Below are 107,280 nucleotides of genomic sequence, written 5' to 3'. Positions count from 1 at the left end.
TTAAAGGGACATCGCAAATATATATTGACGCCAATATTGACGCCAATATTCGTGACTTTTACCCCAAGTTGCAAATATTGACGCCAATATTGACGCCAATATTCACGACTTGGCCCAAAGTCGCAAATATTGATGCCAATATTGACGCCAATATTCACGACATGGGCCCTATGTCGCAAATATTGGCGTGAATATTGGCGTCAATATTTGCGACTTTGGGCCAAGTCGTGAATATTGGCGTCAATATTGGCCTCAATATTTGCAACTTGGGTTAAAAGTCGCAAATATTGGCGTCAATATTGGCGTCAATATATATTTGCGATGTCCCTTTAAAGCCACCATATAAATGTTATTAAGAAAGGAAAAAAAGGGGGAAAATCAGACTTGTTGTTAATTTTTTATTAATTTTTATTTTTGGCAAACTACCATGGTAATTTTTAAAATGTCATAACAAAATATTTAGAATAAACTGAAGACAACTGCTGACTATAGAAGTTAGGCCGTGTCCGAAACGACGACTTCGGCTAGCTACGTCTAGATCAGCGCGTCTACCAGTGTTGAAGTCTCACAGAACACTTGCGTCACTGCATATGTTTCTTAATGTGGCTTCACCGGTAAACCATACATGTACATTCTCGTTTGCCTCAAGGAATCAAAAACAGGAAAAACAAATGGGAACCAGTTCAAGTCATCGAAGATCGGTGTGTGGTGTCAATATTTCAATGTCCGTCAAGTTTTAATATTTTGTTTGCATACTTCTAATAAACAAATGAAGGTCATTAGGGCAGCTGCATCAGTTGATATAATGGCATCATTATTTTTTCCCAATTCAAAGAAAAAGCCATAACATTGAAAACGGGAGTGGAGGATACATGGTCGCATGTTGTCGTACAGTATTTGTGCGCGCATCTAGCTAGACTTGATTCAAGTCTTAGATCGCAGTTATTCTTCCGCATCTCCGCCACAAAAAACGCCCCACATTAATTAGCTATCACGCGCAATCTAGGCTTAATGACAAAGGTTGATCACAAGAGGGCGCTGTTTTTAGCGGCTTTCAGGGTGACTAAAAAGCCACGATCAATGACTTGGAACCAAGTCTAGCATCTAGCAAGTCGACCGATATTACAGGGCCTGCTGATACAGGGCCCGACACTCAACAGTTTCTAAGCCACGCCCACAATTTTGCATTTATTTCAACGTTGGCTCGATCAACCATGGAGATAATATGGCTGAACTTAACCATGGAGGTAACTGAACGTAGGCCTACGGAAGCATGAGGTATTGACCTCTTGAAGACACTGGACACTATTGGTAAATAGTCAAAGACCAGTCTTCTCACTTGCTGTATCTCAACATGCATACAAAAATTAGAGCTCAATCGGTCATCGAAGTTGCGAGATAATATAAATATAAGAAAAACACCATTGTCGCACAAGTATTATTGTTATTATTATTATTATTTATTCAGCCATTTCAACAATACATGAAAATACAAAAATACTTCCATTATATCCATACGACATACGACACCATAGTTGAGTGAGGAACCAAATGCGCACGCGCAACTCACAGACGCCAGGGCCCAATTTCATAGAGCTGCTAAGCACACAAATTTGCCTTGATAAAAAGAGGATCACCAACTAAATTTCCATGTGATTTTCAGGGTAGGCAAACAATAGCTGAATACCAGTAACAAGCAATTTGAAACAAATGGAACTTTCGTTTGCATAGATTCATAATTAGGCCCTAAATTCATAATTTGGCTGCATTGGGCCTGCCAGACCCCCCCCCCCTCCCTCCCCTGGGTTAAAGATCGGAGGAACATTAATTGTCTGCTGCATATAGGCCCGCCAGACCCCCGCCCCCCGCCCCCCGAACGCAGTCCAACCATGTAGCTGTTGTTTCGAACAATACCGATATTAGTGTTTTCTCACTCGTCTCATCTCTGGGTCGAGAGGAGCGCAGGACTGCTCGCCTCCATACACTTACTACAAATTTATACATCAGAATAACCGATGTTGCGCTGTGTAAGGGTTGCACTCAACTATTGCTCCTGCTTATCTGTCAAATTGACTAGTTTGCCTTCTTCCAGCCTCACCTTACTTTTTGGTTCATGAGACTTTGTTTGTAGTCCAGATCAAGCTAGACTAATCTTCAAGCAGTTGACCTGTCATTTTTCCATGCTACGTCTATGGAAAGTTCTACTGCTCCATTACATACAAGCCATACGCCTGCTGCCATCTTAGCTGCATCTCTCCACACACACGGACTGATCTTTTGTGATTGTGTAACCAGATCAATGAACTCAATAGGAAGAGGAGTTATACCCTATTCATCATGCCGACTTGACTGATCTTTGTGAATGACAGGGAGTTTTCTCTCTCTACACATGGAGTCGTACATGAGAGTTATACCCTATTCATCATGCCAACTTGACTGATCTTTGTGAATGACAGTGAGTTTTCTCTCTCTACACATGGAGTCCTACATTGTTCCATATGTACTCTATGTCCTGCTGGTCAGTTTAGCGGCAATGGGCTCAAATGAAAATGATGTGCATCATTTTCTTTATTCAATCAGAAGTATTGGTACTACGCTCGGAAAAGGGAGACTTGAACTCAGCACTTATCTCACACTGAAAGCCTGTGGCATATCTAGAGTCCGACCAACACGACGAGGCCACAGATCCTTTTGTAAACGGCAACACCCCCATTCCAGTGGTTGCCATCGCTCGAGCTGATGATGACTTTAAGAACATCCCACGATGTCTACCTACACTCACTAAAATCAGACTTCAATATTCATGTAGACGACCCAACAAATTCAGCAGATGCAAGAACATTCCTTGATCTTCTTGATTCAGCCGGGCTGAAGCAGTTGGTTCAAGAACCAACCCACTCGCGAGGCCACACTCTTGATCTTCTTATCGTCAGAGACAATGAAGAGAAGGTCAAGAATATTGCACTTCTTGCATCTGCACCATCGGATCATGCAGCAATCACATTTACAGCTACACTTGCTAGACCACAATCCGGTAAGAAAACCATAGTTACACGTAACCTACGTGACGTTGACTACACATCTTTCAGGGAAAGTATTGAAGCAATCTTTAAAGGGGCTTCAAACCTAGATGAAATGGACGTCAATGCAAAAGTGGACCTTTACAATGTCACCCTCTCTTCCACTCTTGATGGGTATGCCCCTGCTCGTGAGAAGGAGATACAATTACGACCACATCCATGCACCATGGTATAATAACGCTCTGAGGTCATCCAAGCAGAAGGTCCGTCGGTCAGAAAGAAAGTGGAGAAAGTCTAATCCTAGTTCTACTGTAGCTAAACTAGAAATGCATGAAGCAGTGACTGAGTACAATTGTCTAGAGATCTAAGTGCAGTTACCATCGGAAACTAATACAGACTTCAGGCAACAAAGGACTATATCAAATCGTGAACAAGCTTACAGTTGAAAGGCCTGTTCAGAGTCTACCCTCTCATACTTCAAAATCTAAGCTCTCGCAGGATTTCTTAAAGTTCTTTGACGACAAGATATCTAATCTTCGGACACCACTTGAGAACTTGCCACTACCCACCTTCGCTATTACCAACATACCAGCGACCAATGTGATGCAGAGCTTCCAACCTGTCCGCGAAGATGACATCCTAAAGCTTGTCAAATCAACGGAGATCAAGTCGTGTACTTAAGATCCTATTCCTGCCCCGGTGTTCAGGGAATGCTTACCTGTGCTTCTCCCTGCCATAACAGATATCATTAACCAGTCTCTACGTACAGGAGTTTTCCCCGCATCATTCAAGTCTGCTTTGGTCGTCCCGACTCTCAAGAAGCCCAACCTTGACCCTGACTGTCTATCACATTACCGCCTAATCTCCAACCTTCCCTTCGCCAGTAAGGTGTTGGAGCGTGTTGTGTGCCGACAACTTCTGAATCATCTTCATGTAAACTCTCTTTTGGCATCAAGACAATCTGCTTACAGGCCATCATACGGTGTAGAGACAGCATTGACGAGGGTCCAGAATGACCTGCTCCAATCGCTTGACGATGGAAATGAGGAAATCCTTGTTCTCTTGGACCTGAGTTCTGCTTTCGACACCTTGGACCACGGAATGCTTCTCCACAGACTGAAAGTAACCTTCGGTGTCTCGGGTATTCCAGCCGACTGGTTTACATCCTATCTCCATGACAGGGAACAACGTGTTATTGTGCATGGTGTTATGTCTGAAGCTATCCCTATTCGCTGGGGAGTTCCACAGGGATCCGTTATTGGTCCGCTCCTATTCATATGTTATACTACCCCTCTCCAAGAAATAATTGAAAGCCATGGAGTTTCTTGCATGATGTATGCGGATGACCTACAACTCTATGTGTCAGTAAAGCAAGGAGAGCAACACCTAGCCATATCAACACTAGAGGCTTGTCTGCGTGATGTACGGTATTGGATGAAGACAAATCAGCTCGTCTTGAACGACAATAAGACGGAAATTCTCCATGTTACTTCACAGAAGAAGAGATCTCAAGAATTACCTCCTGTACACATTGGTGAGACCCGGGTCTCATGTAGTGGTGCAGTGAGGGATCTTGGGGTGACACTAGACAGCCATCTATCTCTACGCCAGCTTCTGAACATAGTATGTCGCAAAGCCTCGTTCGCACTTTATAGAATCGGCAAAGTGCGCCATCTTCTCGATAAGCAACTACAGAGATTCTGGTCCACTCATTTGTAAGCTCCCTTCTGGATAACTGCAACTCTCTCTTGTTTGACATTCCCCAAAAAGACATAGCTAAACTTCAACGTATCCAGAATTCCGCTGCCCGTCTGGTTTCACGTTCTACTAAGCGCAAACACATCACTCCGGTTCTGAAAGAATTACACTGGCTTCCCATCTCTTTTAGAATTCAATACAAGCTCCTCATCACTACTTTCAAAGCAATCCATGGATTATGCCCCAGCTACCTGTCTGACCTCATCATCCCTTATGTACCAGCCCGTCCACTCCGCTCATCATCACAACATCTTCTCACCATACCACCTGTTCGAACTAAATCCTTAGGTTCAAGGACTTTCTCTAGTGCCGCCCCCAACTTTGGAACTCTCTTCCCGGCTACATCCGCTCTCCACAGAGCATGGAACAATTCAAAACTCTGCTCAAATCCCATTTGTTTTCTATTGCCTTCTGTTCAGTTTAATCCTTTCGTTTGCATTTTGTTAGCGTATTTTTTGTTATTGGTTGCTTTATTGTTTTGCCTTTTGTTTTTTGTTAAGCGCATTGGTATTTCTTTCAGTTATGAAATGCGCTATATAAGAATTAGCTATTATTATTATTATTATTATCATAGAGCTGCAATTCTGACCATCTTATCGAAACCCAAACAAAAAAATGACTGTCCACGTGGGCGTCAATCAGGGGGAGGGGGGCAGGGGGACATGCCCCCACCTTTTGGAGGGTGGGGGACACAGTATCAAATGCCCCCCCCCCCACCTTTTTGACCACCTTTATCATGAAGCCCAAGTTTTGCACTGTGTAAGACGAAACCCTGGGTCCCTAAAAATGGGCATTAATCCTGTGGGCAAAGGATGACACAATGTCCCCCCCCTCAGAATTGGCCCTAGATTGCACCACAGAGCATCTAAAATGCAAAATTTTCCCGGGCCCTTAATCGGGCCCGCACCCCGAGCCGTAAAGGCTTCTCACACGCATGCTCCATCGTTGACAGATTTGCACCTCCCCCTTGAAAGAGTGGAAGGGACGTGTACCCCACCCACCCCACCCCATTTTCGAAGGTGGGGGAACACAGTATCAAATGTTCCCCGTGTCGTTTGACCACCTTATCATGAAAATCGTGTTTTGCACTGTGGAACATTACTGTGGAGCACTGGAACACAATATTCACACAGCTCATTGTTCTGTTTCGTTGCCATTTGGCCGCTAAATGGCCTAGATTGTACCACAGAGAATCTAAAAATACAAAATTTTCCCGGGCCCTTGAGCAGGCCCGGACCCATGCCGTAAAGGTTTCACACTCACGTGCTCACTCTTTGACAGTATTTCCCCCTAAAACTTGGTTCATAGATCCGCACTCGAAGATGCTGTCAACCCAAAAGGTTCTACTGCTGCTCACATTTTACAGATGTTCTGTTCCGTTCTGTATGCCTCTTATTGGCCTAAGAGTGCACCACAGAGCATCTAGAATGCAAAATTTTTCCGGGCCCTTAAGCGGGCCCGGACACATGCCGGAAAGGTTTCGCACTCGTTAGCTCACTCTTCGACAGATTTTCCCCCTAAAACTTAGTTCATGTCAACCCTTTTCTATTACTGCTCACATTTTACAGATGTTCTGTTCCATTCTGACAGGTTTGCCCCATAAAACTTGCGTCAAGAATATGCATTAAAATTCCAACATCTGAGAGGGGGGGGAACATCACCCCTCAGATTCACCAGATTGCACCAGAGAGCATCTACGGGCTAACAAAATTCCCGGGGCCCTAAAGCGGACCCCGGACCCCACGCCATTATGTTATGTCCCCTAACTTTCAAGACGGATTGACGCCCCTGACTGTCCAGAACTCGTTCAACCATTCCATGGTTCGGCGCAAACAATGATTGCTAACAACACCCGTTCCGACCAAAAACTAGCAGAATGAACCTGCTCTTAGCTGCTGTAAGAGAAGCTCCCTCATAGTATAGCATGGTTTGACCTAGACAAAATTGCAACAGAAGTGATTTGTTTTGCGAGTGTCTCCTGAAACATATCAAACGAAGTAGAAAAAGGTAAGCAGGGGAAATATAGTTACATAATTTGCATAAATTAAAAATTACCTAGACGCAAAGGAAAATATCAAGGGTTAGAAAATGTGGGAAATAAAGTAATTAAATAGTGAATGAGGCGCAAGGGACTGGAATAGTATACACATAATGAATGTTTATGAGTGCAATGGTGCGAATATGTTCATGAGTTGAAAGATGGTATACACATAATGAATGTTTATGAGTGCAATGGTGCGAATATGTTCATGAGTTGAAAGATGGAATGTTCAATTCAACGAGGCGGAGCCGAGTTGAATGGAACATTCCAGCTTTCAACGAATGAACATATTCGCACCATTGCACGAATGAAAAACATTCATTATTTGTTTTATATAACATCCAAGTAGAACTTTGTCATTTTGATTGAAAGATACAACTTTCAAAACAAACAATTTCAACTGTACAAGCCGAATGCTAGTAATTTTACTATGCCTTCTTGCAGTAACACCTGCTGCGTTACCAAAGACACGCGCACGCAGTGATGTTTTTACTCAGCTTTTTCGTTCCATCCGAAAAGTACCATTGCACGCTGGCAGCGTGCCAGCGTGCAATGGTACTTTTCGGATGGAACGAAAAAGCACGGTGAGTGACTCAGCGTGCAATGGTACTTTTATTTGCTATCATGTGACGGACAATCCTCCAATCAAAAGGCAAGGATCTGCTTGGGTGTTATATAAAATGTTCTATTCAACGAGGCGGAGCCGAGTTGAATGGAACATTCCAGCTTTCAACGAATGAACATATTCGCACCATTGCACGAATGAAAAACATTCATTATTTGTTTTATATAACATCCAAGTAGAACTTTGTCATTTTGATTGAAAGAAACAACTTTCAAAACAAACAATTTCAACTGTAGAAGCCGAATGCTAGTAATTTTACTATGCCTTCTTGCAGTAACACCTGCTGCGTTACCAAAGACACGCGCACACAGTGATGTTTTTACTCAGCTTTTTCGTTCCATCCGAAAAGTACCATTGCACGCTGGCAGCGTGCCAGCGTGCAATGGTACTTTTCGGATGGAACGAAAAAGCACGGCGAGTGACTCAGCGTGCAATGGTACTTTTATTTGCTATCACGTGACAGACAATCCTCCAATCAAATGGCAAGGATCTGCTTGGGTGTTATATAAAGTACAATGTACAGTTTGGCGCCCCCTACTGTCCGTCTATATTGCATGAGTTTGTGCACGCCTCACGCCAAAGATCGTATCGTCGTATAGACCATTCTTTTGCAACGTCACAGCCCGAGTTTTTGCCAACCCAGATTGGAAAACTATGGAAAGCCGTAAGTGCAAATTAAGAAAAGATCGCTATTTTTTGTAACAATGTAACCAAATTTGTTGATTTTGTTAAAAACAAAACAAATAATTCTGAGAGGCAATTTATTTAATTGAAAATTTGCAGAAAATGCTGAATTTGGTTAAAACATCTGTTTTTAAGATTTAGTGTTTTACTAACATTCGGCCGACCATGCCAACCAAGGCGGTTTGTTTATCAACAAAAGAAAGGTCTATACCTGCTGCGTACTAATTGAATTCTGTGGCATAGACCTTATTGCAGATAGCGACTTTGAACAACTGCGCATGTGCGCGCAAAGGACTGTGGGAAAAATTTGGCACCTCGCTCAAAAAAGTAAACAACGTTCAACGTTCGTACACGATCGATCGGTTTGCAAAATGGATGTGGCAGGAGTGAACGAGAAAGAGCTGATTGATAGAATAAATAGTTCTGGCATAGACGAACTAAGGTAATTTTTAGCTAAAGTGAATGTGCCAAGACACAGTAGTTAAAGACAAACTCCAAAGGCGACATTTTTTCGCGATAAAATTACTGTTTTTAGGTTTGCCCGTCTACGTCTGTAGGGCGTCGGAAGACTGACATTGACAAGGTCAATGGCGAAAAGTTGCAACACGGATCAGTGACCCTCCCGCAACCATCAGTCACCCTCGAAGGATCGGAAATAACAACCAAAACTTCCCACCAGTGACTCCGATTTGTGCTGACAAATACTTCGACAAAAGCATGGACGACCTCCATGACAAAAGTAAGACATTTTGTTCTGTTACAAAACAGAGAAACATTGCCAAGGTCATGATGATCGAGGACTGTCATGACTGTTTTACAAAAAATAAAAACATTTCTTATTCCTGGTCTAGATAGAGTCCAGATATAGCTCTGTGGATAAAGCCCATCAATGGTTACATTGTCTTGATTCGATTGTATCTGTAATTGTATGCCACTAATCAGCAATGACGTGGACGTAAATAGAATAGCTTGGTAGTTGTACATTTTTAAAACTTCATGTGGCAGATGATACTTTTTCCTTATTTCTCACACCATCAACTTTTTAGGTCTACCACTGATATGGTTCAAAATTAAAGTGACCAAAAGTGACTAAGTAATTGTGGTTTGTACTTATATTTATTAATATAAATCTATTTCTACCTCCATGGTTATACCGTAGATCATGACATGACAAGTACGACAAGGTTCTGGTGTAGGTCCTAGCATACTTCTACTAGTTTCTAGAACTTAGAAGTAGTACTAGCATAAACATTTTTTATTCAAGGGTTCAGTTTATACAAGTTTGATGTACACGTATTGTACGAACATGATTCTGTGCATAATATAATTTCATACTTTGTGCTTTGTTTTGTGCATGTATTACAAAAATTATACTTTTAGTACACTGTACCATAAAGCATCAAGTTGTAAGCTTTATTGTTAGACCCTACTGGTACTGTAATAATGGTATGTTTGTTATGTCTATAATTTTATCATATGATATGAGACTATGAGTTTTTGTAGGTTTGTAATTTGAAAAGCAAGGACTAGGTCACACGAGCGAAACCCTTCTTAAGGTAGGAATTTGAAAAAAGAATATAACTTCTTTTAAATTTTTGTTTTCAAATAAGTTTGATTTATTCAATAAAAAAAATAGATTCTGCATTGGGCATACTAAAAAAATAAATCCTTTTGGTTTTACTTGGAAATTGTCACCATTTAACTTTATTATTTTGGGGGCAATTATCCCAATTAATACATTTTTGGTTATGATAGACTAATAAAAAGCCATATTGAGAAGACTATTTATACAGTAACTCGCTTTTATATTCTTTATAAATAATCTATATTTGTTCATCTGTTAAACCTGATTCTAAACTTATATACTGATAGGTCTCATTTTGTAGTTTAAGTGGGTGAAAAGTCATTTCAAACCTTGCCATCAAAGAAGAAGTATTGTGAGCACTTAAATGTGATTCTCTGCAAACTCTGCATCTTCAAAATTTGGATTTAAATTAACAAGTAAGTAGACTGGCACTGTGGTCAGGTGGTTCAGGGCCCACTAATAATGGGTCCAGTACTGCCAGAGGCAATTTGTTATGTATTAAGCTGTCTCATGACTTAACAAAGCCATTATTAAAACAATTGATATTTATTAAGCTGCAGCCACCTTTGGCAAACACATCATGCATGTCAGAGTCCTTGTTCACAAAAAGACTCTAGAAGAGGGGTCAGACTATCTGCTACACCCACAGGTTGGAATGGAATCTAAAGATGACTGTGCCATGATAAAACTGCAGCTATGTATAAAACCTATGACAAACTCTAGTTTGTGAATGCTACATCATGCATGTTGTGAATTTAACTCCTGGGGTTGGTGTGAAAACAATTGTTCACAATCTAACCAGCATCTGTAATTATTTGACCCATTTTATGGTGAGAGTTTAAAGGTTTCATTGATAACTGTGGGTACACATAATTTAACTCTTGCTGAAAATAAATCCAAACCTGTCACACTTTTTGTTCCATATATTTGTTTACAAACAATTTTTTATTTACAATTTCCATCCTTTAATTTTTTTTCTTCAAATATTTAAATTGGTAATATTAACTTTATAACACACTTGGTATTTTCATGGCCCCTTAAAAACACTTACATTGCAGTTTACTTTACTCAATTATTATCTACCCTTGTTTGCCTCAGGTATTGTTCATGTTGACTGTACTGAGGCGGTTAACTACAACCCTCTAGATCTTTGCAATTGCAACCCTTGGTATTATTTAAATCTTTGCATTATGAAGTATTATTGTATGATTTAAGTAACCAGAATAAATGAAGCTTTAAACTCTTCAAGACAGTGGAAATGGACGTTTGGACAGTGTTATTGTTTGTATTGTATTGTATTATTCTACTTTCTCTGAGAATTGTAGCCTACAACCGCAGGACGCCACGCACAGGCATATTAAGAAGCACTTGCGATACCTTTAGGTGTTTTCAAAGCCCAACAGCCGACAACGCTTGCGTCACAGTTCACTCTGCAATTAACATTTATCTTTTCATCGCCAATTTACGTGTCATCAGTCAAAAATGGCCTCAAGAGCATGAAGACACACATACACACACACAGCCTTTAGTCAATTCAGAAGATGGTCAATGAGCTCTCCTGCAGCAAAAGAAGTAGGATGTGGTTGGTCGAGTCCACAAAACAACAGTACAGATCACATCTTTGGAGTGAACACAGAACTGGGAGAATAACTGCTTCCAATATGAGTGCTGTCACGAAGCATGTTGATGCACAAGTAATTATCTGAAAGATAAAGCAGACAAAACTAAGGGAATAAATGAGTGGTTACAAGTTCTTAAAAAGGCGTTTAAAACAGGCAGGGTCGTGGTCGTTCAGCCCTTGTTCCTCTTTTACCTATCTTACTTGATGACCTGACATGTGTTGCATTTTAATGACTGAGACAATTTTCGGATGCACTGTGTGGTGTGTGCGTAGTTAGTCTTGGTGCAAGACGTTTCTTGTTTTGCTTTCATACCCAGCCAGCCAACTCACAAACATCGCCCGTATCGGTGAAACATCTAGCACCAAGACCAGCACATATTATGCATAAACATATCCGAAAACAACCGGTTATAAACAGCTCCAGCTGGTCTTTATCACTCGTTAACTTTAAACACCCTGACCCCACGTGAAGCGCTTTCCACCACAACAGGAATGCAGATAGCGAAACTGATTGAGGCATTTATGAATGATCATTTGCCTTGTAAATCATAACCAAACACTCTGCCCTGAAAGTCAGTCATGACTAATATGACTATGAGCTAATTAATGAGCAGTATCATTATCAGAAAATTGATATTATATTCTGAATATAATATCAATATCTGTTATCTCTAAAAAATGTTGAGGAATATATAATTGAATAGGCCTATGTTTCTTTTTTAGTTTCTACCACCAATCACACATAAATCTAGCCTATACAATACTCAAATTGTAGCCTACAGCTTGTTGGGTTTGACATGCTTGATGATTTAATCATGACCCGGTCATTATTAAATCATCAACAAGCTTTATTGATATTTTATTAAACTATTTTGTGTTCATTCAAAGTCAAAAGAACATGCATGGACCTACCTACGTATGTACGTACATGTTCACTCCCTCGTTCTTCCGTTGAGTCGCAAAGCACACACACTGGTCCGATGGCATTATTGTCGTAGTTTTTTATATTAATAATACACATCTGACATGGCTAAATAAAGCATGGAGGTACACCCATTCGTGGGTGAAACTGTCTTCCGCCACAGAAGCATGACCGTCCACCACAAACAATGTCAATGTTTACAAACAAACTTTGTAGAACACGTTACGTGACGACCGTATATAACTGGAGGTGCAAAATATTTCCCACAATCCTTTGCGGGACGTCGGATTTTTGCTATCTGCAATAAGGTCTATGCTCAGCAGTGTGTGTGTGACGACGGTGGGTACGGTGTGACTCTTCATACTGACGACACTCAGTCGAGACGTACACAAAATCAACAACAAACTCTAGTATACTTTTCTGAAGTGTATGTTTGAGAATTGTCACTAGAAAACATCGAGGAAGATGGGTCTTTGCAATATTTCTGCTAGGGTCTTAATGATAGCTCTGTCTCTCCTTTTCTGGGTAAGTATGTATCCTGGTGTCATGTGTTTTCAGTAGGATAACACAGGAAAATTGTTCACAATCAAAAACTAATATTTTTTTTCGAATCATCTATCCAATTTTTTAACAATAACACTTTCACTTCATGGTGTGTTGAAATTTTTAAAGTTTTGGTTTTACGTTGCGAGAGACAGTCCGCCATTAACAGTGCTTATGCATGCACGACATTGGAGCAACGTCATATGTTTTCACACCTTTCATTGGTTGGTACTTTATTGAATATTCAGAAGCTAGTATGGCGTGCAAAATAAATCCAAAATATTATTCAATTAGTTCTTAACAAATTTAATAACATTTTTGTCCTAAGGCATTATGGCTACTATAATTAGAATCCAGAGATATCATAACTTAAAGGCATGAAAGTAAAACACCCCACACCCCCCCCCCCTTGATGCACTCACACTTCATAACAATCCGTTTTCCCCCATTTCAGACCAGTAATGTTTGGTTTCAGGAGATAAGAAACCAATCTATGATATTTTCTCTTTAATGTAGACTTAATATTTATTACGCTTATCGGAATTCAAAACAGTTATGCAGTAAATAAAAAAAAAATATTGTTGTCATTTTCACTTAAAATATTTTAATATTTTCCCCACATTTGCACACCATAGAATCCCAAATAGTAACCACCTCACGTTATCCATCTAGTGACTAAAGCAGAATGATACTCAATCTAGCAGATAGTAATTTTGTTTTGAACTTTCGAGGTTGGATGATGTTTCTTTGACTCATTTGAATTTTGGCATAATAATGCACTAGTGATTTGTACCGAAAATCAATCATTTTATAAATGTTTGAGCATAACCAACGACAGGAAACTTTATTCTCAGCATGATTAAGCCTGATGAAAATACAGACCGTGAGTAAACTGCATAGCTTCTGTCACCGGTGCAGCTTGCACAATTTCGCGGTAACCGGGAACCGAAAACATATGAGGGTCGATAACGAATGACGCTACGATAAGTTGTGATTGAACATGTTGAAATACATGTACCGGTACATTTTTAGGGAGGTCGACGGAAAGGCCTCAATCGTGATTTGTATCTGTTTGTTCACGAAAAGTGCTTGTGAAAACTCACCAAAAATACATCATTTAAGTGCGAATTTTGATGGTTAGCTGAAGACATTTCCTTTCACAATTCAGCAGTTTTTTTCTCGATTGATTGGAATTTTAAATGAAAAACACTGAGTTGAAAATAAGAAAATTAGGTCGCGGGAAAACTCAGTCGATTTTGTGTCGAAAATGTTTTTTTAAAGTGAGCCCTCTTGTGGCCTCGATAGCCTAAGGTCACGTGGGATATGTTGATATTGTGTAGAGGAAGGTCTTAGGAATAAGCCTATTCGCTATTGCAGCTGCGCATGTTCGTTACTGCTGACAACGCAATTTGTTTATCTCCCGTGACCTTTTGACAATAAACCCGGGATAAACAAATTGCGTTGTCAGCAGTAACGGACATGCGCAGCTGCAATAGCGAATAGGCCTATTGATAGGTACCAAATTTGATAGAGTTTGATTGATATTTTATACTGTTTTGATATCGTTCATTTTATTTTGTTACCAAAAGTTGAGGTTTTACACATAAATTTACATAAAAAATCCTCAATTTCTCAAAAATGGAAACTACAACACCTATACACAACTCACATTTTCTGAAATTATACCTTCGTGATCATGTGCATATCTTTGTTTATTTGCTAGGTAGCTGCTCATAGCTGCGCATTTAAGATTTAGAGGAGGGGGTCCTTTTTTTTGCAGCCATACGTGGGACATTTGTTTGACAATTTACATGATTTTGTAAATAGTCTGACAGACAAATACAAAGTACAAAAATACATTAAAATATAATATCTCCGCAACCTTTAAAGATAAATGATTGATTTTACTACCATTAGATTACATTTGAGATAAGCTTTTCACTGGTACCAAATTTGTTTGTTTTTTCGTAAAAATATTGGAAAACCCGTCGACCTCCCTAAATACATCCTGGCGTCATATTGGCTGAGTTCGGGCGGTGTGTTCTTGGCCAGAATGGGCTGTTCTCCACGCCCGAACGATAAGAACATGACCCGAGAATGATTCACTCGGAACAAGATCACACACCACCTTTCATCTGGGGTTTCGAGAACAACACTTTACAAAATGGCAGCACAACATCAAGAGAATAAGTAAATTAGATGCAAAATTACTCTCAAATAGATTGAATATTAATAAGTTGAAAGTTAATAGTCATCCCAAAGAAAATAATGAAAGTGTAGTCTCTTTTCTACTGTCGGGTTTCCAACTGTTAAAAACATCCTAATTAACTGACGAACAACGTTGTCACATGACCAGTAGGCTACTGAACCTCTTTTCGTGGCGCTTTTATCACATCGTCGTTTGAGGGGATGAAACAAGAACAGCGATCCGTTTTGTTCTCGAACACACCGCCCGAACTCGGCCAAGGTTTATCGCGATTCAGAAACGCAATGCATTGTGGGAAGGAATATGGGGCGGTTTCTATGCAGTTTCTACGACTCGTGTCGCAACGCCTATACCTTTGTGTGGGTTCAACAGCGCCCTCTCTTGATATTTTGCTATTCGCGATAAACCTTATGGCTGGGTTTGTTTGTTTGAATTTTTATGCCCCGCCGGCGAAGCCAGCCGAAGGGGCATAGTGTTTTTTGGGGGTTAATTTCGCGTGTTAAATAAAAAATATTAAGGCTTTACGAGAAACAAAAATACATGCGTCTGAACATTACAGATGTGTTTTTTCAAAATAAGTCACTCATGGTGTAGGCCTACCTAACTTTCCAGCATTTTTTAAACGCATCAAACAGCAACCAACTGTTGCTAATAACTTTATTTGTTCCATTTAACCCTGTTCCATTGTTGGTACAGTACATATCATCCCCACACACACTGCAGAACGTATCACGCAGAAATTGCAACATTTTCCACAATGATGCTATTTGTAAACTATGTGACACTTATCTTAGAACAAATTGTTCACAAGAAGAAAGTGAATACATTACTGATTCTTTTCATATAGGGCCGAAGTTTTGCCAGTTAAACCTTTAAAAAAGTACATGAAATTACCGTTTAAGAATAGTATGTTTTCAGAGTTACGAACTTTGTGAAACATCAACGGCTGTTTTGGAGCAGTAAACGGACATTCCATTGGTCAAGGTTCTGAGCAGTTCAAAACATAAAACAGTTTGTTCAGGACTCATATGACATGTACATTTGCCAAATCTGTTTTGTACTTGTAAGCAACCGGCTGTCGCCGGGTTTTGGTAACAAAAGAGCCCTCATGTGCGGCTGAATCGGGTACATTTTTTGGAATTTTTCCTAATACAAAATAACCAATTTGGACGTACAAACCCTCAAATTAACAAGGCAACTGTTTTCTAAAAGTGAAAAAAAGTGAAAGGATGTAGGAGTAGTTAATTAAGAACAATAAAATTACTGTTTCTATTTAGTTTGTATAGGGTTCCAGAGATATTATAAAATATAAAATTGGATGTTCTCAGAGATATGGTAACATATAAAATTGGATGTTCTATCAGGGAACTTCACGCTAGGCGGATGTTGACCAGAAAATTTTCTATGACAATTAATTGATATGAGAATAAACTAAAAATTAATTAGGTCGACGCTACTTTCCAAAAGCGGTGGTAAAAACAGTAGATTGGGTATCTGTTGCACAGCATGTTCCGAAAACTCGCTTTATTTGGTGCTCCGACAACTTTGTATGCATCGTTGGACGTACGCTCAATAAATCACGATGAATGGGGCCTAAGATTCTAAAATTGTTTAAACGTTATTGGAAACAACATTCAACATATTATAGCAACCAATCATTAAATGTATTTATTTTCAGTAGAAATTGACTTTGTTGTTAAAGTGTTCCGAGCCGTCCATACCAACTGGCACGTTTTTTTAATTATCTGTTTACCAGAACTTCTTCCTTTTCAGTCAGATAACTCTGCCGGCTATTAATTAATTGCTGTGATTATGAGTTTGTTTTAAAAGAGGGTACTACTTTCATTCAAGCCTTTTCAGTCAGATAACTCTGCCGGCTATTAATTAGTTGCTGTGATTATGAGTTTGTTTTAAAAGAGGGTACTACTTTCATTCAAGCCTTTTTAGTCGGATATCTCCTCTGCTATTAGCAACAGAGATTATTTTGGAGGGGGAGACCATGCAGAGACTCTTGCGAGCCTTTAATCAAGTTAATCCGCAGCTGTCAGTGACTATGGATTTGTTAAGGAGGGAACCAAATACCACTGCTGATTCCAAATTCATTGTGTTATATTGTCTGATTGGATCTTTTTGACAAAGACTTGACTAATATGTATTTGAATTACCCAATGTGCTCAACACAATCAAACAAGTGTGTCATTATAGCAGTGTCTGTGCTATATTTTTAGTCAACTAAGTAGTTACCCTTACAGTCGTAGCATCTTAGCGGGGAAATACTCAGTGCAGTGAATACAATGCCCCTTATTTTTGACCGCGCGGGGGCGCTATAAATAGTATTTTAATCACTTCCGGGGGTACACGCGATTCGCCCTGCACAAATTAATAGGCGTTCTGTCACTTTTGTTGCGCCGTAGTTTCAATTTGCTTTAGAGGTGGATTATAACGGCTCCTTTTAAAGTCTTATTGTCTGTGATGGATTAGATGTCTGTGGTTATAATGTGTTCCAATCTTTAAAAACTGTTTTGCGTATGAATGAATATACCCCCGGAAGTGATTGAGAGCGCCCTCACGCGGTCAAAAATATGGCCCATTAATACAATGACAAAAGCAAAGAGGCAAAAAATAATGCACATTTTATATGGATAATGCGTAGGCCCGCTCGATCAACACTAAAATATCACGTAAAACCCTACATATCATGCCAAGTACCATCATTGCCAAGTATACCCTTCCCAAATATTAATGCTCAATTCCAGAAACAAACACTAATTCCTTTAGTTGGAGAACGCAAGAGAGAAGGTGAGAAGGGGAGGCGACGTTTCACAACTATGTTGTGCACGCTCAACAATTTATCAAAAGACAATAAATGACAATATTCAATACCGATTATAAATACAATTTCTAAGCCAATGCTACAAAAAGATTATTATCTGTAAGAATACCTCCCTTACCCCACATTACCTTTCACAACATTGTATAATACTAGAATCCTCCTCATCTAGCTAGTAAATATTAAGCTTGTTATGGCTAAAACAAAAGAAACGTTGTTCGAGCGATATCTCAAGAAGGACTTGGCGTATTAACTCCAAACTTTGTTTGTGGATTGGTCATGGGATCCCCCAGAAGCGTATTGTTTTTGGACCCCCTCAGATAAATATTAAGCTCGTTATATGGCTAAAACAAAAGAAATGTTGTCCGAGTGATATCTCAAGAAGGACTTGGGGTATCAACTCCAAACTTGGTTTGTGGATTAGTCATGGGATCCCCTAGACGCGTATTGTTTTTGGATCCCCTCAGATAAATATTAAGCTATTAGTTATGGCTAAAACAAAAGAAACGTTGTCTGAGTGATCTCACTAAGGAATTGGCGTATTAACTCCAAACTTGGTTTGTGAATTGTTCATGGGATCCCCTAGACGCCTATTGTTTTTGGACCCCCTCAGATAAATATTAAGCTCGTTATATGGCTAAAACAAAAGAAATGTTGTCCGAGTGATATCTCAAGAAGGACTTAGCGTATCAACTCCAAACTTGGTTTGTGGATTAGTCATGGGATCCCCTAGACGCCTATTGTTTTTGGACTCCCTCAGATAAATATTAAGCTTGTTATGGGCAATTCCACCAAAAAGTGTCCTCGGCCAAAAAAATTGAAGTCAAATTTGTAGAACTAAATTTAAACTAGCAAGAAAGAGTGATACCTAGTGATTTCAAATCTATGTTTGTTCCATTTTTTTCCTTGGTTTTCCATGTTTTTCATCGTTTTTAAAAAAGTTTTTTTGTGCCAAGTTCATGATTTTTGGGAAATGTTTAAACACAATTGTCTATTATGCCCTCCTGGTTACATTTGAGTTGATATTTTAATTATTCTTAGCTTAAAACATACATTGTATAACTGGGGGTAAGTATTCACAATTTTATAGAAACTTCATTGTAAATTTATTCACAGGGTGCTGCCACTCGTTTTAATTAGCCCTTAATTACCAATTATGAAATGTAATGTCCATGACATTGCATGGTGTTTAGTTTTATATTCTAAAGCCAGTAAGAGCTATTTTCATGAGACTTCATATGCAAAGCTAGTTTTTAGGGGCTAATCCTATAATGCAAGAAAATTAATAAAAAATTAATTTCAATTGTGCTAACGAGCGTCATGGACATTACATTTAGCGTCATGGACATTACATGTCACCTGACACTTACCTTTTCGAAGGTAAATGCAACAATTTATCAATTGGACCTATTGTAGGTAAACCTAGACTAGTCAAAGAGAACATTTGTCATAGACCTCATCAGAAATTTGTTTCAAGCTCATGTTTAGCAGCGCGTTTAGTGGCATCATCGTGCACAGATTCTACAAACTGACAGCCCAAATCCGAGATTTTCAGGTGAGTTTTCTCATGGAACTGTTCTTTCCTAAAAACATTCAAGTGACATTGTACATACTGAAATATATGTGAACTGTTGGTGAGACATGTTTAAATGAATGTAGGACATTATAAACACACTTTATCATCAAAGAAGACTTCTCAAGGCCTAGGCGTAATGTAAATTTGTACACATCTACGGATAGCTTGGATACAAAGACGCCATACATAAAGTAATATTTTATTTTTACATAATTTCAGAATGGCTGAATTTTAATAAAATATAATATGTTACTGAAAATATTCAGCGGCTCAAGGGCTAAAAAATACTTTAAAAATAGTGAAATTGGCTCAAAAATAATGTTTTGCCAAATTAATCAAATTTTTTACTGTGGTTAAATAGTGTTTGTTTTGGTTTTGCACCTGTTTGAAGTTTGCTATGGTAACAACACAATGGTGGAATTTTTTTTTTATGATATTCAACATTTTAGGAAACTTACTTTTCCGATGTACGCCCGACACCAAAATAGTGAATATTTCAATCTCCCTATTTCAACCGTGGGCAGAAAATTTTCAAATTTACACTACAAAGCACAATTGATGCACTCTATCTAAACATGGTATTATTTCTTTAAAAAAATCTTCTTAATCGTACAAAATCCTGGTGTCGGACGTGCATTTTGTTGTTACGTCTGACACCAGTACGTCCGACACCTCCAAAATAATTATGTGAAAGCCTTTTTGAATGCCTTTAAAATATCATACAAAGCTATAAATTGGTACCTAGGGTAACTCTCACCCAAATCACTCAAATCTTGCCTCAAAACAAGTGTATTTCATTCCCCTTTTTTTCTACTGGCTGCTAAAAACACAATAATTTTAATCCGCAGAAAATTTTAATTTCCATTTCCAAAACCCACTGGGTACTTATAATTAATATAAAAAAAGCTTGGTTTTTGCAGTATATTTGTTAAACTCAGGTACATGTGGTTACCCCCAAGCAAGGATAGAGCTCTTATTCATTTAGTAAACTGTTGACAATGCTCTAAAGTTGGTTCTTGAAATTCAAATTTAAAAACCAAATGTCTTATGGTAAAGTGTAATGACAGAGGTCTGATGACTCCATAAATAAGAAAACATTGCATTAAAGTTCAAACACATCACAGAGTTTGAACTACAAATATTGGTTTTCATAAAAAGGCGCTTCTCTGAGTACGCCCGACACCATGGTGTTTTGGGCGAATGGCGTCTATATCCAAAGACATGGATGAATAATTTTTTGATAAAATAACTTTAGTGACTGCCTTATACCTCTATCCAGAATAAAAATTCCTTTTATTTATACCACTGTAATAATACACTTTGTTAAAGTGTCCGAAATGTACGTCCGACCCCGTGGAACTGCCCCAAAACAATAACTCAAAAAGGACTTGGTGTAGCAACTCCTATATCAGCGGGGCATTTGTGTTGTCAACACACCATTCTTGTTTGTTGTATCAAGGGAATTCGGCAAACTTCCACAACAAAGGGATTGGCAACAGCCAGTTTCCTCGAATACCACTATTGGTTTAACGTCTGATGATGATTATGAATTACACCGTGATTTAGTAATTACATTACATACGTACACAACTACAACAAAAATGATGTAGTAGTGTAGATGACTATATGTATTATTATTATATCAGGCTTCCAGAGGCAAAAATATATCAGGGCGATTCCATGGTCAGTGTTATTACACTTTTCTGTGTCATTTCTTGATCTTGGTGCTTGTAGTTCTATGTGAGATATTATTTCCACCAAGTTTATAGACTGATTTGTTGACACCCAAGGCTTTGAATTGATGATAATAGAAATGTTGTGGGCTTTGTACTCTGGATGTTATAGCTTTGTAAAAAGCGGTTAGTCGCATTACACACTTAAGCCAAGCCCATTGAGTTCTTGTTTGGCAATATTGGGTTCTTTCCTTATCAACTAATAAAATAAATTAATTTCACTTGTGTTTACTAAAATAATAACACCTTTTCTCTTAAAAATCATAGAAAGGAGGCTGAAATGTGTATTTTTAGAGAAGCAAATTTACATTTTTCAGAAATATTATTATTTCCCATTTTATTGTCGAGTTGTGCATTCAACATAAACTTGCTATGACAATATTGCACTCGTCTTCGACTCGTGCAATATTGTCATAGCTCGTGCAATATATTCTTGTATCCCCCTCAAAGCCATCCAATATTATATAATTATACTAAAAAGTCATTGTGAAATCAGCAGCTAGAGCTGGCTGGGGGATTCGAACCCACAACCTTATTGTGATTGCAAGTCTTGCAGTCTAACTCTTAAGGCATAACAACAACAACAAAATTGATCGTCCGGATTTTTCAAAAGAGAGGAGGATGAGGGCCTTATTATTTATTATTTACTATTTTTTTTCAAGATGGCCCATAAGTATTTCAAATCAAACAGGCCACCAATTCTTCAGTTTGAATCAACTGCAAACTTATTTTATACCTATTAGTATTAGTTGCATGCTGAGGACCTGTGATAACATTAACACTAACAGGGTCGGATAACACTAAAAAAAATTTGCTGGTAGGCATTCACTAATATTGTTGTATGAAATGGACGGTTACAAGTGTTTGAGAGCATCACGTTAAATTCGTGAAAAGCTCCCCTTTTTTTATATACAAAAATCATTTCATTTTCAATTAAAATATTTTATTTTTCCCCCATATTGGCACATACATAGAATCCAAAATACTGTAGCAAACAAATTTTGTGATCTGTCTAGTGATTAAAGGAGAATGAAATGAAACTCAATCTGATAATTTTGTTTTGAACTTTCGAGGTTGGATGTTGTTTCTTTGACTCATTTGATTGTTGACATAACAATGCACTAGTGATTTATAAAAAAAATTCATCATTTTAGAAATGTTTTCAAGCATAACGTACGACAAGAAACTTTATTCTCAGCTTGATTAAGCGTGCCGAAATACAGACTGTGAATGTCTTGCTGTAAATGGGAATCAAAGTTGGGGTTCGAAAACATATGAGGGCCAATAACGTGACCCTACGATATCTATAGGCTATATAGTATGTAGCCCCATAAATTGGTCCAGTCCACGGTCAAAGTTGATTGGAGGGAGTGACGGTAGAACGGCTCCATAGTAGTTTGGAGTCAGATTGGACCGATTTATGGGGCTAGAAATGTCTACTCCGCTGCGGTTCGTTCTGTTATCGTCTCTGAAGAGGATAGCGGAATGAATAGTCTAGGGAGGAGTAAGAAATATCCTGCCCAGCGAGGTTAGACTGGTCTAGTTTAGCCCCATCAATCGTGTCAACTGAGGGAGTCCAGTACATTGGCACTATTGATGATGGGGCTAACCTAGTTGAGCTGTTTTAAAGGGACACACCGGCCGAATTGGGCTATTTGGGCTACAAAATAGACTAAGAAATGAATTCAACGGTCTTCCAGGAATGAAGAAGAACAGTCCCTAATAAAAATCATCAAATTTTGCCATTTTTGAGCAGTTTAAAACAAAAACGAAGGTCGCGTGATTGTTAACCAAAAAGTGGTACAAACAGTCACGTGACCTTCCGGGCTAGTTAGGTGTTCGTGCATGTCAGCACGAACACCTATTGTTTTTGTTCCGTTTTTTTTTCTTCTCCATCTTCTTCTTCTTCACCGTCAACTCTTCTCTACAGCATAACTCAAGATTCAAGCCAAACTGAACCTTGAAACTCATCAGACAATTGAACCTCAATACGAAGACGGCACAGTTTTCATTACGTCATGATGACGTCATTAGGTGTCAAATTACAAGGTTTTTAAAGTTGAAAAGGGACCATTTTCGTTTTGCTGTATCTCAACGAATATGAAAGCTATGATGTTCAAAGTTTTCGCATCTGATAGACCAAGACTGGGGCAACATTTGAAAAGTTAACGCCAAAAACGTACGACCTTAGCATCCGGGTCGTTACCCTGGGTCGAAGTTCACCTTCGGGTTTTTTTCGTAAAAAAACAACTTTCGAGCTTTTCTACGGAATAACTCAAGATTGAGATTGAATGGAATGTTGAAACTCAACAGATAGTTGAACCTCAGTATCAAGACAACACATACTTAATTACGTCATTCTGACGTCATAGGGAATTGAATTACGTTAGATCAAAGTTTAATATTTGTTTAATAACTCAAAAACTATGATTCGGATTTTGACAATCTACACATCATCGGATAGATCATTAAAAGTTGGACAAATGCTTCACAGAACACGTAAAATATTTTTAATACTTCTAGTGCAAAACGAAAGTTGAAAATTTCATAAAATCTTATCGTATTCATGTTTTTAAAACTACTGATCATTTCAGAGGGACGTCAAAGCACCTGTTGACCCACGCGTTTACCCCATTTTGATCAACAACGCACGCTATGTACGCTATGCAGTGCAAGTGCCGAGTTTTTTGGGGGAATTCCCAAAAGTGCTCTCTTTAGTCCAGCGAAAGAGGGCGCTGTAACGTTTTTAGTAACATCGAGCGCTGAGTGAATCGCGGTGAATCGCAATAGTTGAGTAATAATGAACAACGTCTCGCACCAAAACTACAAGTAGGAATACATTTGCATTGATGTTATAAGATACATTATACACCTTCAGATAGTCCATCACATAATTATAAAATGTTTACAAGTCATACATCAGCTGAAAGGTTTTAATGAACTAGTCAGGATCTACACAAATGAAATCAGTTTAAACTTGGCTTCTTGTTCAAACCAGAGGTTGAAAATAATTGGTCAAAGAAAAATAATTTCACAACCACACATTTGATTTTTTATATATTTATACGTCATTGGGTAGGTATGTAACAACTTAAGAAACGATACACAACATTGACTATTAAACCTTGACCTCCAGTTAAACAGGAAGATGCAGTTAATTATTTGAAAAAATATTACTCCAGAACCAGAAATTAGTTGTTTATTATCTGAACGTCGTCAGATAAGGCTTTGAAAAACATTACTAACGCTATAATTTGTGACCTGAAAAAATTGTCTTCCGGCTAAAACCGAATGTTTAAATTTTATATTTGAAAAAAATCATAACATCTGAACCATACATTGGATTTTTTCAATCTATGCATCATCTGAAAGGTGTTAATAGACTATCACGTGCTATACAATATGCGACCCTGTTTGACCTTGACTTCCAGTTAAAGTTGAAAATTGATATATAATGTTTGAAAAATAAAAAAATCCTAAACCACATGATTTGATTTTTATCATCTATACGTCAAAAGAAAGAACTCAAAAGACATCACCAACGCTACCAAGTGTGACCTCATTTGACAGTACCTTCCACTTCAAAACGGAAGTTGAAACTTTATATTTGAAAAAATCATAACTTCTAAACCAAATATTGGATTTTTACAACCCATCCATCATTTAAAAGGTCTTAATAAACTTATCACGCGCTACATAAAAAGTAACCCCTATTTGACCTTTTATCCGATGCAAACCGGAAGTTGGTGTTTAATTTGTAAAAAAATCATAACTCCTTAACCAGTCATTGGATTGAGGAGGTAAAATGTTGTCACCAATTCATTCACTCACTCACCACGAACACCTTGTTTTTGTAGTAAACAAAAACTGTACATGTACCTCTAGTTTTACTTCCAGCCGTCTAAAAGTAACTTACCAAACCAATTTAAAATATTTTTTTTTTACAAAATTATTAATGAGTAATCGACGAAAAAGATCATGTAGGCTATTCAAATTATCGCTACAAAATGTAAATAATGGTGAAAAATCTAACGTAAGATTCGCATTCAAAGAGTCTGTGTAACGGAAGCTTGTTATATGGCCCCACGGCGTGGAGCAATTGGAACATAAGCCTCGGGGCATATCACGTACCGCACATGCCATGTCTCGTGGGGGGCTTAAGGTGTAATCCCGGGCGCTATGAACTCCCAGCTCGCGGGTCTCGCCGTGAGCTTGGGAGGGGTTGGAAGCCAGACATCAGAGTACATGTTTGCTATTGTGGGTTTGTCAGTCGGTACAGTTCGTGTCGAATCCGTTATTTCTTACGATCGCAACGTTCCAATATTATGCTCTGTTTTGTTTCATGGCTCCAAATTTCTTTTTGTATACACGGTTTTCAGGTAACAATAAAAAAAAAGACTGATGATGTCAAAACGTAGGAATACCGCATTTTTTTATATTGACAGTGTTATTGTTTGAGTAGCTTAAAAAATGTTTTATGAAGAAGAAAAAAAGGATTACAAAAAACGTAGCCCCCGATCAAAAAAAGAACAGGTGCATAATAATTTTGTATAAAAGGTTGAAGAAAAAAAATGATTAAAAAAAATTCCCTCAAAGCATAATTTTGTCAAAAAATATTTTTTCAATTCTGTGAATGAAGTGTTATTTTTGAGATTGTTGAGGTATTATTTGGTTACGTTCCAAGCTACGCAGCTACTCAGCTACGCTTACGTTCCTTCAAGTTACGCTATAATATCAAAAGGTACGTTTTCAAGTCCGAGTCAAGCTACGCTTACGTTCCATATGCAGCTACGTTTACGTTCCAAGATATCCAGCTACGCTTACCTTCCAAAATATGACGTTCCAAGCTACGTTTACATTCCAAGTTTTGCTTACATTCCTTCTCAAGTTACGCTATAAAGGTAAATCGCAACTATTGTAGACTATACTCAAACATTTATAAAATGATGAGTTTTTGGAATAGATCACTCAAAAAAGTGTTTAAAAAAAAAGGTATACATTAGAAAAATGTATCCCAAATGTTTTTTTTAATAAGTTTACAAAAATCTGCCACTAAGCATCGGTGGACCAAGGTCGTAGCTTTTTAATTTTTACCAAATTAATCCTCGGCTGTTCCGCATGAGTGAGCACTATTTAATTACTTTTGTCAGATTTTAATTGGCTTGCGCACAAAAGTGAAGGGGTTTTAACAGAATCAAACACCGTAGTATGGAAGATGGGGTATGTGCTTTGCTGCTCACAAATGTTCAATGATGTGACATGACAGAATGTCAAGCTTTGGTAAGAACATGATAGATATCTCTGTACATATGACATTTCAACATTTAATGCACTGAACTGAGTACAACATGGTTCGTTCACAGTACAAACCACACCAGAGATTCTTTTTGGTATCAGAGTACCATCGTACTAACAGTGCCTCTGCACAGCTTTAAAGGTTCCACAGAGTACCAACGTACTAACAGTGCCTCTGCACAGCTTTAAGGATTCCACAGAGTACCATTGTACTAACAGTGCCTCTGCACAGCTTCAAGGGTTCCACAGAGTACCATCGTACTAACAGTGCCTCTGCACAGCTTTAAGGGTTCCACAGAGTACCAACGAACTAACAGTGCCTCTGCACAGCTTCAAGGGTTCCACAGAGTACCATCGTACTAACAGTGCCTCTGCACAGCTTTAAGGGTTCCACAGAGTACCATCGTACTAACAGTGCCTCTGCACAGCTTTAAGGGTTCCACAGAGTACCATCGTACTAACAGTGCCTCTGCACAGCTTTAAGGGTTCCACAGAGTACCATCGTACTAACAGTGCCTCTGCACAGCTTTAAGGGTTCCACAGAGTACCATCGTACTAACAGTGCCTCTGCACAGCTTTAAGGGTTCCACAGAGTGCCATCGTACTAACAGTGCCTCTGCACAGCTTCAAGGGTTCCACAGAGTACCATCGTACTAACAGTGCCTCTGCACAGCTTTAAGGGTTCCACAGAGTACCATCGTACTAACAGTGCCTCTGCACAGCTTTAAGGGTTCCACAGAGTACCATCGTACTAACAGTGCCTCTGCACAGCTTCAAGGGTTCCACAGAGTACCATCGTACTAACAGTGCCTCTGCACAGCTTTAAGGGTTCCACAGAGTACCAACGTACTAACAGTGCCTCTGCACAGCTTCAAGGGTTCCACAGAGTACCATCGTACTAACAGTGCCTCTGCACAGCTTTAAGGGTTCCACAGAGTACCATCGTACTAACAGTGCCTCTGCACAGCTTCAAGGGTTCCACAGAGTACCATCGTACTAACAGTGCCTCTGCACAGCTTTAAGGATTCCACAGAGTACCATCGTACTAACAGTGCCTCTGCACAGCTTCAAGGGTTCCACAGAGTACCATAGTACTAACAGTGCCTCTGCACAGCTTTAAGGGTTCCACAGAGTACCATCGTACTAACAGTGCCTCTGCACAGCTTTAAGGGTTCCACAGAGTACCATCGTACTAACAGTGCCTCTGCACAGCTTCAAGGGTTCCACAGAGTACCATCGTACTAACAGTGCCTCTGCACAGCTTTAAGGGTTCCACAGAGTACCATAGTACTAACAGTGCCTCTGCACAGCTTTAAGGGTTCCGCCAAGAGTACCCAAACATTTGCTGCCCAACAAGAGCAACCGTTCACAAAAAATTTTTAGGAAGTACTAGTGAATACCAGGGTACTGCTACAAGTCGGAATGTGAACAAGGAACGATCTGGCCGACCCAGAACTGGTTGATCTGCTGCAAACACCAAATGTTGCATTCCTCATGATGATTTCCATTTGGCACTTGGTAGACCCATGGAGGACTAGGGGTTCGTCCAATTTCCTAGCAAATTTGTGAGCAACAAAGCAAAAACCTCACCTTACATACGTACAGTGTTTGATTCTGTTAAAACCCCTTCGCTTTTGTGCGCAAGCCAATTAAAATCTGACAAAAGTAATTAACTAGTGTTAACTCATGCAGAACAGCTGATGATTGATTTGGTAAAAATTAAAAAGCTAGGACCTTGGTCCTCCGATACTTAGTGCCAGATTTTTGTAAACTTATAAAAAATCCATTTGGGATACATTTTTCTAAATGTATACTTTTTTTTGAAACACCCTGTAGTGTATTTATACCAACAATCAAATGGGATTACGATAAATTGTGAAGATTTTTGAAAATTTTAAACACCCTTAGAAATGGATAACAATAGCTAAATCGCACACAGAAAACAGTTTTACTGTAAGGAGGAAAACAATAACATAACCGTTGCAAAGTGTTCATTGTGTATTACATTAGTTGATTTATTCCTTGTTTTGTTTCTGTTTTAGGCTCTTGCAGCAGGATGTGTGTTCATAGCAATCGAATTGATCCGCTTCATTGGTCCTTTGACTGGTTCTGTTGTGGACAAGTTTGTGTTGTTGGTCCCAGCAGGCATCATGGTTGTCTTGACAATCCTTCTTTTTGTTATTGGAATGACAGGGCTGTGTGGAGCATTTCAAGAAAGCAAATGTCTTCATGGAATGGTAGGTTGTTTCTCAGAAGTTACTACTACATCTGCATTACATACAGTATTAGGAAAGTAAAAATTATGCACATTATCTGACATGTAGTGCAAATAGTGTGCAGATCAATTTACTTGCTCAGTAAGTAACACATGTTTTTTCATGCAATTTCTGTCGACCCTTAAAGGCAGTGGACACTGTTGGTAATTACTCTAAATAATTATCAGCATAAAACCACACTTGGTAACGAGTTATGGGGAGAAAGTTGATAGTATAAAACATTGTGAGAAACGGCTCCCTCTGAAGTGACGTAGTTTCTGAGAAAGAAGCAATTTTCCACGAATTTGATTTTGAGACCTCAAGTTTAGAATTTGATGTCTTGAAATCAAGCATCTGAAAGCACACAACTTCGTGTGACAAGGGTGTTTTGTTCTTTCATAGTTATCTCGCAACTCCGACGACTAATCAAGCTCAAATTTTCACAGGTTTGTTATTTTATGCATATGTTGAGATACACTAGGTGAGAAGACTGGTCTTTGACAATTACCAATAGTGTCCGTTGTCTTTAAGTCAAACTTTCACGGTTTCTGTCTTTGTTCATAATGTGTTCTAACAAGACTTATGAAGCTCTAGTATGCAAATATGAATCATTAAATTCAATCAGGTCAAATGATAATTGAATTTTGTTGGAAAAGTGCTTTTGTACTTTTCCTCAAACCAGCTGTGATGCACAGCCAATGTGGAGGAATTGGCACAGCAGGCTGTGATAGAGGAGAGTGCGAATAGCAGGTGGTCTTTGCCAAGTAGGTTGCAAAAGGCAAAAGAGGTATAGTGGATGAAGGGTGTGCCTGGGCACAAAGAGTCACGGTAGTGGACTGGAAAGGTCAGAAATGCAGTTTATGAGAAGAGGCGCTGATTTAATAATATGGAAGTCATCAGACAAGAAGATGCATACGTTAGCGTACCACCAGGCAAAGCGGATATCAAGGAGACAGGTGTGGATGGCACAAGATGTCAAGTGAAGGGAATTTGCAGAAGGGATCTTCTTTATTATGGACCATTTGTATATGAAATTCGGACTAAGAGGCAGGCCTACCTTGCAAGATATCATACACAATTTTGACGGCCCATGCCTTTCAAATAAATAAAAGTAGAAGATTTTGAGTCCCTAACAGTAGAATTTTTGACAGACCTCAACAACCTCTTAGCAGGGGTTTCCCTTAACTTCACCCGTCGGGCGAGTCAACCAAAATTCTCGATCGCCTGCAGGTTAGTGAAATCGCCTGCAGGTCTAGTGAAATTACATAAGTGTATTCAGGTCTGCAGTTTAATGGTACATACATTTAATACCGTGTCATTTACTTTTACTTAACTGTATAGCTTAAATTAATTAGTTTTGATTTTTCTTTTTAGTTCTGCACTCTGTTGGTACTCATCATTGGCATTGAGATTGCTGGAGTGGTATGTGGCATCATCTACAAGGACGAGGTAAATAAAGAGACCTGTATACCTGCATGAGATTAAGGTTGTTGCATGGGTGAAGGAAGAGAAGGAGTTCGAATGGCCCACCAGGGTATTCACGAACCCTTGTGTATACATGCTTTGATCACTTGTCTCTTGCCGTGCTACTATCACACAGCGAGAAACGAGCTCTAAAATATTACACTGGAGTTAGGCCTACTAAATTCAAGCACACCAACAGCTATAAATATACATGAGCAGTAGCTGTGTTTAGGGTGTTTACGTGCGCAATTTTTTCCATGTAATTCTACAAGATGAGCTGAATCTTTTGAAGGCTTGAACGTTGTAATCAGAATTTTCTGTGGCAAGAAAAGGGGATATTTGTCTCTATTAATGAAGGAAATATTATGAGAAATATGGGTTTATATTTGTGTGATTTTAGGGGCTTTCACCGATCTTTCCCGAAAGCTCAATTAGGGGATTGTGTGAGATGTCCGTTTGTACATTCAGTTTGGTGGAGCGATGTGGAGCATTGTGATTATAAGGCAATTTAAAATTTATATTTTGTCAGAAATGCTTCAAACAAACAAATAAATAAAAGATAACAAGTCTGTCTGTCCAACCAGTAAACCGGAGCAAATATTTCATTGAATATAGCAACACCCATGTGTGGGACAGTAGTCGTTTGATCAAAACCATACAGATAGTATCTTCATACTTAAAATATAGTCAGCGCTGTTTCATAACTTAATTTGCCCCACATTCCTGCAGCATTTTCTGTCACCTTAATGTTGTAGTTACCCTTAAATGTTAATGAAATGAAATATTTGTACTCTTGAAAGCCCCCCCCCCCCTAGCACCGTATGCATCACCCCAATTTAGCAAAATTACTTTCAAAATTTATTCGTTTGCGCTTAATCGTAATGTTTCTTTTCTATTGTAAGGTTAAATATTGACGAAGGAAATATTATGTGGGGTGTCGTGGCCGAGTGGATTAGAGCACCGAACTCACGCTCTGATGCTTCTGTTCAGCAGAGTGTGGGTTCGAATCCAGTTCGTGACACTTGTGTCCCTGAGCAAGACACTTAACTATAATTGCTTCTCTCCATCCCCAGGGGTAAATGGGTACCTGTGAGGGCAGAGATGGTTCTTGTGATTGGTTTAGCCATGTAGCGCATATAATTGTCGCACAGGCTGTATACTCCCCAGGGAGCTGAGATGATTTAAGGAATGATTTAAGGCCCAGTGACCAGGGGTAATAATGTCGGAAGCGCTTTGAGACACCCCGTGAAGAAGCGCTATATAAAAAACCTGTGTATTATTAGGTGTTCGTGCTGATGCACGAACACCTATTGTTATTGCTTTGTTTTTTTTTCTTCTCCATCTTCCTTCTTCTTCACCGTCAACTCTTATCTACAGCATAACTCAAGATTCAAGCCAAACTGAACCTTGAAACTCACCAGACAATTGAACCTCAATACGAAGACGGCACAGTTTTCATTACGTCATGATGACGTCATTAGGTGTCAAATTACAGGGTTTTTAAAGTTGAAAAGGGACCATTTTCGTTTTGCTGTATCTCAACGAATATGAAAGCTAGGATGTTCAAAGTTTTCGCATCTGATAAACCAAGACTGGGGCAACATTTAAAAAGTTAATGCCAAAATCGTACGACCTTAGCATCCGGGTCGTTACCCTGGGTCGAAGTTCACCTTCGGGTTTTTTTCGTCAAAAAAACAACTTTCGAGCTTTTCTACGGAATAACTCAAGATTGAGATTGAATGGAATGTTGAAACTCAACAGATAGTTGAACCTCAGTATCAAGACACCACATACTTAATTACGTCATTATGACGTCATCGGGAATTGAATTACGTTAGATCAAAGTTTAATATTTGTAAAAATCATAACTCAAAAACTATGATTCGGATTTTGACAATCTACACATCATCGGATAGATCATTAAAAGTTGGACAAATGCTTCACAGAACACGTAAAATATTTTTAATACTTCTAGTGCAAAACAAAATTTGAAAATTTCATAAAATCTTATCGTATTCATGTTTTTAAAACTACTGATCATTTCAACGTAATTTTTGTTTCAGATTGTAAAACAGCAATCCCGCTCAATCTTTTGCACAGAAATAACAACATTTGGACCTTTACATCAGTCGAAAAGGGACGTCAAAGCACCTGTTGACCCCATTTTGATCAACAACGCACGCTATGTACGCTATGCAGTGCAAGCACGGGAATTCCCAAAAGTGCTCTCTTTAGTCCAGCGAAAGAGGGCGCTGTAACGTTTTTAGTAACATCGAGCGCTGAGTGAATCGCGGTGAATCGCAATAGTTGAGTAATAATGAACAACGTCTCGCACCAAAACTACAAGTAGGAATACATATGCATTGATGTTATGAGATACATTATACACCTTCAGATAGTCCATCACATAATTATAAAATGTTTACAAGTCATACATCAGCTGAAAGGTTTTAATGAACTAGTCAGGATCTACACAAATGAAATCAGTTTAAACTTGGCTTCTTGTTCAAACCAGAGGTTGAAAATAATTGGTCAAAGAAAAATAATTTCACAACCACACATCTGATTTTTTATATATTTATACGTCATTGGGTAGGTATGTAACAACTTAAGAAACGATACACAACATTGACTATTAAACCTTGACCTCCAGTTAAACAGGAGATGCAGTTAATTATTTGAAAAAATATTACCCCAGAACCAGAAATTAGTTGTTTATTATCTGAACGTCGTCAGATAAGGCTTTGAAAAACATTACTAACGCTATAATTTGTGACCTGACAAAATTGTCTTCCGGTTCAAACCGGATGTTTAATATTTGAAAAAAATCATAACATCTGAACCATACATTGGATTTTTTCAATCTATGCATCATCTGAAAGGTCTTAATAGACTTATCACGTGCTATACAATATGCGACCCTGTTTGACCTTGACTTCCAGTTAAAGTTGGAAACTGATATATAATGTTTGAAAAATAAAAAAATCCTGAACCACATGATTTGATTTTTATCATCTATACGTCAAAAGAAAGAACTCAAAAGACATCACCAACGCTACCAAGTGTGACCTCATTTGACAGTACCTTCCGGTTCAAAACGGAAGTTGAAACTTTATATTTGAAAAAATCATAATTTCTAAACCAAATATTGGATTTTTACAACCCATCCATCATTTAAAAGGTCTTAATAAACTTATCACGCGCTACATAAAAAGTAACCCCTATTTGACCTTTTATCCGATGCAAACCGGAAGTTGGTGTTTAATTTGTAAACAAATCATAACTCCTTAACCAGTCATTGGATTGATGAGGTAAATGTTGTCACCAATTCATTCACTCACTCACCACGAACACCTTGTTTTTGTAGTAAACAAAAACTGTACATGTACCTCTAGTTATTATTATTATTATTATTATTACCATAAACCTGTATGCATAAATAGCCCTGACAGTTTCTCTATTTCTATTGGTTGAGAGGACATTACTTTGGGGTGTTTAAACGGATAATATAACCACAGCCAGAAGTGTTTAACATGGGCGTGACACGCGAGCTTGCACCTGTGCTTAAAAGCATTCCTATTGGTCGAGAGCAACGACTGGAACACCTGTGCCACATCACATGATACGCGCAACGCGCATGCCAAGTTTTTACCGGAGGACCTTACCATTTCATAGCTGGAGGGGTGTTTTGTTGAAAGAAATCATTGAACAATTACAATTTTTGCATTTTGTTTAACTTTTGGACCAAAAAGTTTTGATTTTTGTTTACTGAAAAGGTATATGAATGGGAATAAAAATGTGCTTGGCCGGTATTAAACACTCTGTTTAAAACTGGTTGCAGTCTGGATGCTGATAATTACCCTCGCCTCCGGCTCGGGTAATTATCGCATCCAGACTGCAACCCGTACTAAACAGAGTGTTTAAAACCATCCAAAAACATAGTAATTCCCCTATTGCCACAAACACATTATGCTCACATTACAATGAGACAACATACAGTGTCACTGGATGAAATAGCACCATAACCAATCTCACCTCTTCTTCTGCTGCATCAACATCTGCAGATATGGTGGAACATGGCTTGTCATTACTCTTTGTTGCCTCACGTTTCTTCTTAAGAAAGAAGTCAAATTTTGTCTGTTTTCTTGGCGTAGCCATTTTGTCTGGTATGAAGTAGGGGCTGACTTTATCATGTACACACCCGCATTGTCTTTCTTTCAAGCTGGGTATGGTTTGTTATGTTCATGTAATACAAAACAAAAAGAGGCGTAAGTGTGCGCTGCGGAAACCGCAAATTCCAAAAGCACCAGGCAATGTCTGACATACAGCGTGTTAGCTAGCAAGCCGTGCAGGCCGTGTTAGCACGGCCAGTTGGGCTGAAATCACGGACATAATTTTGATGCACGGCTTGGTTGAAGCCGTGCTGTCTAATAATTTCAGTGAAAATTACTGAACTTTATTATCATTGTTTGTGTTGGAAAGTTTAAAAACAGCAGTGAGTAAAATTAAATTTGGTTTTACCATTTTTCCTTCTTCTTTTTGAATTGAATCAAACTTTCAACGACGCAACCATAAAAACAAATCACTCGAAGTTGTCGCGACCACACAAAACACAATGCACAAACCACACATTACACAACGCACGTGCAATACACATCGCATGAGCAAGACTTTGTTTTAATGGTCAGTCATCGTCATTGACCGTCATCAGCAGGCACCATGAACTCCATGCACGCGTGGTATGATAGCGGCGAATTCACACGCGTTTTCGTTCAGATTATTTTAGGTACCAATCTCATCTCCACGATCCCATAAACCATCGCGCTCTGGATTTTTTCTACTATGACGTCAGTATCGGCAACTGAGTGACACGCGGTGCAGTGCAATGCACCTTATACCGCATACATTCTGCAGTTGCTTTGTAGATTGGTTCCGCAGTTCCACATGACAATGTTTTTACCTGCTAGAAATTCAAGGGCACGTCGTACGTCGTAGAGTTTGTTTGAAACATCAAAACTATTTTGGATTTCATTGTTTGCATCTCTTGGGTGTTAAAAAAAAAATACAGTTGTCAAAACGATGGTTTTTTCCGCTCGAATGTTTGAGCCTCTATTCTCTGTATTAAAACAGCATAGCTAAGCAACAATAGTTGTGACGATCGTCGTTCGTACCATCTGCATAGGTTCAACAACTGGTTCATGATATTTCTCAAGTTGGTTTTGCTGTTTTCTCCTCACTAAAACCTCCCCAAATTTATTTTTCAATGCACGCACGTTTAATTGCCCAATGGAATTACTTACTGCCACTGTCTTTTGTAACTGATTGTTAATTACCATGATCAGTCAGATAAAATTAAGCAAACAATTATGATACATGTAAATCACTTTTGGCATTTTGATTGGTTGCAAATACTTGTGTGAATCATTATTTTACATTAATTAATCTGTTTGTTTAAAATAAATACAAAAACAAGACAAAAATTGATAGAAAATTAACATTGGTAAATGATAACTCTTAATTTCTTCAATAAAGAATATTTAAAAATCACCGCTTCATTTTTTTGTTTAAAAGAAAATATGTATAAAGAGTATCACATACCCCAAAAATATTTTGTGGACAGCAAACTTGTACTGCAATATTTCAGACTAAATAGGTCCAAGCTCTATAGTACAAGTAACTGCTCTGAAATGGCCTTAGAATGCACCAGAAAACATTGTATAGAGTTTAATATTGTGAATTTGTTTTAAGTTCAAATACAAACCTTGTCAAACCATGGAGGTAGAAATACCTCCATGGTCAAACTGGCATGTGACTATAAAGTGACACAAAAACGAAGGATTGACTTGTTGTAAATTGAACTGTGCAAGTCTTTATTGAAAAACACAAATCAAGTTGACTTGGTTGTAACCTGTTTGAAATGATTCATGTGTTATTTTTTGTTTGTGTCTTCTTTGTTACAATGTTAGATCATTATTGCAAACAAGGGGCAAAAATAGTGGACGTCTTTCATCTTTACAATCTGTGTTTTAAAGCCTCTCATTTTCAAGTGAAAACTAAAAATTGAATCAAAATAGTTTACTTGTACCAGAGAAATAGGTACCAGAAATGCATCAGAAACCACCAGAGAGCACCTACAGTATGAAGCCAGAGCTTCCAGGGCCCTTACCCCGGCGAGACAGACTTCGCGCTGCGCGCTCATGTTGTGTGCTAAGTACACAATGTTTCAATTTTTTTGTAGTGATTTTAGGTTGCACTCCCACTTTTTCAGTTTGCACTCCCACTTTCCAAATTCCTGGCTAAGACACAGTGACATAGTAGACCAGCCAAACTTTAAAAAGTGCTCTAGAAAAAAAAAACACGGCATAGTTTGGTAATGGCTGGCATCCATGCTAGATGCATGGTTCATGGGCTAGAGAAGACGATTAGGTTGGATGCCCAGCTTGATTTTGAATTTTAAGGTCATTTTGGGGTCAAAAGGTCAAAAAAGGTCAAAAATCAATATTTTCAAAATTTGTGTCAAATTTAATCACATTCGATAGATCTATCCATAATATGTATTTTTAACTTTATGTTGATACTACAAACCTATGTAATTAACGTCTAAACGTCTAAACCAGTGGTATCTCTCTAACAATATCAGAGTCTGTGTCATCTTCTTCACCAAGGTTGGGTTTAGTCGGAACACATCAAATCTTACTGTTTGTTACGAAAGCTTGTAAACATCATCAACATCTCTGTCTTCTTGAGGAGTTTCATATCTGCCAGATGAACACATCCCTAATGATCAAAGTTACTGTGGTCATACATGTACATGTAGATGATTGGGACGGCAGCATTGCGGAAAAAGCTCCCAGATTGGTGATCAAGTATCTGTCTTTCCGAGTATTGTGGATCTCAATCTCCACCATCTCAATGTAATGAGACCACTGTTGGGAGTTTGGATTTCTAGAGTGCTTGTTGAATTTGTTTCTGAGCTCATGACCATTTTCACTCCTTAGAAAATCTGACAGCTGGCCTACTGTGCTTTTGAGAATTCTGCTGTGTGATTGCCGCCCCTCTAATTGAACTGCTTAACCACACTTTGGGCAAGGTTATCAACTTCCACATATTCTTGTTTAAACAATTTTAACCAACCAAGATTCAAGCACTGACCGTTTATGTGCCACAGAGCCTCGCAGGAAGTAGGCTTTGCCTTGAAGCATGGGCTCAGTCATAAATTATTGGCTTCATTAACACCTGCCTCTGTCAACAATCCTTCAGAAAGTTGAAGCAGACGTAGTCCTCCCTTGAAAATTTTTTAAATCTCAAACTTTGGACTTGCCCGTTAAAGTTCATTTCTTCCTCATGTGTATAGTGGTCGGGCAACTGTGGTGGTGGTATGTTTCTGACCTGTGTTATGTCCACAAACTGATTGATCAAAGTGATGAGAGTGTCATTGCGGTCTGCTAGTGCCTGAAGAGTTGTGAGCATTCTTTCATCAAAGAAACTTGGCATAAAAGTATGTCAGGCTGTATTGGTTTTGGTGTGCCTGGTTATATGTAGCTCTGGAGTTAGCTTTGAATAATGGCACTCCAGATAAGAAAGTATACAATGTATCACTGCACAATACCCCATATACCCCCATCGTAGCTACAATACAATGTATAGGCCTAACTAGGATAAAAAAATCATTTTACTGCAAAAAAGAATGTTCAACTTTGTTAATTCACTAATAAAAGTTGAGTACATGTATTTAACTGCGTACATGTACTTGGGAAGATTGGGAGCAAAAATAACTTTGATATCAGACATGCAGTTTTTGAGCACGTCAAACTATACAACTACTATATCAAACTAATTGCATGAATCAGCATACGCATTTCTTGTTTCAATTTACCAATGCGGAAGGTGTAATATGATTTTTTTTAAAACTAAAAACTGCCTTGGTATAGGCAGTTTTTTAATAACTGTTATTATGCAGTGCTGGGATCTATAGGGTGTGCAAACAAACATTTGGTATGCTCAGGATATGCACTTTAGGAGAAAATCGCACCTTTAGATTTAATTTTCCTACAAATTTGTTTACAAAACAAAATATTAACTCTTAATTTCACAGACTTGGAATGTCATTATGATGATAAAAATACGTTTTATGGATAGATCTGCCGACTGGGGTAAAATTTGGGGAAAAAATAAAAATGTTATGAGGGGCCGTTTATGACTAAATGAGCCAAACCATATATAAAAGAGCAAAACCATATATAAAGGAGCAAAACCATATATATAGGAGCAAAACCATATATATGAAAGCAAAACCATATGTATAAGAGCAAAACCACATATATAAGAGCAAAACCATATATATAAGAGCAAAACCATAGGAGCAAAACCATATATATAGGAGCAAACCCATATATATAAGAGCAAACGCATATATATATAAGAGCAAACAATTTATATAAAAGACCACCGAAAATATATATAAAGATCAACGTCAAATATGTAATAGATGCAAAAATAAATATAAAGGATCGAAAACTCAAATATAAAAGACAAACACAAATATATTTAACAGCGCCCTCTATATTGGACGTAGTTTCATATATATAAGACATGTGCACCCATATATATATAAGACATAAAAGTCTCATACAAAGGACGTCAACAGCCGTCAAAGGTTAAAATCGGGAACGAAAATCACCGAGCCGTAAATTCAGCCTTGGTCTGGCACTTGGTAGCGCACGTTTCGCTGGGAAAGGGAGAGAGTGACCGACACGTCGCGACGGCGTGACTTTAGTTGTAATTAACTTGTTTAATGTAATTGAATGAGATTTTTGATTTATTTTGCACGGCATACTAGCTTCTGAATATTCAATAAAATACCTGTTGATCCTGGCCCTTACATTATATAGGGTTGTTTTGTAATTTCGTGCCCTCACTGTTTTTCTTGCTTTGTAACTTTTGTATCGTAGGAGGTCCTGTTTTCAAGGTGTCCCTAAAATCGTGGCAAATTTTTTCCTCTCTGTGCGCGATGTAAACAGTCCCTAGATAAAAAAAATGTGGTTTTATTTGCCAAGCAAAGAGTCTCCTCTCCCTTGACCAAAACTTAGAAACATGTAAGGCTCCACTGGTTATTTGCCTTTGTAAATGCAAAAAGTTTGGTATTTTAGGCATTTCTACAAGGTACAAAAATATGTCATAATGTTGAGGCCAAATAAAAATATTTGCCCACCCAAAAAGTATTTAATCAAACACTATTTCAATTTACAATTCATGATGATCAAATCATGTGACTGAATATTTTGCTGTGCATTCTGAAGAAAAAAAAAATACAGAGGCTTAAAGAAGCCATGTGCCTTATATCATTTTCTAATATTTTTGGAGATTTTTATTTTTTAACCCTCATATCAATATTATTATTAATATTAAAATTTAAACATCAGCTTGTTGATTCAATTATCACTGTTTATTTATACGCTTTATCATAACAAAATTTTAAAAAGGGAAAAAAAACTAAATAAAAATCAGATTTGAAAGCCAATGATTATTCACATTTTTTATTAAATTTGTTATTTTTGTTATTTTTTGCAAATTACCATGGTAATTTTTTTATTTCATTAAAAATATTTTGAATAAAACGAAGACAACTGCTGGCTATAGAGTCATACACAGAGTCTCAAAGGACACTTGTAATCACTTCCGTTTTTTCCTTCCATGTATGGGTTCACCGGGAAACCATACTTTCTTGTTTGCCGTGAAAACAGGAAAAACTCAAAACAAATGGGGCCAGTTGAAGTCATCGAAGATCGGTGTGTAGTGTAACATTTCAATGTCCATCAAGTTTTAATATAATGTTTGCATACCGATCAGATCGGATCGGCAGCCCATTTCCAGCTAGCCCGAGTGCTAGCGTCGGTCAGTCACGCCGTCACGACGCATCGGTCACTCTCTCCCTTTCCCAGCGAAACGCGCAATGATTACCAAGTGCAAGACCAAGGGTGAATTTCATTACAGCTCGATGATTTTCGTTCCCGATTTTAACCTTTGACGGCTGTCGACGTCCTTTGTATGAGACTTTTATGTCTTATATATGGGTGCACATGTCTACGTCCAATATAGAGGGCGCTGTTAAATATATTTGTGTTTGTCTTTTATACTTGAGGTTTTGGTCCTTTATATATATTTTCGGTGGTCTTTTATATATTTTTTTTGATCATGATATATTTATCTTTGCTCTTAAATATATTGGTTTGCTCTTATATACATGGTTTTGCTCCTATATATATGGTTTTTCTCCTATATATGGTTTTGCTCTTATATTTATATGGGTTTGCTCTCATATACATGGTTTTGCTCCTATATATATATGGTTTTGCTCCTATTATATATGGTTTTGCTCCTATATATATGGGTTTGCTCCTATATATATGGTTTTGCTACTATATTTATGGGTTTGCTCTTATATATATGGTTTTACTCTTATAATGAATAGGGTAGATGGCCTTAGCTTTCGATCCAATCCGGACCTTCTTCAGAGGCATAAAACAAGTACAAACAAATACATATCCATTTATAGAAAAAGAGAGGGGGAAAGGGATTAAGGAAAGGATCCAGAAAGAAGCGGGAAAATAACAGCCAATCAAAGTTCCTATTTCAGAAACAATATTGGTGGCTATGAACCAACAGGAGTGGAGTGGCGAGGACAAAGGATGTTTAGAATGAAAGGAAGGGTTACTGGACCATAAAAGTGGTAAAAGTATTGTTCGACAACAATGCAGGGAGACATGAAAGGGTAGGATTAGAGAGCAAGTTGCATCATGATGCAACTAACAATGGTCAATTAATAAGAATAGCAAGATCAAAGGTATGATGATTTTTAAAAATAGGTATGAGGGACCTGTGGAAAAAGGGGGGGGGGGGTTACTTACATCAGATAGTTACAGTGATGAATTTATAAAAACAACTTTAAACTAGGTTAATTTATACTTTATGTACAGAATATATACAACATATAAGTTCTTAGGCAGAAGTGAAGTGGAGGGTAATGAGAAGTTATTTATCACCAGTGTTTATGTTAAGTCCAAAGGGTTTGACTGTCTTGAGTTGGTGAATCCAGTGTGATTCTCTATTCTTGCGGTGTGTGTCATCACCATTGCAAGCTTCAATCACCAGAAGTTCAACATCAATGACACTATGATTGGGGCTGTTGAAGTGGATAGAGACTGGGTACGGTTTCTTAGTCTTTATGGAAGAGACATGATTCGCAAAGCGAAGACTAAGTTTGGTCTTAGTCTCTCCCACATATTGTAGCCCACATCTCTTACATGATATGACATAGACTACATTAGACGTGCTACATTCAGAGTCGGTCTTGATGTTGTATGAAGAGCCAGTGGTATGACTCTTCACCTTAAGTGAGGGCTTAATGTGCAGACACGTTTTGCATTTGGAACGGGTACATTTGTGACAGCCCAGTATATCTGTCGGGGGTTGTGTTTGGACTGTACCTGGGGGAAGTTTGGCCCTGACTAGTATGTCACCAAGGTTCTTAGGGCGGCGGAATGCAACCATGGGAACCTCAGTGATTGCTGAGTGTAACCTGCTGGAGGAGTGAAGTATAGGCATGTTATTATTGAGAATTGAGGGAAGTTTGGGTAGTTTGGGGTGGAAAGTGGTGACCAAAGCAACTCTATTGGTAGGAGCTTTTTTAGCTCCCGTGTTAGTCAACAGAGTATGACGAGGTACGTTGAGAGCCCTGTTGATAGCAAGTTGGACCCTACGTTCGCTGTGTCCCCTAGATACAAGGTGTTTCCTTAGCTCTGATGAGCGCCTCTTGTACAGGGTATCTGTGGAACAGATACGCCTGATACGTAAGGCCTGACTGTAAGCAATTGCCTTCTTACAGTGACTAGGGTGACAGCTATTGGAGAGAAGGTACTGGTGGGTGTCGGTGGGTTTACTGTAAACATCTGTGACAAGGCCATTAGGAGACTTGGTTATTGTCACATCTAGAAAGTTCACACTGGTGAGAGATTGTTCGGTAGTGAACTTTATGGTGGGGTGAAATGAGTTGATATGGTCAATAAACTCATCCAAGCTGTCTTGGTCACCACACCAGATGGAGAAAATATCATCAATAAATCTCCACCAAACTAGTGGTCGGTTGGGGGCGGAGGACAGGAGTCTGTCCTCCAACTGAGACATGAATAGGTTAGCATATGAGGGTGCCATTTTGGTACCCATGGCAGTACCCTGTACCTGTAGAAAATGCCTGTCAGAAAATGTGAAATTATTCTTCATTAGAATGTGGCTCATGAGTTCCTTAATTTGACTCTCTGAGGGGCGGGACTGATTACTAGCATTGAGGGCAGAGACACATGCACTCATGCCTTCATGATGGGGTATGTTAGTATACAGTGATGAAACATCAAAAGTAACCAAAATAGCAGAGTCAGGTATTTGGTGCTTGACCTCATCTAGTTTGTGGAGAAAGTCTTTGGTATCCTTGATGAAGGAAGGAATACGGCAGACTAAGGGTTTGAGGAAGCTATCGACAAACTCAGAAATGCGCTCTGTGGGGCTACCATTCCCAGATACAATAGGTCTCCCCGGGTTATTGGGCTTGTGTATCTTAGGTAGAAGGTAGAACCTTGCTGTACGGGGGTCATGTGGGAGGAGATAGTTAAATGTATCTTTCTCAATATCATTGGCATTATAAATCTTAACCAGGGTGTCGCTGATATCTTGGGAGAAAGATTCAGTGGGATCAGAAGCACATTCAATGTAATGATCAGTGTTACTGAGCTGTCTAAGGCCCTCAGCAATGTAGTCATGTGTGTTCATGACTACAACTGCGGACCCCTTGTCAGCCCGTTTAATCACTATGTCTGGTGATTGGCGGAGTTGTGTAAGGGCGTGACGCTCAACTTGGGGGAGGTTGTTGGGAGTAGGGGTACTGGGGGCCTTAAGAACCTCGGAGTTAACCGAATTGATGTATGTCTCTAGAGACACATCTCGGTTCTTAGGAGGTACCCAAGTACTCTTTTCCCTGAAGCGGTTGCGGGGAATAGGTTGGGTCTCCACAGATGACTCGTCATCCATGGAGGGCTCTACATGAAAGTATTCACGTAGGCGTAACCTACGATTGAATTGGGCCATGTCCTGTTGGAAAAGAAGTTGGTTAGGCTCTCTGGGTGTGGGGCAAAACTTAAGACCCCTTGAGAGGAGTTTAACCTGTGGGTCAGTAAGGACCATGTCAGACAGGTTAACTACAGTATTGGTCTCTGGCAACCTAACAGTAGGAGGAGCAATGGTGGCTCTCTTACTGTGGAAACGTCTATGGGTGTGTTTCTTATGGTTAGCCAGGACATTCATACGTTTCTTGTTCTGTTTGTCCATTAGGGTGGACCTTAAGTGTTTGACGTTACATAGTATGGTATCTTGTAACTGTTCAAACTCTTCAATAGAGCATGACTCCTGGAGTTGAGACTCAGTGTTTGTTATCTCAAGTAACTGATTATCAATGAATTGTTGGCATTGATTTTCCAGCAACTTGATCAAACGGAAAGACGTATTAGTGAGTGTCTTGTTCCATTTCTTCAAAAAGGATGGGTCAAGGTCCCCAAAGGAAGGGGTACACTTGATCTGTAGGCCTTTGGGAATGATACGGGACAAACGATAAAAACGGTAGTTATCAAGATGTGACATCTAACGGGTGTTTTTCTCCTTAAGCTTACGAAGCTTGCGGAAAATGCACTTGGTGTCGGGAGCAAGTGCCATAATAGATGGGGGAATACAGTCAAGGGGAAATATCTTAAATCATTCCTGTGGAGAGAACGGGTTATAAATCCTGTACAAAATTGATTATTAATTAACAGACGTGAAAGATAAAAGTAAAATAAACCTGCGAATAAATGGGGTTAACAAGACCCTGTAAAAGAACGGGTTAAACCTGCAAAAAATAAATTATGTACAAACCTGAAAAGAAAAAAATGGGTTAACACAAACTTGTTGAAAAATCAAAGTAAGTACAAAATCTGAAAAGGAAAAGTTATGTACAAACCTGAAAGGGAAAACGTTAATATAAACTTGTGGAAAAAATAACGGTTTTACTCTTATATATATGGTTTTGCTCCTATATATATGGTTTTGCTCCTATATATGGTTTTGCTCTTATATATATGGTTTTGCTCTTATATATATGGGTTTGCTCATTTAGTCATAAACGGCCCCTCATACAATGTACACTTTTCAAGATTGTGTTTGTGTACAAGGTCAAAGTTATTCCGTTAATTACATACGTTTGTCATATCAACATTAACTTAAAAATACATTTTATGGATAGATCTATCACTTGGAGTCAAATTTTGTGAAAATTTCAAAAATGCAAAATTGTTGCCTTATTTGAAAATGAGTCGTTAAGACCCCACATGAAGGTGGTATTTGAATTTTTTTTTTTCTCAAAAACTGCCTGGGTATATTTGCCTTTCAAAAAAAGTTGTTTGAAACCAACATATGCACCACTGAGGATGGGGAGTGCAAAAACAATTGGTGTACTCAAAATGTACCCTCTAAGTTAATTACACTTTTACACTTCGTTTTGCTACATTTGTGTACAAGGTCAAAGTTTATACGTTAATTACATAGGTTTGTAGTATCAACATAAAGTTAAAAATACATTTTATGGATAGATCTATCAAATGAGATTAAAGTTGACACAAATTTTGAAAATATTGATTTTTGACCTTTTTTGACCTTTTGACCCCAAAATGACCTTAAAATTCAAAATCAAGCTGGGTATCCACCCTAATCGTCTTCCCGAGCCCATGATCCATACATCTAGCCATTAACAAACTATGCCGTCCAAAGTGTAATTTCACACTTTGGCTGGCCTACTAATAACATTTAAATAATACGTGTAGTCTACCCGTCTAGGCCAATACTGTAATAATTGTATGTGACAAGACCGTGCAAATCTATTCATTTTAATTTCTAACTCAGTAATTTCCAGCATGTATTTTTAGCTGTTCCGACCTACCGTCGGAACACGTATTGTTTTTGTCAAGATTTTTATTAGCTGTTCCGACCTACCGTCGGAACAGGTATTGTTTTCGTCGAGATTTTTTAAACGTTTTAGAAACGTTTTTTTTGTGTTTCTCCCTAAACGCCATAGGTTTAACGCACGTTATTTTGTGGCGACGTAATCTTAGAATCGGTAGAAATGACAGACTTGAGTTCTTTGTTAAATCGAAGCTTAGTACGTAACTTAGTTTTTCTACGTACGTTTTTTAATCTCTTAATCAATTAGCTGAGTTATTAATGATATGAACATTTAATTAGGCAATATTGTTAACAGCATATCTCCCAAAATAAACGTCTGATTTTTCATTTTTTTTTTTCATATTTTGATTCTCTTGGTATTGAAGATGTGCAAAATGAAGTAATTTTTTGTGTCACATTATCTTGAAATTATTATGCAAGGAATAAAATCACAGCCTCTGTGTTGATGATCCGATGGGGCCACGGTTAAACGCGGGTGCTATTACCCAAGTGATCAGAGTTCGTATCCTCCGGGAATCTCGACGAAATCAACATAATAACGCATACATTTTACATTTTTTTTACAATAAGATATATGTACCTACATTAAAACAATCGGTACAACATGCTCTTATTTTTTCAAATTTTTGGCTCATTAGAAGCTTCTTTCCTGGAAAATAAAACGATCCTGATTTTGTACTCGCGCAGCACGCACTATGGAGGAAGTTCTACGGTTCTACGTACATGTACATAATATATGGTTCTTCGATGTATTACGCAGGGTACCGGTCAACTCGGTCCCAAGCCAACTTGGTCCCAGTCAACTCGGTCCCAAGTCATCTCGGTCCCAAGTCAACTCGGTCCCAAGTCAACTCGGTCCCAAGACAACTCGGTCCCAAGACAGGGAAGCTTGCACGGGCGGGAGGGAGGGCGGGGAGGGACCGCAACCCAAGTTATAATTGAACAATATTATATTTGTTATTTATTTTCGACCAAACACTATTTTCCTTATTAGTTTTCGTTTTTTAGCTAGTAGATTTTGGTTTTTATTTAATTTTTAAATGTAAGTTACTTGAAAAGAAATCAAAGAGGATTCAATTGTTAATGTGTGTCAATTAATGAATTGTTAAGAGCCATACAGACTGGTTGAAAGCAAAGAGACATTTTGAAGATTTATTGGCCAACACAATCGGTAATTTTCAAAAGTGAATGTTGAATATAGAAACAAATGGGTCGCTATTGAAGGCATCGAATATTATACCCCGAACATTGGTTGCACACTTATCCCATTTTATGTACAAAGTCAAAGGACAGTAGTTTTTTTTTCCAATTCAATTATTTCCCGTCAACCATACGGACCGAGTTGACTTGGGACCGAGTTGACTTGGGACCGAGTTGACTCATAAGCAACGTACGAGGTAGAAACATGGAGCAACCTCCTTTTCGCTAAAACAGTTCATGAACTTGGTTCAAAAATTACTGTGATGAACATTTTATGAACTGTTGATAAATAATCATGGACTGATCATGAAGTTCATAAAAGTCCACCAAATGTTCATTAATTGAATGATGAACCCTTCATGAACTTGGTTCATGAACTGCTCTGATGAACATTTTATGAACTGTTGATGAATGTTCATGAACTGATCATGAACGTTCTTGAAAGTTCATAAAGTCATGAACTTCATTTCGCCTGGGAATCATGCTTCGAAGCCTGCGCAGATATTTCACTTTCAGCGCTTGCACAGGAAGCTGAGAATGGTGATTGTATGCACAGAGTTGGTTGAAAGCATCAAGCTGGGCCATGTTCTAAAGTGGGTTTATAGACGGTGTGACCTTTGACATTAAAAGAACCAAAGAGCCTGGACACCTACAGGCACGATTTGTACACACCTCAATGGAAAAAAACATAAAATCTTATATATGGAGATTGCACTGTCTAATTTTTTTCAACTTTTGATATGATGAAAGGTGGCACATCTCAAAACTTGTCCAGCTTTTACTTTCACAACTATTGGTTTTAAGTGGAAATTATGACACAAAATGGCTAGTTGGCAAATTGTGCCATGATTGCGCAATCACGGCTTTGTGAAAACTGCCTTGAAATTAGCCTTGTCCAAGGCCGGCTCTTTACGCAAGCACCGGCCCGCTCTGACTTCACGAAATGCATAGATACTACCACACGGCACATATCAGTACATGATTCCGCGGGGTCGAAGCACGGCTTTCGATGTATCAACGAGTTTACTCCACGAGGTTACATTGTTTTGTAACCTCGTTGATACCTCGAAAAGCCATGCTTCGACCCCGCGGTATATCAAGTACTGTTGTGTGCCGTGTGGTATAGTTTAATTAGCAAACCTAGTTAACACCATATCTCAAAAATACACCGCCGATCCTGAAACTTTTTTCAGCTATACACTAGTCTGGTCCTGCTAAGGTGATTTCCGGCATACAATTTCGGACGACGTCACCATGACATCATGTATTGCATGTTTTGTGTCTGTGCACAAACACAATGGCTCTTCAAATGTCAACATTAAAATGGTCAAAAACACAATAACTTCAAAATAATTTATCTGTTCGTTTCCTGAATTTGATATTCTGTGTTTAAAAATACATTGATCCTAATAACATAATATGTTTCAGTCCATTTAAAGATATCATGATAGGTCTATGATTAACGAATAAATTAAAATCTTGGCGTAATGGGTACAACGTAGTACTTCTGGATGTAGTCACTATACTTGATGCAGTCGCTTTCATGACATTGTTTCACCTTTTCTATAGTTCTGGCAACACAGTGAGGACTCTTGGGTTGAGGACTTATTTGTGGGGAGTCTACGACGCTGTATTGAAGTTGGCATCTTTTTTATTTATTTTCTAACCGCGTTCAGGACCTATTACTCTGTACACACTCCATTGGATTTGTACACAACCAATAGGCCTACGGTTCCTACGTACGTTTAGGGATTTCGTTAAAACGAACGTACGTTCTAATAGGGTTTTTGAAAAGGCACTGGATTGGGATAAGTTACATACCATCGTGTACCTTATGAAATTTATTAGTATGAAAAACACAATTTTGATACTGTGACGTCATCACGTGTCAATTTATGGTAATTAGAAGCTTTAATGATTTTTTTTTTGCAGCACTATTTCTTAGGCATGACAGATTTGTCTTGGGTAATCGTGACCCCGACAACCGGAAGTGGGACCATATCTCAAGAGTTACACAACCGATTTAAACAATTTCTTCAGTTAGAGACTCCTTAGGCATAACAATTTTTGGGGAAAAAACCGTGACCCAATTTTGACCTCTACTTCCGGGTCAACCGGAAGTGAGACCATATCTCAAGAACTACACAACAGATTTTCATGTTTTTTCAGTTATAGACTCCTTGGGCATTTAAGATTAGTTTGAAACAACTTTGACCCCATGATGACCTTTACTACCGGGTCAACCGGAAGTGGGACCATATCTCAAAAAGTACACAGCCAATGTTGAAACTTCAGTTAAAGACTCTTAGGCAATAAATATTAACTTTGGAAAATTGTGACCCCATGTTGACCTCTACTTCTTGGTCAACCGGAAGTGGGACTATATATCAAGACCTATAACAACCGATTGTTTTAACTTTTTCAGTTATAGACTCCTTGGCATTGCAGATTAGTCTTTGGTAGCTGTGGGCCCATTTTGACCTTTACTTGCCGGTCAACTGAGAAGTGTGACCTAATATCAAGAGCTACACAACTTTTTTGAAACCTTTTTTCAGTTATAGATTCCTTGGGCAATGAAGCACATAATCCAAGCAAAACATCACGGAACAGCTTCGTGTTTGTTCACAAACACTTAATGTCTAGTCTTCTTCTTGTTTTCCTTTGCATTGCTTTTTTTTGGGGGGGGTGGGGCTAAAGCACCCCTAGCCCCCCTTCCCCAATTTTACGTGCCCTGGGCCTACGTCTAGATACAACAAAAACATTTGGACACTGAACGCCTCATTTATAAATAATGCAAATTACCCTCGTTTCGATCTACTTGGTTTTTTTAGCAGCAAATCCAAAATCGTGTAAAGACTTGCCCCAGTCCTTTTCCAGTCAGGCTCTAAAGCAGTTCATGTAGCGCCCTCTACTAGTGACTAATACAAAAACAGGGTCTCCAATCAAGACTACACAACCACTACACTGCATGCACATAGTCTATCATGACTTAAATAAATATTACTGGTTTGTTACAGGTGAAAACGGATCTGGAAGACAAGTTGAAAACTGCAATCAATGACTATGATGCTAATGCGTCCATAGCTAAAGCTGTAGATACTTTACAACAAACGGTAAGCATATGATTCCAGTACAGAGCCACCATGTACCACTTTTAAACAATAAATGTAGCTTAAACACTTCCACGAGAGTAAATCATACAATATTATGTAAATGTTATAATTACAGGTGCCAGAATATGTTTATGATGCTGTTACATGTTATATTAGTTAATGGTTTACTTCACTCAACTTAGGGAAGCCATCAAAAATAAATTAAGCGGCGTCCTGCATCCCTGTCAAAATACTGTCTTTCATTCCCGTTTTATTCCCCAATGATCATTATTGTTATTATTCATTCATTATTGTTTACAAAAATTAAGTCTCCTGACGATGACTAGAGCAAGCTAGTCGAAGCGTTGAGACCAATTCAGAACTGACTCCGCGGCAGTACAGTTAATTACGATCCTATAAGCTAAAGTAGTAGTCCAGTCTATTTTCTATATCATCCGCCCTGGTAATAGTTAAAAAGCAGGACAGTTCTTTTCAGAACTGAGAAGTCTCCCGAACCTCCGATTATCTGCTCCGCAGCAGTAGAATAAAGCAAGACAGTTCCCTAAGAACAACTCTACCTGGTAAGTAGATACACACATGGTGTTACCGCAAACCAAATATACATAAACTAAAAACATTATGCAAAAATACAATTCAAATACTAAGGAAAAGGTTAACTACCCTAGGGTGCAGCTTTGTAGGTGTGTGTGCTTCTATTTACATGTGCATCTGTGAAACCTTTACTTGGTTCCTGTTTCTCCTGACGGGGTGCATTCTCTGTCGTGGGCTCAAAAATTGGAGTTTGGTCTCCTTCTGCCTTTGACCACCTTTCCACCTCTAATTATAAGGCTCTCTTCTCCCATAGAATGCCTGGTTCTTTCTTAGCTCCTCTCACAGCTTCCTGTTCACATCTCTTTCTTTTGGTGTCAGGTCTGGAGTGATGCATATTCTTCCAAACATCTCATGCCCCTTAAGCTGCTTCGCTTTTGTTAGTGTATTCTGTTTTTCTGATGTACTGTCTATAGTTACTCTCAAAAGACTTGGTTTACTTGACTCGGCGTCTTTTCGGCCTAATCTCACCGGTTGATCTACTTGCACGTTTTTTTCAACCTGTAGGTAGTTAAGTACTTCTCTTACCTCATGGATGTCATGCATTTTCTTGTCTTCAACATTTTCACTCTCTGCTTCTGCGATGTTGTGAAAAATAAGATTGAACTCATCTCCTCTTTTTCCCTCCTCTCATCCATGTAATTACCAACTTTTTCTTCGATAACAATGTCTAAGTTTTCCTCCTTCTTGGCTAGTATTTCTATCATTTTCAGCATGGTTTCAGAAACTTTATCTAGTTTGCGAGTCACCTCCGCGAGTTTGTTGTCGTAGGCTTGGTTTGTTCTTTCTATCCCATCTGGTTTTGTACCTTGTCCCTGTAGCATCTTTGCAACTTCTCCAGTACACATGTTACAAAACCACATTAGGTTCTGACCTGCTTTCTCAAGTACTTTGTATTCTTGGTTGCTTATATTTAGCACATGCCTGATGTATCCATTTCAACATGCCTGATGTATCCATTTTCTGACAACTTATTGCCCTGTCACAGTCAGATTCTTCTTTAGAACACACCATGCATTCAGTGGTTTGTGCACTGGATGCACCTTTAAATGTTGCGCCTGCCGCAGTGTTGTTTACAGCTGTGAGCTGGACGCCGCCATCTTTGGATTTTCCGCAAGTCACATGAAAATTTGTTACACTGTCATTTTCAGATACAGACTTCTGTCTAGTAGTTCTCTTCAAAATGAATGATAGGTATGGGGTCAAATACAAGCAATGCCTTAATTACTCCCAACAAACTGTAGTAGTTTCTTTTCTTTCAGCAATTTTCAACCAGCAAAAACGGCAGCTCAGAAAAACACCACCACCATCTTGAACAGCGCCCTCTTCCCAATAATGATAACAGGCTTCAGGCCGATCGGACTTCAGAAAGACTAAAACTACCAAAGCTAGGCAAACAAATCTGGCCAAATTTGCAGCGCGTTTCAGCTTGCTGACTAATGTCAACAGAGAAGATGTGACAGAACCTTATGCTGATGGAGATGACGTTTACTCATGTAGTCTGCAGTCAACTGCTTAGAGGCAACCCTCTTGAGCAACATGGACAGGAATGACAGGTTGCTGATGGGACAGTAATTCTTGTCTCCGATACCTCCCCTCCCAAAACACACGCACAGTAAAGGATCTGGTAAAAAGAAGGGCTTTTTCATGTGTACATATTGGATGTGCAGTACTAGGAGGGGTGCTTTGCTTTGGTTTAGTTGAGTTGCCTGTGCTTGCGCATTGTAAATATGTTTGTAGGATGTCCCCTGAGGTGAGTATTTTCTTATATTTTCTCATGCATCACAATATAACATAACAAAGATGACGGTGTGCCTAGTCTCCACCTCTGGAGTTATGCGGCCCCTTGGCTTTCAGTTTCATCAAAGATAGGGAGTCATGACGGGTGTCGCAGAGTGGACCCTTGCGCCACTCTACTTTGAATAATATCAGACATTAAACCTAGACAAAGAATAGAACACAGTGACACCAGATTAGAAAAAATAACTACAAAAAGAAACTACAATTTACCAGTTTACAAAGTACCCAACAAATAATTTTGCCTAAACAATCTCAGTTTTGCACCTTTACAATTCTCTACAGCTTTGAGCAACCCATACATGAGTAGTTTTTTTACCATAAGTTTAAATCCCGACTTAAACATAATGAAATTTTCCTGAAAATAAATAAATGGCTAAAAGGCGACATAGACTTGTGTTTTATGGCTACTGTTCTTGATCACAAGCTCAGTTTTGCCAAAGTTTCTGATCAGATCCAACCAGAATAGAATTCTCTGGTTGATCCTAAACCTGTTGCTTTAGGAAGCTTCACGCAGTTGGTATGGTCACTTGCTCACACTCTAGCTCACAAACTCATAGCTTTTAGATTACCGATCAAAATCATTCTGATCAAGCTAACACTCAATTTCACTTGCAAACTCACTCCTTTACTTTCATGAGATTCAGCAAACGCAAAAAATCAACAAAAGAAACAAACCAACAAAACAAACGACTAAACAACATTAATACCAGAACTTCATTGGATCAAGAACAACAGCAGTAATTTTTAAGTAGTTAACTGTGACAACAGAAGTGCGTCCCACATTTGTATATTACAAACAAACAAAAATGGAAAAATTCTAGAGGGTGCGATTGTCAAGCAGGGCCCAAAAAAATAAACGTGTGCGATTGGATTATAGCGATCTATTTTTAGGGATGCTTAAAGCTCAAGGAAGAACATTAATAAAAATAAACACAGCACGATTCTGACATTTGGCCTTAAAACGATTTTCACCTCATTCTTTGCTTGCTTAAGCTTACTTGCTTAAGTCGAGTGATGTCCTAGAATCACGATGGTTCCCCATTGCTGACTTGAAATCTGCTGATTCAAGTCCTGTGTCGATTTTGACAATGTCAGTGTAAGTTAGTGCTGGTCTACCAGGTTTCCTCCTCCCATCTTACATACGTCCTTCTTCATTTCATAACCGGCACTCACTTTCCTCAGAGTCATTGGCAGGGATATCAGCGCAAGAACAAACAGCAGCAGAGACAGAGAATCACCTTGGAAAATACATCTTCTTATACACACCTTGTCCAGACTATCATTGTTGGCAATAAGATTGGTTCGCCATGTCTTCATGCTCGCCAAACGGGAGGCATTGGACTTTTTACTGCATCAGCCACTACAACCATATCCAGGCATTCCATTATCCATGTGTGCGATACCATGTCATGTAGTCTATCCACGCCATTGTCAAATTAGTCTTTCTGCTCGTGCATTGCTTCAGTATCACCTCATCGATGATGATATGATTCTTTGTACCTCTTGACCGCTTCTTACAACCTTCCTGCCCCTCTGGAATCAACTGCTGATCATCCATATGAAGATACAGGTCCTCCGCTAACATACTGTTTAAGAGTTTATACATAACAGGTTTAAGCACATATTATTGGTCTATTTTCTGGCAATGTTGCAGTTCTTGACATCCTTCATAATCAGAACCGTTCTTGCCTCAGTCATCCAGCATAGGACCTTACCCTTTACTATGCAAACCTGCCGTTGTAGGGCCATACGCTCATGCAAACTACGGAAGTTTTTTAACCATGTGTATGGACACATGGTTCGGACCCGGGGCTTTCCAATGTGGCACTTTCTGTACCTGTCTCTTTACCTTATCCACATCAATCTGGAAGGTTTTGCCTTGTCAGCCTTTCCGTTTATTTCATCAAACTATTGATGCTAATTGGTGTTAGGTAACCTGTTTGTATGAAAATGCCTAGAACCCTGTGTCATCATACACGTACCTCTTCACTTTTGCAGCCTTAGCCTTAAGCCAAGTTGCTTTATCTCAATGAGCTACATGTAACTTTTGTTGCAAAACAAACAGCAGGAAACAATATTTAATCTTCTATAGAATTGAGAGCCAATCTAATGCAGTGTTCCTTGTCTTGTCCCCATGCTATGTTTAATATTATTATTAATATTGTTTGTTCCTGTTTTTAGGTTGAATGTTGTGGTGTGAAGAGTTACAAAGACTGGCTGACTACTACATGGGGGAAATCCCATCCCTTACAAGTACCTATGAGTTGTTGTAAGAAGACTGATGGGCCTGGAGAATGTACTGGCTTTATAATCCACACAGAAAACATCTACATTGAGGTAAGAATTAGACATAATGAAATATCCAGTGTATTTCTTGTCCTACTTGGTTTCATAGATAGTCAAAGCTGCCAACCTTAAATTGAGAAAATCAGTATTCTGAAGCCTAAAAATCAGTATTCTGCCAATGAAATAAGTATTTTTCTGCGCGACACCATTTGACTACCCTTTGGTACTTTAGCTACCTTTACGCATGCTATTCTTATCGTATAATCACAGCTAATGGCCTCACAATTCAAACCTACAAGATTTACTGCCTGTTGTAGACTGCAGCTGCCTTTTTGCAGTTTTGAAGGAGATTGTCAGGGAACTGCATCTGGTGGCACAATATCTTTTTGGACTGACTTTGTATTTTTTGCGTAAGGAAGTCTGAGAGTGTCTGAGTACTGAGGCTTGGACGAAATTCGGTGGCATTTTTTCTCACCAGACTGAAAATCCTCTCATCATCTGCATTGCTGTGGGGCAATGAGAGTATTGCCAGCATGACCTTTGGGAGATGGACATACTTGAGCTGGCCAGTTGACTTGTCTCTTATACCAGCGATATCCACCCATGCTTCATCTGATCTTTTATCTAGAGACACATTTTCAAGTTTATCAATCTGAAACTGTGCAAACTCCACTTCAAGTTCATCCAGTGCTTCTTCCATGAACTTGAATCTCTTAACAAAAAAGGAGAGTGATGAATATGTAACTTCCATTCTGTTATTTGGATTAGCAACTCTTGCATGCAGAAGCACTTCATCATCCAGGGGAAACTTACTGATTACATAGTTACAGACAGCAACATAATACTCTCTCACAGATGTGTGGAATTCATCCCTTTCCTTGGATGAGAACTGTGCTGCTGCAAGAAAGTCTCTTACATTCTTCCCAACAATGATATCTTCATCTGCTTTTTGATTGCATCTCTCCTTGTAGTCACATAACTTGAGTGATAAAGTACTAACAATCACTGCTGGTTTGACAAAGCGAAGCAAGATGTCACGTAGGAAGTCTTGCAACTTCTCATGAAGGAGGTGTACTTTAGGTGCGTCTTCTTGAAGCTCCAAGTTCAGTTTGTTGAACAGAGGAATTGTTTGCAGGAGAAAGATACAGTACAGCTTATTGTAATCGTTATTGAGTTTGGCATGAATTCCAGCAGCTTTACTCAAAGATGCACTTGCTGAACTATCTGCTGTACCACTGTTTCTCTGCACTGACTTGGAAGTACTAACATTTTTAGCTTCTGATGATTTGTGTGACTTCTTTGAAGTGGTGCCTTCTGTCATAGAGAGTGAAGTGACCGTCTTTCTACTGAGCAGACCTGGTGTAGTCTTCTTAACAGCCAATGTTCCTCCAGAGCTCTTTGATGATCCTGTAGATGCAGCAGTTTTCACAGCCTTGTGTGCCACTTGACCTCTAACACTTGTCTTTGAACTTGCAATTAACAGTCTTGGTGCAGCACTAGCTGTGCTACAGGTCTGTGAATGTGAAGAGTTTTTTTTTTTTTTGCCCTGTCCACTGTCAGCAGAGGGTGGAATGGTCTTTGTAGAAGATATGTGAGCAGTGACTGCTGGGCCTTGGTGTGTTGCAGTGCTACTAGAAACCTTCTGTCTCTTTGGCAATTTGGCACTCTCTTCCATCCTTCGTTTTCCTCCGACAGACTGAGCTTCTTGCTGAAAATATTTTTCCAGTGGTACCCACGGTTCAATCAATCTGTCCAGAGCTCTCTCTAGCGACAACCAACGAGTACACAAATGTTTCAGGATTGCATGATTCTCCACATTACAAATGGTTTGAACTTCCTTAAACGCTTTGTGCCGCTTGCTGGACTTCTCCAAGTAATAGAAGATTGGTATCAAAAGATCCACAGGCTTGAATGGCAATTGGCTAGCTCCTTTCTCTGCAGCGAGATGGAGGAGGTGACAAGGACATCCAAGAATAAAGGCACTTGGGTTTTCTTTTTTCACAAAGGAAGACACCCCACTAACTGCTCCTATCATCACTGCTGCATTGTCTGCTGAAAAGGAAATGACATTCTGCCATGGGATATTGTTCTCCTTCAAAACACTGTCTAACAGTAGGAAGATGTTCTTCCCAGTTGACCTTTCCTTTGTTGTAGCTATTTCGAGAAGGCAACTCACAACTCTGTATACATCAGAATCATAGTAACGCACAACGATGGGATATAGCTGATTGTCTGCACCTCGATCAGAACTGCCATCTGTTGACATGGAGAATGGCCCTTGGCGTATTTTCCTCAGGATGTCTGCTGTTGACAGAATGATAAAACATAATAAAGCAGTGCTTAAATGTATGTTGCACCATGGAGGCAGCATAGAATATCCCTAGACCCCCCCAAAATAAAGAAAAACAAATCTATAAAATAAATAAATAAATTCCCAAATAAAATGTCGGGGGGGGGGGGGGGGTTATACCATGTATACTTTGGTTTCGAGAAAAAAAATGACATGGGTCATATACCCGACATGCCACCTACGTTGACAATTTAAAAAAATAGGCCCTATAAAAAAAAACTATAAAAAAAGAAATGTAAAAAAAAAACCACAAAAAACCAGCAAATATGCGTAAAGGTCAACACTAAGTTAGAAAGATTCATACTCTCAATAATATTTTGATATTAAACTCACCTTTAGCTTCTTGGCCCAAAGTTCTAGCAATGGCGGTTGTCTTAGTCCGACGTGAAGCAAACTTTGATGCTATAGAACTGTCTGGAAACATCACTTTCACAAGGTCAGTCAAGTGATCAGCAGCAGCAAAAGGCAGATTATGCTCTATTAAAAATTGTGTCATTAGAGTCTCTGCTCTGATGACTGAAAAGTCTTTCGGCTGCAAGAACTCGGCGATGTTACCAGTACTTTTTGACGATCTAACGGCAGACTGGTGTTTCTTCGATTTCACGTGGATTTGAATGTCATTCGCACCTCCGTGGCTAATGGAAAAGTCAGATGAACAAAGTGTACACCTCGCGCTGTACTCGTCCCGTCTGGAGGATGAAATGCATGACCACTTCTTAGAATATTCCTTTTTGAACATTTGCTTCCTGGCACTCTTCGACGTTGATGATAATGAAGCCATTTTAGTGCTCAATCAATCGTGGTATTTTCGTATGTACTAACTTGTCCTACAGAAACCGCTAGTGTGCATGTGGTCGACGTGCACAGAGCATGTAGCATGATACTAGTCTAGTTCCCAGACCCGAAAATCTCCGACTAGACTATCGAAGATTCGTCAGTATAATGGGGATCAATGATCTGTTGTCAGAGAACCAGACTAGGCATGCTACCAGCTGGCGTGGTGCAGTTCGAAACGGCGACTTCGGCTACAGCTACGGCTAGATCGCGCGCGCCTGCCTATTCTTCAACACTGGTAGACGCGCTGATCTAGGCGTAGCTGTAGCCGAAGTCGTCGTTTCGGACACGGCCTTTCTCGGCTCCATCTCTGTTGCACAGATTGTAAAGTGAGAAATGCCACATGTGCGTCGCTGGTTCCCTGCATGTTGATCGGATTCCGTACAATAAAAATCTGGATCCAGGGAAAAAATGGAATCACGCACATGGGAACTCGGAGAAGGCGGGAAATAATATTGTTGGCAGGCTGTCGTTTTTTAGGTGGTTACGTGATGTTGCTTTTATTTGGTGGGTGTGTTTTTTCTTCCAAAATTGGGGATTTTGTAATTTCAAAGTGTGCATTCAATGTTATAATTTTCTTTGACTTTTTCAATACGTCCTTAGAATTAATTATTTATTTATTTATTTATATTTGGGAAACAGTATTGTATTAATTCCGGAGTTCTTGTAATTGTTTCGGCCTTTAAAAAAATTATATCTGGGTAAGCTGTTGAAATACAACAATAAATGTAATGCCCTTCTTGGCGATAATTCTCCGAGGTCTCATTTTAACGAAAGTGTCATCGAATAAAATTTGCAACAAATGCCCGTGAGAAAAACACAATATCTGTGCGTAAATATTAATTTTATGATTTAAATTATTGTAGCCGTAATCGATTTAAAGCTCGCAATACATAAGTAAACGAGTGTCGATTGTAACCCCCGTATCCAATTGCATGTGCACGCACCGCACGTCATACGGTCAAAGCATGGCCAGCGTGTAGCGCCCGGTTTTTACGGGGGACCATTAGCGCGCGTCGTGCAAAGTAATTCAGGGTTTACACTCAGCGCGCGCAGCATTAAAATTTATGGAGGGCATCTGAAAAAAATGCACAGCATAGCAGGCCAGTGTATAGGTTCTCCGTAAATTTTAAAGAAAACAAAGTATGATCGGATTTCCCCAAAAACGTATTTTGAAACGCATATTCGTACATCCGTATTCCTGTTTGATTTCCGTATGAAATACGGAAAATCCGTACTAGTTGGCAGCTCTGGATAGTGATATTGTTGTACAGAAAGTATTTTAACTCCGGCAACCTACAAATGCTTTTCTTTTGTGCATGCCTACACGTTCACTGAACAAAAACAAAGCTGTTTAATGGAACAGTACACAATGCTCACTCACATGAGTCCTGGGGTTGATTTCACAAAGAGTTAGGACTTAGGAACAATTTCCCGTCTTGCTTAAGACGGTTTTGTGAAGTTGATCCTAGGATCAGTCTTACAAAGGAATGGTCTTAAAGCTGGGACTCGTCTTAAGTCCTTGGATCAATCCTAAGTTAGGAAGAGTTTTTTTTAATTTACCCCAGGACTTCCTGTTGTATTTAAAGTTGTGTATGCCGTCTTTCATGTTCTCCTGGCAGCTTCCATGCTCGCTCATGCTGTCTAGCTGGTTTGCCGCCTAGATGTCATTACTGATGGTAGACTGCTTACTCCAACGTCAATTAAGTAATTTTTTTCATATCCTAATAAATTGATGTGGTGCTTCCTGATAAACACATTCTTAAAAGTATACCCACCAAGTAACCATGGACGATATCAACAAATTTTTACTGGCTATAAATCGTCGGGTAAATATCGCCGATATGACGATATATCGTGAAGATTTTTGAAAAATGAAAGTACCCTTCAGAAGGGGACAACAATGGCTCTCAATCGCACGCTAAAAACAGTTTTACCGCAAGGACGAAGACAACAACACATGACTGTTAAATGTTAAATAAATTTTTTGTAAAAAGTAATAAAAATTTACTGCGTAAATTTAAATAAATTGATACAAACCGCCGATATGAAAAACACTGAATTATTATCCATATTCCATGAAACAAAAAACGCTACATTTGTGTGTTTTACATCACTGGCTCTGAAGCAATTAAATCATATTTGTACATCAATCAATTGGAGTGTTGCGATCTCTGAAGTCTGGTGCTGCTATTTTTATTCCAATGCATTCACAATCATCTCTATACACGTGCAACATGCTCGTCAACTCGCCGTCAACACGACCAATGCAGAGTCTTGACCACGCCGTCAACGATCAATTTACAGAAAGTTTCTCTCCTCCTACCAGAAGCCTGTCAATTGCATGTTTACTGACCATCATTCAACTTGTTTATTCATATCAGTACCTCATTCATCGTTTAGAAGGGACCTGTTAGGTTACAGGAGATAATGACGCATGAAAGATCTCACCATACAGTTGCGTGTCATGGCTGAGCGGTTAAGAGCACCGGATTCAAGCTGTGGTGTTTGATCAGCAGAGAGTGGGTTCAAAGCCCAGTCATGACACTTGCTACGTAAAATTCGGGAGGTAGTGCTTTCTGCTCTACCGGACAGGCTTCGGATTGATGATACCCAAGCCTACATCCATATGGACTGTAAAAGGGATAACCCTGTTTCAGCCCTAGGAGTAGGTGGCAACGGCCTCTGGAAAAAATAATTGTAGCCCCACACCTTGAAGTGGCCTTCAGGCCTTGTGTGTCTGGCGACTTGCATAAAAAAAAGTACACACGTCAACATGCCTGGCCAACAGAATGCATCTCGTCAGCTAGACAGAGTAGATTAAATGCTCAAAACAATGGAGTCACTTAGTTCCTTTTCAACAAGATTCCTGGCTCTACAATGGGGAGGGACCCCACAGAGCTGTTCAATCCTCTGATAATTTTCTAAACTTTAAGATAGTATTTTTGCAATAATTGTTTGTATCAAGTAAAGCCTAGGATGAAACTTTGAAACTAGGATTCTGCTAACTGGTCTGTTGTTTTTTAATTTGATTTATTTTGCAGGGCTGCCATGTTAAGCTCTATGAAGACATACATCAATATCTGATTCTGATTATTGTTGCGGCCTTGGTGTTAGCCCTTTTGCAGGTAGGTTGATAAAAGTGTCTTTAAAAATGAGTTTTTTATAAAACAAGATTTTGTACAGTTTGATTTTGAAATATTTTAAACCTCATATTTAAATTAGTCCAAAGGCTTAATAATTAAAGTAAATTTATTTTATAATGTCTAAGTGTGCTATCATGAGCTTCATGTGAGTTAAAAATAAAACATTGGCTTGGCTTTTTAAATGTATGTAATTATGGAGTTATATATAACAACTAGAGGGCTGTCATTAGGTGTTCGGGCTGTTGCATTCTTAGTTATTCTTTTATTTTATTTTTGTTTAGTTTTTAGATGTTTGGGCAATAGCCCAAACAACTCTTTGTTATTGTTAATTTTTTAAGTTTTTATTTAGGTGTTCGGCTAACAGCCGAACAACTATTGTTATTGTTATTATTTTTATTTATTTAGATGTTCGGCTAACAGCCGAACAACTATTGTTACTGTTATGTTTTTTTGTTTAGGTGTTCGGCTAACAGCCGAACAACTATTGTTATTGTTATGTTTTTGGGGGTTTTTTTTTTCCCTCGTCGTCTTCTTTCTCTCCGAACCTTCTCCAGCAATTTTAAACAAAAGTAAAGCATGTACAAACTTAAAACTTACTATGTACATAGGCACTAGTGAGTAGATGAAACCGCCACTTTTTGGGAATGATGACGTCATTGATGACGTCATGACAGGGTTTTTAAAGTTGAAAAACGACTTTTGCTTTTCGCTGTATCTCAACAAATATGAAAGCTATGATGTTCAAACCCGGGCATCGGATAGATAAAGACTTGAGCAACATTTGGAAAGTTTACCCCCAAATCGTACAACCTTAACTTCCGGGTCGTTACCCTGTCAAAGTTCATCTTCATATTTTTTCATAAAAACCAACTTTGGAGCTTATCTACGGCATAACTCAAGATTGAGATTGATTTGAACCTTGAAACTCAACAGATAGTTGAACCTTAGTATCAAGACATCACAGGCCTAATTACATCATAATGATGTCATCAGGTATTAAATAACAATAAAACAACACTTAAAATTTGTAAAAATCATATGGCGCGAAATGTTTTTGGGGGAATTCCCAACAGCGCTCCCTTTTGTCATACAAAAGAAGGCTCTGTTGATTTTCAAATCTGTGTACAGCATCCCGTGCAGAGTGAGAATTTTTTTTAAAGGGCTTCCATAAGTTGCAAAATAAAACCTGATGCCAATCTCACACAAACATATTGCATTTGTGAAGAAACAAGGAGTTGTTAAAAAGTGTGATACAAGTTAACTATAAAATAACAACACATTGTATAAAAAGTCATCTTTATGGTTCAATGTTTTTGAACTACGTCATCAGGTAACGTTCAACCGAACACCGTGTTTTTGTAATAAACAAAAATTCTATGTCCAGTTCTTTGTGTTTCTTTTGTACAGGTCTTTGTACTTGGTTGCGCATGTCATCTGCTTTGTAAAAAGAAGAGAGAGGTACCGTACCAAACACTCAACAGTGATGACACTGGCTACAGAGCATAATCACCTAGACCTTGATCACATAATATTGCTGGAAAAGGAGGATACTCATGTGTTTGGTGTGCCTACTTTCAAATGAATATACATACCAAGTAATGAACAACATTGTATGGATAATGCAGTAACACAATACACATACATAGAATGTTTTCATCTTAAAGGGTTGCACACTTTGCAGCACACGTAAGAACACGTGGATTTCCACCTTATCATTTATCCTCTAACGATAGTAGCGAAATGACCAGAATGCAAAACGTCATTACACATTAAGATTGTTTTGCAATTGAGACAATTCATGTCAATAACATAATCACCAGTGTAGCTCATAAAGTAGAAAAAAACACTAAAATAACAATTGACATTTTCATAAAGACCTATTTTTTCTTCCTATAACATAGTTTGTGTTTCATGATGTCAATAACCCCATAGGTGATGTATATCCCTTTCAGTGCCAATTAAAGCAATCGCACAACATTGGTAAACAGTATTGTCCAAAGGCCCACATTTGGTGTATCACAACTTGTAGATTAAATAACAAACCTGTGAAAATTAAGGCTCAACTGGTCATCGGAGTCTGGAGGTAATAACGGGAAACCAACCCTTGCTTCCGCACGTTTCGTTGTGTCATGACATGTGTTTAAAAAAAATCTGTTATTCTCGATATCAAGAATTGATAATTGTTATGTTTTCTCAAAAAGTTTTCTCATGGAATTAAATTTCAAGGGTCTTTCAGCATTACCTTTAAGTTGTTTGTAAATCTGTGAACTTTTAGTTGTTGTTCTGTTCAGAAAGTGTCCAATGGCTTTACACAGATACTTGCAACTTATGCAATGGTGACCAGAGAAATTTCATCAACATGACTACTTGGTTACCAAGAGTATTCTGTAAAGTATTAGGTCACAGCGCCCTCACAAGGCAGATTGGGGTTAGCCTAGGTCCTAGTCACAGAATGCAACTTGTCAAGCAACCAGTGTTGACAATGATGAACTGACTGTTTCCTTTGGCATACCACCTTTGATTAATTAATTGCCTAAAAACATATATTTGAGGTTTGGTATTATGACCAATAAATACCAAATTAAGTAGTTTCAATGTGAAAGCTTAACATTTCTAAAGTTGCTGTTCATACATGTACCAATAGGCATGACATTTATTTCCCTGTGAAAATTGGTTTCGGAAACCAAAAAAACCGGAAACCTCAGCAGAGTGTGGGTTCGAATCCCCAGCCGCGACACTTGTGTCCTTGACACTTGACCATTGCTTCTTCCTTCGGATGGGACATAAAGCCGTTGGTCCCATGTGTTGTTTAACGCATGTTAAAGAAGTAGTGCACATATCGAAAAGAGAAGGGGTTCTCCCCAGTGTTCCTGGCTGTGGCTGCTGTACAAATATGTGCCCTATAAGGTGCTACATAATTGGGTCTCAGAATTCATCATTGCAATAACCTATCTTTTTGAAAGTTTGTATATACTCAGCGCCTTCAGTACCTTGTTTGGTAGATATGTGCGCTACATGTATTAGGCAATGGGCTTATCATCACTGTCTTCTTCCGAGACATCATGTGGTGTATCATCGTCAGAGGACAGGTTGGAACCGCTATCGGCAAAGACTTCGTCAAAAATTGTAACATTTTCATCGGACATGTCAGAATCTCGGACTGAAGAATTCGTGGATGGATGGGTGGTGGGAGCTAAGGAGGGATGCGGGCAGGTTTTAATGTTGCCGGGGTGATGCACAAACGCATGGCCTGCATGGGATTGAGGGCGCAATTTACATTTGGAGAAATTGCTGTTGGTGCGTGTGCCAGGGCATGCATGGGATTGAGGGCGGAATTTACATTTGGAGAAATTACTGTTGGTGCTTTTGTGCCAGGGCATGCATGGGCTATCATCAGATGCAATGATATTAAAATTCCTAATTATCTTAGTTATATTCAAGTGAGTGTTTCATTAGGAGATCTTTTTACCACCATATTTGTGTCATCTAGAATAAACATTTGGCTAGGAAGATTTTTCAAATACACACTTTGTGGATAATGTAAATGTGCATTTTGACCTAAACATATTATGATCTATCTGTGACATCTTTTAAGTGTCTTATTTGTATCTGTTTGGAAGACATGCCCTAAAACGATTAACATTCTGTAGGTTCCCAAAGCAACTTGACATCTTTAATTTATGACATCTTTAATTCATGCTTAGTGTGTTACATAATTCAGATATGAAAACATTTAAGGCCAAACATTTTTGCAAATACTTAGTAATTTTGTTGTACATGTAGGTCCCAACCTACTGCAAAATGATATGCTAGCAGAATTGTTCACATAGAATCTACACTCTCTTTTGTGAGATAAACCAATGCGAGCTAGTTTAAAAGCATATACATGCATGTGGACTAGTTGAAAAACTTAAGGGGAACTCCTCAAGTGCGGGGGGGTGACGCGGGTTGTGACGCAGGTTGTAACACTTTGTTCAAAAAAGAAAGAAGCAATAAAAGTCGCATGTTAGTTTCAATTGAGAACAGGTTCTGCTTGTACAGAAAACATATAAAACTGTCACTGCATTTTCAACAAGAGTGCTGAATCCATCCATGTTGAGTGAGGTAACAGCAGTTACTAACTGCGCTTTATAAGTCTTGTTTATTATTATTATTATTATTATTATTATTATTATTATTATTATTATTATTATTATTATTATTATTATTATTATTATTATTATTATTATTATTATTATTATTATTATTATTATTATTATTATTATTATTATTATTATTATTATTATTATTATTATTATTATTATTATTATTATTATTATTATTATTATTATTATTATTATTATTATTATTATTATTATTATTATTATTATTATTATTATTATTATTATTATTATTATTATTATTATTATCTTTGGCCTCAGCATTCACCCCGGAAAGTCAAAATATTTTTATAAAATACATGTACATGTAGGTACACCATATAAGGGCTAAATTATATCTCAGCTGATAAAGGGTTTTTTCTTTGTTCTGGTGGTCGCAGGCTTGAATCTTGCTCCAGTAAATAATTGTTTGTTAAACACAATAGACATTTCAAAAGAAATATTTTCACAGGATGCTGTTGACCATTATCATCTATATAGAAGGAGTTAATAGAGCCAATAAGTTGTTGGACCACATAATTAATACATTTATACGTGAACAGGACATTGAATTATAATAGCTGCATACTCTTTATTTTCAAACATTTTGTACTTAACTTCCTTTTCGGGTTCGAGGGAAAAATCAAATAAGCTGATGTCCCATGAAATACATGCTTGTGTTTTGAGACAGAAGATTCCTCAAAAATTGGGTGCATGTCGTAATAGTTATAAGAGTACCGGCTTTGATAGTACTCTCTGGTACCCTAACCATTATTCATAAATCCCTAAGACAGTTTATCCATTCCGATTGGTCGAGAGAGCATCACGTGGGGGTGTTTGAACGGATGATATAACACCAGTAAAAAGTGTTGAAACATGGGCGTGACACGCCAGCTTGCACCTGTGTGCTTATAAGACAGTTTCTTCATTCCTATTGGTCGACGGCAACCGCTGGAACAGTTGTGCCACATCACGTGATACTCACGACGCGCATAGCAATCTACTTATAAGGAGTTGTTTACCCGAGGGCCTTACCATTTCATAGCTGGAGGGGTGTTGTGTTGGAAGAAATTATTGAACAATTAAAAAATTTGCATTTATTTTATTTTTTGACCAAAAAGTGTTGATGTTTTTTGACCGAAAAGGTATTTATGAATGGGAATCAAAGTGTGTTGAATCGGTTTTCAACTAGTGGTTTTAACTCCCTGAGGCCTTGTTCTTGATAATTTACCTCGACTTTGTCTCGGTAAAATTATAAAGAACCAGGCCTCGGCGGGTTTAGAGGCAGTGGACACTATTGGTAATTACTCAAAATAAATAATATCATAAAACCTTTCTTGATTACGAGTAATGGGGAGAGGTTGATAGTATACATTGTGAGAAACGGCTCCCTCTGAAGTAATGTAGTTTTTGAGAAACAAGCAATTTTCCACGAACTTGATTTCGAGACCTCAGATTTAGAATTGAGGTCTCGAAATCAAGCATCTGCAAGCGCACAACTTTATGTGACAAGGGTGTTTTTTCTTTCACTACTATCTCGCAACTTCAACGACCGATTGAGCTCAAATTTTCACAGGTTTGTTATTTTATGCATATGTTGAGATACACCAAATGTGAAGACTAGTCTTTGACAATTACCAAATGAAAACCTCTTCACCACACATTGATTCCCTTATTTTATATTAATCTGCATGACCATCTGTAATGATTTTATTGTGTTACATTGTGGTGAAATAAATATTGTTCCTTGTGTAAGGCATTTCCAAGTTATGCTTTTTATTCAATTCTTGTTGCTTGTCTTAATTGCAATAATTGTTTATACTGGTGTGCTCCCCCTTGAAATTTGAAATGTGTGTCTTTCACCATCCCCTGAGACAGTGCTACTGTGTTTCACTGCAGTTATTTGCATTTTTATGCATAACTTTACTAATAATAATTTGTAAATATCAGGCTTCCGTGTAATCCAACTTCATACCTTCATGAAACAAACTGCCACAGTTGAATGGCCATGCTAATCAGGTGGTCATGTAGTCATTAATTCCACATGTGGTGGTCAGGGCTGTCCCATTGCTTTGTGTACGAAGCTATACAGCAAATGCTACTGCATTGGACCATGATTGGACTTTTTGGTGGTGTGTTTTGGAAGGAAACTTCAATGCCATTTTAGCAAAACCTGTAGAGTGTCCGTGGTTGTTCATAGCAGTTGTTTACTCCACCCAACACCTACTGAATTGTACCTTTTTGGTTTTTATTAGCGTGCACAAATCTATAATCTGAAGACGGACATATTTGGTTTGGGTTTTTTTGACGTTGGCTCTATGGAAAAACATCACCTCAACGTCACTTGCCAATGGTCGCCAACAAAACAAAATTGCGCGCTTGCCGACTCAACATGATGTCACGTTTTGCCCTTTTGGCTGTCCATCATTTGCACTCTGTTATGGCGAGTTTGATTTTTGCCCTTCAGGCTGACCTTTTGTATTGCAACATACAGCATGGGTTAATGTGCAGGAATGTAGCATGCCACGCCCCAGAGGTAGTCATGCTTTGTTAGGTCTTGTTTTGCTATAGGGAGGCTACTTCCATTCACTAGTAAGTAAGTTCAATTAGCCTCTTTTTACTTCCCATGCTTTGTGATTTATATAAGTGCTTTTGAATCCACCATCAGCTGACTTCAGTTTTGGTATAAATTCATTGTGCTCAGTTACTGTTATGTTTTGGGTCCTTATAGTTAAACTAGTAATATCAAACATGGAACGAACTCACCGATGTAAACTGCTCAATGGGGGCGGCCATCTTCGAACCCTTTATTCTTAGTAACTCGTAGTTCAAGACAACTCAACAACGTGTAGTTCATGATACACTTAACACAATACAACAGTTACACATTGAGGACTTGTGACTGGGGCACTGGAGTGTGAGCATCATGTCTGAATTGTAAGTCAGTGTTTTCATGGTGGGGTTTTCATGTGGTGACATATGCTGGCCTTCACTTGGTGATGATGTGTAGTGTAGCCATGCCTTGGTTCTGTATGTAAGTTTACATTTGTATTTCTTTATGCCATGCCGTTCCATACAAAAAATTTAAGTATAAGCATATATGATTAAGGCACTAGCCTTATTCATATATGCTTATACATGTACTTATATTTTTGTAGGGCCCTCAGTTTTGACAGTGTTTTTCTGTGACCATGCAGCAGGGTAAAATTTGTGGGGTATAATTCTGGGGAAATTTGTTGTTGTGTGTACAGGCCCTCCAAATTCAACAGCCAATTCGGCCTGTTTTGGCTGTCTCCCTAATTTGTCAACACCTTTGTTCAGGGGTGCCAGTCAGAAGGCATAGTGCAACCATTTTTAGCAAGGGACCACAACCTGAGAAGCCAAGAGATGACCATAAGGGTATGCAACTTTTTATATAAATCAAAAGAGAATCTGGCTGGGTAAATCTTTAATTATATGGTCAGGTTGAACAAAGAAAAACTGGCTCCCAAAGCGGGATTTGAACCAACACTCAATTTGAGTTTATCTATCAGCTTTACTTACAGAGAATGATTGCTTTACATGCAGTACTTGAAGAGCACATACATGTACATGTAGCTGACATAAGCCGCTCAAGACCAATGAAACAAGTTGGGATTTCACACCCATGAAGGACTTTCTTGATTGCTGCTGTTGAAGATGCACTCTTTTTAAAATAAATACTTGAACTTCAAGTGCCTTGGACTATTCGCCGTCAATAATGTGAAAAGTACATGTATCTCCCCTGGAGAGTCAGGAGTCTTGAGAGCCAGAGGACTTGAGAAAAGAATCCAAGGCCAAATTAAGTTTTGTGATCCACCCATTTTCCAATAGACCTCTGTGTTTGTTACCCTTCAAGTGCAATTTGTGTAAAAATCCCAAAACATTCCATGATGTCACGTTTCAAATACATGATCTGTACATTTTAGTACTGGGAATTTTCAGCTTGTAAGGACAGAATCAATCTGAAAAAGAGTGCATCACAAAACTGAGTTTGACCTGGTATGGGAACCCCTCTTTAACAGCACCAATGGAGACATCCTCCTTCATGAGTGTGAAATTGGTCTCTAGCTCTACATGTTATACAAATAATGAATGTTTATGAGTGCAATGGTGCGAATATGTTCATGAGTTGAAAGATGGCATGTTCTTTCTATTCAACGAGGCAGAGCCGAGTTTAATGGAACATTCCAGCTTTCAACGATATTTGCACTATTGCACGAATGAAAAACATTCATTATTTGTTTTATATAACATCCAAGTAGATCTTTGTCATTTTGATTGGAAGATACAACTTTCAAAACAAACAATTGTGAAATTACACCCGTTTCTCTTTGGGTCGGCCTGTCGAATTCAACAGTCACAATGTGCGTTCTGTACAGCTATTTTGAGACACGCAGAAGCCGAATGCTAGTAATTTTTACTAATATGCCTTGCAGTAACACTGCTGCGTTACCGAAGACACGCGCGCACGCAGTGATGTTTACTCAGTACGGTGAGTGACTCAGCGTGCAATGGTACTTTTATTTGCTATCACGTGACGGACAATCCTCCAATCAAATGGCAAGGATCTGCTTGGGTGTTATATAAATACAAATAATGAATGTTTGTGAGTGCAATGGTGCGAATATGTTCATGAGATGAAAGATGGAATGTTCTATCTAACGAGGCAGAGCCGAGTTGAATCGAACATTCCAGCTTACAAGTAACATTCCAGCAAGGGATGAAAATATTTGCACTATTGCATGAATTAAAAACATTAATTATATAACATCCAAGTAGATCTTTGTCATTTTGATTGGAGGATGCAACTTTCAAAACAAACAAAGCGTAGGCCTACAATTTTTAATTGTGAAAATTACACCGTTTCTTTTGGGTCGGCCTGTTGGATCCAACAGTGACAATGTGCTCTCTGTACAGCTATTTTGAGACACGCAGACGCCGAATTTGCCTTGCAGTATTACTGCTGCGTTACCAAAGACATGCACATGCAGTGATGTTTTTACTCAACATTTCAGAATGGAACGAAAAATGCACGGTGAGTGACGTAGCGTGCAATAGTACTTTTATTTGCTACATGTGTATCACGTGACGTACAATCCTCCAATCAAATGGCAAGGATCTGCTTGGGTGTTATATAATTGTTATAGTCCATGTCCCCTGATAGCTGCTACACTCTGATGCATTGGAAGGAATTCAATGTCAGCTACATGCAGAAAATGGGACAACCAGAGTCTGGGACAACCAGAGTTACTAACAGCATAGGAACCAACCCATGGCAAGTTGAGCCGTGGGCATCCACACCATAACCATGGTCCAGACCCCCAGTGGTAGTGATGTGACTGATGGTGAACTCTAGCCAGACAAAGCTGTAATTGTGCTGTAATTGTAGGTACATGTATATATATTTCTTCCTCCGTCGATCATTGATGATCATGAAACATGTCAAGATATGTGTGTTTTACAGTTCTCGATGGTTACATTCAAGTCAGAACAACCAGTTTCTTCACATTAGCTAATTGTTTGTGTAGATTTTCCGCAAGGAGTTGTTGTTTTCCCTCTAAAACAGTTCTCATGGTTGCCATACTGTCTTTAACTCTCTTAAATCCAGCGTCATGTTGTTGCTCAATATCTTCCATATCCTGTTTCAATTCATTCTCAAGTACATCTTGTTTCTGCTGGACTTGCAACTCAAATCTCTTCATTTTATCCTCAAGCTTTGTTTTGAGCTTATCAGATTGAGCATATATGCTTCCTTCAATTTTCACTACAACTTTGTCTAATGCGTCAAGTCGATTTAAAATCTTCTCTGCAAAGTGTTCCTACAATAGTAGACAAAAAGAAAATTTAATCAAGTTACAGATTAGTGTAGTCTTTCGTGATGACCTACAAAGTGATTCAAGTCAAGTTTAGTTTATCTTTCTGTGCAAGCTTTATATGCCTTTCAAAAGCATTGTACATGTACCTGACCGAACCACAGTAGAAGTAAACAAGAAAGTCATGTTTACAAACAAACACAAAAGCCCTGCAAGCCAATCCGTTTCTTGACATTTGACCTTGTAGATCCAAACACCAGTTCATATACCTAGTACTTTTTAATCATTACTTGGACATTTTTTTCTTTCTAAATTCATGTTAGCCATTATAACATTGACATTTTTTAAATTTTTCTTTTTAATTTTTTTTTTTTTTGGGGGGGGGGGGGGGTGTTACAAACCAAGTTGGCAGTTGATATGCAAAGTCCATCTTAAGTTATAGATCCAACACGAGAGCTTTTTAACCAGTATGTTTTTCAGATTTTTCACATCCAGGATAAAAAAAGAAGAAGCAAAACCCACTGTGAAAGCTATCCTAGTCATGAAATAGTAAACGATCCCGACTAGAAATAATCAAAATCAAACTGAACTGCTTTATAATCAAACTGATCGATCATGTGAACCGTTGTAATTCAGCATTTGTGCTGCGAGGACAGTTTTATTAGATATCCATAGAGCAAGGAACAGATCTATCTAACTAACAAACGATCGTGGTGCCAGACAGTTGGCGCCAGTAAGGTCGTTGGTTATCAGCGCTTTAGTCACAATGAGCTCCACATTGTGACCAAAGGGAAATCCAATGACCAATCCAAACACCAAGTTCTAAGTTGACATTTGAGTCCTCCTCAAGTTATAATTTGCATGCACACACACCACAGCTTATATGCCTGCACCCATGGACCTCATATTGTTCATCTTTGCACCCATGGACCTCATATTGTTCATCTTTTTTGTAACAGCTCCCATTGGTTTTGTACACGTTTTCCAACTGTGGACCTTTGCTGAAATGTGGACTCTATTGTCCTCTTTTGTTATAGGTCCCTGGTAAGCAAACTGGAAAGGGTTTAGGGCTACAGAATGCTCTGAAACATGTAGTTATTACATTTTAGGAAAATATATACTGTACAAGTCTCTTACCTCACGTTTAAACAAACAGGGTAAAACTTGTTTTTCTCAAAAATTCGAAAAAACGCAAGGTCAAACAAACCCGCACGACAAGGACTTGTGACGTTATCAGCGGCTATTTGGTATGGAAAAGAATTACCTTCAAATGGCCAAAGCTGGAGAACTGTGCACAAACCCTACTGAAAACGTACGCTGATGACTCAAGGAGTCAATGCATACCATTATCATAGAAAGCAGTTTTTGAAAAAAGCCGCGTGGAGAGGTGCATTTTTTTCTTGAATTATTTATTAGCTGTTTCATAGCGAAGCACAGTGAAACAGCTCTTGTTTTTGTTAATTTTTGTTTAGCTGTTTCGTAGGGAAACGCAGCGAAACAGCTCTTGTTTTCGTTAAAGTCTTATTATTAGCTGTTTCGTAGCGAAGCGCAGCGAAACAGCTCTTGTTTTTGTTAAAGTTTTTTTAGCTGTTTCGTAGCGTAGCGCAGTGAAACAGCTCTTGTTTTTGTTCGGTTTTTTATTTGGTTGTTTCAGGATTATTCAGTACTCGCATTTTTTTGCATGGTTCCTAAAGAGCAATTGCAATGAAACTTTCAGTGATGAAGAGCATTGGTGCAAGGAGGGTCCTAAACGAAATTCGTCTTGATGACGTCATCACCGGTCACGTGACCTCATCTTAAAGGTGTTTTATTTAAATCTTTGAAAATCTATATCAAATCAACCACAAGAGACCGTAGATTTCTGTTAACGGGATTGGGTAGTAATAAATTAGGTCTTCATCACGTGACCTCTACTTCCGGTCGAAACAGGCCAAAAACGAAAGTGCCTTGTAACTCAAAAGTGGTAAAAGTTATGAAATTTTTTCTCTGCGATAAAAGTGTCTAGCAAGGGTGGGCAATTCAAAAAAAGTATTGATGACGTCATATATTGCAACATCGCCCTCTAGTGGCAAGTTGAAAATTCTTCAAAATGGACTTTTTGAAGATGTCTGTGGCAAAATTTTTTGTAATCACTTTAAATTTTACACACACGTTTACTGTCTGGCAGGCATCATATGTGTGAAGTTTCAAATCAATGACGTCATCGGGGGTCACGTGACGCGTCCTTAAAGGTGCACTTTTTGAACTAATATAACTCCCTAAGTAATTATGCGATCATGTTGAAACTTGGTAGAATGTTGGGTATTGACAAGTTCTTATGAAATGTGAAATGACGTTATGATGATGTCATCACATGATTTTTTATGATTTTTTCCATTTTTACACCTTTAACACATCAATTGCTATCTGAACATGGTGTAATCCAAATTATTTCTTTATGTATGCCACATTGGGCAAATTGCTTTGAATACACAACAAATAATTTAAAACTCAAATGAGAAATTTGAAATGTTATTGACGAAACAGCTATGTATTTGTGCAATGCCATAAGGTTGCATGCCATAGCCTCACGCACACATTGTTGTACACGAAGTACATGTACAATGCCATGCCAATGTGCGTAATCATTTGTACACGAAGTACAATGCCATGCCAATGTGCGTAATCATTTGTACACACAGTCAATGCCATGCAATGTGCGTAATCATTTGTACACGAAGTACAATGCCATGCCAATGTGCGTAATCATTTGTACACAAAAATACCATGCCGTGTCCTAATTGTACACACACCCGATTGCGTGTATTCCTTATGTAGTTGCATTTTGTACACAGGTGATCTAGCGTGTAGTTCCCAATGTAATAATTATCCTCATGCACAATCTTAATTGTACACAAAGCATGGGCAAGCTCCATCATGGTTCCTAAAGAACAATTGCAACCAATTTTTAAGTGATGCAAGGTATAGACTGTGCAAATCTCGCGTGCACCGGAGCGAGAAAACACAACAACTAAAGAACTTTATTTTTTTATGAATCAAATCTTTGCTTTAATTTATTCTTAATGCTGAATCTTCACAACAAAAATACCCTATAGAGCTTGTTTAAATTAGTTTTAGCTTTTAAACAAACACACAATTATCGGTTAAAGTCTATGTATAGACAAAAGTAAAACTCTTGGACAAGGATGTTTGTTTGATCTTAAATTGTTTGAAACCCCTTTTGTAAATGTACGCCCGAATGTGAAACTACTCACAGCTGGTTTATACGCGGACGCACGATGGTTGCAAGGCGTTAGATAAACGCGTGCAGAGTTAAAAAGGGGAAGCCGACGCCTAAACGACCAATAAAAAAGCTTTTCACCCCGCGCGACCAAAACAAGCGTCTGCATAAATTTTGTGATCGGAGATGGGCACAAATTCTTAATTTTTACCAAGTAACCTGACCTGAGGTCAAGTTTAAATATCGGTTTTTCTTGGTTATTATGTTGACTTTATTTTTACTTTTATATATGATGTTAATTAGTATTACATTTTTAACAACATATGTAATTTTTTTTGTCATAAACTACATTAAACTAAATATCATTGTGTGAAAATGCCATTAAAGAATTTCTGAGTATACATCCTTTCCAGTAAGCCAGTGTGTTTACATTGAGTGATTAACTTTGCTGGAATGAGCAGTTAATTTGCCTTGGGCATTCAGCAGCACTTCTGGTGTGTGCATGATCCAAAAAAGTCTAGTGTCTGAAAAGGGATTACATGGACAACAGGTATAAGTTGCCACACGAAAAGGATGTGACTTTTCAACTTCTTTCTTTAAAGTCACTGTGGACACAATTGGTAATTACTAGCATAAAACCTTACTTGGTAACGAGTAATGGGTATCTGCTGATAGTATAAAACATTGTGAGAAACAGCTCCTTCTGAAGTAACATAGTTTTTGAGAAAGAAGTAATTTCTCACTAAAATATTTGAACTTAATTTCGAGACCTCAGAATATGATTTTGAGGTCTCGAAATCAAGCATCTGAAAGCACACAACTTGTGTGCAACAAGTGCATTTTTCTCTCTCCAATTTTCTCTCGCAACTTTGTTGACCAATTGAGCTAAAATTTTTACAGGCTTGTTATTTTGTGCATATTTTGAGATACACCAATTGAGAAGACTGGTCTTTTACAACTACCAATAGTGTCCAGTGTATTTAATGGACTCCCCTAATTTTATACATGAATGCAGCAAGGAAGTTTGTAAATAAAAACACTGTAAAATCTGTTGATTGTCTTTACTGTTTCCTTTCCTTGTCATCACTATAAGGAGTGATTATAAGAGTGTGGGTAAGGCAATGCTTTACAAGGGAATTCTAAGAAGTATTCTGACACAGAAAAATCCATGGACACGAGTGTGCAAACAATTTTTGTGTGACTAACTTCTTCAGAGGCCATCGTTGTCATCTAAAACTATTTCGAAAAAATTGGCACCGTTAAAAATGCAAATGAACATATCATTGACAAAAAAAAAAGTTTCACTCTTCCCTATGGCACATTGCACTGGGAACGTACATTATAATGCACATTACACCTCAAACCCATGTCCATTTCAGTGGTCTAGTTGGTATGAAGACACTGCACTAGAACTGCAAAGTCATGGGTTGGGATCCCACCCGAGTAATATATGCCTGTGACTTTTTTCACAGAACTCAGGAAATCCATTTTATCACTCATGGATAAAATACATTATTCAGTAGACACACACCCATTGTATAGCCACCTTGGCTATAGTTTTGTCATAAAAATTATTGGGTGGGGTTTCCAAACCCTGTCAAGTTGGTCTTTTAATGACTTTGCATATTTTCTCCAGAGCTTTTCTGGGGTTACTTTTTGCAACTGGGCAGGGCACCCTCATTCAACCAATTAAGTGCAGTAAACCACAGCGTTACAAGCTGCATTTGTGCAGGAACTTGGTTCAGCTTCCAATACCTCACGTAGTTGAGGCTTTTTATGTGCGTGTTTGGCATTTTCTGATCGAGAAGTGGAGTGCCACTGCCTGCGTGGGGTTGGATAATTGATAAATTTATGTGGTAGTAAATATTATAAAATGAGTTAGAATACATGTACATGTATGTTTAATTTTATCATTGTACATGTAGCACCACTAATTTCCATTGGGGCTATATTTGTGTACATTCCAATTGCCTGTACATAAATTCTCTGAATTCTTTAACAAATCAACTTTGGTACAGTTTAACTGTAAGAGTTTGAATGATGGTGATGATAAGTTACCTGTTGGGAATCCCGTTTACTGACTGCTAGTTGAACCATTGCTGATAATCCTCTTTCAACAAGCTGATGCTCAGAATGACCTTTCATCCTCATGGTATCTATTGCTCTCTGCATTTCTTCAAACTGAGTCTTTGTTTTTGTAGCTAAAAGAGCCATTGACTGCGTGGACTCAATCCCAATAGAGTCCACTTTTAAGTGCTGTTCAGATGTGTGCTTACTAAGCCGACTCTCAAGTCTAGAAATCTACGAGAAACACAATTAATATAACATTCATTGAGAACTTGCGCAAAATAATATCATTTCTGACAGACGGGACATAAGGGATATTGATTACTAGTTTACAGTAATAAATTGTTTTGTGGGCTTTGCTTAATTTTCTTATATAAATCCAGTGTGCAATTTGTTGTCACCAGTGGACCCATGTTATGTTTTGCTTTGTTTATAGCAGGAGATAACACTTTTAAACTGTGATTGTGAAATGTGAATGCTGTACGAGTGATAAGGAGTGATAAGGAGTTTACATTGATGATAAAAACCCTGTTAACTTTTAAACTGTGATTGTGAAATGTGAATGCTGTACGAGTGATAAGGAGTTAGAGGAGTTTACATTGATGATAAAAACCCTGTTCACTTTTAAACTGTGATTGTGAAATGTGAATGCTGTACGAGTGATAAGGAGTGATAAGGAGTTTACATTGATGATAAAAACCCTGTTCACTTTTAAACTGTGATTGTGAAATGTGAATGCTGTACGAGTGATAAGGAGTTAGAGGAGTTTACATTGATGATAAAAACCCGGTTCACATCAAAGATTTTCCTTCCATACAAACATTAAACAAAAATCCTTAACAGCTTCCTCTTTTAAGTTGGTCGGGCAATCAGCCTGGAACACCTCTTTCTTTAAATTTGTTTTAATACTTTTCTTAATAACAATGCCCGCTTCCCAAGTATTTTATTCAAAAGCTTTGTGAAGAATCTGTTCGATGCGTGTGGGTTGTGTGTACGCGAGCGTGCTTACAAATAGATTACCCGCGCGCGCTTAGAAATAGATTTTGCGCTGTTACTAATTGCTATGAATTGCGCGTTCCGCATGATAATATTGGCGTACGCGCGCGCCCAACACACGGAAGCCAGTCGGTTGTAAACAGCTCCTGCTCCTCATTATCAACCATTTAAACACCCCCTCGTGACGCGCTCTCCACCAATAGGAGTAGCGATTTATGAATGTCTTGTTAAATTTTGGTAATTTTACTTTTTGCCAATTAAAAAAAAAATGTGGCCTTTTGAACGCGCAGTTGAAGCAAGTTACACCACTCCATGCAAGTACCATTACTAATCTCACCTTATTCTCCATTCCCTCAATGACTCTAGCTTGATGCAAATCTCACCTTATTCTCCATTCCCTTAATGACTCTAGCTTGATGCAAATCTCACCTTATTCTCCATTCCCTCAATGACTCTAGCTTGATGCAAATCTCACCTTATTCTCCATTCCCTCAATGACTCTAGCTTGATGCAAATCTCACCTTATTCTCCATTCCCTCAATGACTCTAGCTTGATGCAAATCTCACCTTATTCTCCATTCCCTCAATGACTCTAGCTTGATGCAAATCTCACCTTATTCTCCAGTCCCTCAATGACTCTAGCTTGATGCAAATCTAACCTTACTCTCCATTCCCTCAATGACTCTAGCTTGATGCAAATCTCACCTTATTCTCCATTCCCTCAATGACTCTAGCTTGATGCAAATCTCACCTTATTCTCCATTCCCTCAATGACTCTAGCTTGATGCAAATCTCACCTTATTCTCCATTCCCTCAATGACTCTAGCTTGATGCAAATCTCACCTTATTCTCCATTCCCTCATTGACTCTAGCTTGATGCAAATCTAACCTTACTCTCCATTCCCTCAATGACTCTAGCTTGATGCAAATCTCACCTTATTCTCCATTCCCTCATTGACTCTAGCTTGATGCAAATCTCACCTTATTCTCCATTCCCTCAATGACTCTAGCTTGATGCAAATCTCACCTTATTCTCCATTCCCTCAATGACTCTAGCTTGATGCAAATCTCACCTTATTCTCCATTCCCTCAATGACTCTAGCTTGATGCAAATCTCACCTTATTCTCCATTCCCTCAATGACTCTAGCTTGATGCAAATCTCACCTTATTCTCCATTCCCTCAATGACTCTAGCTTGATGCAAATCTAACCTTACTCTCCATTCCCTCAATGACTCTAGCTTGATGCAAATCTCACCTTATTCTCCATTCCCTCAATGACTCTAGCTTGATGCAAATCTCACCTTATTCTCCATTCCCTCAATGACTCTAGCTTGATGCAAATCTCACCTTATTCTCCATTCCCTCAATGACTCTAGCTTGATGCAAATCTCACCTTATTCTCCATTCCCTCAATGACTCTAGCTTGATGCAAATCTCACCTTATTCTCCATTCCCTCAATGACTCTAGCTTGATGCAAATCTCACCTTATTCTCCATTCCCTCAATGACTCTAGCTTGATGCAAATCTCACCTTATTCTCCATTCCCTCAATGACTCTAGCTTGATGCAAATCTCACCTTATTCTCCATTCCCTCAATGACTCTAGCTTGATGCAAATCTCACCTTATTCTCCATTCCCTCAATGACTCTAGCTTGATGCAAAGCTCACCTTATTCTCCATTCCCTCAATGACTCTAGCTTGATGCAAATCTCACCTTATTCTCCATTCCCTCAATGACTCTAGCTTGATGCAAATCTCACCTTATTCTCCATTCCCTCAATGACTCTAGCTTGATGCAAATGATTTTCCTGAGTCTGTTTGGTGAGGGACATAAGTGATTCATTCAGTTTGCGAACATCTCCTGACAGCTTCGCAATAGATATGTCACATCTAATAATGGAAACAGATTAAGATACATTTGTAAATCTTCAATAGTTGTTTCACTATAACTAAAGATCAAGATGATCAAGATGACTTTGACTGTGTTATTGTGTCGTTGTACATTGTATTGTATATTATATTTAATGTTGGAAGGAATAAAGCCAGTACAAGAGATTATTTTATATTTAAGGCATCATCATTTCATTTAATAATAATTGCATTTTGCCAAATGCTTGTCCTTTTTAATTAGAGGACCGACTTCCTTCCTTCCTTCCTGTGTCTCTGAAACAATACCATTATAATAACAATAATAATAATAATAATAACTAGACTTAAGTTTTTGTCATAACAAAAACAAGGTGTTCGGCTTCCAGGAGTACAAAAATACAAGCATGGTGGACAATAACAAAGCGACAAATCCAAGAAGTAACGCCTATTCAAAGAAGTTTACAAGCATTTCCGGTTTAGACAGGTCAAAAGGTCAAGAGAATGTCACAAACATACCCATTTTTGTGAAGTACGAAAAGCCCTTTCATACAATGTATAGATTGTAAAAATAGCTTTTGTGGTTGAGGAAATGAAGGAACTCATGAATAATGACGACTGGAGAAGAGACTAACTAACCAGAAGGGAAATGTTTGTTGACAACGCCTTGAAAACATACTATGTACGTAAAGCTTTTTTATATGATAGCTTTTGTGGTTGAGAACATAGGAAATTATGAATAATGACGACTGGAGAAGAGACTAACTAACCGGAAGAGAAATGTTTGTTGAAAACGCCTCGAAAACAGACTATAAACGAAGCTATTTATAAAAAATAAGTCATCAAGTGGTCACCCATCCAAGTACTAGACCGGGCCCGATGGTGCTTAACTTCAGTGATCGGACGAGAATCATAGTAATCTACACAGTATGGTCGTAGATAGCCCTGACGGCCTTACACTTTCGTATTGTACTACAGTGACGTCCTGGACATCAGGGTACATTTCTGGGGCGGAAAAAAAAAAGCCAGGCCAGGGCTTTTGGACGATTAAGTCAAGAAACAGAAAGACAACAGAAAGCGTAAAATGTCAGAGGAGCAAAAAGAAGAAACTTCTACTGGGAAAAAGTTAGTGAGAGACGATGCTCAATCAGAGGCGGCGGTCGGCATGGAGATCAACCAAGAAGACAAAAGACAAGAATCAAGAAAAGATGAAGAAACAGAAACAGATATTGGAAGATGCAAAAAAGCAAGAAAACACCCCCGACCCAGAAGGTGAATTCGTCCTGTACAGCGATTCAGGAAACGACGTACATCGTGGGAAAGGAAAGCACATGATGAGGACAGCTCAACAGAATGGCCCAGTCTACCTCGGCCGTTGAATCAATGCAAGCTCAACCAATCATGTCAACAAAACAGTCAAATCAAACATTCCAGTCAAAAACGCCAGTCACACTATTCCAACCCATCTACCCAGCACAGAAGAGATCGCCTGCCCATCAGACAATCGCGACAAACGAATGAGACACACCAACCCAGAGAGGAAAGCCACTCCGAACCATCTAGCAGGCCCGGTAACCAAGATCGCTAGTCCGCTAACCCGAGTCAGTCGGAACATTCTACCCAGGGGCAGACTGAATATCAAGAACAAAATGTTGTTAAGAATGAAGGAGAAAAACCCTCAAAATTGTTCCTGTATGGAAAAACAATTCCTTTTATCACCCTAAGGATAAAAGGCCTTATACTCAGCGTAACCTTCATTGTACACAGTCTGTTCCGGGCATACCCACAGCGTTTTTCTTACAAGCAATGTTTAATTGTTTTTTCCCTGTGCATCCATGGCATAGTTTGCAAAAAATCACTTGCTGGGTTTCTGGGTCATGCTGTGTTGCAATTTAACAATGTAGCAAATCAGTGTATTACATTTACTTTTGTTTTAACCAATCATGGTGATTCCCCCCATCAGGATTTTTTGTTTTGGCGGGCTTATTATTTTATCTGTCACTTCGTCACAGTCTTTCAATGTGGTAAGATATGAATAAATTTTTGATGAAGGAATTTTAGTCTTTGATTTAGCTTTCAAGGTAAATTTTTCCAGTTTCGTTTTGGGATAAAGCTTGCAAGCAGTGCAGGAGACTGTTCATAATATTTTCGCTCCAGAAGGAGTATTTAATACGGAACAGAAATTTTTCCAGTTTCGTTTGGGATAACAACTTTGGCCAGCATACGGAAATCATGCCTCGAGTTAGACGGCGTCCGGCTCGGTTTGACGATGTCGATGAGGAAGGCGCCTATCCAATGGACAGACGTTCCACGATGCAGTCGGCGGCTGTGAATAAGAAAGGCCAAGGGAAACGGAAGGCTAATGTGAGGGCATCATCTGCACAGCCGGCCTTGATCACTCTCAATACCGGCACGGCTTTGTCTTCCCCTCGGCCGCTATCAAGTCAAGGCCCGCCGCCAATAATTTCGCCACCAGAGATCCAGCATCAGGCTATTATACCGCCGACAAACACCGGGGCAACCTATGCTTCTACTGTAAGGGATGAAACAGTGACGTTCAACGGTTTGCAGCCCGGCGAGGCGGTGGTCGCCCCTCCGGTTTTCAGCAACTCGACTGCCGGGACTCGGCCCCTGCCGACGGGTGGTGAGTACACTGGTGATTCCGGTCAGGTTGCGGCCCCTTGTTCCACCTCACATGCATTTATTAATCATGATAGTAGTTATGGTAATACTAATAGGCCTATTATTACTAGTAGTACTAGTTGTATTGATGTGCCTAGGGGTGGGAGTAGTTGTACTGATAATAGTGGGTTAGGCCTCGGTGTTCTTGGGCAGGTTTGTAGGCCACCAGTTCTTCCACAAGTTGACGTCGGAACACCTTTGGGTTTTCAAGTGTCAATGGCGCTCAAAGAAAAAATTTGGCAGGGTATGTACATTGATATGTCTCTCCTCCTAAATGATTCTAGTGCTTCAGTTTTCGCTAAGGCGGGGGATACTACTGCTTGGGGGAAATTTAGTTGTGCGCAAACCGGAAGGATCACGCAAGAAATTGGACACATTTGAGGAATGGCAGTCCGCTTTTCACAACTTTATGGCGATTTTTCTGGTGAAACACCCCAATCGCTGCGGGGAGCTGCTCAAATACTGCGAAATTATCCACATGGCTGCAGTTCAATTTCCTGGGCAAGGTTGGAAGCGCTACGATGAACAATTTCGCTTGCGTGGGGAGACAGACCCCATGCGCTTTTGGGGCAAGCTTGATACCGAGCTTTGGCTACCCGTGGCAGCGGTGGGTGTTACTGCAGCTAGTCAATTTTCGAGTGGCAATGTTTTAACCGTTCCTCAACCCTCCTCTTCCAAGGTGCGCACGGGACTTTGTTTTGCGTACAACGGCACGCAAGGCTGTCATTTCCTTGTTTGCAAATTTTTGCATAGTTGTTCTAAGTGTCAGCGCCCCGGCCATGGTGCAACTCGTTGTAGGATGGCGGGTCATGCGCGCTGGGTTAGTTCCCCTGCTACTGCTGCATCGGCCCCGCCGGCGCGGCCACACAAACTCCCGGCTTTGCCAGCGCAAAAGCTTGCTGATCCAATGGCTATGCAAAAGCATTACTCAGTCAATCTAAATCGTGCCAATGTCAATGGCGCTAGTGGGACCGGTACTGGGTCTTTTCGCTCTTCCAACGCCAATTAATTTTTCAGTTTTGGATTGTTGGCTGTGTTCTTACCCCTTGGATTCTGATGTTGAGGTCTTACGTAATGGGTTTGCTAACGGTTTTTCGTTGGGTTATACTGGCCCTAGGGGGGCGCGCGATTCTGTGTGCCTCACTTCTGCTGCGGCTCAGCCCGCGGTTGTTGTGCGTAAACTTGCAACAGAAATTGCGTCAGGTAGGATAGCGGGGCCATTTGTGTCTCGTCCTTTGGCTTCCTTGCAATGTTCCCCTATTGGCTTAGTACCTAAGCGCGAGCCCAACACGTTCCGCCTCATCCATCACTTATCTTTTCCCGCTGGTCAATCCATTAATGATTTTATTAGCAGGGATCTTTGTTCAGTGCATTATGCTTCATTCGACAAAGCTGTTAAGCTGACTATCAAGGGGGGTCACGGTGCATGGTTGGCAAAGGCCGACATTAAATCGGCGTTTAGGTTGCTACCGGTTGCCCCAGTTGATTATGAATTGTTAGGTTTTACTTATGGCGGGATGTTTTATTATGACAAGTGTCTTCCCATGGGCTGTAGTATTTCATGTTCATTATTTGAGAAATTTAGCTCATTTTTAGAGTTTCAAGTTAAACGTTTTTCTGGGTCCTCCTTTTTAACCCATTATCTTGATGACTTCCTTTTCGTGGGGTCATCTTCAAGCTCTTGTTCAGTTTTGCTTGAGGCCTTTAAGGCGGTTTGCGCTGAGCTTGGTGTCCCTTTAGCTGAGGAGAAGACAGTTGGCCCAGTGCAGTCGATTTCGTTCTTAGGCCTTGTGATTGATTCAGTTGCGCGTCAAATTAGGGTGCCACAAGAAAAGGTTGATGCTTTAGTATGTCAGATTAGGGGCTTGTTGGGTAAACGTAAGATTTCCCTCGTTGGGGTTCAGTCAATTGTAGGCTCCCTTAATTTTATTTGCAGGGCAATTCCTACGGGGCGGGCTTTTCTTCGCCGCTTAATTGCATTAACACAAGGGATTTCTCGCCCCCATCACATGGTTCGGATTTCACAAGGGGCCAAGCTGGATTTGCTTGCCTGGCTTGAATTCTTGGCGCATTTTAACGGGGTTTCTGTGTTTGCAGACCATGCTTGGCAGTCGAACGATACTTTGCAATTGTTCACTGATGCCGCTGCTAGTGTTGGTTTTGGGGCATATTTCCAAGGCAAGTGGGTTCAAGGTCATTGGCCCCCATGTATTTTGCAGCAGCCTCCATCCATCGCTTTCCTTGAGCTTTTCCCGCTTTTCGTTGCATTGAAATGTTGGGCCCCGCTACTTGCCGGCAGGAAAGTTGTGTTTAACACCGACAATTTCGCTGTTGTGCACATTATTAATAAGAAATCTTTGCCGTGTAAGCGTATCATGAATGTTGTGCGTCAATTTGTCCTGCTCTGCCTCGAGTTTAACATATCATTTCGAGCGGTTCACGTCCCTGGGAAATTTAATGAGATTGCGGATGCTTTATCTCGTTTCCAGATGAGTCGTTTTCGTGTGGCAGCCCCATTGGCAGACGCTGTAATGACACCGCTCCCTGCTCTACCTCTTCCTTGGTAGCTGATGAGATGAGCCGTCTATTGGCAGCATCCATTGCGCCCAACTCACACAAAGCTTATGCTACGGGGTGGAATGCTTTTTGCCGATTTCGGCAACCATCCCTTGATACAGTAGGGCCGCCTGCTTCGGCGGTAGAGGTGCGTCGTTTTGTTGCGTGGCTTTCCTTGCGTGGCCTTGCCCCAGCTACGATTGCTAACTATGTTTCGGGCGTGGGCTATTTTTATAAGTTGCGAGGGATGTCAGATCCTACGAAAGATTTTCTTGTTTCTAAATTGATTGAGGGTTCTCGCCGCGGCTGCGGTTTAGTGGATAATCGGGTGCCAATTTCGTTGCCAATTCTTCAGCAGCTAATTGATTCACTTCCTCACATTTGCGCGTCTCAATTTGAAAGTACCATGTTCAAGGCAGTTTTCCTGGGTGCCTTTTTCGGTTTTTTACGCGTAGGCGAGTTTGCCGTGGTTTCCAATTCCCGGGTACAGGAGTCCGTACTAGTTTTCGGGGATGTGCAATTTTCGAAACCGGGGTCACATGATCAGTTTGTTGGCTTAACCTTTCGGCAGTCAAAAAATAATCAACATGGTTTTCCACAGCGCATTCGTCTTGTCACTACTAGTTCTAAATCACTATGCCCCATTCAAGGGTTCTTGGATTTTATTGCTATCTGTCCCGAGTATCCCGGGCCGTTTTTCTGTCACTTTGATAGCAGTCCATTGACTCGGTACCAGTTCAATTCGGTGTTACGTAAGGCAGTTTTCTTTGCTGGCCTAGGCGGACAACAAATTCGGGGGCACTCGTTCCGCATCGGTGCTGCATCGTCCGCAGCCGCTCTCGGGGTCTCTCATGACAATATCCGTGCTATGGGCCGGTGGCGTTCCAATGCATTTTTGTCTTACATTCGCCCGATCCCTACTTGCAATCTGCAATCGGGCTGCTGATTGTCCGGGCGGGGGTACCATTTTCATGTTAGCTTGTTTGTTATTTCATGCATTTTTGGGCCGGGATTCAATTTCACTTAATTTTATTTCGTAGGTTCAGTTTGGATTGTTGGGGACTCCTTGGTGCGTCGAGCTGAAGGTCCGTTCGGGATTCCAGCCCGGGTTTATTGGAAAGGCAAAGGTGGGGCTGGGATGGCTAATTATGATGACCTGCTTAATGAACTCCGAAAACGGGCACCTCCCCCAGATTTGTTGATTTTTCATTTAGGTACCAATGACCTCGTAACTATTGATGAGTTTGCACTGCGGCAGCAAATTGCAGTGATGCTCCGTGATTGTGCCTGGGCGTACCCAACTTCGACTATTGTTTGGTCAGATGTGCTGCCTCGTGTTTTTTACATGGGCGCGCGTTCGCAATCGGCGCTGGAACGTAAACGCCGAACGATTAATCGTTGGGCAGCGTCTCAATGCAAAGCAGTGCAGGCTCTTTGTGTTCATCACCCCCAATTTATTTGGTCTGAGGTAAGCCTTTTTTCATACGATGGTGTGCATTTATCTTCCCTTGGGAATCAATTGTTCCGAAGTAATTTGCGAGCATTCATTGTTTCAAACATGATGTAGGCAGAGGGTATCCTGATATGATGTGCATATTGTGACTCAGTAGCCTATATATGGGGGTATTTGGTTGTCTCTCCCCCTCCCTTCTCCGTCTCTCTCTCTCTCAGTGGGCCACTTGGCGCGTGTGGCATAATTGGAAGGGTTCAGACAGCCATTTACCCCGATTTTGGCGTTTATTTAACAACATGTAATAATTATTATAAACACAATGGATTTGTTAATTGGTTTTGGTATTGTTGCCATGGCGTTCGAAAGTTTCATGAGGCCATGATTCTGACTGAGGTTTCATCGGTGGAAGCGCAACTCTATCCTGTACTCTGTGTAATTAAACAAATTAATAATTTCTACAAAACACAGTAAAGTTGATCTGGTGTAGGCCTACACAAATTATATTGGGTTTGTGGCTGACATATGCAGCTAATTTTTGGGTCAAATGGAACCCAGGTTTGGGTGCAAGTGCATCCTGGTTTGTTTTGTATTTTTGGGTCAAATTGAACCCAGGTTCGGGTGCAAGTGCATCCTGGTTAGGGGTCAGGTGTACCCCGCTTGTTTTTCTTGTGTCCGGTTTGCCCTATTCGGTATCCGGCACAAATAAAATCAGTTGGTTTCAGACTGTGGCAGTAATTCAAAAATTTGTGTCTTGTTTGTTTTTATTGGAGTCTGAGTATAACAAATTAATTACGGTAGAATCGATAAACTTGTCACTCCTGAAGGACATTATCTGGATGAACCCAGCTCACGTTGAGCAGGTTGCACTCCAGGTTGCACTGTTTTGGCTCTGTCTTTATGTCATTTTTTAAAGCAATTTTGTGTATATTTGTATTGCTTCCTGTTACCATTATGTTCATAAACTGGTGAGGAATCTTCTAGGCAAGTTTGAACAATTTCTACTGACCACTGGAGAAACAACCAACAAAACTGACTTTTGAGATACGTAAGTCTGATTCTACTTACAGTATGCCATGTTTCTACATGCACTACTAGTACTGTTGCTGTTCTTCCTACTTCAGTAAACATTGTCTGTGGACCTACAATGCATGCAGTTATTGCAGCACTATTATACAATGTTATACAATGCCCAATATGTGTTACTCAAAAGAATTAGAGCCGTTGTCCATTCGAACATTATGTTACCATCGACCAGAAGCACTGAATGTGTATCAAATTCTAAAACACCATGGCATATGTAGTGCAACGTGGCCATCGAGCCTTTGTAAAAGATCAACATTCGATATTAACAGTGCAAACAGTACCACGACAAACAGCCCTACCAAGGAACATTGATACAGGTAATTTGATTTTCATCAACTGTACTTCAAGATCTAAGTCAGTTACAAAACAAAACAAAACAGTGGGCATCTTAGAGCTAACTCACACTTGCCATCCACTCTTCACAGACGAATAATAAGGATGTTCACCTGATTGCTGCGACTGAAACATGGTTTTCTGCTGAGAAGCCGGCCACACCTTATTCTCTCCCAGGGTATCACCAGTTTCATCATGATCGTGCTAACCATATTGGAGGCGGTGTAGCTTTGTATGTACGCGATGATCTAAATGCTACTCTTTGTATGTTTGAAAGCAATATACACCAGAACATTGAAATCATGTGGGTTAAATTGAAATCTTCAGCGTCCCTCACCCTGAAAGATGACATTCTTGTGTGTGTAATATATTGCCCACCTCGGTCCCCACTGTGTCAGAGTGGAGCCATACTAACTCTATGAAACCTAAGGCTGAAAAATGTAAAGTGTTCAAGCTAGTTTTTTACACGGTAGCATCCCTACTCCTGTGATCACAATGGATAATCAAGTTTTTATTTTAATTTTATTAAAACCACAAGTCGTGGCCCAAGGGCCAAATTGCATGTGACTATGTACATAAAAATATCTTAAAAATATAACATTAAGACAAATTTTTCAAAACAAATAGCACGAGACTGAACATATAAATATATGAAAAATATATTATTTAGACAAGAATATTAAAATGACAAAAACAAAAAAAATATTTATTTAAAATGTTGATAAAGTATGGGAGCGGACTATTTTTAAAACGGGATGTTCTCATAAGAAGAGTTGAAGTTTGTTTATAGCGTTGCGAGTATTCCACCCATGGACACTCTCTCTCTGGTCGGGGGAGAAGAGATTTTAAACGAGAGTCATAAAGACTGTTTGCGAAATGTTCACAATGATTTCCCCTCCTCCCAGCCAGAGAGTCAAGTCCGCAAGCAATAAGAGCATCATTATAGGCCCAAAATCCTTCTATAAACCCTTTTTTGAATCTATTATAAGTCGTTAGATTGCTTTACCAGGCTGCCACACCACGTCTGCATACTCTAGAATTGGTCTTACAAACCAAATAGACAATGCTGAGTTCTTTCATTGAAAAACCGAACCGTTTAAGAGTTCTAAGCGTAAACAATTTCATGTTAGCCTTTTTCAGAATATGGTTGATTTGAGCATTCATTTAAGATCGTTTTGTAGCCAAATTCCAAGGACTTTGGCCTCACTGACAAATTCCAAAACAGCATTGTAATGGTTAAAATTATACCAACTCGAGGGTTTTTCTTAAAACACACTTGAAGCGCTTGTAACTTAATAGAAGGATTTAACCTGACCTGGTTTTGGTCAGACCATTCAACCAACTTATTTAAGTCATCCTGGAGGGAACTGTTTCTAGAAAAAGATCTACTTTCTACCAAAGTAAGATCATCAACATATTTCAGACATTTAGGGTAAACTGGGGTAAAAACGCCCATTTTTATAGTTTTTGCAAAATAACTCGGCATTGCTAGGAGAAACTAGGAAACAAATGTGTTGTTTTTTCCGCTACATATTTCCTCTAATGTGTGCAAATATAAACTTATTGTAATCATGCTGATCAGGGGAAATTTTCCACCCTTTTGGGAAGGAAGTTGGGCGGGCGTTTTTACCCGGGTCTCGGGGTAAAAACGCCCACCCACATTTTGTATGTCAAAAGATGATTTTACAAGAGATTTTCACATAGTATTTGTTTAATACTCAGGGGAAAGTGGAAACTATATAAAACACAAACAACTTTTCAAACACAAAAGATAATTATAACTACAAACTTTATCAAATGTAACAGTTATTCTTATGTAGCTTGGAAGTCAAACATTTGCGTACATAATTTGCACACAACAAATTTGTACGCCTTTGACTAACCAATATTGCTATGCAAAAATAAGAACACCCATACATTGTAGCTCCAGCTTAGGGTCTACTGGTCCAGGGACATTACCCCCTAAAGCTCATGGACACTGAAATGCCTCCAATAATCAAGGGAGACTAATTTCATTCTAAAGCTAGACCTGTTTTGTTGTTATTTTCCCCCCCTCCCACAAGAAGTGTGGGCGGGGTCTACTTCACTCATACTTACCTGTAGAGCACAATACTATTTTTGCATATTTCCCTATACCGGCAGGTAATATCGCTAAGAATTAAATAGCGCCCTCTATTGGCCGCCCCATAGTGCCCCGCAGGGTACCACGTGATCTTCCTCTTTTCTCATGCGCCAATTAAGGAACCCCGAGACATTGAGAACCGTGGGGACGGAGGGAGGGATGCTCTACAGGTAAGTATTCCCTCGTAGACCCCGCCCACACTTCTGTGGGGGGGGGTCTACTTCACTCATACTTACCTGTAGAGCACAATACTATTTCTGCATAGACTCGCACCGAGTACTGGTTGTGGGTATGCGAGATGTCAGGGTAATATATTGCGCCCCTGAATGCCTGACTGCGAAATCAAACCCGGCGGCGCGTACATGCCAACGACGGGAGTGAAAACAGTTACATTATAGTAAGCTATGTTATATAATGGTATTCACATTAAAAAACACTGAATCAGTGATCAGAGAACAATAAGCAAAATGGGAACTCACCTATTGGCGGGGTCGACGCTCTGCTAGCAGCCTCTAGAACCGTCCTCCCCGCTCTGCCCTCTGTCCGGAGTACATCCCTCAAATAACAGTCTGTGAATGTATTTGGGGTCTTCCAGCAGGCTGCCTGTGTAATATCACTCAAAGAAACACCTTTAAAAAATGCCCATGATGTGGAGGCCGCCCGAATTTCGTGGGCGTTAACCCTCTCCGATGTTGGCACGTTCGCGTCTGAGCGTATCGCTGCGTCGAGCCATCGAGTAATCGTGTCCCGGGACGCCGGGCCATGCGGCGGCATCGACGTAACAAACAACTGTGGGTGGTTACGAAGCGGTTCCATTCGGCTGACATACCACTTAAGTGCCCTGACTGGGCACCATAGCTTGTCTTTCCGGACCGACGAGTGGGACTTAATGTCTGGCACAAAGATATCTGGTGTCAGACTGGTTCTTGGTCAGAAAACCCGTCGCGGGTATCAGACAATCCCACCCGGTTCCCACCGGATGTGGCCTGGCTCGGTCGTCAGGGAGTGAAGCTTACTGCGACGCCTTGACGTAGCCACGGCTAACAAGAAAGTCAATTTAATGGATAGTTGCAACAGCGTTGCGCTAGCCATTGGTTCATAAGGCGGTCCCGTTAGCGTGGTTAGAATGCTAAAAAGGTCCCATGCGGGTACCAGCCTCCGTAGCGGAGGCCGGGACACAAATATCCCCTTAAGCAGCTGGCTAAGAGCCCAGCTGTCGGAGACGGAGGACCCGTCCGGGAACCCATTGTGAACGGCCGCAATTGCTGACCGGTAGTTCTTTATCGTACCCGTCTTGAGATTGTCCTCAAAAAGGTAGACCAAGAAATCTGCTACCTCCCCTACATTAGTATCGGGGGGATGTAGAGACCGCTGCCTGCACCATGTCGTAGCCTGCTGTCATACACCTTCTGGTGGATGCCCGCCGGCTACATGCTGCAATTTCCGCAGCTCGTCATGAAAGACCTGCTGCGCAGAGTGATTGCGTGACAGCACCCAGCACGTCAAGTGGAGATGTTGGTGGGCTGGGTGCAGTATGCCCGAGCTGGGTTGGAACAAGAAGTCTGCCCTCTTGGGAAGAACCACCAGACAGTGCACCAGTAGCCTGGTAAGGCGGGTGAACCACGGTTGGCGGGGCCAAAAAGGGGCTATAAGGAGGATTTTGCACTCCTCCTGCTCCAGTTTGGTTATGACCCAGGCTAGAAGCGAGATCGGGGGGAAAGCATGCGCTAGAAGCCCGTCCCACTGGACAGCCAGAGCGTCCCTCCGCCAAGCACTGGGGTCAAAAAGGGGCTATAAGGAGGATTTTGCACTCCTCCTGCTCCAGTTTGGTTATGACCCAGGCTAGAAGCGAGATCGGGGGGAAAGCATGCGCTAGAAGCCCGTCCCACTGGACAGCCAGAGCGTCCCTCCGCCAAGCACTGGGGTCGGGACCCCTCGAGCAGTACGTCGGGAGTTGGTGGTTGTTGCTTGAAGCGAACAGATCGACGTGTGGGCGGTCAATCAGTTGGAACAATAGTTGCGCAACCCGAGGACGCAGCGTCCACTCTGTGGGGTGGATCCACCCCCTGGACAGAGCATCCGCTGTGATGCTCTCCTCACCCGGGAGATGAATCGCCGTAAGGGAGACCTCGTTGTGCATGCACCAGTGGAGCAGCTCCCAGGTGGGTGCGCACAACTGGGGGGACCGAGTCCCCCCCTGGCGGTTGATGTATGACACGACGGTGGTGTTGTCGGATTGAACCAACACCGCCTGGCCAACCACCACACTCCGGAAACACTTGAAAGCGTAGGTCACTGCTAGCAGCTCGAGTACATTGATGTGGGCCAAGCTGTGCTCGGGGCCCCAACACCTGGCCACCTAGCGTTGGCCCAGGGTAGCCTCCCAGCCCGACAGAGACGCGTCCGTTGTGACAGTCAATGACGGTCGGGGCTTGCGGAAAGCTTGACCCCCCCAAGAGGTTTGCGTCGTCGAGCCACCACCGAAGGTGTGAGTCCAGCCACGCCGAAGTCGGCACCAAATGACTGATGGTGTTGCGACTGGGTCGGTAAAAGGAAAGCAGGTGGAGTTGTATCGGCCTCATATGAGCCCCAACAGCCAGAGCCAGGCCCGAGCCGGGGCCCCCGACGTTGCCAAAAAGAGGGAAACGCATTGTTTGAGGTTCCTTAAGCGTTCCCTCGAAGGGCGGGCCAGCCCGGCCTGAAGGTCGAGTGACGCCCCTAGAAAAGTCGGGCACTGGGACGGGGTCGGCTTGGATTTCTCGGTGTTTATGAAAAATCCCAGCTCGGCTACCAGCCGCCACGTTAGCGCGAGAGCCGCTTCAGTGGAGGCCCAGGATTGACCCACGATCAACCAGTCATCAACCAGTGAACACCGACACCCCCCGCCTCCGCAAGGCGGCCCCTACCATCTTCACTAATCGGGTGAAGACCCGAGGGAAGGTGGAGAGGCCGAACGAGAGCACTGAGAATTCGTATCGGACATTTTGGTATTGAAACCGAAGGAATTTCCAGTGCTCTCGGCAGACGGGATCGTGAAGGTAAGCGTCCTTCAAATCCAGGCTTGCCGCCCACGCCGGCGTCTGGATGGACTCTAATGTAATTTTGAGAGTGTCCATCTGAAAACGCCTGGGGCGAATAAACCTGTTCAGAGGCTTGAGGTTTAGGATAGAACGCCAAGTGCCGGCCTCCTTCTTGGGGACCAAGAAGAAGGTTGACATAAACCCTGACCCTATTTCGCCCGATGGAAGAACATGAACCGCCCTTTTCTTGATGAGGGATGTAATCTCCCCTTCGAGAGAAAGGCGTTGTTTTGGGTCGGTCGGGATCGGCGTCGGCCGAACCAACATTTCCGACGGAGGGGTGCCAGTGAATTTGATCGCATATCCGCGATCGACTGTACTGAGCATCCATCGGGCGGAGGTTACCTGAGCCCAGGACCCCGCAAAGTCGCGGAGGCTGCCCCCCACGGGTCCGACGATGGGAGGCCGCTGCGAGTCTGACACGTCACTTCCGCCAGCCCCCGGGGTAGCGGGGGGGGGGGGCCGGTGCTCGGAAGCCACGACCGGCAGCTGGGCGTTGTTGACCAGCAAACAGCTGGGGTTGCGTGGTACGCGTCCCCCCCGAGCTGGCCGCCCGGTTCGGAAAAGCACCGCGTGCGGGCTTGAACGGTTTACGCTGAGGGATAACAAATGAAGGCTTACCTCTAGCCTGAGGTGGCTTGGTGGAGGGGCCCTCCGGCTTCTTGAAGTTAATTTTCTCAGTAGCTTTAAGCCGCTTGACCTCCGCCTGCATAAGCTCCTCGAATTGCCCTGCAAATAAATCTCCGCCGCCAAGGGGAGGGCCTCAAACCTCTTGCGAGCACCCGGAGACGGGAGAAAAAGGGCGTCAAGTGCGTTACACCGATGGGACCGCGTCGCCAATGTCGTCACTCGTGCGAACTGGTCTAGTGCTGTCTTCAGCCCATGGTCAAGGCAGTGAAAAGCCGCCCGCAACATGTCCGCGGGAACATCACTGTCCTCTTTAGCACCCCATAGCCAAGTATTCGATTAACAGAGATGCCAACATTGATTTTTAAAAAAGAGTAGCATCTCCCAAATGTTTAGGGCGAGCGCAGCTTGGGCTCCCTATACCGATCTTTCTATTACTCTCTACAATGCTAATTAGCTCATTTTCAGGCATTGTTGTGAAATAACAATTACCTGTATGCATCAACAGAACAGCTACAAATGTTTATAGTGGCCAGTGAAAAAAAAATTGAAAAAACCCTGATTTCCCTCATCTTCTGACTATGTTTCAAAAATAAATGTATCATAAAAAAAGGTGGCCTTACTTAAATGTAACATAAAAAAGGGTGGCCTTACTTAAATGTTTTTGTTTTAATGATCAGAAACGCCACAACAAGCTATTGGGAGAGAGAGAAAAAAAAAAAAAACGTGTCCGGATTTTTGGCAAAAAATACGTGTCTGTATTTTGGGCATTGTCTGGACATCGGCGCTACAATTACTGGTAGGAAAACATGGAAACTGTCTAGCTTAGACCTCACAGGCCACTCAGTTGAAGGTATTTTTGTTCAGATGGTCTCCTTTTTTTGTCGCCATTATTTCGTACTTTTTTTGCCAAGCTTCGATGAAGTACATGTACAGCCAGCGTGGGCACAATAATAGTGGATACATGAGGAATGAGGTTACTGTGACACGTTAGCTCACACACAACCTCATTCCCCACGCACGTGTGCACTATTCCCCATCGTGTAATAGAGATCAATGGGTACAATCTTGCAGAAATGCACTAGCAGAAAAAATGCACACTCAGCCGGCCGGCCAGCCAGCGGGGGAGGGCACGCAACAATCATTATGTCGAGTACATTGTTCGAGTGAATTCGCCGCTATTATTCAACAAGTCCTGCGTTCTAAAATTAAAAGTGTTTAGTTCTTTTCTGTTACAATTGTTTTGATATTTTTCTTAATTTTTATTTCCACTTAATAGTTCATTAGTTGTTTGCATGTATTGTACGATGTAATAAAATTATATTGGGCGGCTTGTTTAGCGTGTTTTATTGAGTATTATCGTAGCGTCGTAGTCACGGCTCGAAATCGTATTTGCTACGCCCAAATCTTGTATGTTGGTATCTCTGGATTAAGAGCAGCAAAAATGATGTTGACCGCATACCAAATCTAGAAGCGACATCAACTTTCTTCAGGGTCTCCTCAAACTTGTCTCGTACTTTGTCTGGGAAAGGGGTCTACCCTACATGTATTCAAATTAGATGATTTAAATAATAAAATTTTAAAAAATAAAGAAGTGTATACAAAATAAACAGATAAGACCCTTGACCCTTGAGCATGACCTCTGTTTCATCCCTTATGGTATCGGTGAGTTTGGGGCAATTTCAAAGGCCCATTGCTAAAAATTTAGAAAAGAATAATGTTTCTATAGATAATTAACAGAATTCACTTTCAAATTTGATTCTAAGCCTGATTTTTTAGGGGGTAATATATCCACTTAAGCCTTCAAAACTTCACAAATCTACTGATATGAAGGACTTTTTGAGATTTTTAACCCCCTTTTGCCCACATAAAATGTTAGTTTGCTTGTTCTAAGATTTTTATATTAGGTCAGTGTCTAGGTACATGTATCTGAGTGTTCCAACTAAGAAAAGTCATTTAAAAACTTCATTTGATGTTTGGCATGGGTAGGAATAGACCAATACAAATCCAGTATTGAACGCTCTCTAATTGATCAAACCTGAACAATAAATCGTCAAAAATACATTGTTATTCTAAAAATAGTGGACTTCCAGTAGCTAAAAGTTACTCGCGCCAAAGAATACAGCTGAAGAAAGTCCTAACCTTGAGGCTGCAATCAAGTTTTACATCAAAGATGCTACCGGGCATTTTTACCCCGAGGCCTCTGATTTTGCTTGGGGTAAAAACGCCCACTCAAAAAACATTACAGAGCAATTCTTTATAAAATATTCTAGAATTTTGATGATGTTGTATTGTGCAATTAACCCTTGTTAATAAAAAATGGAAAAAATAAAATGTTTTGTTCCTTTATAAAATCATGTGAAGTATTACAGGCCAAAGCTACGATGGTCAATTTGTTAAACTTTTTTTTGAAAATTGTTTTCAACTTCACCTACATACCCTTAATTTTTTTTAGTAATGGTAGAAACATGTCAGGTGGGCGTTTTTACCCCATGGGCGTTTTTACCCCAGTTTTTTTTTGTACCCTATAATTAGCATCTTGGACTGCATCATTGATGAAAATTTGAAATCCAATTGGACCTAATTTTGTTCCTTGAGCAATTCCTCCTTTAAGCAACAAATAATCAGATTTGATATTGTTAAATCGAACACACCGAGTTCTATTGTTAAGGAAATCACCAACCCATGGAACAATGGAGCCACGGACACCAAGGTCAATGAGCAGATAGTGGTCGACAAGATCAAAGGCTTTGGAGAAATCTGTTAGCACCACTGTTCCTACATTGTGTATATTTTCAGCTCCTTGAGAAAGAAAATTAACCAAATCCACCAAGTAGTGACTTGTTGAGACGCCCTTTACGTTCCCGAATTGGCGACTATCAATTTTGTCCCGAGTATCACGCAAAACCCATTTAGAAACAAATCACTCGGCAATTTTGGCAAAAACAGAAGTCAGCGAAATGGGTCTCAACTTGTCAGTACTTGGAGGATATTGCTTGGGAATCGGAACAACTATGGCTCGTTTCCATTGTAGTGGAACCATCCCTTTTAGAAAAAGAACAATTTAAAATATCTGTCAGGAGAATGCTTTTAAAACTCGTAAGACAAATTCCTTAGCAAGTTTAGAAGGAAATTCATCAGGACCACATGATTTGCTAGATTTTAAACTTCTTAAGTTCTGCACAAACATTCCATGGGTATAAATGAGGAACTGTACTAATGGAGGGCAGGTACGCAGGAAGATTAGTGGTATCTAGGGGATTAAAACCCTTAGACACCCCGACAAACCTGCCGTTAATCACATCAGCCTTACTTATTTGTATTTGCACACATTTATTTCATTGCTGCCCTTCATGTACAATTACACATTTTACAAAGTTTGATAACTATATTCAAATTATGAGTAGTGTACAGTATTACTTAGTATCTTAGGATATGAAAGTTTACAATGATAGATAGTTACATACTAGGAAGCTTAAAGCATGCTTAAAGTAGGACAACAATTAGGTTATGGTGAAGCAGAGGCTTTTGTGCATTAACCTATGGACAGACAAACAACATAAAATACTATACAGAAGACAGACTAGACAAACAGAATACACGACAGAGGCTAGAGGTCCCCCGCTCGGCCGGTTACAGATCCGTCAGCCCCGGCAGCCGGCTGTGGCTGAGGGGGCTGACTGGGAGATTGCTTTGGCGGCGACGTAATGTCACCGCCGCAATCCCCCGAGGACTCGGGCTGTCTCGGAGGGATGTAGGTCCCACCTTCAACGACAAACCCTGCCCTCCCCGATTTCTTATAACTCATAATTAAATCTCACTTCTAGAATTTCACAACAACTCTACAAGAAATTCTCCAACAACTTACAGACTATCCTGTTTTATTTTCTATCGGATATCTGCTAAAGTACACTCTTATTAGCTAAAAGGGGCAAAGAAATCTACCTCAATACGGACAATCACGTACTCACGTCCGCTGTCTTTGCCGGCTAAGAGAAAAAGAGGACGCCGACGTGTCGCGCATGTCACAGGGCGTTGGGGATAGGACTCTTGAGGGCGCTATTGTGTGTAAAACTCTTAGCTTTTTGCCTGCCGGCATAGGGAACAATGCAATTGTAGTATTCACTCTACAGGTAAGTAGAGTGAAGTAGACCTAGAGGTACAGATTGAATACATCTACGTTGAGCTTGACAGAATATAATATAGATGGATTTTAGCAAATTAAGACAAAGTTTGTTTGCTTTAAACCATATTTTTGCAGCTTCAATATTTAAAATGTTCATAGCTGCATCAACGCATCTGTGGCTAAGAACTAAACTTGTGTCGTCAGCAAAAAGACAAAATGATATAATATCGGATGGGTTACAGATGTCATTAATATAAAGAATGAATAGCAAAGGTCCTAAAGCAGAGGCTTGGGGCACTCCACAGATAATATTTTGTTTTGTTGAAATTGTAGAATTATATGAAACAAATTGTGTTCTGTTAGATAAATAACTTTTAAAACACTCCAACGCTATTCCGCGGACTCCATAATGTTCTAATTTATGTAATAAAATGTCATGGTTACTTATAGAATCTGTGTCTTCACTGCCGCTGCTAGGTGGTGTTTAGACATTTATTTCAATATTGGCAACAACAACAAAAGCATAAAATGTAATACAAGCATTATACAGTCTACAGAATTGAGACATAATTACAACATGGCTAAAGATACTCCGTTAAGTTATTACCAAACATGCAGGGAAAATTTGAAGCATAGTGCTTTTTAAGAGTCAGTTCAGGTAAATAATTGACATAGTTGCTCACGGTCAAAAAATGATTTTTTTTTATACTTTGTGGGTGGAAGGGCCTTGGGGTGCAAGTAAACAAAATTGCATTTTCAATTCTATATATAGCCCGTTGCCATCGTTACCGCCCCTTTGTTTTTTGGCCATTTTAGGCCGATTTTGGGGTCTGAAAAACTGGTTTTTAGCTCATATTTACAACTCCACCCCACCAAAATGCAACATTATTTCAAAAAACCTTTTATATCACTACAAAGTATCATCCTTGGCCTTCCTTGAGAAAAAAAATTATTGCTTTAAATATCACCCTTGTGCTATTTTTGCATCATGCATTACAGTATGTTTTTAGAACTCGCAAAATCGACATTTTTACCCTATTTTTGGACCCCAAAATGTCAACTTGCCAGGGGTCTCAGAAAATTTTCCTTTCGGCTGTGATTAGGGCCAACATTGGTCTTTCCATATCTGGTGTCAAAAACTTGGGCAATTGTATCCTGTTGTGACAGTACTGCCTCAAAACTAGACTTTTTTCCCAAAAACGTGAAAAATGCCTTTTTAAGGGTCTTTTCACATAATATCGACATACGTGTCCCTGGTAAAAAAAAAAGGAATATTTTTTCTTATACTTTGTGGTTGGTAGGGACTTGGGGTCCAAATAAACAACATTAACATTTCAAATCATAGTATAGCACGTTGCCATGGTAACAGTTCATTTGTGTTTAGGCCACTTTAGGCCGATTTTGGGCTCTGAAAAACTGTTTTTTTAGTTAATATTTACAACTCCACCTCACCAAAAAAAAAAATATTTCATAAAACCTTTTCCGTCACTATAAATTATCATCCTTGGCTTTACTTGAGACAAAAAAATATTGCTATAAATTTCACCCTTGTGCTATTTTAAGAACAACTATGTCAATTATTTACCTGAACTGACTTTATTTATCCTGGGAGAGACAAGACTAGGACTAGACAAGGACGACAGACGGACGAGACCAGCCAGATAAGTAAATAGGTACATTGTTTTGAGTGAAACAAGATGATTACAAGGACATTTAACAGTTATCACTTCTGGCCTAGTAAATACATATTTAAGAAAGACATTTTAATTTTCCTTGAGAAACTTTCAAGCGTGAGGGATAATACTGGTTTGGAGGTTGTTCCAAAATATTATACCATTTGAAATGAGACTATTTTTAGAATATGAAGTTCGGCTGAAGTTAATATGAAAATCACCCTTTGATGCACCACGAGTGTTATGTGAATGAACTGATGGAGAACTGTAAAACAATCATTGAAATTGGCAGGCAATATACCACGTTTATATTTGTACATGAATTTACCTAAATTAAAGCTATACAAGTCAGCCAACTTAAGCACCCGTAGTTCTGCAAACAGGGTAGTTGTGTGTTCTAGAAATCTAGACTTTGTAACAATTCGAACCGCTTTCTTTTGTATAAAAAGGAACAATTTGGTACATGTTGTGTATTTGAGTTACCCCATATAAGTATTGAATAATTCAGATAGGAAAGAATAAAGGTATTGTATAACATTAATCTATACCATGGGCTGAATGAGGAATCAGCTCATTCAGCCATGGTATAGACGTGCGCTTTTGTTATTGAATTCCTCATTCAGCCCATGGTATAGACAGGCGCTTCTGTTATTTATAAATATATTTACTGATGTCATTACCCGGAATACCCAGGTGAAATCAAAAGAAAGTGCAAAGCTTTTAATATTATGCTTGCGAAAGTTACCAGGTGTATTTATCGCCCGGGCAGCTTTGTTCCCATGGCAGTTTTATTTCCATGATTGATTTGTGTCTACATGGTTATCAGATAGTTTTACAATTGCGCCCGTTGTCTTATCTATATTATAAACAATGATCATAGCACAAAGTCCACGCCGAAAACCATTTGCCATGCTTTCCGATGGTGGCAATGTCCAATCATGTCCATGGTCCAATCAACGATGTGTGACAGACAAGTTATCAATCTGATTGGTTGCTCAATCAGGCACTGAAGCTAGCTGTACCCCCATACGACCCCATTTTCTACGACTATAGTCTGTTGAATGGTGGGTCCTGTTTGCAAAGAATTAATTTGTTCTGCAGTTTGGGATTGGTATGCTCAAATAATTAAAGAAGGTCCTCCTATTTCAAATTTCATTGAACAAAACCCTACGACAGTGGCAATTTCAGACTGCTGAAATAAATGGCGTCCAGGCGTTTGAATCACCCTTTTCGAAAAAGTTCAAAAAAGTTCTGAATTCATTGTCATCATACGTCATAATTAAGATATTGTTTGGCCTTTCAATCCGGCACATTATTTTCTTCTGAAAATTGCCAATGTCTAAAAATTGTCAATGGTGAATACATTTTTATTGTCTACCTCATAAAAACGTCTCAGTGAGACGATAATTGTTTTAGCGTGTAAAAGGTTATCGTTTCTCAAAACTACAGCACCTCATCAATTAATATTACATGGGAAGCCTCCTATCATTATCTTCAAACTGTGTTAGTTGAAAATAATCAGTCGACTTTGTGTTACAAAAAGTATCCCAATCTTTTTAAACAAGAACTCGACCTTCCGAGTTAAACCCGCAACCTGAAGAAAAAAGCCGCCTTGATTTATTAAAAAGTTGGGGTTTTTGAGTACCTAACATGCAATGGTCTAGTGGGGTCATTATTTTATTCACCACGAAATAATAAGTACACCCGAATGCTAGTTTTGCCACATCGTTAAACACTGAAAAATTGATAGAATATTTCAGAAACGTCCGAGTACGTCGGCCGACTTTGTGTTATTAAAGGTAGGCTACCCCGGTCTTTTAAACAAGAACGCGACCTTCCGAGTTGAACCCGTAACCTGAAGGAAAAAAGGCCTTAAAAGTTGGGGGTTTTTTAGTACCATTTTATTCACCATCAGAGAATTAAAAGTTTTGCCACATCGTAAAACATCGTTTTTTTGACATTTCAGAAACATCCGAGAAGTGAGCAGGAAAATCGTGGCACTTTAAATCAAAAACAAACTGGGCCCCGGGCTTATGGACTCTGGAGATCTGGAAATCTAAAACTATTTGTACAAGCCGCGGTCGCTTGCGTGCACTCGCATTTATAGTTCGATGATTCCATTGTTACGTTCACAATAGCGATACACAATACGTATAGTTAATGAGCTGGCCCATAAACTTAACTCTGGTAGGGTCGGCTTACTGCCCTATTGTTGTCAGCACTAATCCGTCCAGGAGCGGTGGCGAATGCGTGCGCTTGCAGGAAAACGCTATACTGATTAATGGTGCCTTGCCTTAGTGATCTTGTCTACATAAATACAGCATACATTCGTCCTCTACTTGAGTTTGGCGCTCCTGTGTGGAGCAGTAACCTAACAAACCACCAGTCTGTTAGTATTGAAAGGGTACAACGAAGAGCTCTTCGAATCATCATGTTTCCTGACCGGCATCATTATGAGGATCTCCTGACAGATATTGGTATTCCCTCCCTTGCATCAAGAAGAACTGAAATACTTACAGACTTTGCCAAATCTATCACAATCTCTACGCGACAACGAGATTTGTTCCCCCCTGAACGCCAGACACTCTCCCGCCTGGACTGAGAAACTCACACAACATTCACTTGCCCCTAATGAGAACTCATATTATAGAATGTCTAGTGTTCCAGCATTTAAGTGAGACTGTATAATAAACAGTGATTTCATCACCACGTATCTCTAATAAGTTGGGTAAATTTTTATAAATTTTTTATAAAATTTAATGACATTTTTATAATTTTTTTGGCATTTATGCCTACAGCTTTTCTTCAGGGTGTTGTTGTTTTTTGTAATTTTTAACAATAAAGAATGTAAACACGCCAATTTAAGTCTTTTTAACTTTAGTAGTGTATTTTGTGATATTTTTAAAAAACCTTAATGAATTGAATTGATTGTTGAAATTAGTCAATGGTTTTTATTCCAATCTATATACTGCTGAAGAAATTCCTGTGTGTGATTTGAATGAGATTGTTTCTAAAATTGAAACTAAAGATGTTACGAATCAAATTTCTGAAGACCTTGACAGCGACCTTTCAAATGATGAGGTTAAATTTGCCTTGTTCCAAATGAACAAAAATAAATCGCCCGGTCTTGATGGCCTTACTGTTGAGTTTTATCAGTCATTTTGGATGGTCATTTCAGACTACTTCATTGCAGTTTAAACGATTGTTATGAAATAGGGCATCTGTGTAAATCTATGAATATTGGTCTTCTAGGTGAATTTACAAAATGAAAGGATGTAAATTTGATTTCATTAACTGGAGACCGATGAGCCTTTTAAATGTCGATTACAAACTGTTGGCCAAAGTTCTCACAAACAGGTAAAAAAAAAGCCATGCCTTTCATTATAGGTGACGAACAGACTTCTGGTGTTCCGGCAAGAAAAATCATGATAACCTCACAATTTTACGTGATTTGACTATATTAATTGGAACAACAAGGAAGCAGCTGTTGTATATGTGTCGATCAAGAGAAGGCTTTCGATAGAACTATTTGGAGTATGTTTACTACACTTGAAAAAATAAGGAATTCCCCCCAAATTTATTCAATGGGTTAAGCTTTTATATAGTAACCCTGTGAGTTGCATCATTGTTAATAATAACTTCATTGGCAAACCTTTCCAAATCAGTAGAGGAATCAGACACGGGTGCCCTTTGACTTCACTGTTATATGCAGTCTGTGTAGAAGGTTTATCGTATTTTCCTGCGGATAAGACACGTCTTATCTGACTTTTTAGACCCCAAAAACATTGATGCGTCTTATCTTTCGGTGCGTCTTGTCTGCTGACGATTGATTTTTTTTTATGATACACTGCGTGAAATAAAAAATACCTTCACGTCCAGTTCAAATCAACGATCTTTGTGTGAAGAATCCTTACTCAATAACGCGGTCAAACAATGCTATTCAGACACTGAGACCGTATTTTCGTTCGAACAATGCCGCAACCCCCTAGACGGTCCTTTTATTCCAACAATGCTGCAACGTGTTCATTCCCCATGACCGTGCTTTCATTCCAACAATGCTGCAATGCATCCAGCTTTCGGTCCAACAGACGTCGGCGATGTACAAACGTTTTTCTGTGTGGCCGGGTATTCGTTCCGAAAACGATTGACAGTCAATTACCTCATACAAACGTCATTCACCCAACCGCTATTGTGTGGTTAACTTTGAGGGTTTTTATTGTAGAGAACAATGATCTCTGAAGTGTGCTTTAGGCTGAACGTATTTTAAAAGGATGGGGTAATAATTTATTTTTTGTATTTGCCTCTTTTTAGACCTTTGTGATTGATAAGTGCTTTGGGGACTTAACTATCATCTTTGGTAGGACAAGAGTTTTATATTATTGTTACAAAAAACGTTCAAATCGTTTCAAAATTTATTGCCTCTTTTTAGACGTTTGCTTTAAAAGGTACTACGGGAACGTAGCATTATCTTACTAGGATATGATTTGTATTTGTTTGCAAGGCCAAATAAAATAATGAAACACTAGCCAAAAAAATTAGGGACGAAAACACATTTTGTTTTATTGAATTATTTTATTGCTTCAAAACTTTGGGTAGGAAGGGTTGTTAAAATCATGTTTGCCCTTGCATGAAACTTGCCTGTAAAATCAACGATGTCCAAGTTCAGACTCGAAAATCTCTCAAAATGACACAGACAATTAGCCTAAAAACGCTACCGTTCTGAGGTCCGTAAATTTAATAACGCAACACAAAAGCAGATATCACGCCTATAGTCGTTGTTACTGTGTGTCAGAACAAAGGGTAATCAATCCGCCTCCCGAATTCAAACTACAATAAATAATACGTGAAAGACAATTTCTTGCATTGGTACTATACTTTATTATAAAACAAATCAACTCCCGCACCAATCAATCTATACACACTTGCGTATTCACTAATTACAACCCCCAAATCTCCCTCGAGCTCGAGTAAAACCCCACGATTATCTTAAGACCCACTTAGGCTCTACAATTAAAGAAAAAAAGAGCACCTTGTTTCCACAGTAGTATTCTCAATACTAACTTAAGTGCGTTAAATAAATTCCCAACTGAGGATGAATATCCCCCACCACCGTTCTTCAAAATATCTCGTTTGTCACTTCCCAAAACTAAAATGTCTCCTCGTTGACTTCATTTTGTCGTCTGTCCCCACACCTTGGGACGCCCACTTTACTCGCAATAAATTACTTGGCCGAGGGGAATTATTACTATTGTTCACAGTTCACTCTTTGCTGTATACTCGAAACTTGCCCATCCAGCGAATCCTCTCTCACGATGGTGGGCGTACGTTCCCCCTCGCCGTACAAATCTGACTCACGTCGTCTCACTTCCACTCCATGCAGGGGTGGGATGTTCATATAACACAGCTGAAAGTTACACTTGGGTGCGCCTTCTTGCGCCCGCCCTTCACACTCCCATAAAGGCCATGGTTGTTGATCGGGTCGTCCAACCTGTCTCCCTTGTTGCCAAAGTTAACTATTGGGTGGATAAATCACACCCTCCGCACTCAGCTGGCATAAATTTAATCTGGCTGCAAAATATAATCTGGCTCGCAGAAAATGTTCACTAAATATTATGGGTTTTAAGGAACAGCTTGTACCTATATCTGTACAAATAGCAACAGAACAGCAGAGCAGCAGAACAAAATGGCATGTACTCTTCACCACTGGAGACTCAACTGAATTCTTCCCACTATCCTGTCTCATATACTTCACACACACTTCTATCCACAATCTATGAGCCGACACCCTGATCCTTTGTTATGATACACTTACCCCCAAGATTATGCAAATAAGCTGAAAGGTTAAACTTGAGGTTCACTGCTCCTCATGTTGGGGTATCCCCTCTGGGTCAAAAGTGTGCATACTGAATAATTAATATTGACCCCAAACAACCATGGCCAATTGGGTCCTGGCACCAAGCCCTTCATGAATATTTACACAAGGTTAAAAAGAACTTGAATAAATTTAGGCAATATCTCTGAAGGAAAGGAATGAATATTCATAAACCTCCAAGCATTTGCATTTTTCTGTGACACTGTGCGTGTGACAATAAATACAAGAAACATTGAACGCTAGAGGGCGTTTTGGAACAATGTAATAGCGTGAGGTCAAACGCCCTCTATTGTTTACAATTACGCGAACCAGCAATAAACGCATTGAGACAAGACTCATGTGTCTGGGCATGCTTGGGATCCGCAGTCACGTGGGAATTTTAGCGCATTTCCAGGCAGCGCAAATGCAAGGGCGTAGCGCAACCCGTCGGCAAACATCGCTTAACAAGGTGCCCACATGTCTCCAACATCTGTTGTGCAATCTCGAGATTGAGCAGCGCAATCCACAGTGTACATGTGCATATTAATGTGCATGCAGCGACATCCCGGCCGGAGGATACATTATTACACACACACACGCTATATGTCCGTCTGTCGTTGCAATGTATCTGTATCAGCAAGGATCCTCGTTGTGGGACGTCGGATGTCCATCAGGGAGGCATTGTGTTCATGTTGCAAATAAAATTAACTTCAGACAGTGCGTGGACGGACCATGGTTTCTGCCTGCTGATTGGGCCGAACTTTATGTTATTTACAATATACAGCGTTGGCTGATTGTATTATTTGATCAAAAGGTTTACATTTCAACCTTAGGGTCAATAAATTACACCTTTTCAAAGCATTGTTCAGTCACTTCCGGTTAAGACAGTTTAGAAGGTCAAGAAAAGGTCACCAACATATTTGTTTTTGTGAAGTTCGTAAAGCCCTTTCATATGATGTATAGATTGTCAAAATAGCTTATGTGGTCGAGGAAATATGAACTTATGAAGTATTGACGACTAAGATGAAGACTTCCTATGTTGATAACGCATCGAACACAGACTATACCGAAACTACACCACGCGCTATATGGGGCCGGATGAACACATATACATGCATACACTACACAGACGTGTACGCTACACGTGTTGTGTGTGTAAAATCTTTACATACGACCAATGGGGGAATTTCGTAGTTTTTTATACATGAATTTTCGAATTTTCAACCTCGATTTTGAACCGGAAGACAAGATCAAAATGGGGGCATGTCTGCGAGGTGTTTACGAAGTTTTTAATGACCTTTCCGATGATGTATCAGTTGTAAGAATCCATAATGTAGATCAAAAGTTATGATTTTTGTGAAATAATAAACTTTGAGTTTTTATAACTCAAGAATAACGTCATCATGACGTACCTACACATTTTTCAGCTCCTAATGAATATCTAACCATGTGCGAAGTTTCAAGTTCATTTGAGTTTGGAAAAGGTGTTTCTGTTAGCGGACAAGGGACGCTGAGAAGAAGAAGTATGAAGAACTAGAAATTCAGAGTTTGTTTATAACAAACTCTAGGTGTTCGGTTTACGGGAGTAAAAGCCTGGTGTGAAAAACAAATATTCCATCGTGCTTTGTTCTCAAAGTTTGTAATAAATGATCAAAATTGCACAAAGTTTTCAAAACAACATGATGGCGTCATCATGACGTCATTTCGAGTTCAAGAAGTTAGTGTCCTTGACTAACAATACACCAAGTTTCACCTCAGTCGAACTTTTGGTTGGGCAGAAAAGCAACTTTGAAAAGATCAACTTTTAAGCAATACCACATGACACATGATGACGTCATCAAGCTAAGACGCCACAGATAAGTTGCTATTATGAAGGTGATTATGTATACCAATTTTTAAACAATTATCATAAACTCTGCCACAGACATAGTAGAAGTGTATTTTGAGATGAGTTTAATCTGCCGCTAGAGGGCGCTCTTACATTTAGTGACGTAATTGGTATTTTTTTTTTAAACCAGACCTTTGCCAAAGTTGTATTAAGTAATGGTAAAGCATCAACAGGTGTACATATCAACCTAAAATCCAATAAATAACGCCTTTTCAAAGTATGTTACAGGTAATTCCAGTTTAGACAGGTCGAAAGGTCACGAGAAGGTCACCAACATATCCATTTTTGTAAAGTATGTAAAGCCCTTTAATATGATGTATAGATTGTCAAAATAGCTTGTGTGGTTGAGGAAATAATATGAACTTATGAAATATTGACGACTCAGAAGAGACTATACCGTAATGGAACTGTATGTTGAACACGCCTTGAATGAAGACCATTAATTATACGCGAAGCATTGCACTCTATGGATGAGCACTGGAGCGTGACTCAACACGTGTTTTATGTGTGAAATCTTTACGCACGACCAATGTTGGAATTTTTCAACCTCAGTTTTGAACCAGAATACAAGGTCAAAATGGGGTCATGTCTGCGAAACGTTTACAGAGGTTTTAATGACCTTTCCGATGATGTATTGATTGTAAGAATCCATAATGTAGATCAAAAGTTGTGATTTATGGATGACGTCATCATGACACAACTACACATTTTTCTTCTCCTAATGAATATCTAACTATGTGTGAAGTTTCAAGTTCATACAAGTTTTGGAAAATTGTTTCTGTTAGCGGACAAGGGACGCTGAGAAGAAGAAGAAGAAGAACTAGATATAGTGTTTGTACAAACAAACACTAGGTGTTCGGCTATTGTTGGGTCAGTGTTTGAATCAATGAAAAAAAGTGTCGTTGATAGCTCGTCAAATTGCAAAGAAATCAAAACCAAACAGTTTTCTCGATGTGTAATAATTTTATGGTAAAGCATCAAAAAGTGTACATTTCAACCTAAAAGCCTTTAAATAATGCCCTTTCAAAGCATTTTACAGGCACTTCCGGTTTAAAAAGGTCAAAAAGTCAAGAGAAGGTCACCAACATACCCATTTTTGTGAAGTACGTGAGGCCCTTTCATATGATGTATAGATTGTCAAAATAGCTTTTGTGGTCGAGGAAATAT

At 39.6% G+C, this 107,280-nt stretch overlaps 2 protein-coding genes across 2 annotated transcripts; one reads left to right on the top strand and one right to left on the bottom strand.

Moving 5' to 3' along the window:
- The first annotated feature begins 12,547 nt into the window (after window positions 1–12,547).
- LOC117295717 (tetraspanin-36-like) lies at window positions 12,548–63,116 on the top strand. Its single transcript, XM_033778433.1, has 7 exons — window positions 12,548–12,781; window positions 28,482–28,676; window positions 30,069–30,143; window positions 49,415–49,510; window positions 54,080–54,235; window positions 60,413–60,496; window positions 61,922–63,116. Exons 1-7 carry the CDS (start codon window positions 12,722–12,724, stop codon window positions 62,018–62,020), a joined length of 765 nt encoding a protein of 254 aa, XP_033634324.1. The 5' UTR covers window positions 12,548–12,721; the 3' UTR covers window positions 62,021–63,116.
- A 6,141-nt stretch (window positions 63,117–69,257) lies between these two features.
- Window positions 69,258–86,896, bottom strand: LOC117295513. The gene is made up of 4 exons (XM_033778204.1): window positions 86,817–86,896; window positions 78,534–78,663; window positions 75,766–76,008; window positions 69,258–70,493 (listed from the first exon to the last, which is right to left on the bottom strand). The coding sequence occupies exons 1-4, from the start codon at window positions 86,879–86,881 to the stop codon at window positions 70,155–70,157; spliced, it is 777 nt and encodes a 258-aa protein (XP_033634095.1). The 5' UTR covers window positions 86,882–86,896; the 3' UTR covers window positions 69,258–70,154.
- Between the last annotated feature and the right edge of the window lie 20,384 nt (window positions 86,897–107,280).

This window comes from Asterias rubens, chromosome 10, assembly GCF_902459465.1.
Source record: "Asterias rubens chromosome 10, eAstRub1.3, whole genome shotgun sequence".
In the NCBI taxonomy this organism is placed as follows: Eukaryota; Metazoa; Echinodermata; class Asteroidea; order Forcipulatida; family Asteriidae; genus Asterias; species Asterias rubens.
Note: the sequence above shows the minus strand (reverse complement) of the source record. Positions and strands in the feature narration are given on the sequence as shown.

Bases quoted from the DNA above. Each gene is read 5' to 3' on its own strand.
- LOC117295717 (XM_033778433.1), top strand. From the start codon at position 12,722: ATGGGTCTTTGCAATATTTCTGCTAGGGTCTTAATGATAGCTCTGTCT. The intron at 12,782-28,481 runs GTAAGTATGTAT...TTTCTGTTTTAG, and splicing joins CTCTGTCTCTCCTTTTCTGG to GCTCTTGCAGCAGGATGTGT. The intron at 28,677-30,068 runs GTAGGTTGTTTC...TTTTCTTTTTAG, and splicing joins GCAAATGTCTTCATGGAATG to TTCTGCACTCTGTTGGTACT.
- LOC117295513 (XM_033778204.1), bottom strand. From the start codon at position 86,881: ATGTTTCAGTCGCAGCAATCAGGTGAACATCCTTATTATTCGTCTGTG. The intron at 76,009-78,533 runs GTGAGATTTGCA...TGTTTCTCGTAG, and splicing joins TTGAGGGAATGGAGAATAAG to ATTTCTAGACTTGAGAGTCG. The intron at 70,494-75,765 runs GTAACTTATCAT...CTACTATTGTAG, and splicing joins GTAAACGGGATTCCCAACAG to GAACACTTTGCAGAGAAGAT.